Below are 144179 nucleotides of genomic sequence, written 5' to 3'. Positions count from 1 at the left end.
AATGAATTAAATCTTACCATTTGTGGCACCATGGATGGACCTATAGGGTATTATACTAAGTGAACTAAGCCAGTCAGAGAAAGACAAATATCATATGATTTCACCTATCTGTGAAATCTAAAGAACAATATAAATGAACAAACAAAACAGAAACAGACTCATAGATACAGAGAGCAGACTGATGGTAAGTACATACATACATACATACATACATATATACATACATACATACATAAATAAATAAATAAATAAATAAATAAATAAATAAATAATTAAATAAAATCTCACCCAGCTGGCATGACTCCGTGATTGAGCATCGACCTATGAACCAGGAGGTCATGGTTTTATTCCTGGATCAAGGCACATGCTTGAGTTGTGGGCTCAATCCCCAGTGTGGGGCATGCAAGAGGCAACTAATCAATGATCCTCTGTCATTATTGATGTTTCTATCTCCTTCTCCCTTTCCCTTTCTCTCTGAAAAAAAAAAAAAAAAAAATATATATATATATATATATATATATATATATATATATATTCTATCTAATAAAAGGGTAATATGCAAATTGACCATCACTCCAACATACAAGATGGCCCCCCTGTGGTCAAAGATGGCCGCCCCCATGTGGACACAAGATGGCTGCCACAAGATGGCCAGCAGGGGAGGGCAGTTGTGGGCGATCAAGCCAGAAGGAGAGGGCAGTTGGGGGGGGGACCAGGCCTGCAGGGGAGGGCAGTTGGGGGCAATCATTCCTGCAGGGGAGGGCATTTAGGGGCGACCAGGCCAGCAGGGGAGGGCAGTTGGGGCAGTTAGGAGCAATTGGGCCAGCAAAGAAGCAGTTAGGCATCGATCAGGCTAGCAGGAGAGTGGTTAGGGGATGATCAGGCTGGCAGGCATAAGCAGTTAGGGGCAATCAGGCAGGCAGGCGAGCAATTGGGAGCCAGCAGTCCTGCATTGTGAGAGGGCAGTCAGGCATCCTTTGAGGGGTCTCAGATTGGAGATGGTACAGGCTGGTATGAGGGACAACCCTCATGCACAAATTTCGTGCACCGAGCCTCTAGTGTGTGTGTGTGTGTGTGTGTGTGTGTGTGTGTGTGTGTGTGTATGCATAATATGCTAATTAGACTGGACAACCTTCTGGATGAAGCCGCTGCAGCGGGCGCCGAGGCAGAGACTGTTGCTGCCAGGGTGGGAACCAGCCACTTGCACAAATTTTGTGCATTGGGCCTCTAGTGTGTGTGTGTATTTCACTCTGGGTGTTCAAAATTGGTTTTTGAACCATGGTTTTTCCCAAATGTGTAATGACAGGTATCTCCTACTGTAGTATCAAACAGAATAATTTCATTGCCTTAAAAATCTGTGCTCCAAATATTCATTCTTCCTTCCTGGTGACTACTGATCTGCACATTGTCTTCATAGTTTTACCTTTTCCAGAATGTCATTGAATTGGAATTATACATATGGGTGCAGCCTTTTCAGTTTTACTTATTCCACTTAATAATATGCATTCAAGTTTTCACCATGCCTTTTTATAGCTTGAAAGCTTATTTCTCTTTAGTTCTGAATAATATGCCATTATCTGGATATATCACAATTGATATATCAATTCACCTACTGAAGGAAATCTTAGTTGTTTCCAGGTTTTGGCAATTATGAATGCAGCTGCTGTATACTCTTGTGCAGTTTTTGTGTAGACATAGTTTTTAACTCCTTTGAGTAAACACCAAGGATCACATTGTTGGATTGTATGATAAGATTGTTTAGTTTTGTAAGAAGCTGTCAAACTGTCTTTCAAAGTGAGTGTACCATTTTTCATGCCCCCTAGAAATGGATAAGAGTTCCTGTTCCTCCACATGCTCACCAGCATTTGGCATTGTCAGTGTTCCTGATTTTGGTGGCATCTCACTATTCTATTTTTAATAGGTGTGTAGTAGTATTTCATATTGCTTTTTTTTTTCAATTCCTTAATGACATATGATGTTGAGTATCTGTTTATATGCTTAGGCCCAGTGCAAGAATTTGTGCACCAGTGGGGTCCCTCTGCCTGGCTTGTGGAACAGAGATGAAACTGGCTCTCTGACATCCCCTAAGGGGTCCTGAATTGTGAGAGTGAGAAGGCCAGGCCAAGGGACCCCACTGGTGCATGTTCAGGGTCAGGGAGGGACACGGGAATTTGGCCAGCTGGGGAGGGACCAGAGGAGAGCTCCAGGGCATGTCTGGCCCATCTTGCTCAGTCCCAATTGGCCAGACTTAAGCAGCAAGCTAACCTACTGGTCAGAGCTTTCTGACCCCTGGTGGTCAGTGCACGTCATAGTGAGCGGTTGAGCCACCTTAGCATATCATTAGCATATTATGCTTTGATTGGTTGAACCGATGACCAAACAATCAAACACTTAGAATATTAGGCTTTTATTATACAGGATTTGCCATTTGCAGATCTTCTTTAGTAAGATAGCTTTTGGTATTTTTAAACCCCTATATAATGCTGAAATGTTCATGCTCCTTCCTACCAGCAATAATTCTTTACCATTTCACTGGGAATGGATACACATTTATCTTTAAAATACCCATCTAGTCTTGTACAAATAAAGCATGTACTAAAATCACAAAATTAGTTATAATGTTTAAAACATTTGTTTGAAGCTCACACTTTCCCACTGAAGTGTCTGAAAAAGTAAGCATCTTTATACTTTGACAACTTTTTTTATTCTACCTTTTCACACTCATAGCAACAATTGTGAAATGAAGATTACAATTCAACTTCAAGTTGACTACTCATGAAAGTGCGTTCAACTGCATTAAGCCCAAATGCAATTGAAAGACTAAATTCTGTTTTTAAAAATGACCATTGACCTTTATTCAAACATTTCCATTTATTCCTATGTTCAAGTTCAAACAGCATTTTAGGTATCATTCAATTTAAAATCTGAGGAAACAAAGGCTTCATTTAAAAAAAAAACAAAAAAACAGAGAACCAAAATTATAAGAATGTGTGTGTGTGTGTGTGTGTGTGTGTGTGTGTGTGTGTGTGTGTGTGTGTTTTATTATATGGTCAGTTTTACACCAATTGCTGCATATAATACACCAACTGAGATATAATTTTAAAAATTATTAGTGTTTTTTAGCATAAGTTTAATACAGAAACATAATATTGCTTACATATTCCCTGTAGAAATCACCTGGTTTTGGAATTTTCATCAGGAAAAGGCTGAACCTGTGCCACACAAGGCAGCCTACATTGTGATACCATTTCATTTCCAGCACTGTGAGCCCGATTTTGTAACAATCTAATTTAGGTACAGAGGTAGACAGACCTTTAGGAGTCTATAGAAGACGATATTGTCTACTCTGACGGAGGTCCTGGATTGAATCCCAGATGTTTTTAAAAGAGAACTTTTTAGTTTTGCACAAATATGCACACATGTGTTGATCCAAGTAAGCTTCTTAAAGAACCTGTGGGATGTTGCTAGTTGCCTCTCACTGAGATATTAAATCAGAAGAGCAAATATTTACAGAACAGAAATACAATAGTGACATAGATTGCTAATATGGATTAAAGATTTCCAAACAGGAGAATAATGACTCTTCAGCAACCAATGTATCAGTAGGATTTTCAGAACATAAATCTGTCCTATACAGGATGGGCCCAAGGGGGAGGAATGGGTTAATCCTGGGAAAAGCGGAATCAGGCCTGTGACAGTGGAAAGGAAGGGAGGGTGCCAGAACTGTTGTAAGAAATGAATCAACACGCTTGGGGGCTTTTCATATGTTCCTTCTTAGGGAAGAGAGAAGGAAAGTGTTCAGTAGGACACCAAATTTCTACCTTGCTTACCAAAACCTGGCAGTACGCCTGCATCTGCCTTTTTCACAGACTGTCTCCCCACACAACATGGCTCCCTCTACAAACAGAATTTTGTCAATCCTTATGAATGCATAAAAAGAATGAGCTTTACTCCATTCTTCAAAACTTGACTCCATTCTTCAAACTACCATTATTACAATCCCTAGGCATTTCTTTTTCTTCTGATAAAAGATAGTAGATAATATGAAGATATGTATAAAGTAATATACACTTTTGTTTTTTGTGTTATATATATACTTTTTTATTTCAGAGGAAGAGAGAGATAGAAACGTCAATGATGAGAGAGAACCACTGATCTACTACCACTGCACCCCCCCCCCCCCACTGGGGATTGAGCCCACAACCCAGGCTTGTGCACTGACCTGGAATCAAGCCATGACCTCCTGGTTCATAGTTTGATGCTCAACCACTGAGTCGTGCCAGCTGGGCTATACTTTTGTTTTTACCACACAGAAAACTCAGATCACCTTAGTACTCTTATGCTCTAAAACATGGTGCCCAACCAATTACCAAACTCTCTCTATTTCTTTTATAAAATATATTTTTATTGTTGATAGTATAATAGATATCTCCCATTTTCCCACCACTCTTCCACTACTCCCACCCCCTACCCACTCCCCACACCAGATCCTCCTTATCCTATTGCCCATGTCCATGGCTATACATATAAGTATATAAGTTCATTGGTTTATCTCTATATCTTTCAATCCAAATATTTCTTAACTCCACCCTCCCCCATTGTTTATGTTAATGTCTTCAACCTGGGTCTCTCTTTTTTTAGAATAATGCACTCTCTCCAAAGATATACAATCTAATATGACACCTTTATGATAACTGGACTTAGTCTCATATGAAGCATTGAGGACTGATTCTTACTTCAAGAATGATAGGTAAGTTGTCCTCACCTTTTCAGATACAGCACCCTCCTATCTAGCTTGTTCGTGCTCTGACTAATGAATTTGAAGCAAGCTTCTGTTTGCTTTGGATATTCAGTCCCCACCTTGTTTCCATTGGGAACTTACTTGTTTCCTGAGTGAAGTTCCCGTCCTTGAAGCTTGTTTTAATGTCTTAGGTCAGGAGGACTATGGCTCTGTATCAATTTTGTCAGTTTCTTTCTCAGAAAGAGGAGCCTTACAAACTGTCACAGACCCCCATGGAGGTCAGGGATGACATCATGACTCTAAGTTCTCCTCTCCTGACTCCAATTAGTCTGCACTTTGCCTGGACCACTGGTTCGTTTTAACCACATCCTCCAGACAAAATACTTCCTCATGGAATGATGTGTTCATTTCCGACTGGACTAGAGGGGAACCCATTCTTATGAGCCTCCCACTCTGTCAGGGCAAGTGCCCTTCCAGCTGCTGGTCAAGGATCGGCTCAATTCAAGGAAAAAAATGGGCTTGGGGAGAAGATGGGTCATGCAGCAGTAGGCCTTTTGAGTTTGGTATGTTATGAATATTCACCTTACCAGCTATGAAAATATGCTCAGCCAAGTGTCCAAGAGCCCAAAAAGCTTGTCACACTATGGTACCATGTGCCTGAGAAATTGATTTAACTCTGCTCATTTTTCTTGTTTCAGTTTTCTTGGAAGTGGTATATGTGGGAACACCTAAACTATGCTTTCCACACCTTTAAATATGATTTTAAGTTTTGGTTCGGATATCTTATACACAAGATATCTGGATGATTGATAAAGTTATTTCTATTTATTCATATAAATATTGTATTTGATTGATCCAATAGATACCAAACAACTGAATTCCCCAAAAAAGTCATGTGTAAAATTTCTAGGATGCAAAATGATTGCCTGGATTTTCAACTTTTAAAAGCCCTAGTTTGTTTGTTGTTTACTGTAGTCTGTCTTTATTGGTGAGGAGAGGATGAAAGTGAGGAGTGGGGAGGGTCATCCAAAAGAAAAGTGAAGAAGTGACTGATTTGAAATAATTCAGAAGTGTTTTTTTATAGGCATAGAGATGATGAACAATTTAACCAGACAATATAGTGATGCTTTTTGCAATATGCCCAGATGAGTGAAAATGTAGATTTGGCCTCGTCTCTAAATCAGGTGAATATCAAATGAAAAGCAGGCGACTGTAACTAATTCTGCAATGCCTAATATTGGCAACAGAATCTGAGAGCCAATCCATTCAGTCATAACTACAAAGAGGGTATACAATGAAATATGTACTCCCAGGTAGGCATGTCCCAGACCACCAAAGGCTTTAAAGGTAATTAGTAGCACCTTTTATTATAGGTGGAACCCTAGTAAACATTGAGCTAGTAAACTGCAATATTTATTGCTCAGAGTTACTCTCCTGCTTAGATTATATAATTGAATCAGACAGTTTTGAAATTTTGCAAGTTAGTAAAAATGAGTGCTTACATCTACACCTTTCCCCAAGAGAGAGGTTTGAAAAAGCTTATCCTTGTAGAATAAAGCCCAATTTTTGTATTCCCCTTTGTATCCTCTTTACTATGTAAGAGCGAGTTAGCAGCAGAGGAAAATCTGTTACATGTGTACAAAAACAAAACCATAAAAAGGGGGAAAAGGAGAAATCTCTAAGCTAGAAAAAATGAAGGTAGAAAGAAGAAGAGAGATAAAACAATAGCAATAAAATGTTGCATACATAATAAAAATGATATAGAGTTCTTAATGTAGTACTTCAGCAGATTTCACATGAAGATATTTTGAATTCTTTTTTATTAGTAGCATGGTAGAATACTAGTTCTACTCTCAATCACTGATATTCACACAAAAATAAAATTCAAAAATTTAAAAACTAATCAAAATGATTAAAATGTGTTGTACAACGAGTTTATGGTATGTTTGTATAACCATGTATAGCATATCATATTCTAATGAAGAAGATAATATCTTTAAAATGTCATTATTGAAATATTCTTTTGTAAGTTAAAGCCCACTAAATCATGGGGATTTTTTTTAATAAATTTACTTCTTTACAAAATGCATAGATTAAATATGCATATACATACCCCCATACATACACATGAACACAATGCAATGCACAAAATACAAATTTCTAGATATATAGTACAACGTTCTTATTTTAGCTTACAATTATGTTACCACCAGACTGACTAAAATTCAAAGGACACACAGTGTCGACAAGGATGGGAAGCCATGGAAACTTGGCTCAACTCAAAATGTTGTGGTAGCAACCTAAACTGATCATATATGTATGTGTACCTCCTTATTCTTTAATTTGTGTACTGGTCATATGTACACCTTAAACAGATTGTATGTATACCTTCCTATTCAGTAATTTCACTCCCAACAGATGGCAGAGCCTACATCTGCACAAAGACACGCCCTCAAAGCAGCATTGTTCACAACAGCCCACAGTGGAACCTACCTAAGCATCCATCCCTGAGGGATAAATGGACTATTGTGTACTAACACAAGGGAATATTCCACAGTTGGGGAAAGAGCAAACTGCTGCTTCTTGCAACAGGACCAACCTGACTCACCTAATGTTGGAATAATGTAGCCAGACACAAAAGCACACATTCTATTTCTATGAAATTCCAAAACAGGCAAAATTATCCTATTATCTAGAAATAAGAATAGTGGTTACCTGGGATGGCATTTAGCAATTGGAACATAGGATAAGGAAGCCTACTAGAAAGAAGCCTTGAAATGTCCTATATTAGCATCAGGGACAAGATTACAGGATGTACATGCCTGTAAAAAGTCATGAAAAAAGACCTTAAGTATCTGTCTCTACAGTCACTTCTAGGAATATATCTCAAGAAATACAGCAACTTCAAGGAATATACCCCAAGAAATCAGATACGCCAATCAGAAGGATATATGCACCCCTACGTTATATAGCAGCACAATTTATAATAGCTAAGATTTGGAAACAGCCTAAATGCCCATCAGCAGATGAGTGGATTAAAAAACTGTGGTACATCTACACAATGGAATATAACGCTGCTGTAAAAAAGAAGGAACTTTTACCATTTGCAACAGCAGGAATGGATCTGGAGAGCATTTTGCTAAGCAAAATTAGCCAGTTGGAGAAAGATAAATAGCACGTGATCTCACTCATTTGCGGAATATAATGAACAACATAAACTGAAGAATAAAACTAGATCCAGCCCTAAATGGTTTGGCTCCGTGGATAAAGCGTCGGCCTGCTGACTGAAGGGTCACAGGTTCGATTCCAGTCAAGGGCATGTACCTTGGTTGCGGGCACATCCCCAGTAGGGGGTATGCAGGAGGCAGCTGATCGATGTTTCTCTCTCATTGATGTTTCTAATCCTCTATCCCTCTCCCTTCCTCTCTGTAAAAAATCAATAAAATATATTTTTTTTATAAAAAATAGATCCAGAGACACAGAAGCATTGAACAGACTGTCAAACCTCAGAGGGAATGCAGGGAAGGGTGGTAGTGGTGGGGGGTTGTTAAGAGATCAACCAAACGACTTGTATGCATACATATAAGCATAACCAATGGACACGGACACTGGGGCAGTGGGGGCTTGTCCTGGGGAGTGGGAGTGGCCAGGGAAGAGTCAATGGGGGACAAAGGAGACATATGTAACAAAGGAGACATATTTTAAACAATAAAAAATAAAAAAAACCTTAAGACCTGTATGTGGTTATGTCAATTAAATACACACACAAATGAATAAAATAAACGTCTAAAGGGATTAAAACAAAATAATAATAGACGTTACTTGTGGGTGGTACAACTGAGATGGGGGATCATTTCCTTCTCTTTACTTTTTTGCTTTTCTCAGTTTCTAAAATGAACACATATATCTTGTTTTTATAATCAGAAACAACCAATAAGCATTTTTTATACAGAGAAGTTGCCATAACAACAGAAATGAATGCAAGAATTACACTTGAATTTTATATAGTTTATAAAATTAATCCATCCAGTTCAAGGTTCAGTCAACATGTTTTTGTTTATTTTGTGCTTGTTCTTAAGTTTTAATTTATGAAAAGAGTATTTGTAAGGACTGAATTACTATTTAATCTACAGAATTAAAAAAAAATTTCTCTAGTGCAATATATTGTCAATCTGTTGGAGGTGTTCTTTATTTTGCAATACATTCATGAAAATTATCCAGAGATTTAACTCTTATGGCTTCAGGGAAGGATGTCTTCCCTGAACATAAGGAAGGGGGTGTTGTCTCTCTGTACCTCATTGTGGTTTGTTAAAATTGAAAACAACTGTCCAGAGGAAATGGCTCTTTAATTAGAACAATGTGAGAAGCAAATCAAGAGAGGCTGGAAGGGTGATTGAATGATGCTTGAACAAAGTTCTGAGACTTCAGGTTAAGTTCTGTGTTTATAGGCTGATGGATATACATGTTTCCACCTACCCTATATTCCTAATCTTCTGAAAAATCGATTCCCATTCAGACATGCCTGCTGAAAAATATGCCCTACTCTGTTACATTGTATTTTTTAATTAAAATATTTTACTGAGATAATTGTGGGTTCACATGCAGTTGTAGGAAATATTTTCCCCTTTGTTAACATTTTGCAAAATGATAGTACAACATTACCACCAGGATACCGACATTGATACAACCCAGACATCTTATTCAGATTATCCCAGTTTTACTTATATTACTCTGTGTGTGTATGTGTGTGTGTTGCATTCTATACAATTCTATTCTGAGCATAGATTTGTGTATCCACTACCACAATCAAGAACTGCAGAAAAGAATCCTTCATATTGCCCTTTGCTAACTATACACACCCACCTAATCCTTAACCCTTGCCAACCAATAATATGTTCTTCATTTCTAGATTTTTGTTATTTAAAATGTTATATCAATGGAACAATATAGTATGTAACATTTTGAAATTGACTTTTTCTACTACTTGTCATAATTCCCGGAGTTTCATGTAAGTTATTGCATGTATCAATAGCTCACTACTTTTTGTAGTGCTAAGTGATTGTCCATAGAATGTATGTTGATTTAACCATTCATTTGGTAAACTACATCTGAACCATTTCCAGTTGTTTGACTGCTATAAATGAATTTTCTCTATAATTTGTATTCTGTTTTATCTATGAAAATAAGCTTTTATTTACCTGGGGATATAAGCCTGAGTGCATTTACTGGGTTTTACGGTAATTGCATGTTTAGGTTAGTATGAAATTGTCAAGTGATTTCAGAGTGTTTGTGCCATTTCACATTGCCACCAGACATGTAAGCGCGATCTGGTTTCTGTACTTTCCCACCAGTACTTCGTATTGTCACTACTTTTAAAATGTTGGCCATTCTAATCTGTGTATATGACTTTTCATTGTGGCCTTAGCTGTACCCCACCCATCTGAAGTGTTGTGTTTTCATATTTGTCCAGATCCATGTACTTTTTCAATTTCTTTGGAGATTTCCTCCTTGACCTGTGATTATTTACATGTGTATTGTTTAATTTTCATGTATAGAGATTTTCCTGTTGTGTCCCTTGTAATGGTTTTTGGTTTGATTCTATTATGGTCAGTGAGAACATTCTGTATGACTTCATTTGGCTTCAATTCTTTTAAATATGTTGAGGTTTACTTTACAATCTAGGATATGGTTAATTTTAGCCAATGCTCTATAGGCCTCTGAACAAAAGTGCATATTTTGCTGTTGTTCTATGAAGAGTTCTGTATCTGTCAATTAGATCCTGTGAGGCGGTGGTGTTGAGTTTTTGTATCTGTTATGATTTTCTCTCTGGACATTCTATTAGTTGCTAATAGAGAGATTTCAAGTCCCAGCTATAAGCTGTAATTGTGGAAATATCTATTTTTCTCAGCTCCTAAGTTTATGTTCCTGTATTTTGAGGTTCTGCTGTTTGGTGCACACACATTTGGAATTACTGTGTCTTCCTTGTAAATTGATACTTTTATCATTATGTAATGTCTCTTGGCTTCTAGTAATTTTATTTTCTTTGAAGTCTCCTTTTTCAAATACTAGGATAGCCAATCCTACTTTATGTTGATAATGTTTATATGACACATCTTGTGCCATCCTTTTGCTTCCATCCTATTTCTATCATTAAATTTAAAGGGAGTTTCTTATGAACAGCATATAGAATCCATTTCTTAATTAGTATATGCATAGTATTTACATTTAAGGTAATTATACCTTTAATGTTTAGTCCATATAGACTGAAGTCATCATACTCTTTTCTTTTATATACACACTAGAGGCCCAGTGCACAAAATCCATACACTTGGGGTGGGGGTCCCTCAGCCTAGCCTGTGCCCTCTCACAGTCTGGGAGCCACACCATCAATCTCCCCAAAGAGGTAGGCCTTACCCACCCGGCCAGGGCTACTGCATGGATCACCCCAAAGAGGTAGGCCCTGTCCACCTGGCTGGGGCTCTGCAATGGATTGCCCCTGCAGAGGGAGGCCTAGGCTACCGTCGCAGCCCACTGGTTGGTGGCCTGGGCCTCCCTCGGCAGGGTGATCATGGGGCAATGTTTCTCTCTTTCTCTCTCTCTCTCTCTCTCTCTCTCTCTCTCTCTCTCTCTCTCTCCCCTCATGTGTGTGTCTCTCTCTCCCTTCCTCTCCATAAAAAAGTCAATGAATAATTGTTTTAAATTACATCAAATTAACATTTTCCAAATTTATTCTTTAAAATTAATATTTGACATACAATATTATATTACTTTCAGGCATACAACATAGTGATTAAACACACACACATACACACACACACACATATATATATACACAGTATATATATATATATACACACACATACTGAGTGGCCAGATCATTATGACCACCCCATCAGTACTTCGTTGGGCCACCTTTTGCCTTCAATACTGCGGCGATTCTTCTTGGCATTGACTCCACGAGATATTGAAAGGTGATATGAGGAATCTGACACCATGCCTAATGAATAGCACTGTCCAGTTCTGTGAGATCTGATGGTTGTGGAACCAGCTGCCTGATGTCTCTTTTAACTTCATCCCACAAACGCTCAATTGGATTGAGATTTGGTGATTGGGGGGGCCACCTAAGCAAGGTAAAGTCTCCCTCATGTTCTTGAAACCACTCCTGCACAATACGAACACCGTGGCATGGTGCATTGTCTTGTTGGAAGAAGCCATCTCCATTGGGATACGCCATCAACATGATAGGATGAATTTGATCAGAAACAATACTTAGGTATGTTGTGCTATTCAGACGTTGTTCCACACGAATTAAAGAGCCCAAATCATGCCAGGAAAACATGCCCCAAACCATAACACCTCCCTCACCAGCTTGAAGGGTTGTACTCATGCATGTGGGGTGCATGGTTTCATGCTGTTTCCGCAAAATTCTCACTCTTCCAACTGCATGATGCATCTGGAAACATGATTCATCAGACCACATGACTTTTTTTCCAATGCTTGACTGTCCAATCCTTGTGTTCCTGTGTGAATTGGAGATGTTTTATCTTGGTAACTGCAGAGAGCAAACGTGTTCGAACAGGCCTTTGGCTTCCTTATCCCATATGATGCAGTGTATGGCTAATTTGCCTATAAATGTCAGGTGGTCATAATAATCTGGCCTCTCTCTCTCTCTCTCTCTCTCTCTCTCTCTCTATATATATATATATATATATATATATATATATATATATATATCTTAACCTTTTGCACTTGGATGTTGAGTGTGACTCGACACGGTTAGCATCGGTAGCAGCTCTTTTAATACTCTTTGAATGTATCAATAATTTGAAATATAAAAAAATCCAAATAAATAAGTTTGTACGAAAAGAAACTCCAGTTTTTTATTCTACTGCCGCGCTTTGTAAAATCTGGGGTATTTAAAAAATTAAAGCCCGAGTAGAATAAAGGAATCGAGAAAAAAGCAAGTGATTGCAAAGGGTTAAAAAGCAATTACCCCACCCACCCCAGGTTCCCCATTCCCCATCAGGGATTGGAGCCTGCTGGCTGGGGGAAGGAACTGAGATGTTGGACGGCAGGCCCTAATTGGGCGATCTGGGCCTGCGGGTTGTGGTCAGCTCCTGCATTGAGCGTCTGCCCCCTGGTGGTCAGTGCGCATCATAGCGACTGGTTGTTCCACCATTTGGTCGATTTGCATATTAGCCCTTTATTATATAGGATTATTGACTATGTTCCCTATGCTCTACTTTACATCCCCATGATTGTTTTTATAACTGGCAATTTATACTTCTTAATTCCTTTCACCTTTTTCACATATCCCCCCAACCTCCATCCTATCTAATATAAATTCATTTAAATATGACATAGTTACTATCACAGCACACAACTCCTTATAGTAAGATACTAACCATAAATTTTGCTTAAAAAACTTCAAATGAAGAAAGTTATAAAACATGATATTATAAACAGATATATTTCAAAAGAATGATTTCACAAAATTCTTTATGTCTACTTATAGAGGCAAGATTTGCATTGGCCAAAACATAAATTTAGTGCCTTCTATAAACAAAATTTAGAATTTTTTTAGATGTGGCAACTACAATGCAAAATTGTCCTTTCTTAGCATGCCACCCTCATGGCCTAAGGGCTATATTATGCATATTTTTTACTCATAATGGCTGTTTAATGGAATACTGAAAGGACTAAACAGAAAAGGAATCTGCTGGAAGCTAAAAATAATATCTGATAAATAATATATTTAACGTAATCATATATTTTCCCTAAATGGGGGATAGATCTGAAAGACCCATTAAGAAAATTAAAAAGGAAAATGGAAATACATTTTCTTGGCAAGCAAGATGCCAGACAAGTGGACAATTGATAACATTTCTCTATAAAGTTACACCTTCTACATTTCAATTTGCTTTCCAATCTTATGTACTAAGAGAAAGAGACATTATTTTTTAAAAAACTGTGCTTATTTGAGTGAATGAGCCAACAAACCTTACTGGTTGAATGGATATGAGTATTGAAGGCAAAATGGGCAAATTGGGTTATGAGTGAAAGGGGCAATTTTTCAGTAAATCTGGGTGAAATAAGAGAGGATTAATATGGTGGAGAGTTTCATAAACTCTATTTTGATCCTGTTGCTTTTGAGGAGCTTGTAAGACACCTGAATGGAGAGGTCAAGTAAGCATTTCGTTCTGTGATGTGGCCCTCTGAAGAGAAGTCAGGGAAGGGAGCACTAATGCTGAGGGTGATTGAAAACAGAGGCTGGAAAGAAATGTATGGGGCGAGAATGTGGATAGACAACTTGGAAAGTCTTAAACATCATCATCTCCTAGTCAGGATGGTAAGGAGCAAGAAAGGAATATAAATAGAGTCCTGCAGTATGATAGTAATCAGGCGAGTGTGAAATTACAGCAGCCGAGCACTGATAACTGTTGAAAAGAGACTGTGAAATAAGATATGTTGTTGAATATTGATAAGAGAGCTGGTTGAAAAAGCACCTCCCCTCCCTCTGTCCTTAAAAAGTATCCCAATAGAGAGGCCAGATTAGAGTAGATTGAAGGTGACTTGGAAGTGAGGAAGTGGAACAGTGAGAACACGCAAAGCTTTCAAGGAATTTGACTTTGGAGGGAAGAGAAGGAAGAAAATAGTATATGGAGAAGTTGTGGGTTAAGGGAATTTAACTTTTGTAAAAAGTACTGCTGCTTCCTTGAGTATGTTTATTACAAGCAGATCACTGGAAAGTTCAGGAGACAGAAGGGAGTGAAAGGACAGTGGGGAAAAGGAGATTCAGGAAGAGGGCTCTGATCCTGACATTAAAGTGTACACCCACCTCTTTCATACCAAAATGAAAGACAAAAGTGTAGACACTAAGGCAAGCATTTTGTAGACTTCAAAGAAAGCAGTGAGGTTTACCAGCTGATGCATTTTATGTTTTCTTTTTCTGTGAAATTAAAGATGAGGTCATCGGTTGAGTTGGTGTTTTTGCTGAGAGATAGTTGGAAAAAGTGTAGAAGGTAATAACAAGTAATTTGGTGGTTTGGAAAAGCAATTTACTTAGGGAAATAATAGTATGGATACATGGCAGTGCCATGGGTCAAGTTGAATTAAAAAAAAAGAGTATGTCACAAATGCATATGTATAATATATTTATCCATAGATACACACATTAGTATATGTATAAATATGATGTTGCCTAGATGAATAATATCTATGTATCTCTGTGCAAATATGCATAGAGAAATGTCTGGAAGCATATGAATGTAAAGAACTAGTAAATTATATCATATATGTATATGTATATATGATATTCATATATATCTCACATTCATTCATATAGAACCACTTTCAATGATGCATCAACATTTCGATCCGATAAAATTTAAGATGGTTTTTGCTTTATTTATTGTATTTTTGCACATTATGAATGAGCACCAAGGCAAAGAAAGAGGAAAAATATTCTGTAAGTTAAATTGACTATGTTATCTATATATATAAAAGCCTAAGTGACCAAACAACTGAACGACCGGTCAACTGGTCACTATGACGTGCACTGACCACCAGGGGACAGACACTCAATGCACAGGATTGGACTCCCTTTTGTCTGGATCGGGCCTGCAGGGATTGGGCCAAAATTGGCTATCCAACATGCCCTGAGGGGTCCCAGAGTGAGAGAGGGCACAGGCCAGACCAAGGGTCCCCACCAGTGCATGAATCTGTGCACCGGGCCTCTAATCTGTAAAATAATTGACTGCAATAATCTACCTATATATTTTTACCTAGTACTCATTTAACTCTTAATAATTCAGAGGGGCAACATTTCAACAGGCTCCAACTCATTTAGGAGATACAATAAGTCACAGTGGTAAAGCTGCTAATAGTATTTTATAAAAGCCTACTTTTCTATAGTTTCCTTTTTACATTACTGATGCCAGAAATTGCTGCAAAGTACAGAGTCAATTAATTAATATTCATAGGAGTCTCTGCCTCCACTTACCCTAGCAGGATGACAAAAAACTAATTCTAAGGTATAACACTAAGTATTACTCAATAAAAAATTCTCTAATCTATCCTATCTAATAAAGAGGGGATATGTAAATTGACCATCATGGCATAACAAGATGTTTGTGCCCACAGCAGAGGCAAGGATCCCTTAACACAAGATGGCTGTGCCCTCAGTGGAGGCCGAGTTCCTGTAATGAGCTTTAATGAGCAATCAGCAGGGACCTGAGGCTGCGCCCCCCCACCTCGTGGAGCTTGAAAGGGGAACTTAGGCTGCGTCCCCTGCCCCAGCGCCAGGCCTGGGGACCTCAGGCCATGATCCCCCCCCAGGTGCCGGGCCGGGGAACCTCAGGCCGCGCCCCCCCGGCAGGGCTTGACAGGGGACCTCAGGCTGTGTTCCCCCGCCTGGTGGAGCTGGACGGGGAACCTCAGGCTGCACCCCCCACCCTGGCCTGGGCCGGGGGACCTCAGGTCATGCTCTCCGCCCTGGCACCCTGCTGGAGGACTTGGCTGGTGGGGCTTGACAGGGGAACCTCAGGCTGTGCCCCCTGCTCTGGCACTGGGCCAGGCGACCTGAGGCCGCAGCCCCCACCCAGCGGGGCTTGAAGGGGGTAGGGCCAGCCAGGTCTGGATCTAGCCCAATGGGGGTGGGGCCAGCTGGGTCTGGGTCTCATGCAATTTCGAGGTGCACGTGGGTGGGCGGGGACTTGACTCTGGTTCTGGTGGTGTGCCCCAGACTCTGACAGGAGGAAGATTTTCATATACATTTTACTAATTCTCTTTCATCTCTGACACTTCTATTATAGAGAAAGTGCAAATAGTAATATTAAAATTTTTCCTTTAATTAATTCCCTTTGAATGTGCACAAATTTTGTGCACTTGGTCACTAGTATATATATAAAAGCCTAAGTGACCTTTATGATTGAATGACCAGAACAACCAGAATGACTGGATGACCGGATGTTAGCTATGACATGCACTGACCCAGACCTTGCTTCTGGGGCCCTGACAGCACCGAATCTGGTTCACCTGCACCCTGGACCCAGACAGGAAGGAGGAGGGAACCCCATTCCTCATGGATTCAGTCATGCCTTAGCTTGCTGCTAGGGTCCTGACAGCCCTGAATCTGGTTCACCCACACCCGGACCCAGACAGGAGGAAGGAGGGAACTCAATTCCTCATGTAATCAGCCGTGCCTTAGCTTGCTGCTGGGGCCAATCTCCCATGGTCCCTCCCCACAGACAGCCAACCCCCTCCACCATGATCAGGGCACCCCCGGCCAGCTGGCCTCCACATCAGCTCCAATTGGGGGGCTCGCAGGCGGCCAACCTCCTACAGTCCTTCCCCCAGGCTGGATGCCCCCCCCATCAGCCCCGATTGCTAGCCAGACTGAGGGACCCCACCTATGCATGAATTTGTGCACTGGGCCTCTAGAGTGTAATAAGTTTGGGAAACTGTGGATGAAATGGAGTTGAATGTCAGCATTTGTTTTCTTCGGCTTTTTATTTTTACTTCCGGTGTTTTCAGAGGCTTTAAGGATTTCTATAAAAGGAGGAATTTGCAGTACCTCCCAGGCTTCAATGTCTCAGGAAGTGTGTATGTGCATGTGTGTGCACGCATGTACATGTGTGTGTGCGCGTGCATGAGCATATGCATCTGTGTGTGTGTGTGTGCACGCGCGAATGTGTATGCATGGGGTTCAAGTGAAGCACCTGCATGGGTACTGCCTCATGAAACATATTCTGAAAATTGGGGAATGCTATTTGATGCCATATCTTAGTGTATGCCTTTCCCTAATTTTTAAATTCCTTTTACCTCAGATATTTTAAATTTATATTATCTTGTTTACTTTTCTGTAAGACAACTTAATTTTTAAAAATAACTGACAGTAAATAAATAACTTATTATGTACTAATAGGATAGCACTTCTTTTTTCTTACTAATCATCAGCATTATCATTACAAGAAGGCTTCTAAAAATGGTAGTCTAAGTGATTTTTCAATTTCCATGATAAAATTGAATTATAATATTGAGTTATATATAAAATATATAACTATATATCTAATTATACAAAATTTAATTATGATGTATCTTAATTATTACATATGCAAAATTCTCAAATTAATTAGAAAATACTAGTAAACTGACTTTGCATAGATGTGAAAATCAAGGCTTTTCTATCATTTCTAATTTGAAACTACATTGGTTATTTAAGTAAGTAATAAGCATTAAAATATTATCAGTTGCAGTACATCGTTTAATCCCTTTAAAATTTAAAGTGTGTAATACTGGATAATTGAGTGATTTGCATAAAATTAATAAGAGAAAACCAAAGCATTAAAATAAATGAGAAGAAATATATCCATTATAATAACAATATCTGAAAACAAATGATATTCTTCTTTCTTAGTCATTGTTTTATATATACATGGTTATGATATTATACATACACTAGAAGCCCGATGCATGAAGATCTGTGCAGGAATGGGCCTTCCTTTCCCTGGCTGCTGACACTGCCTTTGCTCTGGCCGGAGCCGCCTTTCCACCTTCCCATGCTGCCCAGAGGCCCAGAGCAGCTGGGGTGTTGCAGAATGCCTGCGTCATCGCCATGGTGATGATGCAAGTGTCCCGCCCCACCCCCGGTCACTTGGCGCCTGCATATGCAAATTAACCCGCCATCTTTGTTGGGTTAATTTGCATACTCTCTCCTGATTGGCTGGTGGGAGTCACGAAGGTATGGTCAATTAGCATGTTACTCTTTTATTAGATAGACTACCTATTGTTTATCCTATATAATAAAAGCCCAGCAACTGAATGATGGAATGATCAGAAAGACCAGTCAACCAGTCACTATGATGCACACTGACCACCAGGGGGCAGACTTTCACCACAGGAGCTGTCCCCTGGTGGTCAGTGTGCTATCACAGTGGGAGCACCACTTGGCTGACCTGGATGAGCAACTGCGCCGGCTGTGAACCTCAGGCCGAGGGGCAGGAACCCAGGCTTCAATTGTCACCTCCTCTCCGCAGGCTCCTCCTCTTTGCTCCCTGCTGCCTCCTCCGGATGCCTGCAGGCCTCACAGCTCCGCTGCCACTGGGCTCACAGAGCTGACCCTGGAGGCTGGGAGGCGGGTTTTTGGCTGCTGCATTACTGAGGCCTACTCCATCACCTCTCAGTGCTATTGTCCCTGGGCCTGGCCCCCACCGGGTCCCCTGGAGAGGAGACTGCTCTGGCTCTATGGACGATGCCGGACCAGGGAGCAGCCACTCAGAGGGTCCACAGCCACTCGGCTGACCGGGATGAGTGGTGCTCCCACAGTGGGGCCGATCTCTGCAGGCCACGACCCCCAAAAGTGCACAGATCCCATGCACCAGGCCTCTAGTATATATATATGGTGCCCAATTAGGTCCAATTACTATTTTAATTGATTTTCAAACACTAAATTTGCCAATAACAAACTTCAGCAAATTAATTTTCCTTGATTTTTATACTTCTTTCATTTGCAGAAAAACTCAGTCCATTTGTTCCTTATTCTTTAACATTTAACTCATCAAAAAATTGTTTTGGAAAGAATAGTTATTTCTCAAAACTTTTTGAGGTTTTATAGTAACTTCCTTATCCAAGTATTTTGGGATAAGTTTTACTCTGAAAAAAAGTATTGAGAAAAACTGATAAAAGCTATTGGTTTGGTGAATTATAGTGAACTAGAGGCCCAGTGCATGAAGTTTGTACACGGGTAGGGTCCCTAGACCTGGCCGGCAATCAAGGCTAATTGGGACCTTCCAGCTGTGGGTCAGGGCCTTCCTTCTGGCTGCCAGCTGGGGCTTCCCTTGAGGATATCTCCCTTCCCCGGCTGCAGGCTGCCGGCTGCCCTGGTGGTCAGCACACCTCATAGCGAGCGATCGGACTCTGATCTCCCAGTCAAACTCCTGAGTGGACACTTTGCATATTAGCCATATATGTATGTATGTATATGTACATGTTTATGTAGATAGATAGATGATAGATAGATAGATAGATAGATAGATAGATAGATAGATAGATGATAGATAGATAAATAGATAGATTATTCTGGGCAACATTTCTTTTAATATTTATAATTATAAATTATATACTGTATTAGAGAAATATATATGCTCATTTTTCTCGTTTCTTTAGATGATCTTCCAAATTTATTCATTGTATCTAAGAATGTTCTTTTTAAAAAATCTGTAGAACTTCGTATGGAGATAAAATACAACTAAAATTATAGTTTAATAGTAGAAAAATACCCAAGAGAAAGCAGTAGAAATTATCTATACAACAAATAGGAGATTTTTATTACGTAGACATGTTATTAATAAATTTATTCTTATTAATCAATAATTCTTAAACAGTGAGGTTGCTTAAAACTTTTCATATCCAAATTTATTGGAGCTACATCTATGACAAAAATTCTAATATTAAAAAATGTTCTTGGTAAGATATGTACACATATAATACCTTAATAAAAAAAATTGAAAAAAAATGTTCTTGCTGTAGCTGGTTTAGCTCAGTGGGTAGAGCATGGACTGAAGAGTCCTGCATTCAATTCCCTTCAAGGGCACATGCATCAATTGCATGCTCAATCCCTGGCCCTTGTTGGGGCACATGTGGGAGGCAATCAATCAATGTATCTCTTTCACATTGAAGTTTCTCTCTCAATCTCTCCCCCTCCCTTTTACTCTCTCTAACAAAAAAAAACACAAAAAACAATGCAAAATATCCTCGGGTGAGGATTAACAACAACAAAAAAACGTTCTCAGTAATTTTTAATGTAAAAATAGCCATATTCTAATATTTTATAAGACAGAAGACATAATTGTTTAATCAAGTAAAAATAATGTTCTAAACTTTAAAAGAAATGAATAAATAAAGCATATGAGAAAGCAAGTATAGATTTAACAATTTTCTAGTTTAGAGATCAACTTGATTTAAAAGACAAATAAGATATACTAGACTTAGGAAGTCCAGACATACTAAAATAAATCTAAGATCATTTATTACTAGGTATTAATTACTTTAAAGAAGAATAGAGTTTGTTAAAATAGAGCAATTAATAGTTTTATATATAGTCTTACATGTGTTATATGTATCATCTATATAATATATAATTATGTCTATATATGTATATATTTTTTATCTGACCTGATTTGTTAATGGTTACTTATATTCCACAATATGGATATATCAAAATTGTTTACTATTGTTTCCTTTAAAAAAAATACAAGGGCCTGACTAGTCAATAATCTGCAAACACTTAACTCTGAGAACTTAGAAATTATAAATACCATTGTTGTCAATTTGTATTCACTTATCAAGTAAATACTTACCCAGGTAAGGTAACTACTTAACACATGGTAAATACTTACCAAGTGCCTGCCATATCCATGATGTGCATTAGACCAGAGATCACCTAGAAGTGCTTAATGCCCACATGGAGAAGACCGTGCAGGGGTAGATTTTACAATTTGTGAGGAAAGCAAGACCACCTATGCCATTTTTAGTACTTTGGTGTTATGCTAAGATTAATGGGACACCAATGGACTGTTTTTAGTCACATACAGTACACCAAATTTGTGTTTCAAACGCCTATTAGTATAGGGCAGAGAATGAATTATAAAAATGTGCTTCCCAGTAGAGCTGGGGAGTCCTCTTTGGAAATACTTTTCTTTTAAAGTAATGCATGAAGAAATATTTGTAGTTTGAACTATGCTGTAATAATGGAGAAAAATAATGATGAAAGGAAAAAAAAGTATTGGAGAATAATTATACAATGGCATCAATAGGATTTGGTTTAGTAGAAGGTTAAGTTGGCTCTAAGATAAACTACAAATTCTAGATTACAAGTAATTAAGAAACTTGTTACACCCAGTACTTAAAAGAAGAACTTAAATGGAAATATTTTTTATTTATTTATTTGTTTGTTTATTTGTTTGTTTATTTATTTTTGTTAGTCCTCACCCGAGGACATTTTTTTCCACTGATTTTTAGAGAGAGTGGAAGGGGGGGAGAGAGAGAGAGAGAGAAAGAAAAGGACAGAGAAAGAGTGGAAAAAACATGGGGGCGGGGTGAAGGGGGTCAATGGGGAAAAAAGGGACATCTGCAATACTTTCAACAATAAAGATTAAAAACAAACAAACATGGGCCCTAACTGGTTTGGCTCAGTGGATAGAGTGTTAGCCTGCGGACTGAAGGGTCATGGGTTTGATTCTGGTCAAGGGCACATGCCTGGGTTGTGGGCTCGATCCCCACCCAGTGGGGGGCATGGAGTAGGCAGCCTATCAATGATTCTCTCTCATCATTGATGTTTCTACCTCTCTCTTCCTCTCTGAAAATCAATAAAAATATATTTAAAAAAAACACAACATGGATATGAGAGAGACACATGGCTTGGTTGCTTCCTGCATGCAACATGACCAGGCAGGGGATTGAACTTGCATCTGGGTACATGCCCTTGACCAGGAATCAAACCCACAATCCTTCCATAGTTGGGCTGATGCCCTAACCACTGAGACCACTGGCCAGGGCAGAAATCTTTTTATTATTATGAAACTGATGATTCATGAAAGCATCTAGTGTTTAAGAGTTCAGGCATTGGGTTAAGGATGTCTTCATTTGAATTCCAGATTTACCATTTATTCACTTTGTAATGGTAAGTAACGTAACCTCTCTAAAAACCACCATGTGCTTTTTTTTTTTTTTTAACCTGCACAATGATGCTGCCAACCTCATGCGATTGTTGTGAGAATTAAATAAAATATTAAGAGTGCTTAATATGATATTTGGCACATTCCATAGAGCTAATTAAATATTTGTTATTTTTTAAATGATTCCATTATTACCATTAATTAGAAAAAGCATTGTGATAAAAGTTGATTTTAAAATTTCAAGTGAAGGTGAGAACTGCAATTTCTATTGATTCAAATGTTATTACCAGGTTGGAAATCCTCTCTCCTTAAACATGAACATTCCATGTAAAGGGGGATTTTGAGGGCTAATGTTCAGGGAAATCTGCTTATCTTTGACATTCCCCAGGGCACATGACAACTATGAGCACCTCAGCTGTGCCTTCCATTGCCTTTGGCTTACTCTAGGAACAGAGAAATCATGAAGAAACACTAGATCGATTGTCTTGGATTAACACTGTACCATGAATTCCATAATTATTATAGAGATTATCAAAACATAGTAGATGTATTTATAAGATGAATAACAGAACATGGGTTTCTGTATTGATAAAATTTACAAGGGATAACATATGCTGATATTCTACTATTTCATTAATTTAGAAAAAAAATTTGCCCTTGCTGGTTTGCTCAATGGTTAGAGCGTCAGCCTGCAGACTTAAGGGTCCCAGGTTCGATTCTGATCAAGGGCACATGCCCAGGTTGTGGGCTCGATCCTCGGTAGGGGGCATTCAGGAGGCAGCCTATCAATGATTCTCTCTCATCATTGATGTTTCTATCTCTCTCTACCTCTCCCTTCCCCTCTGAAATCAATAAAAAATATATTTTAAAAAAAGAAAATAAGCATTTTTTGCTGTTTTAACTCCTCAGTTTAGTCATTCTACTAATTGAAAATTATACAATATCAGTACATGCATTGTAATTGGTTGCTACAGGGTACTGATCACTATTTGGCAATGCAATGTGAAAGCTATACCAAATACTAAATGTTAATATGTGTGTTATGTCTTAATTCACCTTTTTATTTTAGGATAATAGGAAATCAGGGGAAACGTCTTTGACAATAAACATTGATATATTTCTCCCTAGAGCAATGATTGCAAAATTAAATTTCAAAGCAATACAACATTATTTACATTAAGCAATTTAAAATACGTCAGTCTCTACTAATTGGTCAAAGTCTGGAATTTAAAAGAAAAGGAAAAATCAGTTTCTGTTGAATTTCATTTTATGCCTTATGTTAGAAATTTGTAAAAATGTCTCTTGCTAGCTATCAGATAGTAAAATAACAAAGAATTCAGCTCCAGGCAAGCTTCTTTGCAGGCAGACCTGTCAAGAGAGAGACAGACAGTTTAGGGTAATTCATTCTTGCCACTAGATCTCAAATGACTTGTGAAGGGATGTGGAATTTCTCAAATATAAATAGTGTTAACTTACAGCAAAAAATAGAAAGTGTTGTTTGTGTGTATTTTTTAGAGGCAAAAGGTGAGTGGTGAACAATGGAAAGATGTATGTGATTTATGAATAATATAAAGGGGATTTGTCAGGTTTTTAAGGACACACCTTAATCATGGATAACTGAGAGTAATGGATTCCAGTGTTTTACAAGTCTTAGTCCTCAAAATTATCTTAGTATGCAAATAATTTATATGCAAATTAGCTTTGGATCAAGATTTGAAAATAAAATATACCAATGGGAAAAAAAATGAATGGAGAAAAATAGAAATACACCAAATAGGCACTAAGCTCTGGTCTTTTTTGCTAATTAATTCACATGCAACTTGCATTCTAGAAGTAGTAGAAAGATTGACCCTGCACTTAAACTGTCAGTGAATCCTAAAGCAAAACTGAAGTTTGAATATTTCTCATTAGAGTCAGCTAGCAGAACCAAACAAAGAACTCACTGTTAGAAAAGAAATTTTCTTTGCTCATAGAGTTCCTGTGAAGGGGGGGAAAACCTGATACCACTTTACCCTGACAAATGTTATTACCTCAAGTATTCATCCCACAGAATTCATATATCTTTGTTTGTGTTTTTAACACTAGTATATTGAAGTATTCAGAAAAAAATCTGAGGAGGTAGAAATAAAAGTAAGCCTCTAGGAAAGATTTTTAGGGGGTTTTCTTTCCTTCTTCTTCTTCTTTTTTTTTTTTTTTTTTTTGGTCATTAATTCACATGTCTCAGAACAGCCCATTTAGTATACCTTAGAACTACTTCCCTTTGGGTTCACTGGGCAGAGCCTACTGAGAGAAACAGGAAAACATCCTGTAGATATGAATTTGTCATCAGGACAGGTCAACAGGATGGAAAATCAATGATGCCAAGTTCACACCCACTTGTCCTTGTGTCAAGGTAAGGAATGGCCTTGGTCTCATCTCTGGATATGTGGTAGGCAGTTAAACAGACAGGAGCAGAGCAAGGAAGATAGACCAGGTAGAGAAGGTCACCAGGGTGAAAAGCCCCTGGTGCCTAAATGCTGGGGTGTTTCTCAGCATCTAGAAGGGTTCAGGAATCTGGAGAAGGTGCTGCATGTAAATGGATAAAGAGACTAGACATGAAATACAAATTTGGAAGGCATTTTGGGGAGTCAGAGGAGACCTAGCTTCAGTAACTAAGTTCTCTGAATCTCTGGACCCCTAGCTTTTTATTAACACTGATTTCCCTAAGGCAAAGCAGATATACATATCAAAGGTTAAGGTTTTTATACAGTAGGCATTGTCAGGCTGGGGGAACTGCCTTTGGCTATTCAGCTGTTTGGCCAGCAGCAGGTAATAACATGTAGATTTTCAGATTTGGGGAAATACTTTTAGCTATTCCAGCAGGCAATAATATATGCAATTCTTTAGGTTTGGGGAAATGCTTTCAGCCAGTCCAGCAGGCAATAATATGTATCTTCAGCCTTGCTGAATATAGAAGCCAATCAACCTTTTGAGGACTTCTTGCATTTATTATGACATGCTGGAATTAGCTTCCAGCACCTAGCAATGGCCAAAACTGGGAAAACAGGCACCTCACCCTTAGGGTGACCTTTCCTCCCCTAGCATATTGTTGGTCATGTTGTTTAAATCCCCCTGACCTTTCATATTGCTGGTCCTGTGGGTCGGACACTCCCCTGACCTTTTCTCCCCTAGCATGTGGCTAGTTATGTGGTAGATCCCCTTAGAGGAAGAACAAGGGGGCCACAGAATAGCCTTGTACAATTCCCGTACAAGCCCTTGCATGACCACTCCTTTAAGCATTGGGGCCTCAGAACCACATCAGATAATCCTAGGAACAAAGCCTCCAGTCTGTCAATCAGTTTGGTCAAACTAGAGCTGACATTTAGGCCTCAGTTGTGTTTCAGCTCCAGGCCCAGAAAAGCAGCAAAACCAAACAGAGGGATGCCATAGCAGACATCAGGACCAGACGCAATGACTCCCTTCCCTAGTGGAGACCAATCAATGTAAAAACCCTGAAAGGACACACTTGGAAAGCTGATGAATATTCTATTGAGATCCTCCCCTGAGACCTCCCCTAAAATCCGCCACCTTTAGAAAACAGATAAAACCCATCAAGATAAAGGAAGCCAGCATGGGTTCCCTCTGGAGCATGCCCACACCTTTCTTCCCCCTTTCTTTCTCAGGCATGTATCACTGCTCTCTTTCTCTTAAGCTCTAAGGTCCCAGCAAGACTTGCAACCAGGGGAGAAGTGGGCAGTGGCAGCTTGTCCTGGGCTAACCTCTCAAACCTGTCTCCAAGGCCCTCTTTTCTCTGACTTTACAGTGAACTAACAGCAGCCCTGCTTTGGCTCACCTCTGTCACTGTGGCTTTTCCTTCTCAGTGAATCCACTCCACACTGCATGGCTCACTTCTTTCCTATCACTTTGCTAGAGAGCCAAAGAAGAGCACTGCCTAATTTCTCTCCTGCTGCTCCTTCTATCCCAAGCCCTTCCTTTGTTTTGCTGTCTCCAGCTTTATTAAACAAACTCTCAAAATCACCTGGACTCATATCATGAAATCTTTCCTGCACAAAGTCAAGAACCCACACACTACAGATTGGCCCTGGCAGACCCACTCCAGGCCTGGTTCATTTCCAGTTTCCAGTCTCAGATGTCTATGGTCATTTCACTCGATTCTCTTTCTTGCTAATGTCACATGAAGCACTTTCATGTGTCACTACATTTCCAGCATCACTGGGGACTAAGACTCAGGCTGTTTGTGAATAGTAAAGCCCATCTCTATACATTTAATAGATCAATATTGAAATGTCCTTTGTCAAAAATGTATTTCAAACTAATCCTTCTCCTTGTCCTTTATAGTAACAACTGTATTAGAACATGCCTATATAAAAAAAAAAAAAGTCAAAGGCATTTTAATCTACCAAGGCCATTAAGATTTTTCTTTTCTGACCTTGGAGTAAAACCTTTCTGAACAATAGGGATTCAGTCCCAATACTCACACAATGAGTCTGAATCACTGCCTAAGTGTCCATAACAGTGGAAATAGTTTGAGTTCTAAATTTAATCTGCCTTGGATTTGCTGCATTACACTGGGAAATGCCTTTGCTTCTCTCTTTTCTGGTTCCTTCATCACTAAAATGGTGTTAATAAAAGTCATCACCTGTCTGCCTTCCAGGGAAATTGTGAAGATAAACTCATATTCTCAGTCAAGCACACAGCTAATAGAATTCTCAATAGTAACTGTGTTAATAACCATAACAGCAGCAAAGAGACGTTATCCTACTGTGGGTGTTATAATTTATTGGCTTAGAAACTCAACTCAAGGGCCTGTGATTATAGAAATCTATGAGGAGGTGATGCTCTCATCTGCACAGGCTTCAGAGATGTCTGTTTGTTTAGCTTTTCCATAGAAACTAGAAATACTTGTCTGTATTTGGGAAGGTGAAGAGTTTATTCTGTCTTATAACTATAAATTTACTGATATATGATGGTCATTTTGCTTGCATTCATGCATAATACAATTTTAAGAATCAAATAGACTGGTCACTTTACTTTTCTAACTGTCTTTGAAAGTGTTGACAGAAAATGGAATAGAATGCACATAGGACTGACACATCCATATGTAAATAGGTAGACACCTGCACGACAGGATTTGCTGAGGGCTAAGATGTCTCCCTAATGCCTACTGGTGTGAAACTATCAAGATTCATTCAGTCTTCAGGGATGGAGGCATTGTTATCTGTGAGAGGCTAACACAGTGGTAGGGTTTAGTTGACCTGATTAAACTTGAGTGTCAAATACTAGTAGAAGAAATGGAGGTGAAAGTATGGCTAAGGAGAGTGGGATGTGCAATGCTGCTCTATCTACTTGGATATACACTGAGTAGCCAGATTATTATGATCTCTGAACGCATAATAATCTGGCCACTCCGTGTGTGTATGTGTACACACACACACACACACACACACACACACACACACACACACACACACATATATATATATATATATATATATATATATATATATATATATATATATATATATATATACTAGAGGCCCGGTGCACAAAATTCATGTACTGGGGAGGGTGTCCCTCAGCCCAGCCTGCACCCTCTCCAATCTGGGACCCCTTGGGGGATGTCCGACTTCAGGTTTAGGCCCGATCCCTTGGGATCGGGCCTAAACCTAAAGTCGAACATCCCTCTCACAACCTGGGACCACTGGCTTCTAACCACTCACCTGCCTGCCTGATTGCCCCCTAACTGCTCCTCTGCCAGCCTGATTGCCCCCAACTACTCTCCCCTGCTGGCCTGATCACCCCCAAGACTTTTATTAGTATAGATATGACCCTTCACAGAAAATTTTACTAACCCTGCTTTACAATAAGGGCTTGACAATTGAATCATTGGATCCAGACACCAAGATTTCCATTCTTTGAATAGTGGAGGGAATAATTATCTTGTCTTTAAGTTGCCCTGAAATTAAAATGAGATAATGACTTAGAAAAGTATAAAAGCACCATATAAAGACAACTGTCTTTTTCATGTACTGAAAAGACAATAAAGTGGTAAAATGAAAAACACTATTTTTTTTTATTCTCCCCCTTCCTTCCTTTACAGCCTATATTTAAACTTTGAAATTTATAAAAATTTCACTCCAATTTTCATTTCTTTACATTCAATATTATTTTGTATTGGTTTCAGGTTTTATATTAGTTACAGAATAGTGGTTAGACAATCATATACTTTACAAAGTGTTCCCCGATATTTCCAGTACCCACCTGGCATCATACCATCATTACAACACTATTGACTATATTCCCTATTTAAGTGACAATGGGTTTACAGGTTCCTTCCAGTCTTTCTTTTGTGTTGTTCACCTTTCCTTTTCTTTCTCACTTCTTCATCACTTTCCTTATATAGTTTCTCAATTGGCCATCAAAGCTCAATGAAGGCACTGGGACACGCTTAATCCATTTTACAGACCAGGACACTGAGGCCAATTCCAGTTGGCTGTGGAACTTGACTCAGTAACCCCCTGCCCCCGGGTCTCTGGAGCAGGTAGAAGGCTTCGCACTCACTGCCAAGGCATGCTGTGCTGTGGGGCAGGGTGGTGTGAGCTTGCTTTTGGGTCAAGGCGGGAGCAGGAGTCACCGACTCTGAAGTGCGAAGGCTGCCTAGGCAAGGCCAGTTAGCACTGGGAGCTTGTCTGAATCACATCAGTCAGTCCGGTACCCTACCGTGCAGCACCCCTCCACTGAGGTGGCACCGCCCCTCAACCCTGCCTCAGAGCTGCAAGTCCTTGCCCCTCCCCCCCGGCTACCTTCCATGCCCCTTGATCCCTGGCCTGGCCCACCCACGTTTTGGGGCCACTGCAGAACCTCTCTCTCTCTGCAATGAGGCAGATCCCTGCCATTGGTCTCCGCAAAGCTGTGAATCTTTGGCCAGAGGCCCGGTCTGTGTCTCAGCAACCCCATGCCTGTGATGTTCCCAGGGCCCAGCCGTGCCTCCCTGGGCTGTGATGTTCCCAGGAGCCTCACAGGAGTGGCTAGGTTGGCCAGCCATGCCTCTCCTGGGCTGTGATGTTCCCGGAGCCTCATGGGAGTGGCTAGGCCGGCTGGCCATGCCTCCCCTGGGCTGTGATGTTCCTGAAGCCCCATGGGAGTGGCTAAGCAGGCCCAGCAGCTCCTCCCTGGGGCTGCGATGTTCCCAGGGCCCCACAGGCGTGGCTAGGCAGGCCACTGCCCCTCCCAGAGCCTGTTATAAACCCGGACCCCTCAGGTGGCATCTGGTGCTGCCCACCCCACACCCCCTCCCTGGCCCGATGGACTGGTACCTTGTGGGTGGTGTATTCCTGCAATAGGGCTTCCTGCTGTGCTCTCCGCCGGCCCCGTCTGCTTGCCTCCCTTCTCCACCGGCCCCGCCTGCTTGCTTCTCCACAGCTTCATGGCTTCTTTCTACGCTGTCTTGATATGCAAAATAACTGCCATCTTGGTTGGGTTAATTTGCATACTCACCCTGATTGGCTGGTGGGTGTGGCTTGGGCATAGTGAAGGTGCGGTCAATTTACATATTACTCTTTTATTAGGTAGGATATATATATATATATATATATTAGAGGCCTAGTGCATGAATTCGTGCATGGGTGGGGTGGGTGGGGTCCAGCCAGCCTGGACAGGGGGAGGGGACATGGGTGGTTGGCGGCCTGCCTGCTGGTCAAACTCCTGGTCAAGGGGACAATTTGCATATTAACCTTTTATTATATAGGATATACACTGAATGGCCAGATTATTATGCATTCAGAAATCATAATAATCTGGCCACTCAGTGTATATTAGCCAGGCTGAGTTAGCTGCTTCAACAAAGGACTCCCAATTCCAAAAAGTGTCATGCAATAGAATTTTACTTCCTGTTAATGTAGATCTTCAGGCACATGTTTTCAGGACAGCCTCTGTGTGATATTTCAGAGCCCCAAACCCCTTCTTCTGTGTGGTGTTGCTCTGCCCTGTGAACTCTGAGCCTTCTACTTATCCCACCACTAGGGAAAGAGAGAGTGAAGATTCTGTGAGAAAGGTTTTAGTGGACAGAGGATGAAGTAATATCATATTCCAGTGGCAAGAACTCACATATATGACAGCCTCTAACTGCCAGGGGGACAGGGAACTATATCTTGCTATGTGTCCAAAAGGCAAATGGAATCTCATCACTTCTTCCACAGGGCCCTGGGATGTAGCAAAAGTGGCAAACAGCATAGTTTTGGGTGTCAGAATAACCACATAGTCATCCTGGCGATTCTACCATCCACATGACCTTGGAAAAATTACCTAACATGCCACATAATAGCTGTATGCTCTTGATCAAGTTTTCCTCTCCTCCTCCTCTTTGACTTCTTTCTCCCCGTTTTTCTCTTTCTCTTCTACTTTTTTTTTTTTATTATCACAGTCTTTTTTTCTCTTGGGACCTACCTGTTGAGAATCATATTAGGTTATGCATATAAAAATTATTACTTTGTCTGGGACCAAATGTCATCTCAAGAACTCATTAGTTGCCCTAACTGGTTTGGCTCAGTGGCTAAAGCGTTGGCCTGCAAACTGAAAGGTTCCAGGTTTGATTCTGGTCAAGGGCATGTAACTTGGTTGTGAGCACATCCCGAGTAGGGGGTGTGCAGGAGGCAGCTGATCAATGTTTGTCTCTCATGGGTGTTTCTAATTTTCTATCCTTTTCCCTTCCTCTCTAAAAAAATCAATAAAGTGCATATTTAAAAAAAATTAAAAAATAACTCATTAGTTCTTTTTTTTTTTATATACCTTGGAAATATTTGAGGTGGTGGTAATGAAAGTGAGTTATAGATACCAGAGTTTCATTTTGTCATGTGACTAGAGAGGATTTAAGAGTTTTCAGTCTTTGAGATATCAAATAAAAAAAAAATATTTACTATATGTATTGACCCTACACTCATGTTCCTGAAAGTGAATGTAGAAAAATTTGGGGCTGCAAAATTCAACTGTAGTCACAGCATTCTTCAGATATGTAGTTTATTTTCCAAATGTTTTGAAGAAAATATATCTGTGCAAGGAAATAAGACTTTTTAAAATAAAAAAACTGCATGAGATCCTAGTATCTTTTGGGATTTGAGCCTTATATGTTTCTTCAGCCAGTCTATCTACACTAATTAAATCCACTTAATTGAGCTACAAATCTATGAGGATGAGTTCTTAAGGGATTTTGCAAATGTCCTGCTTATAGATAAATCAAAATGATTATAAAGTAGTCCTTCTCACTGTGCTTGACTGCAGGAGATGTTGAAATGAAAAATATGATGAGAGGAAATGTTCACATTCTAAAATATGGAGAGGCGTTGATTCAGGTTCAGGATTAGTTGTGTGCAGATGTTGCTGCTGGCTCCTATTTTTAAAAAAATTTTCTCACTTTAAATCTGAATGATGGTCTTTTGTCCACTGGAAATGGGATGCAGATTAAGATATTTTTCCTATCAATTGGCCTTTTCGCTCACTGCTAAGATGTTCAAAGTGTTCTGAACAAATAGTAATTAAAGATATGATTCTTTTTAAAAGGAAGGTAAGTCATAGGACCCTGATGTTAATGTAATTTCTCAGCACACTTGTGTCTTCAGTATTCTGAGATCTACCCACAGTTAAAATTCATGGAATGAAGCTTTCTGAATTTCAAAATGCTTATCAGCCTAACCCCCAAAAATGTGTTTAAAAGCCATGTGTTAAAGGCCAGCTGAGGTCAAAGTTTGGCTTTTTAAATGCTATGAATAATGCAAATTCTTTTTCTGAAAATGCTTCAAGTCTAATCTGATCCTTACAAGCTATATCCTTTTTACTTTCGGCCATTGTTTCCAGATTTAAGGAATGGAAGTCATATAATTTGTCAAGCTGAAATAATATAATCAATCCCATTGTTAGGTTAATTTCCATTTACACACTTGAAGAAATGACTATTTCTCCAGCTTTAATATTCTAGGTTGTAAACCTCTTTATATTTTAACATACAACATAATGGTAAAAGACATTGCATTGTTCTGGAAAATGCTAATGTTGGTATAGTTAAATGTTTAATTTCTTTTTTTGTAAGTTCTTAGTTTATTATTCCTCTCATGAAAAATCTATACAATCACCACAGATAAAGTCACTAAAGAATCTTAACTCCTTCTGTGGTCCAATCTCCAGCTTTTTGCCAGCACCAATATTGGACTTTATAGTCCCCTGACTGTCTTCATTATGTTATTTTATTTTTAACTTTTTTCTTGAGGTCTTTTCCTCCTTATATGGGCCATTTCTTTCAAGTCTATGTTTAGGTTTATTTTTCTCCTCATAATCCAAGGAATCATAAATTATACCAAAGCCAGTTTGGCTAGCCACCACAAAAATTGGGTTCTGAATCCAAATACAAGATGTACAAGACAACACCAGATATCTGGTGTTGTCTTGTACATCTTGACTAATTTTTTTTTTCTGAATTTCTGTCTTAGGTACACTTGCTGTCCAAAGGAAAAAGACATTAAGACCATTTGTTTCCACTGAGGTAGTCTATCGATCATGAACTTCATGGTCTGGATAGTTACTATGTCCTTCATGATGATGGCCAGTCCTCAAGCATCCAGGGAGGAAAAGTTAAGTATTTCATTTCTTTAAACCAGCTTCTCAAATAATTATTTTCTTACATATATTTTTAAACCAGATTGACAAATTGATACCTAACCCAAAGGCAATGTCAGTGAGACTGAAAATGTTCCAATGAAAAATATGCCCCTGACATGGCCAAATTAAATTTCATAAAGTCCATGCACTAGCTTCTTGGCCTTTACTTCCAAATTAATTTTATCTGATGTACCATAAATTGCAAAGCAACAGGGGAAGTTATGCTGAGCAGCTGTCCTATTATAAAAATTCTGGGAATGAAACTAACTATGGTTTCTGATTCCATTTCAGCACTGATGGTGAGGAAGCTAAATTACAAAGATTTCCTTTGTTGCCTTTCACAAATATTCATTAGGACAAATGCATTTATGGTGTAAAACATGTTTTCAACACATGTATCAGCAGGCCGAATAAGGCATATAGATTCTAAAGACAGACTCAGAGAGGCACTAAAAAAAAAAAGCCCCAATGATCTTTAAAAACAAACAAACAAACAAAAAACAGGCATACCATCTGGAATGGGGAGAAGTGGACCATCACCACTCCTGGTGATGGGGCTCCCAAAGGTGCCTGGTGGTCAAAGATGTGAGGGCCTCTTTGCCATCATGAGACATCCCCACCCCCACTTGGTGTCTGAGACTAAAGAACCAGCAAGAGGCAAAGGCCGAGGCTCTGCCTGACTCAGGACATGCCTCTCATGCTGTGTCCTGGCTGAACAGATGGCAGAGTGGAGAGCCTGTCTTTGTATTTGGTTCCCAAATCAAACATATCACCAAGGTGAATTTTTAATTTAAAAACTTAAAAATATTTTTTCTCACAAATTCACATAACTCCTTAAAATTTTTCCTATTATTTATGGTTTTGGCTCATATCATTTTAGGTCATGCAAGAAATTTAGTTGAAAAAAAATATTATAGCTTGTATTTTTGGGGTGAATCGCATTTGATGAAGCAGTTCCACACATATCTCTTGTGATCCTCCTACCCTAGTTTTATTGGGAGAAAAGGTGGGGGAGAGTTCCATGGAAATTAAAGGACCCTGTCAAAAGTAGGTGCTATAAAAAAGAAGAAATTCCTACCATTTGCAACAGCATGGATGGAACTGGAGAGCATTATGCTAAGTGAAATAATCCAGTCAGAGAAAGATAAATATCAGATGATCACACTCATTTGTAGAATATAATGAACAACATAAACTGATGAACAAAAACAGATCCAGAGTCACAGGAGCATGGAATAGACTATCCAGCCTATGAGGGAAGGCGGGGGGTGAAGGGGTAAGAGATCAACCAAAGGACTTGTATGAATGCATATGAACATAACCAATGGGCACAGATAGGGTGGGGGTGGGGGTGAGGGCATGTGCTGGGGGTTGGGGGTGGCCAGGGAGAGGTCAATGGAGAAAAAGGAGACTTATGTAATAAATTAAACAATAAAGAATTTAAATTTAAAAAAAATAAAACAAATTTGATTAAAAAAATAAATGTAGGTGACTGAACCTAAGGATTTTAAACCTGGCCAATCTCTCTTTATATGATGACAATACTATCATTACTTACAATTGTCATTGTATAAATTAATTTATCTTATCTGGAAATGCTAAGAAAGTTGAGTTTGATGGAAGGACAAAAGAAATAATGTGAAGCATTGAACTAGAAGGACAGGCCGTTTAGATGGGAAGCTCAAGAAAATAGGGAAGAATGTCATCAAAAAAAGAAAAAGAAAGAAAAGAAAAGTAGAGAAAAAAGGATAGCTGTCAGATAGCTTGACAAAACCATTCTCTTGAAAACAGCTAAATATTCTGGAAGAAAATTTAAAAACACACCCACATTCTCACACATTGCATTATTCAACTGTCTAAAAAGGGAGGTATTTTGAAAAACTGAAAACAAATGAAAAAGTGGAAATTCAAGAGAAAAACAAAATGTCAAATCTGGATTTCAGTCTTAAATATCTGATAAAACCTGGTGAACATGAGTTTTGATTTAAAAACTGAAGATAAAGGAAAAGATGACCAAAGTGCAGTCTATCAGGACTCAGAAGTTACACCTCAGTAATGGTGCTCTGGAGACAAACCTGACCCACAGAACCAAATAGGAAAGGGCCTTGGCTTGGGTGGAGGAAAAAGAAAATTTCTCCTTAAAATTCATAAGAAAAGCGAACTCACACATGAAATCAAGGGCTATGTTTCTACCATCTAGCTATATGTAACTAAAACACCCCTAGACAAGAAATTAATTTACTGCAGTACCAGGTTTATAGGACACAGGAAAAAATGCAAGTCCTTTTAGAGAAATGGCACTTTACCCACTCTGCAGAATATTCTCACATATAAACTTGTAAGGAAGGTGAGATTACAGTTAAAAGGAAAATCACAAGACACACAAGAAAGCAAGCTGAAGAGGTTATTAAAAATGATTAAACAGCAAGAGAATATAAGAACAGAGAGACACATTAAGAAAAAATAAGCAAATTGAAATCTAAAGCTGAACAACAAAATGACTGAAATTTTCTTTAAAAACAGTAGGTATAACATCAGCTTAGACCTAAATAAAGAAAGAATTGAATAAATACAATGTATACCTGAAAATTATTTAGGGTGGCAGTAAAAAGACAAAAGGTTGAAAATATGAAAGATGTGTTAAAAGAAACATAACAGAGAAAGAAGTCTGACATTTGAATTGGAATTTTTGGAGACAAGAGAGTGACAAGGAGAGAAAATATTCTGAGAAGGAATGGCGGAGAAATTTCTGGCAACTGTAATAAATGTGAATATTCAAGTTCAGGATCTCACTGGTTTCCAAACATCTCTTTCTGGGATATTTGTTAGATTATCTCTTTCAAAGAATTGACACATTTCATTTAAGTTATAAAATTTTAGGTCATAGAGTTGTTCATAATATCCCTTTATTCTCTTTTTATGTCCATGGATTCATTAGTAATGGCCCTTATTTCATCTTTGATATTAGTAATTTTTATCATTTTTTTCTTGTCTGTTTGTTTTTTTCCCTTGTAAGAGGATTACCATTTTATTTATATTTTCAAATAACCAGGTTTTGATTTCATTGATTTTCTGTTTTCCTCTTTTTAACTTCATTCATTTCTACTCTGATTTTTATTTCTTTTCTTCTGCACTCTAGATTTATATTCCTCTTCTTTCTCTAGTTTCATAAAGTGGAAGCTTAAGTTATTGATTATAGATCTATCTTCTTTCTTATATATGATTCAATGCTGTTTGTTTCTCCCTAAGTATTGCTTTTGATGCATCCCACAAATTTTAATGTTTTATTTTCAATTTGAAATTGAAAATATTTTATCTGGTTAGTTTGAAATACTTTTAATTTCCCTTGAGACTCTTTTGACCCATGGATTATTTACAACTGCACTGTTCAATCTCCAATATCTTAGGTTTTCCCAGCCATCTTTCTAATATTTAATTTCTAGTTTAATTCTATTGTGTTATGAAAGCCTACTTTGTAAGATTTCTATTATTTTATATTTGTTAAGGTATGCTTTATAGCATAGAATATGGTCTATCTTTGTGAATGTGCCATATGAATTTGAAAAAATAATGTATAATCTGCTATTTTTGAAATCCATTGGATTGATGGTGCTGTTCAACTATACCCTTACAGCTTTTATGCCTGCATTTTCTGTCAAATACTGATAGAGGTGTACTGAAATCTCCAATTATGACAGTGGATTTATCTACTTCTCCTTCCAATTCTATCAGTTTTTTTCTTCATATGTCATGTTGCTCTGTTATTAGATACATGTGTATTGTGGATTGTTATGTCTTCTTGAAGAATTGACCCCTTTACTTTTACACAATATCACTCTTTTTTGACATTCAAATGGTTTATTTGCATGATTAATAAGCACATTCCCCAAAGCGCATCAGGATCTGAGAATAACGTTATTTTGAGTAAAAGCAGAAAATCTTCTGGAGAGACCGTCCCGCTCTCGGGTCTGTCAACTCAAATGTCCACCACATCCAGCAGTGCAGCAAGATGGAGCTCAGAGGCAACCTCCTCTTCCCTTGAACTTGGGATCAGACTTTCCAGGTGCTTCAGGTTGGGTCAGACAGGTGCCTGTTGCTCTGACAGCTGCAGTGGTCCTTCCATTCTGAGAGCTAGCAGTTGCAGATGCTTCCATCACAGGTTCTGGACACCAGAGCCTGAGGAAAGTCGAGGGGAAGGTAAGTTGAATCTAAATGCTCCTGAGTCTTCAGTCATTGCTGAAGCTGATCTTCAAGCCTCTTGCTCTCCTGAAGACAGCTGGCCAGGCACTGGCCAGGAGCTCCTGAGGGAGGCTCTGCACCTCAGCTCCTCCAGGCTGGGAATCCTCTCCCTTCCGCACACTCCAGTCCTCTTCCCTGTGCAAAGCCATGAAGTAACTGAGTGAGAAACTGTTTGCAGAAAGATGAAAAGACTTTATCTCAAAACGCCCCGGCTCAGCTAGCTGTTGTTCCTTCTGCTCTGCATACCGGCTTATTCCCATGACAAATGAACATCATATACGTATATCTGATCATCTTCACTCAGCACCTCTAACATGATGGGAGGAAGGTTGTGGGGGTAGGGGTCGGGATTGGAGAGAAGATCCAGTGCCTCAGCCTGTGGCTGATGCATAAAGCAATGACTGTGTCCCATGAGATGGGGGCAACTGAGGGCAGCTTTGCCTGGGCCTGGAGGAGGGGCTGCTTCTAGCGATTGCTGTGTTCTCAGGAGGCACACTGGTGGCTATGGAGCACCCGGGAGCTGGGAGTTAGGGAGCCAGGGCTGTTCCAGTAAAGGTGAGGAAGCAACCAGCTGCCCCCTCCCCCACCACACACACACACTCCCTGACTGGCCAGGCAGGGCGCTGCACGCCATTGACCCACCAGACCTGGCGCATGTAGTAAGGTACTCCAGAGAGGCCAGGCCGCCCGCTGCCTCACTTCTGTCAAGGAAAAACCCGACCACTGGCACCGGGGTCACAAGGGAACAGGCAATGCAAGTACGGAGGTAATCATGGATTTCCATACGGTATAATCTGAAACCAGTTCATCTGAAGCCAACTCCTGAAGCAGCAGACCGTCTTCTGCTTAGTGAGTGCTTCCCCGGTCTCAGGGCAGAAAACACATCAGACCAACTTGCAGCCTGTGGCTTCAGGTCTGCCGGGGTCGCCCACCAGCCACTCTCCAGTTCTGCTCTCCAGCCAGGGAGTCTTTTTTAGCAGTGATAAATTATATGAGACTTGTGGTAAAGAATGAGCTAATGTGATTATGGAGGCTGACAGGTCCCACAATCTGCAGGGTGAGTCCACAAGGAGGGCCCATGGTGCAGCTCCAGTACAAGGCGGGCAGGCTCCAGACCCGAGGAAGCCCGAGGTTTCACTTCCAGCCGGTAATTCAGGACTTCACCTGATTGGATGAGGCTCACCCACATAGGGGGAGACAATCTCCTTGACTCAGTTTACTGACTCAAATGTTGATATAATCCCAAATCACCCTCACAGAAACATGTTTGGCCAAATATCTGAGCACTCTAGATATTTGGAAAAAGAAATACAGATGTAAGAAAAAGGGGGAACATGCCTATCAAGTGAAATATAAAATACGTTTCTAGTCAGTGGCAATTTACTCATTTCTTATTTCTTCCTAGACTTATTCAACTATATTCAAATATGTTTTATTGGTTTTATTTTTAAATTCCACTTGTAATGTATTCAGTGACCAATGACAATGTGCAGGTATCTACAAGTGTTCAAATTGTAATAGTAGTATTGAAGTGTGTTCTGATTTCTATTGTTTTCTAATCAAAATGAATTGTTAAAATAAAGTTCAACAGCTATAAGGGACACGCATGTAAACTGCCTGGGTTTTTGTTTTTTGTTTTTATCGAAGTATCATGTATATCTAGGGGTCACATTCTTTATCTTGACAATCTGTGAGGCTATCATCCAATCAACATCATTAATCTCACTTTAAAAAATATAACATTTGGGGATAAAACCCTATGTAAAATAATATTTTACAAAATTAAACTTGTTATAGAAACACTAATTCTAAATTTTACTTGTGAAATCATATTTTGGTTTATTCTTCATAACATCTATCATTATGCTTTTTAACTTTCTGATCATGAGTTCTATTTTTCATCTGTTTATTTTCACTCTTTTCCCCTTTTTCTATTTTACACAGAAAATATTATTTTAAAAGATAATTAAAGAGACAATATAAACTATAGGGTATTTTAAAAAATATCTCTTAGACATGTAGTCTTAATATAATTTTTTTTAAATTTTAAAGTACAATAAATAAAGTGTCTAGATTTGGTTGCTAAATTTTTATGTATTTAAAGCTTCATTCATAAAGGGAAGAGACTAAAGTACTCTTCTGTTTTAATTTATAAAATAGAAACTATTTCAAGCATACTTCATGGGTAAAGTATATATACAAGAGAGGAAAGGATTCTAATTACATGCTTGACTTGAGAAACTTAATTTAGTTGCTTTAGAAAGGTGAATTTGATCAAAACATTTTTGTTGGTGTCATTTGAACAGTCCATATAGTTGGTACTTTCACTTAGAGTCCCATTAATTAGTGACAGCAGATTTTTTATTCTCCTAGTTAATATGAAGATACCGGAGTTCTAATCATAGGTGAAATTTTAAAATTCTGGGTCTATATCTAGCATTTACTTGGAATTTTTTCTATGTAGCTACTTAGTTATATTAAACTGTAGCTACTTAACTATTTGTATCAAAATTAATTCAAATGAATCTCAAAGTGGTTAAAATTTTTGTTCAATAACTCACACCACATGTAAAAATCATTCTAGTTAATCATAGTTCTAAATGAGAAAGTTAAAACACTGAATGCTTTGGAAAAAAATATAAAAGGAAATCCCAATTACCTGAATTAGGTAAATAGTGCACAAGTAGCAATAATCAAACATAAAGTTAAAAAATGATATATTGGTCTTCATTAGAATTAATAAATTCTGGTCATTAAATGACATCATGAGAGCAAAAACACAACATAGATGAATGTTTACTTCTAAGTAGACAGACTATAAGTTCCTACCATGTAACCTCTGCAAAAAGCAACTAAAAATTATGCACCTATGAAAAAAAGGAACTACCTAAAGTCACTGTAGCAGAAATACTAATGCTCAGTACACACTTTATGAAAGGACTGCAGATGGGAGCTATAAAGGTTCTTTTGCTTATAACCTGGAATCAAGTGCAGTCTCTGTGGCATGCACAGTATTAATGGATGGCATGCATGAAAAACCCAGTCTTCCTGGCCAGGGACACCTGAACAGTGAGGTTGGGAAACACTGAATACTGAAGAGACTGGGAGAATCCCATAAGTGAAAGAGCTAGAGAGGAGGATCACCCAAACCTTTCCACCCACATCTCTACTGACCCCTGAAACTACCTGTATAGGATGAACCAAAAACATCTCAGCTAAAGACAAATGATCTAAGAACTGATTTGTATTTTCAAGGAATAGAGTTTGCAGCTCCGAATAAAACCAAGAAAATTATCTTCTAAAACATGTGAAACAATGCCTTTGGCTGGATAGCTCAGTTAGTTAGAGCATTATCCCTATCTGCCAAGGTTGTAGGTTCAATCCTGGTCAGCACACATACAAGAATTAACCAATGAATGCATAAATAAGTGGAACAACAATTTGAAACAAATTGATGTTTCTCTCTCTCAAATCAATAGATAAACTTTACAAAATAACATAAAACAATATTTATCAGAGAAATGTAACAGAATTCATAATCCAGAAGTTAATATTCATCATACCCAAGATATAATCCAACATTAACAGACATAAGAAGAATCTAGAAAATAGAATACATTTTCAGAAGAAAAAAAAATCAAGATGCACCAGACATCTCAACTAAAATACAATAATTTTAAAGCAGCAATTATATGTTAATAAATAAATTAAAAGTAATGGAAAACAATAAGCATTAACAAGATAAAAACAATAAAGTTCTTCCCATTTCAAATGGCAATTCTAGAACTGAAAAATAGAATTTCTGGAAAAAATATTTATACACAAATAAATGGCTAAAACTAAAAAGAACACTAAGTGAGGGTATGAAATAGGAAATCTCATACTTTGCTAGTGGAAATAGAAAATGATTTTTAAATTTGTCAAAAGTTAAACCATATATAACACCACAGGGAAATGAAAAAATATATATAAAGAGGTAATATACAAATAAGCCGGGACACTATAACAGTCGTGAATGCTCAGGAGGAGGCTGCATGCGCAGGTGGGCAGGAGGGGACTGCTGCATGGTGAATCAAGCCATAGATGGTGCAGGCCCACAGTGAGCAGGACAGAGCAGGCCCACAGAGGGCAGGGAGCAGGGCCTGCCCACAGAGAATGGGGCCTACCAGCCAGGGCACACCAGCAGTCCCGCCTCTGCATGTGAGCTGTAGAGGAAACACCTTTTCTGACCGCTCATTGGTTAAGCTCCCTGTACGCTGCCACTCACAGTGTTCTTGGTAATTTGCGTAATTAGAATCCAAGAAGGTGTTCTAGGGTTTTTCCACCTCACTCCTGGAGGAAAAAAACGAAGGTCCGCTGCTGGAGGGGCTAAGAAATGTCATATCCTGACCTAGCCAGTTTGGCTCAGTGGATAGAGCCTCAGCCTACTGGTCGCAGGGTCCCGATTCAATTCTGGTCAAGGGCATGTACCTAGGTTGCAGGGTCCTCCCTGGCCAGGGCCCAGGTCAGGGCTCATGCAGGAGGCAACCAACCGAAGTGTCCCTCTCACATTGATGTTTCTCTCTGTCTTTCCCTCTCTCTTCCATGCTCTCTGAAAATCAATGGAAAAATATCCTCAGGTGATGAGAAAGAAGAAAGAAAGAAAGAAGAAAGAAAGAAAGAAAGAAAGAAAGAAAGAAAGAAAGAAAGAAAGAAAGAAAGAAAGAAAGAAAGAAAGAAAGAAAGGAAGGAAGGAAGGAAGGAAGGAAGGAAGGAAGGAAGGAAGAAAGAAAGAAAGAAAGAAAGAAAGAAAGAAAGAAAGAAAGAAAGAAAGAAAGAAAGAAAGAAAGAAAGGAAGGAAGATCATATCCTATGAAAGAGACATCTTGAAAATGCTTAAAGAAAGTTGTCATTTTTTCATGGTGAAGGAACTAGAGTCTGTGTTGATGAAAAAAATCTTGACAGCTATGGCGGCCAGCAGTGGCAGCTGCAGTGGGGTGATGGGGATGGCGCCTTCCCCTGATCAGCCTGGTTGTCTCCTGCAGAGGGAGGCCAGACTGTGGCTTAGGCCCGCTCCCTGCAAATTTTGTGCACCCGGGCCTCTAGTATGTCAATAAAGACTTATACAAAGTAGCTTTATAATTAATAGCCTAAACTTAAATCAGCCCAAAAGTCCTAACAGAAGAATGGATCCACCAAGTGTGGTCTAGTCACTCAATAAAATAATACTGGCAATAAAAATGAATGACTTATTTTCATTAATAACATGTATATAAATACAATTTAATAAGTGAAAGAAGACAGACAAGAGGATATTTTATTTTATTGATATAACATTCTAAAACTGGCAAAACTATTTTCTATTTACAGAAAGCAAAGCAATGATTACCTGGGTTTGGGAGGAGGAGGGGAATGATAGATCAGGGCACAAAGAGGCTTTGTAGGATGAAGAAAATAGTCTGTGTCTTTATTATTACATGGCAAAATACTTTAATAGGCAATCCTATATATTTGGAGTTCACATCAGAACCTATCCAGGGGTTCCAACCACAACCTGGGTACATGCCCTGACTGGGTATTGAACCCATGGTCTTTCAGTGTATGGGTTGACACTCCAACCAAATGAGCCACAGTGCCTATGGTCACATTTTCTTTTTATGCTTGCATGAATAGAGACACTTCATTCCTCCTAAAACCCGGTCACATTATGGAACATATTGTGAAATGCTGCCTTAAACAATATAGGAAGATAATCAAACAAGGGTAATGATAGATCCTCCCTTCCCCCAACTGATGGACGGAGTATGAGGTAACCTGTACGGGCGGCCTGGATATTCCTGAGCACCTAACTAGGCACCTTAGATGGACTATACATTGAACCACCAATCAGCACTTGCCAAATACCCTAAGCTCTTGTTCCTAAGCACCTAAGTGCCTAATCATGTGCCTTATATGAAACCACCAATCAGCGCATGCCGAGTACCCTAAGCCCCATCCCTTCCCGTTCCTCCCTTCAAAAGGCATGTTTCCCTCTGCACATGGGCTACTCCCCCTTGTGGGGCAGCTCGGCGGGGGTCCTTCTCCTCTAATAAAGCCTGTAGTCCTGGTTTTTGGTCCTCTGTCTCATCTTTCAGGTATTAACTATAAGCCTCTTCCCTTGTAGAAGAAATGACAAGAATATAAATATCTTGGGGGGTGAGGGCATGAGTGGGGGGTTTGGGGGGTAATTCGGGGATGAGGACACATATGTAATACCTTAATCAATAAAGAAATTTTAAAAAGAATATAAATATCTCTATCGCAAGATATTTAGTGCTAAGTGCTAAAAAGATCCAAAAATAAATGAGAGGATTGGTAGGTGGGTGCTAGAAATTTTAACAATGTACCTTACATGTAACTTTTTAAATGCAGTTTAAAGTTATGAAAATGAGACCTTCTGAACTAGAATTTCCCACAAGAATCTGTTTTTAATATAACCTACAGATGCTAGAAATATTAACACTTTCTTAGTAAATTTAGATTTGAAGAGAAGTCCATTGAGAAACAAGAACTGTTTTGATATATACTTGTATAGTTGTAGGAATTCCAGAGAAACAAAAAAATGGTGCTGGGTAGGTACAAAATTCAATGGGTGTTTAGAGGTCATGACACATATACACAATCTATGTAGCTCTGTATAATGTCTTGGGAACTCTTACATTTGACTTCACTAATAAAATCAAAGCTAAAACATTTTCTGATATTTTTATGTCTAGCAATCTAAGCTAAAACCTAAAGGAAAGATTGATCTGTGCACATATTTTTCCCTGTCTTTCTCGGGGTTCTAATGGAATTGATTTATTTGAGTATCTAGTTTTTAAACGAACAGTTTCTAGCAAAGTGTATGCCTTCAGTAACCTTTGGCAGCGTGTCATTTAAGAGGCATGCTGACCCTGGACCAGCAACTTTTACTGCTGTTTATCTTTCTTTGAACTTTACACACATTGAACCCAATTTGCTGAGTAGGTGTGTTTTCCTTCTGTTCATATTTTTAACACATTTGGAAGCTGCTTTACTTCTTAGAGTATGCTAAATGCTGCCTTGGTGGTGAAAAAATAATATAGTTTCCCCAAACAACTATATTTCTTTCAGCACATAGTTCACACAGTATCGTTCCAAGTAATTTTCCCCATCCTGGGTTACCACTCCTAAGGGAGCCATGGATGTAAAGTGAATAGCTTTAGCTGAACCAGCCTTAGGCAGGTTGGACATTGAACACCCATGTGCTCAGGCCCGGGTAATGGGCCAACTGGAGGACTCTGATGGATTCTTCCCTTCAATAGCAGGCCCTCCAAACTCAAGTTCAACTCCACAACTCGGCATACACTGAGAAAGAGGTCCTTTCCAAGCAAGTCATGACATGATGTCTAAACTCTTAAGTGTGGTCCCAAAATTCTGAAATGTTTGAAAAGTTCAATAAGAAATGAAAAATCTACGCACTCAAAAATCTAGCACTAGTTTGAAAAGACAGACCAAATGAGAGCCATCCTCTTCCTGACCCAAGTTATTGAGTAAATTATACCTCTCCCTGGAAGTAATCCCTCATTATCTTTCTTTCACTCTTTCCAGCTCCTAGTCTTAAATTACATATGACTTTGGCAGTGAGCTGGGAGAAATTGCATTCCTGCAGACCCACACAGGCATCTGAGGCAGAATTTACCACTGGTTGGGTCTTCCTTGCCTTATAACATTGTTTTATCTCTGCAATAACATACATTTAAAAAGGTACAAAGAGAATATCCCTTTTCACATTTTATGCATAGCAAAGTATGATGAATGTCCATGTGTTTAATTCACATAATAGTTATCAGCCATTCAAACTACATAGCACCCTTTCTATTTTGTATTTTGAAGTTGGTGTTTATATGAGTCCTTGTAATAGGATTATTAGAATATCTGAGTAGTACAAAGGATGTGAAAAAAAATTACTTACAGTTCTATTAGGTGCAATGATTTATTGAGATCCCAAAATATCATACTTGCCAAAGGGGAGAACACTCTTCCAAACTCATCTTTCTTTTCTAAATTCAGTTGTCCAAAGTCACTATATTTACTGCAATTAATAAAAATCTCTGGCACGGCATAAGAGTGTTCCTGCTGAAAGCTGCAAGCACTCTCCCCTAAAGACTTGGAATGACACTAAATTAATATGAGGGAGGAAAGGAAGAATTAATTAGTATTTGATAGCAGAGCATTAGATGTTGATTTATTAGTCAGGCTCAACATTAGCCGAGTTTACTTTATGAACCTCAAACCATATCCTTTTCAGGTTCGTTCTCATCACCACCATAAATTGTTTATATATTAACTTGTAGTAATTTGTCAGAAACAAACATAAGGAGCTCTTAGGTGGTGACACAAGAGTGGATGTGTAAATTTCCTCTTATGAAAATGACCAGAGGAGTATAACAATTATGGGGGAAATTACATAAGCATAGGAAAAGGAAGAAGTGTTCTAACTACAAGCAAATGAAAATAGAAACAAAACAGGGGTCATAATATTATTGCCAGACACAATAGTGGTTCAAGAAAATAAACTTTAAAAAAAACCCAGACCATTTCCTCTCAATAAATGGTACAATTCACATTAAATGTGTGGGTTTTTTTTTTTTTGTATAATTGGATTTTATTTTTTTTATATTGCAGATTTTATAACTCTGATTAAAGCAGAGATGAATAGGTCAGATTTATGTGTAATAGTCTAGTACTTGAATGCCTTTATTTGAGTAATGGGTAATATTACTTTTTACAGATGTAGAACGAACTGGTAGTGAGTTAAGACCATTGAAATAAAAGAACAATGTACATGTTAATATTAACTGCACATTTTATAATATTTTGGAAATCTATAGGTATAGAACAATGGGTTTTGTTCAACTGTATCACATAAATATATATAGATGTTTATTTCATTGCTATTAGCAGACTTTTGTTAGATCAATAAGATTAGAAAAACTAAAAAAAAAAAAGTATAAATTGTTGTGCTAAAGAGCATGTAATAAAAAATGTAGACCAAAATATTTAAAATGCAAGGAGAATGTGGGACAATTTGAGCTACAAAATAATTAATGGCAGTAATTAAATATAACCCATAAAATAAAACAAATATCCATAAGTCTCTCCTGATACAAATAACCCACAAATCAATAAATAGGAAAGAAGGGAAAACTTTTTCTTATAGTATAATTCTAACCTACAATCCCATATAATAAAAGCCTAATATGCTAAGTGTCCAGTCATCCAGTCGGCCATTCAACCAATCAAAGCGTAATATGCTAATGATATGCTAAGGCTGCTGAATCACTCGCTATGATGTGCACTGACCACCAGGGGGCAGACAGTTGACTGGTTGACCAGTTGCTATGACGTGCACTGACCACCAGGGGGCAGACGCTCCAACAGGTAAGTTAGCTTGCTGCTGGGATCCGGCCGATTGGGACTGAGTGAGATGGGCCAGACACACCCTGGAGCCCTCCAGTGGTCCCTCCCCAGCTGGCCAACCTCCCGTGTCCCTCCTCGGACCTGATCATGCACAGGTGGGGTCTCTAGGCCTGGCCTGCACCCTTTCATAATCCAGGACCCATTGGGGGATGTCAGAGAGCCAGTTTTGGCCTAGTCAGACATCCCCCCGGGGGCTCCCAGACTGCAAGAGGGCACAGGCCAGGCTGAGAGCCCCCGCTCCTCTGAGTGCACAAATTTCATGCTCCAGGCCCGTAGTATGAATATAAAAGGAATGCTGAAAATAGAAAGTCATCATTTACCAACACTACAGTAAGTAAAATTTGTTTCAGGCAAAAGTTATCATAGATGCTAAAATTAGTGGGCAAAAGTATAAGAGAAGAGTATTTACATACTTTAAAATTAACACCACATAAGATATGTATCAATGACAAAAGGAGGAATTAAAATTCTACTTTATCCAAGTGATCACATTTAACATTCTCAATAATGACACATATCAGCACCACATATCTCCTGACTTGATGCACTGAGAATGACACAAATTCTATGATATTCCTGTAAAAAATGTCTAACTTGAATTTAATCAGAAAGAAGCATCAATCAAACCTAACCTAAGGGGCATTCTAGAACATAACTGGCCAGGTCACTTCAAAATGTCAGAGTCCTTAAACACAAATAAAAAATGATAAACTGTCATACTGGAGTAGACTAAAGACAACTAATTGGAATGGGGGTCTGGGACTATCTCTTGGAAGAGAAAAAGAACAGTTGAATAATTGATAAAGTTAAAATAAGATCTGCAGATTTAGTAGATAGCATTTTATCAATGTTAACTTTCTGGTTTTGATAATGGTGTTGTAGTTATATAGGAGAAACAGAGTGAAAGGTTATGGTGATTTTTTTTGTATTATTTTTCCACTTTTTTTGTTAGTTGTAATTATTTAAGGTGAAAAGCTTTAAACATTTTTTAAAAGGCAATATTGACAAAAATACAATAGCTTCAACATATTTTCCCAGTTTTTGATAAACCCAGCAGATAGCCATTTTTCAATTGAATTGATGTTGTTGCATTGTCTGAGTTCCTTATATATTTTGGATATTAACTTGTTATTAGATATATCATTTGTGAATATATTATCCTATTCAGTAGGTTGTTTTTTTGTTTTTGTTTTTTTGAAGGTTTATTTCACTGTGCAGAAGCTTTTTAGTTTGATACAGTCCCATTTGTTTATTTGTGCTTTTGTTTCCGTTGCTTGAGGGGATATATCCAAACACATTTCACTCAGACTGATGTCAAATAGTTTACTTCTCATGTTCTTCCAGGAGTTTTACGGTTTCAGGTCTTACATTTTAGTTTTCAACCCATTCTGAACTTACTTTTTGTATATGGTGTAAGAGAGTAGGTACAGTTTTACTTAATTTTTGCATGTATATGTCCAGTTTTCCCAGCACTACTTGTTGAAGAAACTGCCATTACTCCAGGGGAAAAATTTTACCTTCTTTGTTTAGATCGGTTGACCATATAAGTGAGAGTTTATTCCTAATCTGTTCCATTGATCTATGTGTCTGTTTTTGAGCTACTACCATACTACTACCATACTGTTTTGATTATTATAGCTTTGTAATCTTGTAATTTGCAACAACAAATTGGATATATCTAGAGGTTGTTACACTAAATGAAATAAGTCAGGCAGAGAAGGACAAATGCCATATGTTTTCACTTATATATGGAATCTAAAATCAAAATAAAATAAAACAAACAAAACTAAAACAGACTCATAGAAACAGAGACCAAAGGGATGGTTACCAGAAGTGAGAGGCTCAGAGGATTAGTGAAAAGGGGAAAGGGAATATGGTCAATAGTATTTTGATAAGTTTACATTGTGACAGATGATTATTAGAATTAGTGGGGTAATAGCATTGTCAGGTATAAAAATGTTGAACCACTAATATTGTACACCTGAAACTAATATAACTAATATAAGATTGTATACTAACTATACAGAAATAGAACATAAATTTAGAAATATAAAAAGACTGTAAAAGTGTCACAGGTTTAAGGAAACATGACAACTGAATGAAACGTGCTATTGTGGATTGCATCCTGGGACAGAAAAAGAACACTAGTAGGAAAAAACAAACAAAACAAGGACATCTGAATAAAGCATAGTTAATTTACTTAGAATTATACCTCTTTGTTTTCATAAATGTACCATGGTTATGCAATATGTTAACATTAAGGGAACCTAGGTAGAGAGTATCTCTACACTAACTTTGTAACTCTTCTGTAAAACCAAAATTATTTAAAAACTAGAGACTCAGTGTATGAAATTCATGCATGGGGGTTGGGGGATGTCTCTCAGCCCAGCCTGTGACTTCACACAATCCAGGACCCCTCAGGTAGGGTCCCTAGGCCTGGCCGGTGATCAGGGCCTATTGGGACTTTCCTTCCCCTGGCTGCCCACAGATGGCCCTGCCCCCGCTGCTGCCACTGCTTGCCATCTGTGCGGTGCTGCCCCCCCCCCCCCCATCACCAGTTGCCTCCCTCTGTGGGCAACAGGTGTGGGGTCTGATCGCTTGGCTGGCCTGGGCCTCCCTCTGCAGGGCAATCGGTCATGGGAGGCAATCAATCACAGGGCTCCATGATCGATCGCACAGCAGAGGGAGGCCCCATCCACCCAGCTGGGGCAATTGATTATTGATCGTGAAGCCCCCCTATTGATCGTCCCACAGAGGGTGGCCTGGGCCTCCCTCTACAGGGCAATTGTGGGGAAATGGCAGGGCCCCCCAACCAATCACATGGCACCTGCCTTGGCTGGCCTGGTGCCAATGCGTGTCATAGCGTGGTTGTCCAGAAGGTCATCCTGCTATTCAGTCATTTGGTCAATCTGCATATTACGCTTTTATTATTATAGATAAAGGGTTTTAAATTTTTAAAAATCCTGTAGATACAATGGAATATTTCCTGAAACTAGAATATAGAAAATTTGAATAATAGGATTTATAAGACTATTTTAATTTATATTATGCTCAACACAGAGAAGATTTATTGTCCTTCTAAGGTAGACTTTTTGCCCCAGCCTTTACTGGTCAGCTCCTGCAGTGCTTACCTCATCTGCAGAACTACTTGCTCCAGTCACAACCTTCTTGAGGACAGCCCTATTCCCATAACTTATGAGGAAGTATGAAATCTGGCCTTTCTCCTCAATTCTGAACAATTCTCACAGCCAATGCTGGCTCCAGGGCTTCCCTATTTTTGGATCTGTGTAGACTCTGACTCTATCCACAGTCCATTCCTGTTTTATTTCCTACCTTCCCCAGGTGTTGATCCATAATATTAATGCAGATGCTATACTCCATCTCAGGATATGCTTCCAAAACCCCACCTGTGACAACGTATTGAAAATAATCCTCAACAAATAGAAGATTTCTATGCCTTTGGAAAGTCACAAAAATTAAAATGACATTATATCACAAGGAATAACAAACTCTAGAATTTTCAAACAGTTCAAGTTACTATTCCAATTAATTATTGGATAATTTGAAAATTAGGAAAGCAAATCTCAACAATTAGAACTCAGTATAGAAAATGTATTCAGTGTGGACAAAGCTATGATTAGAAAACCTATAGCCTTATAATTCAATTAGAGGCCCAGTGCATGAAATTGTGTGGGTAGGGTTCCTAGGCCTAGCCTGTGATCAGGGCCGTCTTCTGCCCATTCGCCAGTCCCCAGTATGAACGCAGCCTCCGCTGCCAGGGCGGGTAGGTCCAGGGCGCACCCTGCAGCTTCTGTCAGTGCCCCAAGCCCCAGAAGCAGCACTGGCGCCTGCGTGAGCAGCCCGGAGCAGGCAGCGCATTCCATCAGCAGCCAGCCCGGCACACACAAGGAGGTGAAGTCGCTGGTGGTGCCCGCTTTTCCGCCAGCCTGAGTCCCAGAGCAGCAAGGGATGAGCTGGGAATCCCAATGGCTTGAGCCTGTTCCTCCCACCACCCACCCCAGTTCCCCCATTCACCATCGCTGATCCATCGGAGCTTATGGGCCTGGGGAAGGACCAAGAGGTCAGCCCTTCTGCCTGCTCGCCAGTCCCCAGTCCCGCCCCACTGCCACCCGCCCCACTTCCCCATGGCTTCCTGTTTGTCTTCAGGTGGGGATGTGGGAGTGGGGGAGGTGAGGAGGAGAGGGAATGAGAGGTGGTCAATGCACCTCATGGCAACTGGTTGAGCGGTCGTTCCGGTCATCATACTTATGGCCCCTGGCTTTTTATTATACAGGATATTACTGAATAAGAATAAATGAAATAAAATTAATATTCAATTGTAAGGATTAGAAATAGTAGAAAAAAATTTAAAAAAACACTTTAGAAAGATAATTTACAATATTAGTGAATTATAACATAAAAATTAGGGTATATTAACACAGCCAACAATTTGTTCTATAAATAATAACATAATATTTACATTTACCAGACTGGAGGGAAACATGCCAAAAATATTATTTGTGGTTTTCTCTGAGCAGAGAGATTATTGGCAATTAAATTTGTTTACATTTTCCATTTTTTGGCATTGGAATATATTTTATTAATCAGAATAATATCTTAAAACATTAAAAAGTCAAAATTAGGATATACATTGAGTGGCCAGATTATTATGATCTCTGAACGCATAATAATCTGGCCACTCAGTGTACTTATGTATAAGGGAAAGCTTGCAAATCTTGATATATCAAAAGACCAGGAGATAGTGGCCCCCATCCTCTGGCTAGTAAGTCCTCTGCTTCTTTCTAACTACCCACAATGCAGTTCTTACACATGGAAAAACCTTATATTAAAATCCCAACTCTGTGGTCAGTCTACACTGAGTGGCCAGATTATTATGCGTTCAGAGACCATAATAATCTGGCCACTCAGTGTATATCCTGAATCTTTAAATAAATCATAAAATTAAAAAAAGAAATAATAAAAATTGCTACTTTAAAAATGCTTTGAGATGACAGAGTATGTAATCATTGACAATATTCTTTTTACTATTTCATAATTTAAGTACTAATATAAAGAGATTGTCTTCTTTTATTATATTGGACACTGTTGTTGCTTCTCCAATATCTATTCCTTCTGTTTGTTGGGGGGAAATAAAGGGGTTTCTAGTTATTCTGAGGAAAAAGTAATAAAGCCTCCCTCCTTCTCTCTCTGTATCTCAATCTGCACCTCCTCATTCATAGATGAAGAAGCCGATGACCTCACCTGGCCAGTGTGGTTCAGTGGTTGGGTGTCGACCTATGAACCAGGAGGTCACTATTGGATTCCTGGTCCACGCACATGCTAAGGTTGTGAGCTTGATTCCCAGTAGGTGGCATGCAGGAGGCAGCCTATCAATGATTCTCTGTCATCATTGATGTTTATATCTCTCTCTCCCTCTCTCTTCCTCTCTGAAATCAATATATGTATATTAGAGGCCCGATGCAAAAAAATTTGTGCAAGGGGCTCGGCCTTCGCAGCCTCAGGTTCATCCGGAAAGTCATTCAGAAGGATGTCTGGAAGATCGTCCTGCTGTCCAGTCTAATTAGCATATTATGTTTTTATCATATATTTGCTTTTATCATATTTAAAGAAACCTATGGCCTCACTCATGGTGGTTGACTGTTGGCAGGCTTTTACAGCCACAGAGAAGAGCCATCAGCCTTTGGAAAAGCTCAGACTCTGGAAAAATTGCCTTGATGATCTCCCTAGACATCTGGATCCAACCTATAGCCTCTGAATGAACATTAATTACCCGAAAGTGAAAATCTATTCTGTTGTTGAAGAAAGCTTGAGTTGTGTTATTTGTTACTCATAATTAAAGTACCGTAATACATTCATGCCAATAACATCATAATAAAATTACATTGCACATGTATGTAGCATTAGAAGTAGTTTTAAGTCCTCTTCAACCAAATAAAACCAACCTATTTAGAAACCTTACTCTGCTATTTCCTATGTTCTTAACAAATTGTTAAAATTCTGTAAATCTATTTCTCTACCTCAGTATGGAGTTTTCATTATCAAGTATATAAAAATAAGTTCCATAAGTAGTTCTTGTAATACAGTAGGCACTCAAAAATTATACTAAGCCCTTTTTTTTAGTGTATCATAAATCCTTATGCTACTTCAGTTTTAACTACAACAACTTATGGCATCTTCTTGAGAGTTCATCATTATTGAGAGACTGAATACACAAAGGGACAGGACCAGGTCACACATAACAATGGAAGTCTGACCCACAGTCTCTACAGAAATCATCCCAGAGCTGTCAGGACTCAGACAACAACTGTCGTCTACCCTGTTTTTGACGCCACCTCAGACCAACTGGGAAAACAAAATACTCCTTCAACAATCACATATTTCTCTTTCTTTTCTATATTTTAATTTTCTAAAATTAAAAATCTAACAATTATATGTAGAGCATCAAACAATGCATATAATTTAGAACTGTTCTTACATTAAAAATTTTCAATCTGCAGTTGTTTTGTGTCCCACCCCCACCCCCCCACCCCCCGCCCCGTCATGTTCTGCAGACAGATTTGTTGCATGAAACTGCACCTTTGAGAAACTGGATTATGCTGGCATAGTGTTTTGGACTCTTGCTGTGGTATTACTGCCAACAGTATGCTCCTTTATTAAAAAATGTAGAGGCTCACTCACAGCCAACTTGATAGCAGGATGATCAAATGAAAAATATTTTTAAACACAGGTTTTATGAGACATGTAAATTATGGATTTAAATTAAGACCAAATATTAAGAAAATCACCATGATGTTCTGAGCATGATTAGATAATACTGGCACTGGCACTACCACTCTGTTGGCTGAACAATACCATCATTTGCATGTGAAATAGATGCAGTGGTCTGTGGTGGCACCATGGGCTTGGCATGCTGATGATAACACCTTGTCTCCACAAAATATAGGGCAGAAGATGGGCAATTGATGGAAATACATGCTAGGAGATCCTATGAATCATTCTCCAACACACTACCTCTTCCTTAGCACACATTATCCCTTCCTTATAATAGAACAAATAATGGTCCTTAACAGGGGATATCTAAAAAGCTGTGGTTTTGATTTTGTTGTTGGTAGGACTAACCTAAATGGCAGGTTCAAGTCCTGTTACTCACTTGGGGTTTTTCATGTAAGCTTCAAAACACATTCAACAAGAGTCATTTAGATGGAGAAGAGACTTGTTGGCTTTTCAATCAGTTCTAGACTGAAATATTGACTCCCCTCAACTCATAAATTTCCTCTCCATTCTGCCTTCTGAACTGTCATGCATAGAATCACATCTTTAGATTTGTTTTCTCTTTTTCTCAATGTCCAAAGCTATGTCCTATATACATTCTTCTTTCAACTCTCTGATTCCACCCAGTAACTCACATTCACTGGGGACTTAGTTTTATCAAGTATGGTCCAAAATGCTTGAGATGCAAAGATACACAATCCCTTCTATTACCGTAAGAATATCACAGTTCCTACAGGGAAGTGTGGCAAGCTGAAGTCAAGGCCTTCAGAGGAATAGGAGCATAGAGGATAGATGTTTACTTACTGGAGATGGGTGGGTGGTAGTCAAGCAGGCTCATGTAGGTAAGGATGCTTGAGATGAGTGCTAAAGCAGTGGACATAAGGTAGGTTTGGCTTTAGGGTGTAAGAAGTGTGTAGTTAGACAGTACTCACACTTAGAAAGGACCTGTGCTTGCTTTAAGGCTCTCATGTCACCTTCCTGAAATTCTCAATTTTTGGAGTAGAGGCTACACATATTCATTGTGTACAGGGCTCTACATTTTATGTGGCCAGTCCAGGCGAGAGGGAATACATTGTGAACAGACACAGAAGTACAAATGAGGGTGATAAATAAGTTGAGGCACTGCAGTGGGTTAAGTGTGGCTGCCTATAAGACTAGGTTAGGAGCCTGACTGGAGAAAAGGTAGTAAGTAAGAGAGAAACCTAATACAAGGATGGGTTGTATTTACAGAGTGAGAAAAGAACTGCCACTAATATATAACAGAAATGTATTTATTTATTTATTTTAAACATTTAAATTAAATAAATTTATTTAGTTTATTTTAAAGAGGGAGGAAGGGGGAGAGAGAGAGAGAGAGAGGTGAGAGAGATATGGTCATCACTTTACTTCTGCACTTGCCCACACCAACCTAGGTATGTGCCCTGACTGGGAATGCTATCCATGACCTTCCAGTACACTGGATGATGCTCCAACCAACTGAGCCACACCAGCCAGGGCAGGAAAATTTATTTTTTAAAGAGATAACAGAGGAAAAGAAGCCTACGAAAGAGATGGAAAAAGTATGTCCAGAGAGAAGAAACAGGCAGCAGATGGAAGAAATAGGAAGCAGAGGTAGGGTTTTGAGAATTAGATAAGGTAATGACAGAGAAATGCCTTTTGGGTTTTGCAATATGGAGAATATTGAACAAGAGTTAACATTGTTTAGAGGAGTAATAAGAAGTTAGATTTTAATGAGTTCGTCTTCACAATATTAGAAAAGAAACAATTGGAGAGGGCGATGATAATGTTGTAGAAGAGGGGGGGGAAAGTATTGATTTATGGAGCAAAGTTCCAGGGAGACAGGACAGTTCTGTTCCCATTTTGTATTCCCACTGACACCAGCTTATTCCATATCTTATCACTTTGTACCTAAGACTACAGGAGGAGATTGGCACTAGCAACCCAATGTTCACATCACTGACAGAGCAATCTCATTTAAAGTCACATTCAATGATCACTCCTTGTAGTCATGTCACTATACTGGCTCCCTTGAGCTCTTTCAATATCTACTATCCTCATCTCAACATAAGACATTTTATCCATTCTTTCAGGCTGACCTCTGCCATAGACTTCTCCTCATTAATTAATTTCTCTCACATTTTTTAGTATAACTGTTATCTGTACTTCATAATTAACTTGATTGACTACCCTAATGATCTGTGTCTCTGTCATGACCACTAATTCCTTCTAAGAAAAAGAGTTTTAGTTCATGTATAAGTTGCTATGTATCGTGCAACCTACCATCTTTATTTTAATAATGTGGTTCATAAACTACACCAAGGTACACCTAAAGACCACAGCAAACTCATGGGGTCAACAAAAGGTATTTTAAACTTTTGAAGGAAACACAGGATACTTGACAGCTATCTCTCACACACTGCTAAAATACTAGTTGGATAATTAATAGTTTCAACATTAGATCACACTCTATGCCTTTTAAAAATATCACATTTTTGTAAAACAGGGGTTTGATTGGTTGTTGTGATAAAAAGTATGTGTAATGAAAATTGACATGGATCAAGAAATAAGGATTAAGAAAATGTCCATATTTTCCACTACTGAGTAATGGTAGTTATTTAACTATAAAATCAATTATCATTTTTATTTCAACTTATGTTTTTCAATTTTTTCTGATGGTCACTAAGTTGTGAGGACATAAACATGTATTGGGTTTTGGGACTTACCTTCTTAATAAATGGAGCTGTTAAGTGTTTACTTTGGAAGCGGACACCATGGATATACTGCAGAGATACTAACGGAAAGTGTGGACTGAGAAAGACTGAGTTCTCTGCCTTGATTCTCTGATGGAATTTCAGAGTAATGATCCAGGACAAAGAAACTTATACTGTGACATCAATTTACTCTCCAAAGAGGCAATCGTAAATGAGCACTATCATTTTATGAACAGAGTAATTTCATCATGCGATTTTTATTATATTTTTAATATGTATAACATATTTTTCTTTGGTTGTCAGCATTATTACATGAATTTAAAAGTTTTTGTGCCTTGAATCTTTAAAGTGAGCATATCAGTTCATGTATTAATCTTTATTAGCCAATTGCAACCCTCTGGGCAGCAATGTGTCTGCTAGATCAGTGCAACAGGGGAACGAGCTGCTAAAACCAATCTAGCCATCAGCTCTGCTGTCCATGGGAACAGTCCAGAGTGGCTCTGGGATGGAGAGGAATCAAGAATCATAAGGCAGAAACCAGGGGGCAGAGTGTGTCTGGATTGAAGCCCTGCTAGTAAAGAACACAATTCAGGGTTGAGCGCCACAGAGAGAGGGAGCTGGGCACTCCACAGCAGAGCAGACCAGGAACAGCCTATGTAAGCTGCTTTAGTACAGCTTACAAGTCTGAGTGTGAATGGGCAATGCCCCAGTTGCAGCCAATGAAAATGTTTTCTTGTGTTTATTTATGAATGTTTGCACCTTTGCTAACTCCTTCCAACACTACATGTACTGTAACTTGTGTTTTTTACCTTTGCAATCCAAAAGATCCCCATCATCATATTAGCACTTGCTATATGCTATTTGTCCCTTTAGTTGTTGTATATGTACTTTTAATTTCTCCAATATAGGTATGTTTTTGTTATTGTTGTTCAGGAGACCTATCTTATGTAAAATCCACAATATTTGGCACGTAATTTGTTATTGTAAAATATGATTTAACATATGGAAGGTCATATATTTTTGAACCTTATCAATTCTGCTCCCTTATTTTTAAGTACAAGAAAAATTATATCCAATAAAAGTAAAATAAAAAAGATAAGAGTATATGTACTGAATCATATGATCACAATTTAGCTTTAAGATTTTGATTCCAAAATACGGACATTCCACTATGCCATGAAGTTAAAGATGTTTACGGGATTGTCCCTAATTGAGCCCGAATGTCCATTACTGGCATCAACTAAAAATCTCTGATGGAATGTGACCCAATATGGAAGTTAGTGTGATATCTGTTCAACAACTCTTCGTTAAATAATTTTTATTGGTTTTTAGAGAGAAAGGAAAAGAGGGAGGGAGGGGGAGGAGGAGGAAGAGGAGGAGAGAGATAGAGAGAGAGAAAGAGAGAGAGAGAGAGAGAGAAGGATCAATGTGAGTGAGAGCAAAACATCAGTCGGCTGCCTCCTGCATTCCCCTCCCTACCTGGGATCCCTGGGGTTGAGTCTGCAACCTGGGCATGTGCCCTGACTTGGAATCAAACCAGCAACCTTTACGTGCCTGGGATGACACCCAACCGACTGAGCCATGTGCCAGGGTTGTTCAATAACTCTTAATATCTCAATATTAACATTTCAGTTATAATACAAATTAATATTTTAAATGAATTTTAATATTTCTCAACAGAGTACTTAAATGGTTAACTGCTAAAATATGTATTGAGGTTCAAGGAGGTCTACCAAGAGAAAATTCCAGCTAAGTATCTTCTCTTTGATGAACTTATCAGTTTTTAAGATTATCTGTTATTTTAAAATATCTATTTTAAAAATATATATTTTTGTTTCCATGTTGTACATTGTTAACAAATCTTGTCATCTGGAACTTCTTGCCAGTTTGCTTATCATCTGCTCTATTCTGTGTTCTTGTAGTCTCTATAAGGGAGGATATTTTTCTTTAGAAATTCTATTGTCTCTTGATGAAATATATCATCTCTCATATTTTTGAAGCTAGATATTCATTGACCCAAGATCACTAATGATTAATGTCAGTGAGATCTGAAGAATGTTGACTTTGCTTATTTGGCTCTTATGCTACTTGTGTAATTCAGACTGTGTGTCCTAGGGGAGGGAAAGGTGAGGCCTATGTGAATGTTTATGAAGACATAAATAAATAGATATGTTCTTACAGAACAGTTTTCATTTATGTAGACTGGTATATATATTATATTTCCATCTAATAAGTAGTCATTGGAATAGTCTGTGATATATATTTCTTACATAGGCAGGTACCTATATTTGTTTTCATTTTGTGAATATATTGCTTAATTCTTTAAGATGTCTCAGGGCTGCATTGTCAGAATATTATAAGACTCATGTAATTTAAGTCATCTGTAAAGAACACATTTTCTAACATGCATCCAAGATGAATTTGTAGTTTAGTATATGACAACATAGTTATTTATAATTTTTCTTCTTCCTTGCTCTCTAGATGAAAATTTTCTCTCAGGGTTTTTAAATAAAAAACTCCTTTAGGTTCTGTTAAAAAATATCAGATTGGTTCTGTCTTTTTTTTTTTAACAGAATAGATTTCTATTCTGCCAATAATTGATCACATTTTCTATTTTATTCATTACTTTATTTTTTCATTTCTAAATAGAGCATGAAATTTAAACTTGATGATAATTTAAATGTACTATATTTGGGGTGTTCACTTAGGAGGACAGTGGTTTTACAATAAAAATATTTCCATTAATGTATGATTTAGATATATAATTTATTTGTTTAACAAGTATTTATTGAGTGCTCTTTTTGTGGAAAGTACTGCAAAAGCGTGGCTTTTGAAAATTAATAAATCCTAAATCTTGCTCTTGAGAGAGTACACTTTCATTAGGAAAATTGGCAGATACATTAAAACATGCACAGGACTGAATAATAATTGGTGTGCAAGAGGAAAATGTTTTGTTTCCACAAAGCACCATATTATAGCATCATTTAACATGTGGAGAATATATCTAGGTATATATGTATTTATGTACTATAACATATAAAATAAAAATACCCACAGTTCTACTATTATACAAAAAGTGCATTGATAATTTTGTGTTTTTACTTCCAGTCTTTTTCCTATGAATTGAAATTTTACATAATTATAATTGAAGGTATAATATAACTGTATTCTTTAAAAACTATTATTACTATAGCATAAGCATTTGCACAATTCTACATTTCTTCATAACCATCATTTTGCATAACATAACATTTCTTTCAGAGGATCTGCTATAATTTTTCTATCTCCTGTTTTCATTTTGGTTGTTAATACCATTTCACTTTCTTGCATAGATTATTTTGAACAAAAGAGTCATGCTTATAGTTTTGAACCCCCACATTTTAAAGTATTTCCTAAGAAGAGGTTCCCAAATGCAGGACAATGCATATTGACAGAGTGTCATTTTAAAGCTGCATTTCAATATTGAGATCAAGACTGTTCATCCTCTCTTGTCTGAGGACACGAAGTATATTAGAGCATTTCAAATCATGTCCCAGCATCTTGAGGCAATGAATAGTGACATAAGGATACTGTCCCAATGTCAGGGAACATTTCTCTTAAAAACCAGTGAGAATACATTGACAAGAATGAGCACTTGCTGAGAGTTCAAATTGTAATTGGGAAAAATAAACAACAAAAAATTATCTTCATTTTGGAAGAAATACACATTTTGAAGAAAAATTCATATATTTGTTGAATTTTATTTTGCTTGTTTCTGTCCAATATTTCAATCCCAATTGTTACACTGCCATACTGATGTATAAACATGCTTGCCCTGAATCATGTTGTTCACATATTTTATGGATCAGCTATCTACGTTATTTTTTCATACTCTTCAAAACTAGATAGCTCCATAGATAAAAATGTGTATTGTATCACATGAGACTTCCATTAAGGTGACTATTAATCCATCATCATCTCAAATACCAGGACTTTCACTCAATTCACAGTTTTTCCATTTTACCAACAAGGTTATGAACAACTTCATCAAATGATTTGTCAACATCTAAATAAACTATATTTGAGTAATTAATTTTCTTTGCCTAAATCTTTCATCTTTTTTTGTCACCAGTGAGCTCTTATTAAATGCAATCATAATACTACTCAACTAAAAACAAACAAAGAAACCAAACAAACAAGCAAACAGAAAAAGGAAATCTGGAAATGCAGAAATCACAGAGAAGCTGCTACAAAGGCTCTCTGCTGATGTATGTCAGATGCTATCCTCTGTACTATACTTGAGATTCTGTCCAAACCCCATGTCACCATCCAGAAACTCCCCAATCTTATTTACAGTAGTTGGCTGTGGGGAAACAGTGTCTCTTCTGCCTTTTATATCTCTTTTGAGAATCACTCATTGGAAGGATCTATCTATTATGCTGGTGACAAGGAAATCTGGAATATATGATACAAAGGAAAACTTAGAAGGTTGGGATTCATATTGAATATATATATATATATATATATATATATATATATATATATATCTTCACCCAAGGACATGTTTTCATTGATTTCTTAGAGATAGATAAAGGCAGAGAGAGAGAAACACACACACACACACACACACACACACACACACACACACACACAAATCATCAATGTGAGAGAGAAACATCCATCGGTTGCCTCCCGACTGCACCCCTAATTGTGCCCTAACTGGGAATCAAACCCACAATCTTCTGACATATGATGATGCTTCAACCAACTGAGCCACTGGTCAGGGCCATATTGAACATTAATAACAACAAAATTCTGACCCAGTGCTTTACAAGTTATTGTTCTATTGATTTATCTTTTTCAGACTCATTTTCTATCACTTTCTGACTTGCATTGCTGCTTGGGCATCCTTAATTATTCTCAAACTTTCCAGATATGCCATTTACAGGTCACTGTATTGAGACCCATGCCCACAATTCTGAGGACTAGATACCTGTCTGAAATTGATATATAGGGACCTCAAATTCTGCATATGCAAAATCATATTCATCTGTCTTATTAACCCTGTTACTCTGACTTCTATATCTCAATGGTACCACCATCCATGCAGTTTGTGGAGTCAGATATTTGGGCTTTATCTTTGACTCTTACTCTGTTCCTATTTCCTTCTCACAGTCCTTTATATGTATTCTTTCTTCTCTTCTACACACCCTTCTGCCCCAAATCTTTCCCTGACCACTTATACTTTAGGTCTCAGTTTAGATGTCATTTCCTGACACATGATTATCATACTGAGCAACTCTAGGAAGTACTATCCTCCTTCCTATATAATAAAAGGCTAATATGCAAATTGACCAAACAGTGGAATGATCGGTTGCTATGACCTGCACTGACCACCAGGGTGCAGATGCTCAATGCAGGAGCTACCCCGTGGTGGTCAGTGTGCTCCCACAGGGGAAGTGCCGCTCAGCCAGAAGCTGGGCTCACGGCTGGCGAGTGCAGCTGTGGTGGCAGGAGCCTCTGTGGCAGTGCTAAGGATGTCCAACTAACAGCTTATGCCTGCTCCCTGCTTAGGCCGTCCAGCAAGTTGCAGGGAGCGGGCCTATGCTGGCAGTCGGACATCCCCCAAGGGCTTCCAGACTGTGAGAGGGCACAGGCCAGGCTGAGGTATCTCCCCGAGTGCATGAATTTCATGCACCAGGCGTCTAGTTTAAATATAAAATTGAGAAAGTCAAGCACTATAACAGAGCATGATATTCTAGGTCCTGGCATCCTTTAACTTGTTCAATGTAGTGGTCCTTTCTGTACTAGCTCTGTATGTGTCTCATAACACTCTAATTTTCTGACATTTTAGTGACTGCCACACAGTATTTTTATTTATTTGACTTATCATTTACATCCATACCTTTGGGAATGTGGGCCTTCAGAAGAAAGGACGACCTCTATGTTGTTGAGCATTGCGTCTGTAGGCACAAAACACATTCTAGTTACATAAACAGATAAATTAATGGAGTCAATATTCTTTCCTCTACCTATCATAAAGCTATTTCTACATAATTTTTCAAAGACAGATTTGTCCAATATGTATCATAAGACACTGTTCATGTATTCACTGTTCAATGTCACATTCAGCTCATAACACATGCCCTATACCCTGTTTTCTCTAAATGTTTATATACTCACATGTAAACATTTATTCAATAAAAAAAATTAGAAAAATAAAGTAAAAACATTTATTAAGGCTAAAACATATAAACTGATGAACAAATATATAGATACAGAGACAGTAAAGCATCAAACAGACTATCAAATTACAGAGGGAAGGTTAGGGAGAGGTGGGGGAGATAAGAGATCAACCGAAGGACTTGTATGCATGCATATAAGCATAACCAATGGACACAAAACTCTGGGGGTGAGGGCATGTATGGGTGTGGGGTGGGGGGGACAATGGTAAGCTATGTACACATATAATACCTAAATTTAAAAAAAAAGTGAAAAAAGGCTAAAACATTCCAGATATTTTATGTATGTTGTTTCATTTAATCCTCTTAGAAATGTTTGTATGAGTAGGCATGATTATTCATATATATATATGAAATTAGTTCACATGCCAAATCACTCAATATGTGACAGAATTAGATTTAAGCCTAGTTTGTTACTTGCTGTCATTACTTGTCTTAATCAACAGAGAAATCCTTCCTTTTATCAACTTGTAATGCAAAGAGAACAGAGGGTCCATGATTAGAGGGAAATATATAGTCATTCATTTTAAGGATTGTCAAATAGATGAATAAAAGCTTAACTAGGCTGGTCACATGAATATTTTTTGTTTTGATTCTTGTGTCTTGTCCCAACCCTGGTCCGGACTCGTCAAAGCTGTGAAATCCCTAAGGTTTTAAAGGGCGGGGGCCATCTCCAACTGATTCCACTGCAAGCCTCTTACATTTATTGGTTGGAATGTGACTTTTTATACCTTTTATTTTGTCATTATATTGACTAATAATGTGTTAACCCTGTTAGAATAATTTTATTAAGTAATTCTTAAATAATGGAAATTTTATAGAAAAAAGGAAACCTCTCTATATGTCCTAAAGTATTTATGGAAGATAACATGATGGTTCATTATGCTGGCCTTCACATTTTTATGTTCTTTAGAACATTTTCATAATAGAAGAATTTTTAGAAAATCTACCAAAGCCAAAAATGTGCGTTTATGCTGGTAGAATTTCAGAGCAATGATCCAGGATGAAGAGACTTATACTGTGACATTAATTTGCTCCCTAAAGAAGCCAGTAAGTGAGCACTATAATTTTATGAACTGAGTAATCTTATCATGTGGATTTTATTATATTTTTAATATGTATAGCATTATATTTTCCTTTGGTTGTCAGCATTATTACATGAATTTAAAAGTTTTGTGCTTTGAATTTTTAAAGTGAACATTTCAGTTCATGTATTAATCTTTTTTAATAAAGAGCTTCTTTTTAAGCTTTTCTACAGCTAAAAATAATTAATTCTTCTCATAAAATTGAAGTGCACAAATTCCTTGGTAGTACAAATAATTATTCTGCAGATGACAATGTGTAGAATCTTGTCTTCTTAAATTCCAGGTGTTTCTGAGTTAAGCCTTACTTTAATCAGGTTATACTCTTGGTAATTTAGTCAAATTTGCATAGGTTAAGTGAATGCTTTCTCCTTCAAAAACAAGTATATAATAAACCCCTATTTCAAATTTATATAAAGCTTTTGCCTACTAGCTAACCTTCAGGATCATTTATATTATATTAGTATCAGGGAATCCATTCTCTGTACTTTTGTCCCTGGTACTGTGGCATAGGACGACCTTGTCACGAGATGGCTTCCTGTAGAGAGTTGAGTAGAGACACCTTCAAGAATTGGGTTAAAGTTCTTAGAGCAAAAAATGCACTTATTTTACATGAATGTTATTGGGATGATAAAAGAATATGATTTATTTTTTCATTAAATATATTGTTTTATGAGTACTTTGAGTTGTCATCAGTTGATTTTAATAATTAAATGTAAGCTATAAGAAAATTATCCTTTTAAAATCAATTATTTAAATTTGCAATTATCTGTCAATGCCACTATTCAGTTTTAAATATTGACTTTTGACATTAATGAACTGAGGGTGATTAGCATTTTGTTAGAAGGGACTCCACCAATTTAGGTTCATTTTACTTATATCAAGTATGTATTTTATCAAATTAATTATGTTAACTAACTAAAACCTTGAAGAATAGTATGAAAATTTCTAAACACTTTCATTCAGAGTCCCCAAATGTTCTTATGTTTACTGCATTTGCTTTATCCGTTCCTCCTTTTGTTCTACACATATGTATGCATATTAATTTTCTGAATGCTTATGAGGAAATTGAATGTATCATGATCCTTCTTCCCTAAATAAGTCACTGTATATTGCCTGAAAACAAAATCATAGTATAATCATCAAATTCCAAAAATTAACATTGATACAATACTACTCTCTCATATACAGACCTATTCCAGATTTTACCAACTGTCCCTGTAATGTTGTTTAAGGACAAAGAAAACGCAAGGTAAGTGATTTCATTAAGTTGTTATGTCTCTTCAGTTTCACTTGATTAGGAACAGTTGCTAAATCTTCATATATTTCAACAAACTAATATTTTATAAGAATATTAGATATTTATTTTGTAATGTGTCCCTCAATTTAGGTTTGTCTGGAGTTTTCTCATGATTAAATTTGAGTTTCATACTTCTGGCAGGCACACCACAAAAATGATAGAGTTTTTTGCAGTGCATTGTTTTAGAAGGCATTTGCTGTCAGTCCTATGACTGTAATATTAACTTTGATTATAAAATGATCCAGACCAGATTTATCAACTAAAAATACTAAATGCCCTCTGTATTTAGTGTTCTGTTGTTAGATACTTTGAGACTGCAAAAATCTGGTTATTCCTCAAACTTTACTCATTTTAGTATTTATTTATGATTCTTGTTTACAACAATGATTATTATATTGTAGTAGCATATTATATTATTTTAGTGAATTTTATTGGTTACTAAATGATAGCAATCTCTCACTGATAAACATAGTCTAAAAAGGTCATCATTTCATAGCTAGATAGAAGTGGTTAAGTACAAGTTTTCACCCCAATCAAAGCCATGTGCTGTTTTCATTGACCAGATAGCTGAGTCCATCACACTGGGTTTAAGCTGTGATATTATCATCTGCTAGCCATGTGACCTCAATCAAACTACTCAACCAATTCTTTGTTTATTTTTTTTTCTATTCAAGCTAAATAAAAACACATCACCTAGGTTTTCTCATAATGTTTAGATGAGGTATTTTATGTAGACCATTTTGAAGTCATTACTTATGTGTCAATATGACAGGTATTACTTTTTTTAGGTTTTGTTTCACATTTATATAGAAATTTTATTTTTTCATTTATCAGTCACAATACATAATCTTCCATTGTATAATCCATCAGAATTTTGTTACTTTCACAGTTTATTTCAATTATATTGGAATAATATGCTTATCCAAATATATAAAAAGCCACGGGCCATAACGACCGAAACAACCAGATGGATGACAGAACAGCAGGCTGCCACCTTCTCCTTTGCAAACCACGCCATCCAGATCCACCAGGACTGGAGGCAACTGGGAGTCACAGCTGTGGTTTGGGACATGGTAAGCAAATCCTGGGGGACCTCTGAAAACATCTGCAATTGATTATAAGACTGGTCTTTATTTAAAAAGAAACAAAAGAACAGCTTATTTGAAATATAATTCATATACTGTACATGTCACTGAATCAAAAAAGCAGGAATGTCTGATCAAGTCCTTAATTTTCTTAATGCGAGTTTCAAATATCTAATTTTTAAATTTCTAAATTTCCATTTTACTCTAAAAATTTACTATTCTCTGCCTACTCTTTTTAGCTTCCCTGAAATAGACTGCTGGTTCTGGCCATAGATGAAATCCTTGCACTCCAATTAAAAGTCAGCCTCTGAATTGTGAGATTGGAGAAAAAGTCCAACATTTGCTCATGTGTCCAGTGGCAAATTCTATCTTTAATTGCTCCAACCTTTTCTTAACTTATGACTGAATATTCAAGTAATACACTATACTTTGTACATGTAAATTTCCATAGTCATCATATTTTAAAATATCTCTATAATGAACAAGTTTTAAACATTTGTATATTGTGAAGAAAGTCACTACCATGTTTTGACAAGAAACTAATGAAATAATTGAACTATTCAGAGTGCAGCTGATTCATGAGAAAACCAATACATTGGAGAGGTTTCCATAGCCAATTAAATGTCACAACACAAAGTTATATGAAATTTGGACCTTATACCTAATATTCTGTTTTAATATATATCATCTTCAATTCCATGTGTCATCCTATGTGTTATGAATTGAAAAAAGGTTGTATTTAATTGGGCTTCTTTTATAAATTCTATATGAATTACAAATCACTATAGTATTTTTCTTGTCAGAGAACATCAAAGGAGTTGATTATGTTTTCAGGAGAAACCAAGATGGTGGCATAGGTAAACACCTGAACTTGCTGCCTTGCACAAACACTTCAAAACTACAACTAAAAGACAAAATGGATATCATCCAGAACCACAGGAAGGCTGGCTAAGTGGAAATTCTACCACTAGAAGGAAAGAGAAAAGCACACTGAGACTCAGAGGAGGTGCAGAAGTAAAGTTCAGAGGTACAGAGGCATGCATGCTCGGAAAGGGGCTGGCAACTGAGTACGCGGTTGTCTGTCAATCATGAGGGAGACACAAGCTCCTGACTGCTCTGAACTCCAGTTCCAGGCGAGACTCTGGGGACCCAGACTCATACGGGGAGAAACTGGACTGTCTGGCATTGGGCGGAACTCAAGGACAGCTTTCTCTCAGAGGTGCTTGCAGCGATTACCGAGGGACACTGAGACCCGGAGCCTCTTAGGGCAGGGCTGAGGATCAGCCATAGCAGTTTGCTCCGCCTTGTTAATTCCCTGAGACCCTGTCCCACCCAAGCTGTGTGCAGAGGCTTTTGCATATAAAAAGCCTGGCCCTTTGCAATCTAAAATTACCTAACAAACTGCAACTGGGTCAGAGAGACCCAGAACATCCAAAAGAAGGCCCAAGGCCCCACTGCAGCTTGCATTGCTTCACAGCTGGGCCTCATCTGGGCAGCTCCAAACCCCAAAGAGGAGGAATCTGCAGATCTCTCCATAGCTTCTGCTAGGTGGCCTCAGGCAGAGGCTAAATTAGCACCTCCTTAGAGATCCAAGAGCCAGTGTACCCAGTGGTCAGAGAGGGACCATTCTGATTACAACTCCTCAGGTCCATAAGGGAAACACTCAGGGGGCAGACTCAGTGAGCACCAAAGCCCCACTGAAGCAAGTCTTTCCCCATAAGGGTGTCTCCAGCACAGAAGTTCTTCCATTGTAGACACAGCTGATCCTCACAGCCAACTGGCCTGGAGGTCAATTCCTCCCAGTGATACCAACAACAATCAAGGCTTAACTACAACAAAACTGTGCACACAGCCCACAAAGCAGTGCACCAAGAGTGTTCACCTCAGGTAACTGGGGAGGCTGAGCCACTGGGCCCTATAGGACACCTAACACACAAAGCCACTCTATCAACACAGGGAAGCAGCCAAAATGCAGAGACAAAGAAACAGATCACAAATGACAGAAATGGAGGAAAGCAAACTACTGGATATAGAGTTCAAAACCATGGTTATAAGGTTTTTCAAGAATATTCTAGAAACTGCCGATAAATTTAGTGAGACCCTTGAGGATATAAAAAAGGACCAAGTAGAAATTAAGCATACACTGACTGAAATAAAGAATAATATACAGAGATCCAACAGCAGACTAGAGGATCACAAGAATCAAGTCAAAGATTTGAAATACGAAGAAGCAAAAAACACCCAACCCGAAAAGCAAAAAGAAAAAAAGGATCCAAAAATATGAAGATAGTGTAAGGAGTCTCTGGGACAACTTTAAGCGTACCAACATCCATATAATAGGGGTGCCAGAAGACGAGAGAGAGAGAGCAAAATATTGAAGACCTATTTGAAGAAATAATGACAGAATATTTCCCCTACCTGGTGAAAGAAATAGACTTACAAGTCCAGGAAGTGCACAGAACCCCAAACAAAATGAATCCAAAGAGGACCACACCAAGACACATCATAATTAAAATGCCAAGGGCAAAAGACAAAGAGAGAATATTAAAAGCAGCAAGAGAAAAACATTTAGTTACCTACAAGGGAGTACCCATACGAATGTCAGCTGATTTCTCAACAGAAACTATGCAGGCCAGAAGGGAGTGTCAAGAAATATTCAAAGTGATGAATAGCAAGAACCTTCAACCAAGATTACTCTACCCAGCAAAGCTATCATTCAGAATTGAAGGTCAGATATAGAGCTTCACAGATAAGAAAAAGCTAAAGGAGTTCATTACTGCCAAACCAGTATTGTATGAAATGCTGAAGGGTATTCTTTAAGAAGAGGAAGAAGAAGAAATGGTAAAGATAAAAATTATGAACAACAAATACATATCTATCAACAAGTGAATCTAAAAATCAAGTGAATAAAAAATCTGATGAACAGAATAAACTGGTGAATATAATAGAATCAGGGACATAGAAAGGGAGTGGACTGACAATTCTTGGAGGGAAGGGGGTGTGGGGGGTGCGGGAAGAGACTGGACAAAAATCACACACCTATGGATAAGGAAAGCGGGGGTGGGGTAAGGACAGATGGTGGGGTGGGAACCAGGTGGAGGGTAGCTATGGGGGGGGGGGGGAGAGGAACAACTGTAATAATCTGAACAATAAAGATTTATTAAAAGTGAAAAAAAAATATTTTCAGTCTCCAGTTCAGACAAGAGTAGGGTGACATGAACTATCTTTAAGAAAGCATATTTACCTATCTGTTTTCAAACAAGTACAAAGCCAAATTAACCCAGAAAGATGGTTATCCTTTATATTTATTTGTGGGGAAAAAAGAGGGTTTTTTAACTAATAATCAACACAGCTTGGATGAATTTTTACACCTACCCAATGTGCTTTCTTGAAAATTAAACACACTGCCCTTGTTAGGTCTCTGTTTAGGTCTCAATAAACAAAAGAAGACAAACTTTTTGTAACATCTGAACAATTATTTTATAATCTTCTACCAACCTCCTCATATTGAAACATCATTTTGTTCTTTTTTTTCTATCAGCCTTTTTCCCCTCTGGCTTCCACTTGAAGTTTCGCCATATTACTAGCATTGTCCAAAATCAGATAGTGTTCCACAAATATTTTCCCTTAGAATAAATATCTCCAACCAAACACTGATAAACTATTTGGCATCGTATTACCTCAAGTACTTGGAAACCAAACACAAGCCTTACAGCCCCTCTTAGTTTTATTTATGAAACTTAGAACTGTATGTTATTGGGGAAAATTATGTTAGTCTTACAGAATTTGTTTTTCACAAAGCAATACTAGCACATACTTGTACACAGTAGAATCAAAACCCACATAGATTGGTTCTTGAGTTTCACTCAATGTGGAGTTCACATACAGGCCAGTCAAAACTCTGGTGTTAGTAGTAATCATCAACTTAGATATGGCAGGAAATTGTCAAATGCTATTTTACAAAGGAAGCACAATCATAGTGTAATCCTTCCATCATATTCAAAACTACTTTGAACTAGTTGTTGAACACAAAGTGTTTGTTGCTCTTGAATAAAATAAGTCTGCTGCTGTAGAAGGAGGCTGCACTAGCACTATTCAAAGGCAGGAAATGAGGACAAATGCAGAGCTGGAAATATACTGGAGAACATTCCCACCCATGGAGAAAGATGGTGATTTGACTAGCCACAGATCTTTCACTTATGCTTACTTTTATGCAGTAATTTGATTTTAAATATTTGGATTATCCTTGATACACTCCCACTAAACTGGAACAGATTGGAGGAATGAACCTTCCCCAGTTAAGTATTGCCCCTTAGTAGCAAGCCTAGTACCTAGAAGCCAGTCAGTATTCAATACTTAGTGATTCCATGAATAAAGTAAAATTGAAATATATTTTTAAAATTTTCCCCAAAGTCATGATTAATTGTTCCAAATTTATTTTTATTTTTTGTTAATCCTCACCCGAGGATATTTTTTCATTGATTTTTAGAGAGAGTGGAAGGGAGGGGGAGAGACAGAGAGAGAAACATCAATGTCAGAGACATATCAATTGGTTGCCTCCTGCATGAGGGATCGAGCCTGCAACCAAGGTACATGCCTTTGACCAGAATCAAACCTGAGACCCTTTAGTTCGCAGGCTGATGCTCTATACACTAAGCCAAACTGACTAGGGCCCAATTTTATTTTTAAATCTCTCTCTCTCTCTCTCTCTCTCTCTCTCTCTCTCTCTCTCTCTCTCTGTTTTTTGGTAAATCATGTCATATAAGATGTGTGCATGATGTATGAATTTCACTTATTTATTTCTAAGCATCAGAGTTTTGAAAAGCTTGCTTCTAGATTTTCGTAAAATCTTCAGTCAGACTTCTTTTGGCACACAACCTCAGTGTCTGCATTTGGATGTGGCCATAAAATTTCTGTACACACACTCAAACAGCAGTGCCATCAGCTAATTGCTGCTTTAATCAGCCACCTGTACCCCAGAAGCTGAGCTGGCACAAGTGGATGCTGGCAAATAAAACAAGACATTTCCAAAAAAAGTCACAGAAAACAAGAAACATGTCCCTAGATCTCTAAAATCATGTGGGTCTCATCAAAGCATAGCATGTGAAACAATGATAATGCAATATTGACTATGAAATCTAAATGCACTCCATTGTCTGCCAGGTAATCACATAACAAAATATAATAAGTACTATTGTTAAATAAATGTCAAGTAACAACAAGGTAAAATTAACAGATGAAACTCATAATTTTCAAACTTTTTTTTTTGAAATATTTAATGTACTAGAGGCCAGGTGCATGACATTTGTGCACTGGGGAGCTCCCGCCACCACCTCTGAGCTCGCCAGCTGTGAGCCCAGCTTCTGGCTAAGCAGCTTTCCCCCTGTGAGAGTGCACTGACTGCCAGGGGGCAGCTCCTGTGTTGAGCGTCTGCCCCTTGGTGGTCAGTGAGTGTCATAGTGACCAGTCATTCCACAGTTCAGTTGATTTGCATATTAGCATTTTATTATATAGGATGTTTAATGAATGAATAAATGCCAACATGAAGAGATGTGAATAAAAAACCAAATCCTATCACGTGAGCATTTAATATTTACCCAGAGTATAGAATAAAATGCCCTCTATTCCAATGTATTATTATAATATCTCTCTTAATGCTTCTATACCTAAAATATCGGTTACCATGTATGAATTACACAGACAATATTAGAGTAATGGTTATCCTGCTGGAAAGAGGAAACACTTGAGTTTCACAACCACTCCTCATTCATGACTCAAAATATTATTATTTTATGAAGGCACCACAGTTTCAATGTTCAATCATCCACATGTAGAATTTCTCCTTTCCCCTCTCACCAGCTCAAAACTTACTGTTCCAAAAGAATATTTCAGAATAAAATACCCTAAATGAGATATCTTGACTATATTTTAGGGTCTACTTATGATTTTGTAAAGGGTGATTTTGACTGAGTAATTTTTGCCCTTTGTGCTGACCTTAAACTTTAACTTTTTTAAAGATGGAAAAGAACTGTGCTTTTTGAAAGGCCCAAATTTTCACTGCTGAAAGTCACAATAATAAAAAGTCAATTACTTTGAATAATTTAATTTTTTATTTTATTTATTTCTAGTTTTTTTAGATTAAAAAAGTATGTACATGATAGAAAGCTTGAATGAGTACAAAAGGGTGACTAGTAAAAGACAGGTTTCCCTCCCACATCTGGCCTCCAAGCTCCCCAATTCTCCTTTCAATGAGGTAACCATTGTTACCATTTTTTTTTTCATGTGACTCTTTGATATAGTGCCTATATACCCAGGATTGCTAGATAATATGGTAGCTCTTTTTTTATAATTTTATTTTTCAATTACAGTTTACATCCAATATTATTTTGCATTAGTTTCAGGTGTATAGTATAGTGGTTAGGCAATCATATACTTTATTACTTTATAAAGTGTTCCCTCCCCTCCCCATATTTCCAGTAACCACCTGACACCACACATAGTTATTACAACATTATTGAATATATTTTCTATGCTGTGCTTTACATCCCTGTGAATATTTTATAACTACCAATTTGTACTTTTTAATCCCTTCACCCTTTTCACTCATTCCCACAACACCTCTTCCCCTCTGGTAAGTATCAGTCTGTTCTCTGTATCTATGAGTCTGTTTTTGTTTAGTCTGTTCATTTATTTTATTCTTTAGATTTCACATATAAGTGAAGTCATATGGTATTTGCCTTTCTCTGAATGACTTATTTCACTTAGCATAATACCCTCTAGGTCTTTCCATGCTGTCACAAATGGTAAAATTTCATTCTTTATTATGGCTGAGTAATAGTCCATTGTATTTATGTACCACTGATTTTTTATCCACTATTCTATTGATGGGCACTTGGGTTGTTTCCATATCTTGGCTATTGTAATAAAGGGTGCATATGTTCTTTCAAATTATTATTTAGGTTTCTTCAGATATATACCTATAGGCAGTTCCATTTTTAATTTTTTAGGAACCTCCATACTGTTTTCCATAATGTCTGTACCAATTTTGTATTCCCATCAAGAGTGCATGAAGGTAACCTTTCCTCCACATCCTAAACAACACATTAAAAATGCGCCAAAAATGTGTACATAGTAGTAAAATGGATTACTGATAATGTTCTTTGAATTTAATTTTTAAATATGTTTTTATTGATTTTAGAGAGAGAGGAAGGGAGAGATGTGAGAGAGAAACATCAGTCAGATGCCTCTTGCACACCCCACATTGGAGATTGAGCCTGAAACCCAGGCATGTGCCTGGACTGGGAATCAAACAAGTGACCCTTTAGTGCATGGGATAATGCTCAAACAACTGAGCCACACTGACCAGGACTCTTTTAATTTATTTTTGACAAGTTCTCATTAGAATTTCTAAGTAGAATTATAGCTCCCTTTCTGTAGCATTTGCAGAGTAGTTAAACTTATATAGTATACAGTGTATATAAATCATCCCTCATGATATTCTGTAGTTGCTTTGTGAACAAATGGAACTAAAAATGCCTATGTCATAGGATAGACATATGAAGGTTTAAAAAGGTAAAACAGCTAACTGTTCTATATTCAAAAATTTTAATTTCTCACTTGCTTCTTTTAGTTAAGGATGCATATTGAGAGTCTGTGCAGATTTACTTTTTCTAAAATAGCATAATATAAAAAAACAAAAATGGAGCTTCTCCAATATTAACAAATATCAGTAGAGTGTTTACTTTCTAACCAGTCACTCTTCCAATTGTTTTCCTTGAAATAACCTTTTTAGCCCTCAAAGCATCCCTATTAACTGTTAATACTGCCCCTATGTTACAGAAGAGACAGATAAAGTGCAAAGAGAAAGGATGTGCATAGAGACACAGAGCTGGTAAGTGGCAGAACATCAGGTTAGAGTCTAAATTTAGACCAGACAGCATGGAGGTTCCTAACTGCCATACTATGCTGCCTCACTGTCCAAGATAAGGAAAATAATCTGGTTCAAATGTGGGGTTTTTTTAAAAAATCACAAGACTGGGAATCAATGTTTCCTTCTCGGCAGTTTATCATTCCATTATGGTTCCTTTTATAATAATCTGTGCAGCCTTGCTTTACAGTTAATACCAGACCATAGATTCTGAAAGATCAAAGCATTGCAGAAATTCTGAAGGCCCACAGCTATGTAATCCCCTCTGAGAGATGGCCATAGCCGGCCGTAAATTCAAGCAATCCTGCTGGGAGAAAATGAGACATGATAACATTGGACGTGGGGGGGAAATGCCTTCAGCTCAAAGTCTAGGCTTTCTGTATATATACAAAGTACAGATTAAACCCCCTTTTGCTCTGTCCAAAAGAAGTCTTTGCTTAGACACTCAACGTTTCCACTTAGGCATGATGAAGAACAAAGTGAATGCAGCTGGAAGCTAAACCATTTGTTCCAGATGGTGTAGACATTTCAAACCTGATGTTCCTAGGCAATGGCAGCACATGGAATTTTACTCGAGTAGAAGGACTAATGTGTTTGCGAATGTGACTTTCACTTTCACTGCTTTCATATATGAACAAAAAGCACGTCAATTTAAAGAAATATCTTTGCTCACAAAGCAGAGTACAGAAATGGGGTAATTATCTACACAGCCAAGCTGAAAAAGTACGCCTTGACTCAAAGAGTTATTTTGAGTCCCCCTTTTTGCTTTAATAATCTTTTCAATCGCTTTACTTATTTATTTCATTTCTCCAACGTAGAGCAAGCATTAAGAAATTATTTGCTTACTTGAGGTGTAAATGTGTGCGTGTTTAATTGTGGATGTGTCCTTTCACTGTGTTGGGGGCGGTGAGGATCAGGATGAAATCTTTGTGCTCTGGCCCTCAGCATTAATCATTGGCCACACAGCCCCATGCCTGAAGTGAGACTGTCACATTGTCCCCCTATGGTGTGCTCCTGCCACAACTGTAATTACCTCTATGATCATCGAATATGTGGTTATAATCACTGTGTGTCTGTTTTTCTTTTAACTGTTTGTTTGAGTTTTTATTTACTTTTATTTATTTTGTGTGGGTTTTTTCAGCTTTACTGAGGTACAATTGACAAACAAAATTGTAATGTTTAAAATGTACATCTTGGTGATTTGATATGTGTATACATAAAAGGATTTCCATCATCTATTTAATGCATTAATCATCTCATGTATCTCTCTCTCTCTCTCTCTCTCTCTCTCTCTCTCTCTCTTCCTTTTTGTGAGAGCATTTAAGTTCTACTACCTTAGAAAATTTTAATTTTACAATACAGTGTTATCAACTATCATCCCATGTTATATACTAGATCCTCAGAGCTTATTCATCCTATAGCTGAAAGTTTATACCCTTTGACCAACCTCTCTGGTAACCACTTGTCTACTTTTATGCAGACTGACTGAGTGATGAGCCTAAGACATGAGCCATTTGGTTATGTTGTGTCACTAGAAAGGATGAGAAGAGGAATAGAAGTTCTCAGACATCTCCTGTGGGTGAAAGTCCCCATGTCTCTTGTAGCAATTCACATGGGCCTCCTGGGGAGGGCATGGTGTAGCCAGAAAAGCTTCCTCAGTCCTTACTCATTTCCTTCTCTCAAACGTAAGAGTTCCCAATGCTCTTTTCATCACCCACATAATTGCACATGGCTATTTACAACAGAGAAGCCCAACATAGTCATGATTTTGAAAATATAGGAGCTTTCGTCTCTCATGAGAAAGGAGTCCATCAGTTGGCAATTTGGAGATGGTATGGCCACTCCATGAAGCATTGAAGCCTTTGCACTTTGTGTGCTGCAGTCTTGATGGTGTGGCATTCATCTTCACAGTCCAGTACGGCTGCTCGCCTTCAGTCATCACTTAAGTATTCCAGGCAGCAGGACGGAGTGTGGGAACCATGCCAGAGAAGCCTGGTAGTCAAGGCCAATGAAAGCACAGAGGCCTTGTTGTCAATACACCGGAATGCCCAAGGCCACTCTGCATCTAGGCTGAGATACCATGCAGGTCAAAGACACATGGTATGCTGTGCCCTTCTGTAACCCAAGTGATTGATGTCACTATAGGCAACTATCCTTCTTTGTATCTTGAGTAATATACAGGTTACTAACCACCAGCTAGAAGAGTGTGAAGAAGAGAAGTTAGAGAGCTCAGATGGAGCTGGGAGAGCTCGAAGGTAGCTACTATGTGAGGCTACAGAGACCAGCCAGTATGCTGGGCAGGGGAGACAGGAGAAGCTGCTGAGCCAGAGAGCTTAGGTACTGAGGCAGTGAGTCTAGGGGGTAGTGGGTAGCATGTGGCTGCTCAAATAATAGCTGTGGGTACAGAGACTGGTGCTGCTTTTGTGGGAAAGATGTATCCATTCACCAGCCGGTGTCCGGCTGCCTGCCTGTATGGACTTTGCTGTGAAGGACTGTTTTGCCTGTATAGGACTGTAGTGCCACTGGCTTCTGCAAAAAAAGACTCATTCTTACATACCCACAACTTCTCATGGCTTCTCCATCTAAGACCTGGCGTCCTAGGAGGTCCATCCCCAGGCAGGGAGGCTCGGACCCGACACCTGTAACTGTTGAGCAGAGGATAAAGGAGTAAGTTGGACTAAGTTCCCAACAGTTAGTACAATGAGCAGTGCTTGAGAAGGAACCTGCCCTGGCATAGTTGGGAAGAATTTAGAAGAATACATGGAATCAAAGCCACTCAGAGCAGCAGTGCTCATGCAGAGCTTGGGGGCTCTGCTCTGACATGGAGGAAGTGAAAGAAGGTTGAGCTCCCTTCCTTTACAGAGTTATCTGGAAACCCCCTCATGTTTCCACTTTCACCTGATTGGCCAGCATGTAGTCACATGCTAGAGATGAAATATTTAATCTTCTGAATGGGTACATTCTCCCCTGAACAAATGTGGGAGTATATGGAGGAACAGTATAGATATTTCTGTAGGATCGGAAATATCCTCTGCCTCACTATCTTAACCATCATATTTCAGTTTCGCTCATAATTGAATCACAAGAGCTGAAATAAAGTCATGGCCCCACATCACAGCTATTTCACTACATCACATATTTTTAAACACATATTTACAATATTATAAAACATTATTCTAATTTATTAAATTATTCTCAACCTTCATTGGCCACCCTCCAACATCTCCTATCTATAAATGAGGAAAACAGTAACAACTGGATTTGCTTTATTTGTACCATCCCTCCAACTTTCTTTCATAGTCAACTAGAATGGCCCCTGTACTTTTGGAATTAACTGATTTGGGCTCATGCAATTCGTCCTTTTTCTGGTCCTTACCCAGGTAATGTCTGAGATGAAATTTCCAATCCAGTGTCTTTGCCATGGCAAGTCTCCTAGAAATGCCTTGAATATCACAAAGGAAAAAAAAAGAAATTCTTCTCAAAATAAGGAAAATCTGTTTTATATATATATTTGAAATGGAAAGAATGCCTTACCTATTGATGGAGGTGTATTTCTTGCTACCAGGGTTATTTCAGCAGTAGCTATGAGAGCCTCAGTCAGAAGAAGCAAGCATCAACTTGGAGCAGTCGAAAACTGACCTCCCTAGCCCATTAACACCCATAGATTCTTTGTCTTTCATTCCTGTCAGCAATAGCCATGTTAGTGCTACAGTTTTGGGATGGTAGAGTGATAATTTGTAGAGTTATAGTATTACTGCAGGTAGGACAAAGGCCATGTAGCTATACCTGGACTGGAAAATTCATTTGAAATGAATTGCAGAACTTTTTACATCAGCAAACTTTTTAGGAAAAAGTAATGTAATAGTTCTTTTTGTAAATGGGCACTGTCTGTGCATATACACAAAATAAATTTTGTTAATGGCTTGGGGTCAATTCCCAAGGTTTGCCACATTGTAAATCCATGTCTATTCAGTGTTTATTTTGACAAGTGATTGAACATCCATGATCTCAGTTTCCTTGAGCATGGACTGGGGCTATAATAACTGCTGCAGAGTGATCACAAGGTCTCTAGTTGTGCCTGCATCCACATATTCAAGACAGGATCTCTTGGATAGATAAAGGACATGCTCTCCAGATGGAAGCTGTCAATCTCTCCGAAACAATCAAAAGTACTGCATTTGTGTGATTGCAATTATCTTCAAACCCAGTATCATCTGCTACTATCTGGTCATTATAAAAATGTGGCAGTGTATCAAAATCACTCAATATATTAATAGAACGGTGCTTTTTAAGTCAAAATAATTTGCTGTCATTTATTTTATTTTTCCAGTACATAAATAACTTGCTTTTCAAATATTTTATATTCACAGGTATTTCTTTGTATTTTCCATTAGTTAGCAGAACACTATATTGAGAGAATGTTATTTGTGTACAGAATATTGAGTTTACTACTTTTCCCCTTTTTAAATTAAAATGTATCCAGATATTTTTATTGCATACAACTCTTAAGAACGTGTAATATTTCTACTTATTGGTAATTTTTTTTCAATTAGTATTTTTTTTGAGAGTTCACTTTCTTCTTGGTCAAATTCAAAATTTGTTAAGATTATGATCACTTTTTCTATATATTACTAATTTTCAGCTATTAAAATCCTAGAGATGGTGAGGATTACTATTGATATTTATCCTTTTTTAAGTTTCTCCTATGAAGTATGGTATTTAAAATTTTCAATATGCAGGCAGAAATTTACTTTTAAAAATATAGTCATTTGTTTCCTTTAATCCACTTTTTAATAGGCCATTGATCACCTCAATATATTGTTTTCTCATTCTATTTCCCTCAAAAGCTATCACATCCCTTAGAAATTTCAGTATCTGCCAGGATCTCAATTCTACAGATTCCCTTATTGAGAAAAAAATAAAATCTTTCTTTCCTGTGTGATGATTTAAATTCAGCAAAAATATAAGTTAAAATGAAAAAATGTTAATAAGTCCTTTTCAATCAATGATGAAAGGGGAACACCTTTTCCTTTTCCTTGTGCAGAGAGCTGGGGAACCAGATGCCAAGGTAATTGCATGTCTCCTATCAAGTTCTTTGCTTTAAACGGATGCTTTATAGATGACTACTGAGCTGTTCCTTGAACACCACAAATCTAAATTAGCCTGGAATACAACAGAGGTTTCAGGAGTTATATCATGAGTCCGGAGGAGAATTTGAAAATATCTCTACTTCAGGAAGCCTTATCTTAATTATTTTTCTTATCAACGTGAGCATAACATTTTCAAAGGATGCATGATAAGCCTAAAACTTAAATACATATCAGCCTGCTGTCGCTGTCCATCAAGTCCCCGCTACAAAATTTTAGACACCGGTCCCATCCCCCCAACCTGGGACAGCGAGATTTCTTTAACTAGTATCCTATTTTTCTATAAATGTCATTTACTAATTCTACCACCATAAGTCTACCATAAAATGACCAACATTGTTCATTTACAGTGAAATACTACATAGTATTTAGGTTAGCTAAACTCATATGTTGGGGGAAAAAAAGATTCAATTCACTCTTTGGTTCATTGGTAAAACATGAAAAGTTTAAATATCCATAACTACCAAAACAAAGAAACAAATTTTAAAAGAAAATAACATTAAATGTAAGTTTATTAACTTCTGGGAAGGTAATGCTATGCTAATGCAATGAATTGTGCAATTATGCAATCATGTTAGGTAAAGGAAAAATGTTTAAGCAAGTTGTTTAACTGAATTGACTGGTCAGATAAATAAGCTACTCATTATTTCTATATTTAGACAGACTCATTAGTATTGTTAGGAATTCCTAACATTCCTTTCAGACTGAAGAGACAGAATGGATTTTCTCTTTCCTATGGTCAGTGCATTGAAAAACGGCAAAGTGAGATATTAAACTGAAAATTATTTTATCCATGAACTTTTCAATATGTGACTCAAGTAAAATGACCCCTTAGCACATCTAATCTCTTAAATTAAAATAAAGGCCATGAAGATTCTCATTCTGTCCCATTTTTTTCTGCTAAATAGAAGGTAAACAAGGACAGGAGAGCCCAGCCATATTCAAGAGAACTTAGCAGAGTGAATGTTAATCAACATAGTGGATATTAATGACAGCAGAATGAATCTCCTGTGACCTTTTGCTTACAAGGTTATTCTAATCACACAAATGTAGAATTAAAAAAGAAATTCAAAAATGCACTTCAATGTTTAACTGAAGCAAAAGCACATACTTAAAAGATATCAGTAGTACCATCAGCTTGGTTTAATTTTAGTGTTATGGCCCTCTTCCTCCAATTGAGTGTTGAATTGGCATAATATGTTAAATTTGATTACTTCAAAAAACAAGAAACAAACAAAAAACTACTAAGGAAACAAGCCACAAACTGGGAGAAAATATTTGCAAAAGAAACATCTGAAAAGGACTGTTATCCAAAAATATAAGAATTCTTAAAACTAAACTATAAAAACAAAACAAAACAAAAAAGATTAAAATGGGTAAAAGACCTGAACAAACATGTCACCAAAGAATGTATACATCTGAAAAAAAGCAAATGAAAAAATGCTCCATATGTCATCAGAGAACTGCAAATTAAAGTACCAATGAGATAATACTGCATAAAACTACTAGAATAGCCAAAATCCAAAACACTGAATCAAGCAAATGCTGGCAAAGATGTGCAGCAACAGACACTTTTATTAATTGCTGGTGGGAATGCAAAATGGTACAGGCACTTGGAAGGATAGTTTGGTGTTTTGCTGGATTATATAGTAACTAGAGGCCTGGTGCACAAATTTGTGATGGGGGGGGGCGGTCACGGGAGGTTGGCCAGCAGGCCCCAATCTATTTATGTAGTTGTGCTGAGTTAGCGGCAAGCAAAAACCACAGACAGAGCACCCCAAAACAGCCTGAACACCAGCTTCACTCTGAGGTGGAAATACAGCTCTACTTCACTGCCCGTGCTCAGGCGGCCTCACTCTCCCCAGGGCAGAGTTGCTGACAGACAGATGTCCTCTTTCCTACCTCAGCCGCACATTTTCTTGGGGCTTCACCCCCAAGCTTGATAGGTAGCTGACTTCAGTCAATGGTGGCACACTGCCATAGGAGTGCTAGCCAATCAGTGGTTGGGAGCCCAGAAAAGCGCCGGGATGGCTGATGGGAGCTAGAAGTGGCTGATGGGGGCAGAAGGGCACGCGGCTCACGTGGTGCGGGGGCAGAGGTAACATGGCGGTGGTGCTTACTTTATGTCTTTGCAGTTAGGCTGCTGCCTTGCCCCTTTTGCCCCCTCCAACCTGCTCCTCTGTCTGGATAAACTTCAGGGTCACTCTCCTCCTACAGGTTTCCCAGACCCAGATTCTCCGGTGCCCAGAGCCTTCACCCAGGGAGGAACTGGCCTCTAGGGCGGGACAGCAGAAGGTTGGCTGGCTGCCAGTGTGGATGGGGGAGGGGTTGTAGGAGGTTGGCCAGCGTGGGAGGTTGGCTGTGGGAGTGCACTGACCATCAGGGGGCAGCTCCTGTGTCGAACATCTGCCCCCTGGTGGTCAGTGCGCATCATAGCGACTGGTTGGTCATTCCAGTCATTCCAGTTGTAATGGTCGCTTAGGCTTTTATATATAGAGATTTTTTTCAGAAATATCATAATATTTTCCTTAGTGTCAGCATTATTTATATTCCTGTCAATAGTGCAAGGATTCCAGTTTCTCTACATACTTGCTAGCACTGGTATTTGCTGGGTATATTTGTTTATTTTTTTTTTTTAACCATCCTAATTGGTATGAGTTTCATAGTATTATAAGGCAAATTCTAAACATCAGGTTCTTTCACAACTCTACTTGTCTTTTAGAGAGATTTTCTCCTTACGAAATGAAGAAATTCCATGTTAACTTATTATTTCCAGGTATTCAATATGTAATCCACTTATACCATTACTACTTTGTAAGACTACCCAATTGGATATTGAAACATTTATAATAGCCATAATATTATTAATAAATTTCTTTTAAAAATGATACTCACAAAAAATTATTTCAATTATAAAAGTTGGAACCAATTAAATTAAAAACAATTTTTTTTCTAATGTAGGCAGTTCTGAGTCTCATGGCAATTTTGAAAGAGAAAAAGTATAGGAATTTTTATTTTGTTTTTGGTGATAATTGAAGTAGATCATGATTAATTGTTTTTAGTTTCACATTAGTTTCAACAATTAAGGGAGGCCAAGGCCTGGGGTCCTTTGATCATCAAGGAAATCCAGTGTTTACCTGCCCTGAATTACTTCAGGATTAATGTGATTTCTTTAAGAATCTTCAACTCCAGATGAATATTTTTATCATATGTCTATATGTAAGTGTTTCATATTTGGTAGACAATTGAGATAAAATGTAAATATTTATAATCTAAACTTATTCCATAAATTTTTATCTTGGAAACAGAAAAAGAAAAAATAGAAAGCAATAAAAAAGAAAGTTACCTTTTTTCTCATGATTCCATCAGAATTATTATTATTATTTTTTTATAGAGCAGTGAAGGCTGGGGTAGGGCAGGAATGGGGGGTGGATACTCTCAACAATAAAGATTAGAAAAAGACATTCTTGTAATTCAAGGAGATTTTTGAGAATAATAGTCTTGCAATCTTCAAAAGTTACAAAGTCATATTAGACAAGGAGAGCCTGAGGAACTATTTCCTACTGAAAGAGGTAAGACAATGTAATACAACATGTCATTCTTGAACTAAATCTTCTAGCTTTCCAGAAGATATTATTAGAACAATTGGTAAAACTTGAATACACAATGGGACAAAGTAGATATGCCATTGTTCATATGGAAAATACAATAATTAATAAAAATATACAAGAATAAACTATGTTTCACATACAAAAGTAGGTTTCACATACTTTTGTCACACAAAAGTAGGTTTACAGACTAACTAGTAATAATGCATAATATTAATTTCCTGATTTTAATGTTTGTATTTTTGGTTGTGTAGGAGAATGTCCTTGTTTGTAAGAATTATACACTAAAGTGTTAATATATGATGGGATATCACATTTGCAACTTATTTCCAAATGGTTCAGGTAAAAAGAGATTCTTTGTTCTAGTCGTGCAAATATCTTTACATATAAAATTATTCTTAAGTTACAAATTATCTAGACAAAAAATTAAGATATAAAGATATTTTATTAGACAAAAAAGAAACAGTTGCAAAAACAGTGAAAACAGTTTTGTTTATAAAAATGTTTAACTAAAAAAGTGAAGGCTATTTGTTTTATTCCAAGGCATCCAATCCAAAGTAATACAACTACATATCTTTATTTTAGACTGTATGTTATATAGTCTGGATGAGAGCTGTTTGATAAAGGAAAAGCAAGATTAAACCTACATTTGGTAGGTATTTGTTACATATTGAATGATGATATAAAGATTGACTATACTTTTAGAAGTTATTTAACAGAAATCTGTATATAATATCTGTTTAATTCTTGTTCCTTGAAAACATCTTGAAAGTTTTAATATGCAAAGCTCAGGTGAACTTTGGGAGAGATATACAAAAAAGAATATGAATACATTTAAAACTGTGGTGAACATCAGAGATATGTTATAGTCTGTCACAGATAGGAAAAAATATAGTGGTTTAAATAGGTGAATCAGATTCCAATAAGTGAGCCTTCTTCCACAGCTTGGGGATATGCATGATAAAACCTTTCATGACAAATACATGCTTTCCTTCTTACCTGCCACCAAATGTTAACTCACAGTCAGGAAAATTTGCTTGATAAAGATGGTGCTTAGCCCACCAGAAATGTGTTGCATACTCAGTTTTCCAAAGCTATTAGTGCTTTGAGTGAAGAGGAAACATTTTCTGTATAAATCCCCTGAGCCTTTTATAGCTCCTCCTTTTGTGTTAGAATATTTATGTCACATTTTGAATAACTTCTAAACTATTCAGATGTCTTAGTCTTTTATAAATTTGCCTTTCTGAACATGTGTTGTTGGGATGTTCATTATGATATACGTATACTTTAGGGTAATTTAAAATACAGCATTAATTACTGATTATTCCAATGTAGAATTAATGATCTATAATAATAAAAGCATAGTATGCTAATTAGACCAGACATCCTTCCAGACGTCCTTCCGGGTGACCATACGGACAAAGCCTCAGTGGCGGGGGGTCCAAGGCAGAGGCAGCTGCCATGGCAGAGGGGGCTGAGGCAACCACAGTGGTGGCGGGACCCAAGCCCCTTGCACAAATTTCGTTCATTGGCCTCTAGTTCTACAATAATTCTTTATGTCACAAAATCTTTTTGTTTTTCACTTTAAGTTTTTTTTTTTAACTTATTTATTTTCAGAGTGAAGCACTTGGAGAAGAAAAAAAGGAAACATGAATAGCAGATGCTTTGCAGTATTTCAAAAACCTACCTGAAATGAAAGGTCTTGGCAAAAGTGGCCTTTGTATATCTCCTTCACTCTTCTCTCCTTGCACTGGCTTCTTCTGTTTCCCTCATCCACTTGGTAGATGGTAAAGCTGCCAAAAGCTTTAAACATGGTAAGGGGCCAGCCTCTGATAAAGAACTCACATAATGCTCTTAGACCCAATGCTAAACTCCTTGGAAATGTACTGTGATTAGCCTAGTCTAATCCTAGGTAAAGCATTGTTTCAGTTGATTGTAGCCAAAATACAAGGCCATTCTAGGTGCTGAGGGTCACCCAGGTGACTGTGTAGAGTTGCAGAAGTGTCAGTTCTCAATAAGAGGCTTGGGAAAAAGGAGTGGGCAAATAATTACTCACTATAGTTATAATGGGAAACAACATTAATAATTATGAAAACATGTCTGGCTAATTAAAACACAGATTTAACCCTGTATCCAAACTTTATTTAAACAAACTCCTTCAAGGCCAAAAGTTGTTCTGAAAGAAACTTTTTATTGAGCCACATGCTATCTAGAAAAGGACCAGGTCCTGGGGCACACAGTCTGGGCCAGCAGCACAGGGATGGATGGAGAAGACAAACATCCCCGCATCCATTGTCCTCGGGTTGACAGAACTCTATCACACAATAGGTTTGGGGAAGAAAGATGTAAGTTGTTTTGAAAAAATTTACATGGGCTATAGATAGAGAGGCAGTAAAAGGTGTAGCGGGAACAGTTCTAATAGTCCTTAAGAAGTGTTTGCTGCTTTTGGATCTGTTGTGAGCAATCGTCTGTAATATTCATGTTAAATCAAGAGGTGGTGGTATCTGGTGGTCAGCTATTCTCTCTAGATTAAAGCTGAAATAGCCACCTAGAAGTTGATTCAAAGTTTTATTACACATTCAGGAACATGAGCAGTCATTTGCTAATTTTGGCTTGTGACTCTGTTAACCGATTAAGGTATTTCAGAATTTTTCTGTTGTTAGTATTAAAAGTAGAATCTTATGGGGACAGAACATCTCTAACTACACATTTCTTCAAAGCCAAAGTTAATTTCAATGCTTATTCAAGTATTTATGTGGTACCACCTCAAAATCTGTAGAGACTAAAATTGGATTTGGTGACTCAGAAGTTTCTATCATAAAGTTAGTCAATTCTGTCTTTCCATTCCTCTCTATTCCAACAGAAAGCAATGTCTCAAATGAACTTTTGTGTACATAGATATATATACTAGAGGTCCAGTGCACGAAATCGTGCACCAGTGGGGTCCCTGCACCTGGCCTGCGGGATCAGGCCAAAACTGCCTTTCCAACATCCTTTAGGGGTCCTGGATTGTGAGAGGGTGCAGGCCAGGCGGACGGACCCCATCAGTGCTCGATCAGGGCAGGGAGGGATGCAGGAGGTTGGCCAGCTGAGGAGAGACCACAGGAGTGCTCCAGGGCGTGTCTGGCCTGTCTCACTCAGTCCTGATTGGCCAGACCCCAGCAGCAAGCTAACCTACCAATCAGAGTGTCTGCCCCCTGGTGGTCAGTGCACATCATAGCGAGCAGTTGAGTGGCCTTAGCATATCATTAGCATATTACCCTTTGACTGGTTGAATGGATGACTGGAAAACCGGACACTTAGCATATTAGGCTTTTATTATATAGGATATGTGTGTGTGTATATATATAATAAATATTCCACTATATGTATGTATATAATGAGATAAGGAAGAAAGATAGCCATGTAGTGGGAGACTTGGAAATAATAAATGTCAGACTGGTTTGGATATGAAAAGCAGGGCTAGAGACCTGAGTTTCCTAAAATCTCAGCATGTATAGTCATAACAGTCTCTGGAATTCATTGCAGAGTTCAACTGCCCACCCCCACCACCAATGAAGTAAGTTTGGCATTATTTCTTAGAGAGCTTTGTGCAAGGATGACTTGCTCAATTGTGAGCAATGCTTTTGATGTGCACATCATGCTTTCAACAAGAAAATACATTCAAAGTATTTATAGAAACAACTCTCCTCCAGTGTATTAGAAAGTGAGTTCTTTCTAGACCGTTGGCATAGAGCATAATGGGTCTAATCCAACAGTACCTGAGCAGGGTGTGACGTCTGTACTAATATATCTATGATTTTGCTGTCAATGGTGTTTCTGAGGAGAAAGGCTAAATGCATTTCCTAGGCATGTGTGCCATCAGAGGTGGATACAGTTTTCAGCAATAGCAGCTGTTAACTTTGTCCTCTTGAGCTCAGAAATCTTTCTGAATCTGCTGCTAATTTCTTTTCATTTTTTTTTATATTCATTAAGTAGGGAGGCAGGGTAAGTGAATCCAAGATAAAATAAATCAGAAAAGAGAACTTCTCTTTGAAATAATGCTATTTTTTTTTTTTGCTAAAGTCAATACTTTACATTTATTTTCATGAACATACTTTAATTTTTTATTTTAAAATTGGAGCACTTCATTATATTAGAATTTAAGTAACATATATGTCTACACTAATAAAAGAGAAACGTGCAAATTGACCATCACTCCGCTATGCTACCAGCTAATCAGGAGTGAGTATGCAAATTAACCCAAAGAAGATGGAGATGCCCATAGCGGCCAGGCGAAGCTGGGGCTGCTGGGGGTCAGATCAGAGACACAAACCCGCAGGCCCGGCACCCAGCAACCCCAAGCCCCGGGTCCGAGGCACTGGGGCTGCTGGGAGGCGGGCAGCAGAGACACAAACTGCAAGAAACCTGTGGAAAGGGAGATAAACTATCATAACTTTATATCCTTTTCCACAAGATGAGAAAACTGACCCTGGATTATTTAGTGATGTGGCCCACATCTTTCTACAAGCACAGGGTATGTTATGACCACTCCCAGGAAGGTCTGGTCAGAATACCATCTCCAGGGAATAACGCTACTGTGGCAAATCATCTAAGAAAGGAAACAAGCTTTTGTTGGGTTTATTCTGAAGGTGAGAGAACATGCCACCCCAACATATGTTGTGTTGTTATATTGATGATCTTGAGCTGCAGATGCTTGAAAAACAGAAAATGCATGCAGCGGCTTTCACTGAATTCTCCTGATCTGCCGAAAATCAGACCCCCCCAAAAGAGCTTAAATGTCATAGGTCCCCTTGATGGGAGAAGTGTCATCAGGCAGAGAAGACTGACTCCTGTCACAGGGCAGGATTGTAGAAGTTGACATCACACTCAAACTTTGTTACAAACTATTTCCCCCTACCAACATTCATCTTTCCTAAAAATCATTTACTCTCCTCTAAGAGGCCTACATCTCCTGTCCCCTTTCCCTAGGAAGAAGGTATTTAAATCTGCATTCTAAGCCACCTTGGGGAGTTACTCATTTTTCCCTGGCATCTCCCACATATACACAAGTTACACATGTTAATGAACTTTTGTTTCTTTCTTGGTGATCTGTCTTTCATTACAAGGGCCTCCACTAAGAACTCAGAAAGGTAGAGGAAAACTATTTTTCCTCCTCCATAATTTTATCTTGGGAAATCAAGTCTCTAGTTGAACAATGAGGTTGGCTCAAGTACCAATCAGTCCCGGCTGATGGGAGGGAAGCTTCTAGGGAGAAATCAATAATATTGGCATCAAAGTGGGATGGAGGGCACACGCATGGTTGCTGGTGGGAGTTTAAAGTGGTTCAACATTTTTGGAGGATGATTTGGCAAATTCAATAGAAATGTTCAAGGTACATCCAAGAGTCTTCTTCTAGGAATCGCATCTGCTGAGATAAAGCACAAGCACATAAGCCCTGGTCAGAACCCAGGATGCTACTGCAGGCTCCCCTTCCACGATAGGAAAACCTGGGAACAACCTGCATTTTTAGGACAAGGTGGCATCTATACTAATAAAAGGGTAATATGCTAATTAGACTGAACAGCTTCCAGATGACCTTCTGGACGTCCTTCCAGACATCCTTCCAGACAAAGCCATGTTGGCGGGGCCAAGGCAGAGAATGTTAGAGGCAATCAGGCAGGCAGGGGAGAGCAGTTAGGGGGATCAGGCTGGCAGGAAGGTGAGCAAATAGGAGCCAGAGGTCCTCAAGGGTCCCAGATTGGAGAGAGTGCAGGCCAAGCTTAGGGACCCACTTCCCATGCACAAATTTCATGAACCAGGCCTCTAATATATATATGCAAGAAAAGTGACCTAATATAGTCCCTTTAGATATTGAAATAGATTTATGAATCCAAAAATTCTTAAGATCACAGAATCACCTGTCCAAGCTATTTTCAACTGTTGTGCCACAAGAATTTTTAAAACATGCAATACCTGACTATTTAGTCAGGGGTGATCTCATTTCCCTTGGATTGTCAAATTAAAAAAAAAAAATTACAACAGCAAACACAACAATAGGCATCTGGTGTGAATGAATCAAAATTATACCTACTTAATTTTTGTCAAGCCAGCAAAAAATATAATGTATTTTTTGGTGTGTCACAGAATTTCAGTAATTAGTTTATGGGTACCATGAAATGAAAAGGGTTGAAAATCACTGACCTCTCCTGATCCTTTTAACCTTAAGCCTTCATTTTAAACTTTGTCCATGGAAGGTATTTCCTGGCAAAACCTTCCCAATGGGGCAAGGGAGGGGTGGGGATACTTTCCCTCTGCTTCTTGTTTGAGACATCCTATAATAAAAAGCAGATTAACAAGAGAAAAACAAACACAAGTTTAATAATATATAAACTTCCTGTATTCATGGGAGAGACCTAGGAACCCTGAGCCACTTTGCTCAAATGGCCCAAGCCACCATCTTAAATATCATCTTCAGCTGAAGACAAAAGGGGTTGAGGGGAGTCAGTTATGGGAGATTATCAGGAAAAGAACAGTAAAGAAGGGTAAGGTTGTGATGCAGATTTAAGTCCATGCCTTCTGCATTGATGAGTTTCTAGAAATAAGGTCATCCTCCTCTTTCTGGTACCGGGAGGGAGCCAACCTTACCTGCAGGAAGGGGAAACGTTCCCTCTTTCTTCTCTTAGTTCTTTTGGCTGGCCTAAGAATTAAATTTACATGATACAGATTAACAGGAGAAAATAACCAAATTTAATTATGTATATACATGTGGGGGTTGAGGATCCATAAGAATATGTGGCTGGGAGGACAAATCAGGCAGTTGAAGCTTGCCGTCTTCAACTAAAGAGAATTTGTTTTGGACTTCAAAGGGGAAGGAGGCAAATGTTTGATAAACAAATATTTGCTGGGCCACCTTTAAGTGGGACAAGAGAGGACTTTTATCACACAGGCCTTGCTAGGTTTCTCCCTTAGTTCACATAAACTATAATTATCTATGATGATGAATCCCTTCCTGGAGCAAGTCCTCTATCTAAATTCTTTTAGGCAGTTATAGGGAGGTCAAAGCTTCTTCCTGAGTCTTTGTTTCTTAAAACAACCTGCTTAAAACAATCAATGTCCAAAAAAAGGCACATTGTACCCCTTCACTTACAGATGGAGATTTTCCTAACAAATGTAATATACAAAGGGGAACTTGTTGGTTTTCAGAGCGTCTTTCCTCTCTGTTGTTCCTTAAAATTTACTAGCCTAAAATAATCCTATGCCAAAGAAATGTGTTTTGGGATGAAAATTCTGTTCCCTGCATGAAGCATCAGCAAAGCATACCTTTATTTAGATAGCTTGTGCTATTTTTATTCCAAGAGAAACTTATTTTTCTTATGATAGCCAAAGTGAAGATAAAATGATAGTGTGTTACAATATCCATAAACTTTCTGAGAGTATGGGGACTCTGGTTAAATTTTAATTTCTATGATTATGTTTTTGTAGCCCCTTTGTTCTATTTTTACATACCCCTAATTTTGTTTACTTCAAGTATATTTTGAGAGCCTTAAATGGGAACAATTTTAAAAAATAGTTGACCTTCAAATTCATTGATATCATGAGTACATCAAGATTTTTAAGGCATTTTCAAATAGCTGAACAGATTCCAGATTAATAAGTAAAATCCAATCCTATATAATAAAAGCCTAATATGCTAAGTGTCTGGTTGTCCATTCAACCAATCAAAGCATAATATGCTAATGATATACCACTCAGCTGTTCACTATGATGTGCACTGACCAACAGGAGGCAGATGCTCTGACTGGTAGGTTAACTTGCTGCTGGGGTCCAGCTAATAAGGACATGCCCTGGAGTCCTCCTGTGGTACCTCCCTGGATGGTCAACCTCCCACATCCCTACCCAGCCCCAACTGTGCACTGGTGGGGTCCCTCGGCTTGGCCTGTGTCCTCTCTCAATCCGGGACCCCTTGGGGAATGTTGGAGAGCCGGTTTTGGTCCAATCCTGCTCAATGCAGGAGCTGTCTCCTTGTGGTCAGTGTGCTCCCACAGGGGGAGCGCTGCTCAACCAGAAGCAGGGCTCACAGCTGGTGAGCGCAGTGGCGGTGGCGGGAGCCTCTTCTGCAGTCGGACATCCCTCAAGGGCTCCTGGACTGTGAGGGCACAGGCCAGACTGAGGGACAGCCCCCCCCTGGTGTGCACAAATTTTGTGCACGAGGACGCTATTTAAATAATAAGAAATATATGGAAAAATGTGACTTGGGGCATGAGCTCTGATATGCTCCAGGGGTGTAAAGATTTACCCTGCATCTTTGTCTGCAGAGGCAGAATAAGGTGATTGTTTAGGCAGGAGGGTGGTCCAGAATATCCTCTAAGCTTGGGGAGGTGAGTTCACCTTGCAGTACAGTAGTGGGCTCTGGATCTCAGCTTCTGGAGTCGGACAGCCTGATCAAATTCCAGCTCCAATCTACCTGGAAAACTAGCAAATTGCATGCCCTACTCTATCTTAGTTTTCTCACCTATAAAGTTGAGACAATAATAATATTGGCCTCTCAGTGTCATTTCCAGGTTATACTTAGAAATGGCAGTGTTATACTCATATATGCATAATGCATGTTAAATATTAATTGTGTAATTATTCTGAAAGTTCTGTTCTGATCTCCTAAGCTGATTCATGTGAAGCTCCTTAGAGATGGGGCAAAAGCCACACTGTCAGGCCAACTTCCACACCTCCACCCCAGCCTCCAAGGTCAAAATAGGATGCTGGTTCCTATATAAATGACCATAAATTGTCAAAGCACATCCAGAAAAAACATCAAGAGCCAAATGAATTCAGGGAGCTTCCCACATTCTTCTTTCAAATTGTTGACTTAGTCAGGAAATGAGTAAAGGAAGATAAATGCATGGCTCACTCTTCCAATCTCAAAGTAAAACCAAGCTCTGACAACAAGTTAATACATGGTTGCTTTTGAAAAAAGACATATCCTGGAAGGTAGATTTTGCTAGAATAACTAAAGTCAATAGGCTAAATTTTCTTAGTCCTTGTAGAGATTTATTTTTTAGAAATCTCCTTCTTCTCCATCTTTCCCTTAAACAAAAGGACTTGGGGTCTTGGATGGGAGATTATCTTTTCCTGAACCTAGGACACAATAGATAATCTGAAGGTAAGTCAGACCTAATACAACTTTGTGAAGACATCTGCAATGTAGGTTTTCTCACTATGGTACCATGGGAAAGAAAGCCTTGAGGGGAGGGGTAGACTAGAAAGGGGCATAAAGATTTGCCTTTTGCTCATTTCTTGGTGACACTCAGCCTTGACCTTGAAAAATAGGCATTATGGGTCTATGCTACAGAATTCTGTATGCGCCTGTGGCTGGCTGTTCGCCATCTTGAATTCAATTCCCTCTGAATGAGAGGAATGCATGTTGCAAGTCTCAGAGGTGAACCAATTTCATCTTCTGATCAAGATATTTCAGTTCACTGAAGCTTTGCCAGCCTTTAGAGAGAAAACAGCTCAGCCAAATCCTCATTTCAGCTCCAGCACATATATACTGGTGTCTCCCTGGTAAAATAAGCAAATTCTTATCAGTCAGCATCTGTTTCCCCCTTTTTTTCTGAGAGCCTGTTTACCAGATTTTTCATTGAGAGACTTCCCCATGGGGTATAATTGACTTCATTTTTGCTCATTCATAAGATTTTTTTTTTACATCTTCCAGCTGCAACTATTTTAAGCAAATTTCTGAGGACTTATAATTGAATGTGACTCATTTGAGTAAAGTGGATCTACAGTGCAAAGCTGTGGCAGTCAAAACTCTTTTGAAATACAGTAAATTTACATAATATATATTTTTTGGTATATGATTTATTGGTGAAGAGGCTTGTCAATATCTTCTCTGTGTCTGTTTGAAAATGAAGTGGATTGTTTTAAAATATGCAAATGTACAGAAAAGATTATTTCTCTTCTCTCCTCCCCATCCCCCAGAAGTTGCCAGTGCTAGGAAAATAATCTAGACAAAGTAGACTCATCACTTTCATACAACACGAATCAAATCGCTATTGCCAGGTGTTTCCATGGCAACTGCCTTCCTAAGCAAACTTCTCTACAAAATATACAGCTGTTATTTTATCTCGTTGCTAAGTTCCCTTGACAAAACCACACTATAAGAACCACTCACATATATGTGGTTAAAGGGCATAAAGCTCCCATGGGCCTCACATGGCTTATCTTTTAAATGATAACTTAGGAATTTAACCCTCCATCGTCAGCACCCATATGGATTTTTCCTCTCCTTTGCTTTGCAACTCTGTCATATTAGGGAAAATGCATGCAGGTCTTTAATCTATATTACTGTTAGTGGTGTGAGTAGAATTTTTCTTTGTTTTCATTATCTAACAGTCAACCATTATGTTAAATGACCCAAATTTCCATTAGATGCTAAAGGAATATTTATAATATTATATATCTCCAGAATAGCTATGTTATCTATCATTATTTATTCTAATTATTTTAGCCTAACCATGACTGGACTACTCTTTGAGTACCAAGTATTCCTGTAGTTGAAAACAGATAGGCTATGCCTATCCTATATAATAAAAGCCTAATATGCTAAGTGTCCAGTCATCCATTCAACCAATCAAAGCATAATATGCTAATTATATGTTAAGGCTACTCAACCACTCTCTATGATGTGTAATAACCACCCAGGGGCAGACTCTCCGACTGGTTAGATTAGCTTGCTGCTGGGGTCCAGCCAATCAGGACTGAGTGAGACAGGCCAGATATGCCCTTCCCGCAGTCCTTCCCCAGCTGGCCAACCTCCAGGGCCCCTCCATAGCCCTAATCGTGCACCAGTGGGGTCCCTTAACCTAGCCTGTGCCCTCTCGCAATTTGGGACACCTTGGGGGATGTTGGAGAGCCGATTTCAGCCCAATCCTGCTCAACTCAGGAGCTTCCTCCTAGTGGTCAGTGAGCTCCCACAGGAGGAGCGCCACTCAGCCAGAAGCTGGGCTCATGGCTGGCGAGTGCAGCGGCAGTGGTGGGAGCCTCTCTCGCCTCCACGGCAGTGCTAAGGATGTCTGACTGATGGCTCCTGGACTGCAAGAGGGCGCAGGCCAGGCTGAAGGCCCCACCACCACCACCAAGTGCACTGGGCCTCTAGTGCACTGGGCCTCTAGTCTCTAGATAACAATCAGTAGGAAAATTGAACTCATTTTATCAAACTGCCAGGAGCTGGGAGAGGGTACTTTACTAGTATATGTCCAACTGGAACATATTTTAGCACCAGTGCAAGCTTAAATGAGCCAGAAGAAAAATAGGTACAAGCCCTCAAAAAAAGTTAGATTCCAAGAAATATTCACAATGAGTATCCAGTCCCAACCAGTGAGGGAACTCAGGACAGAAGAGAGAGGTAAGTTACATATGTAGGAAGAGCACAGGATCTATGTAAATAACATCCCCTCAAAACAGTAAAGCTTGTTTCAGTTTCACTATTACATCACTACATTTCTCCATTACTTTATTTTACAATAATAATTTTTGTCCAGTTTACTTTCATTGTATTTGACAAGAAAACAGATTGTCAATGCCCTTATGATTATAATGTACCTTTCAGAAAGATTCATTTTTAGAAATGTTAGAATGTAATGTGTGGGTTTTTTTTCAATAAGATTCAAAAATAGCTTATTCCTGCTGTTTTTTTCATAGAAGTAAAATATAAGGAAAATCTTGGTTGTAATTCATTATCCACATCAAGAGTAGGAATTGTACCAGCCAAGCCACTTCCACTCCAAAAATAGACAGGGAGAGTGGGGTTTTCCCTCAACAGGCAGTAGCAGGATCCACAAGACATCTTCATTTATAAATTAAAAAGGATCCTATTATTTTTGGTTTTCAGGGGTGAAGAGGTAGGGCGGAATAGCTGTGTCATAGTCTCACATGGATTAAGATGACATAATAGTTAATATGGAGGACAAACCTAACTTCAAATTCACAATGGCCAGGACAGAGAAGGGACTTTCTTATTTGCCACCACATTCCTCTGCCTGGCCAGTGCCTTAGCCTCAGTAGATACTCAACAAATGTTCATTGATTACCGAAGAATATGATAGCCCACCCCTAGCTCAGATAAAGTGTGGTATAGAAGAAGCTTTTCATCTTTTCTTTATAAAATACTCTTTTTTGATGAGCAAAGTTACTAAACCACCTATCAAGTTCTACAGGGAAAATGCTAAAGAAATATTTTGGAATTGTCTATTTATCTGTATAAATTCTAGAATGTAACCATTTTCTAATTGGAGAAATTAGGAATGTCCATACTTATGAGAGAGTTATGATATGAGTATCTTATAAGTCTATTTCCAAGTTTTATTATTATCAACACAATCTCAAATTTATTATCAATTTAATTTATAATTTTACCATTTATTTTCCAAATTATTACTTCATACGATTTCTAAAAGCATAAATTGCCTCACAGTTTTCTCAGGTGTTTGCATTTCCTCCATTATTGTCAATAACAATGAATTCTGTCATTCAGTCATTCATATATTCTTTCAATATTCAGTACAAACTATGAGAAATACAAGTGAATAATGCATGATTCTTGCCTAAAATTATAACTTAGTTGAGGAAGTAGCCTCATGTCAGAAAATATAATGTAGAGAAGAAAATATTTTGTGAAGTGATAAACCCAGTGCTGAAAAAATGCCAGAGGAGAGATTTTGAAAACATTCATGGAAGATGACACCTCAACTGGGGTATAATGGTTAAATCAAATTTCAGTAGACAGAAACAGAAGATGGTATTTTAAAAACTGTGTTTTCATTGATTTTGAGACAGGAAGTGAGAGGGATAGAGAGATAGAAACATTGTTGAGAGAGAAACATCATCAAGTAACTGGCTCCTACATGCCACCCACTGGGAATTGAGTCCACAACCTGGGTACATGCTCTCCAATCTGGAACCCCTCAAGGGATGTCCAACTGCCTATTTGGACACTTGGACATCCCTCTCACAATTCAGGACTGCTGGCTCCCAACTGCTCACCTGCCTGCCTTTCTGATTGCCCCTAACCACTTCTGCCTGCCAGCCTGATCGCACCCTAACCACTCGCCTGCCAGCCTGATTGATGTCTAACTGCTCCCTTGCCAGCCTGATTACCCCTAACTGCCCTCCCCTGCAGGCCTGGTCACCCCTAACTGCCCTCCCCTGCAGGCCTGGTCACCCCTAACTGCCCTCCCCTGCAGGCTTGATTGCCCCTAACTGCCCTCCCTTGCAGGCCTGGTCCCTCCCAACTGCTCTCCCCTGCTGGCCTGATCACCCACAACTGCCCTCCCTTGCAGGCCTGGTCCCTCCCAACTGCCCTTCCCTGCTGGCCATCTTGTGGTGGCCATCTTGTGTCCACATGGAGGCAGCCATCTTGGTTGGGTTAATTTGCATACTTGCTCCTGATTGGCTGGTGGGCATGGCTTGTGGGCTAGCGGAGGTATGGTCAATTTGCATGTTTCTCTTTTATTAGTATAGATTTATATATTCATATATGTATATGAATATATATATGAGAGAGACATAAAAGACAATTATAATCACCTTGGAAACTTACTTTTAAGTACACAGCCCGGGGCATTGAGGCTTTTATTGGCCACCATGTTTCCAATTCATACTCTTCATAGTTTAGTGGTAGAGAAAGCCATGCCTGGATCCCTCAGAAGTCACTCCCACTTGTTATGTGAAGATATTCTGGTCTCACCCTCTTGCTATATATCAGGTTAAATTCAGCCTACTGATCTTGAGAGGTGGGAACACCTTCAATATGAGTTAAAATGACTCCAAGACAGATTGTTTAAGTGTGGTTTCATCTCCATTGTATTTTCCTAAGCCTGCCTGAATTCCATCAAGTTCCTCCTGGACTTCTTCGAATTTAATTCCCAACACATATATTAACTCTTTGCACTTGCTTGCTTTTCTCGATTCCTTTATTCTACTGCTAACCATGTTGAGTCACACTCGACATCCGAGTGCAAAGGGTTAACAATAGATTGCCAATATATTCAGGTTTGGCATTGAGGAAGCATAGAAAGTATTATAATTATAAATTGAAAAATAAGCAATAAATTCTTTTAGCAAGCAATTTCTCCATGGGCAGTAGTAGACAGGTAAAAGGATCAAAGAAATCCTACATAATAAAGAGGTAATATACAAATCGGCCATCACACTTACACAAGATGGCCGCCCCCATGTGGTCACAAGATGGCCGTGCCCATGTCATCACAAGATGGCCGCCACAAGATGGCCGGCAAGGGAGGGCAGTTGGGGACAAACAGGCCAGCAGGGAAGGGCAGTTAGGGGCAACCAGGCATAATAATTAGTTTAATTGATTAAATAAATATACTTGATAAAATAAATGCCAAAAGAAAGAGTGCATAAGCAAGCAGAAATGTAGCTGCCTGGAAATCATCCTACAGCCTTTGTATCCCTCATCCTGTGCATCTAAATACTTGTCAAGTCATGTTTCCTCTTTTCATGCTTTGTCCCTGCTCAGTTCAGAACCTCACTCTTTCTCCTCTGCCTCCTGTCTTGGTACTATTCTGTCAACATTCTAATTAGAAATGAAGATGCATATACAATACATCAAATCAATTAAAAGAGTTGTGCAAATGAGCAGACAGCACAAACACACTTTTTGAATGTGCACAGGATATAATGAGCACTGATATAATTGACAGACAATGGGTCAGAGAAGACTTCCTGAAGGAAGCAACTAATGTCTACCGTCGGTGATTATAAGGTTACAATTATATGGGTTCAGATGTAGTTCTATTATTTTATGATGACCATTATTTGTATTTGATTTATTATTTACTAGAAGCCCGATGCACAAAATTTGTGCAAGGGGCTCAGCCCTCGCAGCTTCAGCTGGCCCTTGCAGCTACAGCATCATCTGGAAGGTCATCCCGACAGACATTCTGCTGTTGGGTCTAACTAGAATATTAGCTCCTTATTATATAGAATTTTAAGCCTATAGAGTCACTTCAAATTATGGTATAGATTTAGATTTAGAAATGTTTTTCTATTCTAAATAATTATAATTTAGTACATAGAAATAATTTTTTTGAGAAAAACTGTATCTGAACAAAATATATGAATATTTGTTTAGTATAATAAGAATCAATTGGATTTTTTTAGTCTTTTTCTTCTCTTATTACTTTTATTGAACATCAGTGGGGGAGTGTTTTAAACAATCTAAAATAAATAAATTAGTTTTTTGGACTAATTTAGAAAAAAACACAAGATTATATGAAAGATGAAAAACTAGTAGATCAAAGCATTAGATGGCCAAGAATATGGTACATAAACAAGAAAACAAAGGAAATTTGTAAAATAATCAGCAGTATTATACAAAAAAAATAAGAAAAAGACTAAAATAACTAGAAAAACTCAGCCATTTGAGATATTTGACATGAGTAAATAATCTGAAATAAAAGCAAATTGTATGATGACTAAACTTAGCAAACAGAAAACATTGTTAATGCAATAGTGATAAATCCCTGTTCTCCCTTGCAGGATAAGTTATAAAACATTTAGAAAATATGTGCAATAGTAAAAGAATGGAAATAGACCATAATATGTCTGGTTTATTTTTAACAAATGTTTAAATGTTATGTGCCAATTTTTCTATTAAATATTTTCTAGAATATTTAGCATTCATGATCAGTGATAAATCACAGTTTGTTTAAACCATTGTTGGTTTTAAGTGTTTAATAATTTCTTTCCCCCAAAATATCTATTAATGTTCTTATTTATGAGTTGTGTATGAGTCAATTTAACATCCATGATTACATATATTTTTAACAAATTCATTAATTGATAAATCTCTGGGGACAAAAAAATAGGGCAACATGTGTCATCAGACTGTGCCTCTGTTAATTGTCACAGCACATACTATGTTCTTCTGTGAGAGTGCAATTGGTTATCCTTTGTTTATTTATTTATGTGCATTTTTGTTCAGTCAAATCTAGACGTGTTTAGTTTTTGCGTTGGATGCATGTAGCAGGTATACAACCAATTTGGTCAAATACAAAGTGGGCTTAATGTAAGAATGCAGAGACCAAAGAGTTCAATCTTACACAGACATCTCTTAACAAAGACAAAGACAGATACAACTTCTAAACCACATTTCCAATTTTCAGTTCTTGAAAAAACATCTCACGGGTCCTGTGACTTAGTTCCTCTTTCTACCAGTGGTCATAGAATCCTAGCTAGCTGCTTATGGGCTGCTCTTGAGTCAATGCCCATTCTGACTCCAGTCAACTGTCCCCAAGGTAGATTTGCTCCTGTTGCATAACACATGGCTGTAAAACAATAGGCATTGCACAGGGTCTGCCTTACAGACAAATGTGAGAATAGCATTGCACAGCAGTGTGTATTGGATACTAGAGGTGGTATTGCAGGTACTTGTGGATGAGGCATACTCAATGATTCAGCTATTCCACAAATATTTGCTGATTTCTACTCTAAGCAGGCATTGATTAGGCATTAGGGATACATACCTGATTAAGAGCATGCAAGCCACCCACTTCCATAAGTCCTACAGTGCTGAGGAGGGGCAGATATGCCCTGACCAGATGATTCAGTAGGTTGGAGCATTGTCCCATACACCAAAAGGTTGCCCAATAATTCTGGGTTAGGGTACATACCAAGGTTTCAGGTTCAATCCCTGTTGGGCTGCATACAAGGAACAAATAATTGATGTTTCTTTCTTCTCTCTCTCTCTCTCTCTCTCTCTCTCTCTCTCTCTCTCTCTTTCTTTCTTTCCCTTCTCTCTCTAAAAAAAATTCAATAAACATATCCTTGGGTGAGGAATAAAAAACAGCAGGCAAGCCACCTCTTCCAAAATCCTACAGTGATGAGTAGGGTCAGATATTAATCAACTAGCACATGAACAAGATAATTACAGATGGTGATAAGTTGTATAAGGAAGTAAACATCCTCTCTAATAAAATGGTAATATGCAAATTAACCATCACTCCGCTACATAAGCCACGCCCACCAGCCAAGCCACGCCCACCAGCCAATCAGGGCGAGTATGCAAATTAACCCCAATCCAAGATGGCTACAGCCACAGAGAGCAAGGTTTCCCAGGTAACAGAGCAAGCCAAGCTTTCCATAGCCGTTGCAGGCCTAAGCCTCCACTCAAGCTACAAAGTTTCAATTATAGAAGGTAAACAAATTCAAACAAATGGCGGCAGAATGGAGCTTGAGAGAGCCGGCCAGGGTTGCCGGCGGCAACAGGGGAAGCAAAGCTTTTCGCACACCCAGGCCGGGCTCACCCGCTTAAGGCTACAAAGTTTCAATTGTAGAAGGAAAATAAATTCCAGATACCAGGGCCTCTGCTTGGGTTGCCAGGGGGCGTGGCCGGCCTGCAAACCACCACAGGCCCCTCGCTCAGGCCGCCCCACGCCCCAAGGGAACCCCCACCCTTATCTGTGACACCCTTCAGGGCAAACCAGCTGGCCCCCACCCGTGCACCAGGCCTCTATCCTATCTAATAAAAGAGTAATATACAGATTGATCATCACTGCAACACACAATATAGCTGCCCCCATGTGGTCAAAGATCCTGCCCCCATGTGGACACAAGATGGCCACCACAAGATGGCCAGCAGGAGAGGGCAGTTGGGAGGCACCTGGCCTGCGAGGGAGGGCAGTTGAGAGGGACCAAGCCTGCAAGGGAGGGCAGTTGGAGGTGATCAACCCTGCAGGAGAGGGCAGTTAGGGGTGACGAGGCTGGCAGAGGAGGGAAGTTGGGGGCAAACAGGCTGGCAGGGGAGCAGTTAAGCATCAACCAGGCTGGCAGCGGAGTGGTTAGGGGGTGATCAGGCTGGCAGGCAGAAGCGGTTAGGGGCAATCAGGAAGGCAGGCAGGCAAGCAGTTGGGAGCCAGCAGTCCTGGATTGTGAGAAGGATGTCCGACTGCCCGTTTAGGCTCAATCCCACCAGGATCGGGCCTAAACGGGCAGTCGGACATCGCTCCAGGAGTCCCAGATTGGAGAGGGTACAGGCTGGGCTGAGGGACAACCCCCCGCCGTGCACGAATTTCGTGCACCGGGCTTCTAGTGACATTATAAAACAGGGGTCAGCAAACAATTTTTTGAAGAATCAGATAGAAAATATTTTAGTCCATTTCCAGACATTCTGTCAACTATTGCCATGCAGGGCAAAAGCAGCCATAGTCAATGCCAAAAAAAAAAAAAAAAAAAAAGAATTCCAATAACATTTTATTTATGAAAGCAGGCAATGAGCTTGATTTAGCCCATGTTACAGACAATAACAGAGTGATGGTGACTGTGAATTGTGTAGTAAGAAGAGATTTCTCTGAAGAAGAAACTTGGAATGAAAATATAAAGGATGTGAGAAGGAGCTGGTTATAAAGACAACTGCAGGAGTCCTTACCAGATGGAGCAACAAGTGCAAGGCCTTGAAGGGAAAGAATATTCAATGAAGATAGGAGAGAGAAGAGACTGCAGTGACTGGAGTTTAATGAGAAACTGAGAAACATTATAATTATGCTTGAGAGATTGACAGATGTCAGTTTAAGGTGCTCATTAAATTGGAGACACATCTGAATAACCTGAAAGAATGAGAACTAGGTCAACCAGAATGAATGGGCAGTCTTCTTGGGACACTGATATGAATCAGTCAACTATTTATTCCTTTCCTGTCCCTCGATGGGATTCAAATTCCTTGGAAAATAATCCAATTGTTGTTCACTGTACATATTGAGTCATAGTCTACAAGGCTGTGCAGAATGAAAGAAAGGACATTTTCCAAAGTTAAATTTGTAGTTCTGTGACCAAAAGAAGGAAGGATACATGGTGGGCATGCAAGAGCACAAATAGATACCCACTACTGCTCTTTGTAGAGTTTCCAAATGTGAAGAAAACTTTTACTTCATTAAATTTATTTAATATCTATTTAATCTTTATTGATAAGCAGATGCAGCCAGAATGATGACCTGAACCATTACTCAGTACCATTTCTTTTTCCCTGAGAATATTTTTTTGTTCTGAAATCTACTTTTCTTGAAATTATATCCATTTCAGCTTTTACTCAGCAGTAGCTTGATCATGAAGAATTTTTATATTCCTGTAAATATTCTGGAAATTTTTCTGAGATACGGTTTCATTACTCAGTAATAGTTCAATCTTTTGGGATGTTAATTTTTGTTTGTTATATGGGACCAGTATATCATTTTTTTCCTGGGGAAAATTTCTCTCTCTACTTTAGACAAAACCCTTATAAGAACTCAATTCAATGCCCTGGAAATTATAAACTTTTTCACTCTGGGTTTGGGGAACAGGAAATATTTCTGGCTCTGTGTGGTTTCAGAGATTGCTTTTTCTAAACCTTTCAGGTGGTTCTTTCCCAGCCAACAGTAGTTTCCTCAGACATATCTAATCTAATAATAGACAAATATGCAAATTGACCGCATCTTCGCTACGCCCAAGCCATGCCCACCAGCCAAGCCACGCCCACCAGCCAATCATGACGAATATGCAAATTATCCCAACAAAGATGGCGGCTAATTTGCATATCACGACAGAGTAGAAAGAAGCCAAGAGCTGCAGAAGGGAGCAAAGCTGCAGAGAAGCAAGCAAGCCAGGGGGAGGAGAAGGGAGGAGCGGAGGCGGGGCCGGGGGAGAAGGAAGTTGAGCAGGCGGGGCCGGGGGAGAAGGGGTGGGGCCGGGGGAGAAGGGAGGAGCGGAGGTGGGGCCAGGGGAGAAGGGAAAAGCAGGCGGGTTGGCAGAGAAGGCGGGCCGGGGGAGAAGGGAGGAACAGAGAAGGGGCCAGGGGAGAAGGGAGGAGCGGAGGCGGGGCCAGGGGAGAAGGAAGGAGCAAAGGCGGGGCCGGGGGAGAAGGAAGTTGAGCAGGCGGGGCGGGGGAGAAGGGGTGGGGCCGGGGGAGAAGGGAGGAGTGGAGGCGGGGACAGGGGAGAAGGGAGGAGCGGAGGCGGGGCCAGGGGAGAAGGAAGGAGCGGAGGCGGGGCCGGGGGAGAAGGAAGGAGAGCAGGCTGGCGGAGAAGGCGGGGCAGGGGAAGGGAGGAGTGGAGGCGGGGCCGGGGGAGAAGGGAAAAGCAGGCAGGTTGGCAGAGAAGGCGGGCCGGGGGAGAAGGGAACAGCAGGTGGGTTGGCAGAGAAGGCGGGCCGGGGGAGAAGGGAGGAGCGGAGGCGGGGCCGGGGGAGAAGGGAGGAGCGGAGGCAGGGCCAGGGAAGAAGGAAGGAGAGCGGGCTGCCAGAGAAGTTAGAAAAGCAAGGGGGCTGGCGGAGATCGAGGGGCGGGGGACAAGGGAGGAGAGCAGGCAGGGTGGGGTAGAGTGCAGCAGGAAACCCTATTGCAGGATTTTTCCTACAACGGGAACGCTAGTCTATATAATAAAGAGCCAGGGTCTTAACGACTATTACCACTGAAGGCTTGACCAGACCAGAAGTCAGTGCTGGGTTGCTGTGGTGACTCAGCACTGACTTGGGCCACTGCCAGTGCCCTGACCCAACACTGACTGCCTAGGGGGCTGTGAATCAGGCCTGGACAGAGGCCTGCAGAGAGAGAGGCAGGGTCTTATCCATAGCCTCTATGGCAGCCATTGATCAGAACTTGCCTCTCTCAGCCACGCCTCCATTTCTCTCCAGGCCTCCACCAGGGCTGATGATCAGCCCTGCCTTTCTGATTAGGCCCCATTGATAGTCCCAGAGATGCTGACTGGCATAGAAACTGACCAATCAGAACCAAATCTGGGTGAATGTAAGGAGCCAATGGCTGCCTAGGAGGCAGAGCTTTTGACACTGACTGGCATAGAAACTGACCAATCAGAACCAAATTGCCGGCAGTGGAGGGCAGTTAGGGGCGAGATCAGGCCAGCAGGGGAGGGCAGTTAGGGGTGATCAGGAAGGCAGGCAGAGAGGTTAGGGGCAATCAGGCAGGCAGGCAGGTGAGTGGTTAGGAGCCAGTGGTCCCAAATTTTGAGAGGGGTGTCCGACCACCAGTTTAGGCCCGATCCCTGTGGGCATCCCCCAAGGGGTCCCTGATTGTAGTGGGTGCAGGCTGGGCTGAAGGAACCCCCCCCTCTGTGCACAAATTTTATGCACTGGGCCTCTAGTAAAATGATAAATGCTCAGTGGAAGTCCACGGTGGACCCTCTGCAAAGATCCAAAGCTGTCCCTGTCCACCTCTCTCTGGTGCTCAGTTCTGTGTACTTTAGCTGCCTTGATCTCTCCAGATTTTGTTTTCTTATCACAGGCAGTAGATTTATCCACCTGACTTTGGTCTGGCAACTGATAACCTACAGCAATCTGGGGCTTGCCTCATTTGTGTGTTTTTTTGCCTCTAAGATCTCTCTACCCTGTTGCCTGCTGCCCAATATCTTAAAAGCTGTTGTTTTTAATATTTTATCTATCTTTATAATTGTTTCAGGAGGGTTGTTAAGTCTAGATCCTGTTATTCCACCTTGGCCAGAAGTGGAAGCCCTCAGTTACTGTAATTTTTTGCTCTAGTTTTTCATATTATTGATGCTATCACTCCTTTATTGGTACACAGCAGCTGTTAGATTTTTCACATCATGATACTTGATGTCTGAAAAATTTGAAGAGTTTTCCAGAAATCTCCAAAGGTACTCTGAGACCAGCATTTATATTCCAAGAAGGAATGACTAAGCATGTAATTTATTGATGGGTTTGCAAGAAATATCACCTTAAGGTTAAGTGACCTTTTCATTTTAATAAAGAATCAAGGATCTTAAAAAATGCAGATGTCAGTAATTCTTTCTGTAATATCTGCTTGAGTAATTTATTTAATTTATTTCTTTTGGGGTTTTTAATACCAGTTTGTATAGATGCCAATTTTCTCTTAAAAATAGGAACTCCCTGGGCCACTGTTTATAAATAGATGACATTTTTATTATATGTTTTATTATGAGATCATTCAAATTGATAGCACAAGAGAATAAAGATATACATTTTAGGAGAGTCAACTCAGTGTTTCAAAACTTCTTCCTCTTAGTCCCAGTCTGACTCTAACAGGAAGTGGGTGAATGCCTTCTCCATGGTAGAAGAGAGCTCATTTTTCATGATCAATCTAAAAAAACAAACGAAAAAAAGTATTTGAAATAGTTGAGTAGATTTTAGACTGTTAAAACTATAAAGTATATTGGACAATCTAGGTGGATTATTGAATACAATACATTTTACATAGAATAAACCACAATGTAGATTTTAATAATTAGTCATCTGTGCTGGAAAGAAATTATTCAATAAATCACCAAATGTCAAATTCCACCATTGTATCTATTTAAATTATTGAATATATATCCAGAAATGGGGCTTTTAATATATTATGTTCAAGGATACTATGTAGGCATCCTCATAGGAAATAAAAAAATACTTAAAACAAAAGAAAAAATTAAATTTTGTACTTTTATTTGGTAGGCAATATACCATTTATATAAAAAAAGTGATGAAGTGGTACTCTATTTTGGAGCTCTATTTTGAATAATTTTTATGTGTTGAACACATTTAGTATTTTTACCATTAATGTCTTTTTACACGCATATGTATTTTTAAAAACATTAAAATTAAATCATTTTATTTTGTAATATTTTATTAGTTTCATTTATTATATTGGATGTTTGAGTATATTATATATTTATTTCTCAAATATTATTATATATTCATCTAAAGTTTCATATTGAATGCATTTAGCTTATGCAACTTACAGGTGCACTCAAATTTTTAATTAATCTTATAGTATTGGATATTTACCTATGTGTCAGTTAGCTATCGCCATAAAATGCTATTTAACAAACCAACTCTAGGTTTCACTGCTAACAACAATCATTAATTGTTTCTAATCTCTATCTATATCAGCTGGGACTCAGAAGACATGCAAGTCTTGGCTAGGTAGATCTACTGATCTGGATAGGTCTCTAGCCTGCATCTGGTCCTTAGCTATGATTGGCTGTTCAGGGTCAGGTTCCACTGGAGTGTGTCAGTCCTGTTCTTGGTGTCTCTTCTCCTCCTAGAATCAGCGAGCTTCTTTTATGATATTCTTCATAGGGCAATGGCAGAGACCCAAGATTTCTCTCTCTCTCTCTCTCTCTCTCTCTCTCTCTCTCTCTCTCTCTCTCTCTCTCTCCTGTGCACGCACACACACTACAATGCTAAATTTTACTTTCCTGCTAAATTGACAAATTCAAATAGAGATGATAGCGCTTGACCTAAGCATTTAAGTAACATTTTCTTTAAAAGTCTTCCTTCAAAGGTTAACAGAAGTAACACTTAAACTTACTGCATTATTTATTGAGGGTAGTTTTGGCTCCTCTCCTCTTATTTAAATGAATCTTACTCTGTACCAATAAGTGAACAAGTTTCTAAAGAGAACTTCAAATCTCTAGTTGTGGTGTGGGTGACCTGTGCTTTGTGGGCTGACCTTTGCTCACCACAGTGACAGATTTGTTGTTTTGGTTTTTATTTTACTTCTGATGGATACTAACTATAGCCAATGTATAAGATGCCAAATTGCTCTTTTTGAAATTGATTTCATTTTTTTAAAATCTAATTGATCTTACACAGTTTTGTTTTATTTCTCAATGCTTTCTCCACAGTTCCAAGTACATTTGCTCCTACTCGTTAATTCAGGCATCTCAATTTTCCACTGAACTTTCATACATTAAAATCTTTAAAACACTGGTTCATTGTTTTTCTTCATTATTTTTGATTTTTCAGGTGACATTTCCATTTAAGACCTTAGATTTCAATTGAACAGTAGTATACTATACTATAATTATAATATAGATAATTCTATTATAATTATAAAATATAAACAGTGTATTACAATATATAATATGCTATTATAGTAGTATAATTCTATATTAACACACTATAATTATATTCTATTTTCATTTCAACCTCTCTCATGGACTCTTTCCACTTATTACAGTAGGAGCTCTTCGTGCATTGACAGATTTACCTGCCATATCACCACTATGACAAGTGTTATTATCCCCATTTCACAGATGAACTAGAAGATTATATACATTAAGTGAAATTGCCACTGACACAGAGCTCCTAAGTGAAGGAGCCTGAATGTCTGATTCCAAAGCTTAAATTCTACTCTGCTGATCTTCGCTGCCTTGTGCAATAGCAAAGAGGTTCAGAGACCTTAAATACCGAAGAGCCAGTAGCAATAGTAGCAATTTCCTCACAGATCCTTCAAAGCCAGTATTCATTTTATCTCATAAAGGTTGCCTATCCCCCACATGTGTACTTATAAGTTGCTTAGACTTAAAGATGCTGGCTTGAATTATTGTCGAAGGGAAATCATTCTCAAAAGAGAAGAAATCCTTCTTCATCCAATTTAGCTATCAATTTATTCAACAATCAAAATGGCTGGGACTAGCTTTGAAAATATCCCTCTATAGACTCATAGATAGAGAACAGATTGACAGCTGACAGAAGGTAGGAGGGTTGGGGGCTGGGTGAAAAAAGGTGAAGGGATTAAGAAAAAAATCTCATAGATACAGACAACAGTATGGTGGTTACCAGAGGGAAAGGGGATGGGGGTGAGTAGAAGAGGTCAAATATATACATTAAAATTTAAAGGAGGTCAAATATATGGTGATAGAAGGAGCCTTAACTTGGGGTGGTGAACACATAATACAATATACAGATGATGTATTATAGAATTGTGAACCTGAAACCTATATAATTTTATTAACCAAATAAAGGCCCAATGCATGAAATTCATGCAAGGGGCTCAGCCCTCACAGCCCTGGCTGCCACAGAAGGCCCTCACAGCCCCAGCTTCGTCCAGAAGGTCCTCCGGAAAGACCTCGGGAAGGTCGTTTGGCTGTTCGGTCTAATTAGCATATTAGCTCTTTATTATATAGGATGTCACCCCAATAATTTCAATGAAAAAGAAATTATCCCTCTATATTTAACTTACACACACTTATATAGCCTTATGTCAACCATAGCAAAAGTATCAAAGAAGCTAGAACACAGAAAACCTAGAGTTCAGGTATTTTGTAACTTATGCTTGACCCTAATCCAAAAGAACATAGCTGCTCAGCCTTTTGCTCAGTGGTTGAGTGTCGACCAATGAACCAGGGGGTCACTGTTCTATTCCAGGTCAGGGCACATGCCTGGATTGTGGGCTTGATCCCCAGTCGGGGGGTGGGGTTGGGGGGCAATATACAGGAGGCAGCCGATCAGTGATTCTCTCTCAACATTGATGCTTCTATCTCTCTCCCTCTCATCCCTCTATTAAAAAAAAATCAATAAAAACATATTTAAAGGGAAAAAAAAGGACATAGCTACTATCATCACTCACTATTTTAATGGCTTGGTGCCTATTTAAAATTGTGGTATAAAATACAGTGTTAACATATCATTCTGACTTTGATTCTACTTTTCAATCCTAGTTTTGACAGAGGGCTCAAGTATTCCAGTTATAAAGATCTCTACCTATAATTTATCTCTAATAAAATGACCTCGAATGACTCACAGCCATTCCAACAATTTTGTGGTCATGCCACCTTGACCATAATTCAGCACATGGCATAGGGCTCTCACACATCTTTAAGGTTAACTGCTTCTTTAAATATCTGGTTTTAAAAAAAAAAAGCAAAGGCTGTATAAGGATCAAGATGGACATGCTCATTTAGGCAAGCAGGAAAAGTTGTTATACATAATTGATCACTCCTAATAATTAATGATTAATATGCACATTAACTTTGTGATAAACTTCAGTCTTGCTTTCCTAGCAAATGATAAATCACTTTAGATGTAATATAGACAATAAAAATAGATTGCTATTATGTCCATTAAAATTTCCATACTATCCCTTGTATTTTATTATAACAAGGCTTTTCCTCCCCAGCAGTCATTTCAGAGTATTTTTAGAATTGTTTTACACATTGATTTGTAATATTGTTTGTGAATAAGGTTTACTAAGAAGGTTTTAAATTGCACTAGCATTTTTCTTACAGTGTTTTAGAACTGAATAGAGAACTATCTTCATTAGGAATGCACGTGTTCCTAAGAGCAGATCCTCAGAAGTTGAGGTGATATCCTGGTGATATCCTTGGCTTCCCTGATGTCATTGCTTCCTGGTCCCATTGTAGCTGTGACATTCTCAGACTTCACCTCTGTTTTTAGGACAGGAAGAAGGTGGAGAAGGTTTGCCAACCTCATCATCTTAAGTATAAACCAGCAAAGCAAGCGAGGTAATGTTTTTGCCAATAGATTTCTATTCTTCCTTATGACCAGAACCAAGTCTTCAGCCATTCCTAACTAAAAGTTTTAGAAACAGTTTGCACAGAAATGGTGAAAATATTATTTAATTCATTTAAATATATATATATCTAGCACATGCTAAACCACAAGGCTATTGCTAACCTCCTGTAAATGCCTTGTGGAAGCTTTCCTCAGCTTGGGGGTATGAAACCCTGCTTTCTTTGGTTCAGAGTACTGATGCTCGGGTCCTACAAATGTAGAGTCTATAGAGGTTAATTTGGGAAAATGAGTTATTCATGATCACCCATTAGTGTCTGGGAAGACAATAAGAGTGTTGGCTAGAGAATTGTATGATTTTGAGGATAAAGCAGGAGTGCAAGATACATGACTGAGTTAATAACTTGGTGACCCAAGACTAATGTTCAATTTTCCTATTCAAGCAAACCCACAAAATAGGGTATTTCAGGTACAGATTTCATACTTCATCTTTGTTTCTCTGACTCTCTGATTTGTTAAACCTCAACTTCTTCACCAATATTATGTATTGCTTAACTATTTATAAAGTAATATAAAAATTAGAACAAATTAACAAAGGTATCAGGAAAGCAGATATTAAGATAAACAATATTGGACTACATTATTAACTAGATGTTTATGTCCCACCAAAATTCATGGGTTGAAGCTCCAACCCTCAATGTGATATTTGGAGGTAAGGACTTTAGGAGAGATTAGGGATTAGTGGGGCCCTCATCATAGGATTGATGCCAACACCTTGATCTTGAACATTCACTGCCTTCTCACTGTGTCCTCACATGGTGAAGGGATGAGAGAGCTCCCTGGGGTCTCTTTTGTAAGAGCACTAATGCCCTCAGAAGGGCTTCACTTTCATGGCCCAGTCACCTTCCCAAGTTCCCACCTCCAAACACCATCACCTTGGGGGTTAGGTTTCAACATATGAATTTTGAGGAAACAAAAACATCAGTCTATAGCAGGGTGGGAAAGCACTTTAAAGGATAAGGTGTACTTGAATAAAAGAAATAATGTATGTCAATAAATGCTGAAAAAAGGAGTTTCCTTAAGCTGTGACAAACTCTTGGGCTTAAAATTATTTTAACTTTTATGTGACTTTAAACTGTTTTGATCACAATCATAACTGGCTCCAAAAAGTAATATTAAAACTTGACATTTTCATAATCTTTTGGTTCTGTTAGATTTACCTAGATATTTTCAAATGATTCAATTTACTAAAAAAAGACTAATGTATGTATTTTTATGGATTGAAATGAACTCAAGTTTAATAAAATTTTTCTCTAACAGAAATATCTGCCATAATACCTGAGCCTTGACTTTATCTCTGAACTGGGAATAAAAACTCTCGCCTGTCTAACCAACCATAGGACTGTGAAAATTAAAAGTCTCATATGTGTCCGCATGGTAGCTTTTTTTTCTTTTTCAGGGAGTTCATGAAATTTAAAACTGCAGCCATAAGATCATCACCTCAAACAAGGAAAAAATCAAAGCAGCTTCTCAGTGAAGCTGGTATGCCATATATTAAAGTATTTATTTGGCCTTTGGATTGCTAATTGTGTGTGCAAGACATGGGAAAACCAGACAGTGTTTAGGGGAAAGCAATAAAGATGATTAAGGGGCTGTTTGTGTTGATTTATGAAGACATGTTAAATGAATGCAATGTAAATAACTCTCCTAAGTGACGATGGGAAAGACATAATTATGTCTCCAAATACCTGTTGGGTGTGAACACTGAAAAGGGAGATCGATGAGGCTGCAGAGGATATGATAAGGAATAATAAAACGGGATTGCGAGAGTCTACATGGAAAGAATTGTAGTCATTTTATTTCCCTGAAAAGTGTCCATCAAGGAGGAAGCTGGATGCCGTGATTAGACATGCTCAGATTATATGTAGTCAAGGCTGAGGAAATATGTTGTCATAAATGTATGCTAGTGACTTTGTGGGACACCTGTGATTTCTTTGCAGGGGAGTGGAGCTGGGGTGACCATGCCCAAAATGCAACCATATTTGTGTCTTGTATATAAAACAAGAAGGGGCTCAGAATTGCTTGGTCTTGGCTCTCTGCCAGCTTCATTGTTTACCTCCATCTATCCTTGTATTCCTTCAAAGAAATACAGAAAGCAACTCTGCTAAGTTAGCAGCTTTGTGTAAAGGATTATTTCTGCAGCACTCATTTCTCTGATCCAAGAGCTGAGGCATGATCTTAAAAGATCTATATGTTAGTACATTATGTTCTTTTATTTTTTCCACTTCATATCCTCTCCCATCTTTCTTTCCTCCCTGAGATCTGAGTGTAAAAAATAGAAACTAGGGAAGATGGGTGGTCATTGGTACAGGTAGGGTCTACTTGGTCCCACTAAATAAAGATTCTGTATTCAAAAATGGGAAGTGATATGGCTAATAATTAGCAGAGCTGAGGCAAATAACAATTAAGTTTTAATAAGGCCTCAACAATTAGCATTTTAACCATTATTGGGAAGCAAAACATTAGATTAGTTATGCTTGTAGGAAATAATCAGCTAAGAATTACTCAACTAATTTTTAAGTAATTATAATTACCCTGTTTGCTTCTGTGGAGTCTTTCAACTGAGAATCTCAGCCTGGGTCCACACCACAGCCAAAAACAGATAAACATTACTTACTTAGAAAATGTAATTTTTAAAGTGCAATTTGAAATTCAAATGAAAAATAAAAGTCTGATGATTTAGTATCTATTTAAATGTGTATAGCTTATGGGGAAAGAAGAGTGAAGGCCTCTACATCAACCAATTAAATACTTTGAGCCAAAAATTTTTGTAGATTCTATGAGGTCATAAATCTTTGTCAGATTTTTACTATCAATATAACCACCAGAAGAAATTTTGTGCAAGTAAATAGCAAAAATATGTCACTTAGCAAATGGTTAATCTGAGACATGATTGAAGTGGGAGAATTGCTCATCATGAGACAGTAGTCATCCATGAATGTTGCACAGAGTTCCGGGGTTTTGTATTTTTTTATATTTACCATTTTTATTCTTAATATTGTTTTTCTATTATTTTGTGCAAGTGGATTAGTACTATATATATTCTATTAATATTTCTATTTAACATTTCTTGTTTTTTAATTGATTTTAGAGAGAGGAAGGGAGAGAGAAACATTGATGTGAGAAATTCCAACAGTTTGCTTCCCATACATGCCCCAACCAGAGATCAAACCTGAAACCTACATATGTGCCCTGACTAGGAATTGAATCCAACACCTTTTAATGTATGGGATGATGCACAAACTGACTGAGCCACATGGCTGGGATGTATTTAACAATTTCTTTTAAAAGTTAGCTGTAATGGTTGTAAGAGTGTTTCTAAATAAGATACAAGAAGAGATCATGAGTGAAATACATACAGTTTTCAAAGAAAAGTATGACAGGTATTTCACAATTTATTGTGAAACAAGAAAACATGGGGAGTCACTCTTTAACTGAATTTATCCCAGTGACAAAGACATTAAGAAATTTAAAGGAAACAAATTCTAACAGGTATAACTTGAAATAAAAATACAAAAATATTGAGCCATTTCTTTATCTACCCAAAGTTTAAGTTCAGTGATCATCATAATGGTTAAAGCTATTGGTTACCAATTTCTCTAAAGCCAATGTGACACTAACATTGACCTTTTAAGTCAAGAAAAATTTCCCTTGCAATCCAGAAGAATTCTAATGTTATTTGAAATCTTAGAACAGCATGTGTGCTTATGCGGAAACTACCCTTTTCTAATTAAAATAGATCACCCACATTTAAATTGAACCATGCCTACCTTCCAGTGGTATGATTCCTGCTCAGAGCCCTTGAACTTTTATTTAATATCTGACTATATTTAGATTGCTGGTGTGATTTTCTCTGGTGTCTCAAGTTTGTGATGTTAATGAACTAAAGGTGACTCAATTGAAATAAGCAAATATTCTAGAAAAATCTATTGTACTGGACAAAAAAGCTGTTCCTAAAGTTTTAACTAAAATTTTTATTGGTAGTTTATCTCATGGTAAAATTGTGTAACATATAATGAACCTAAAGCAGTCACATTTTAGTGCAAAAAAGTAAAATTTAAAAGCTATCAAGATTACAGCATAAAATTTCCAAAAGCCTCCTAATATTTAAACCAAAAAAAGGGGGATAATAGAAGAATATCATGTAAGGAAAAATATCCTGTAAATAAATTACATCTAGAAAATTTTTACTTTAGAAAATTAACTTTCATTTGTAATGCTAACAGCAAGACACACAGGTAAAACATACATGGTGTCAAAACAAGCCAAAGGAAAATCGTTTGGGCAAAAAATGAAAAAGGATTGCAAGTCAAATCTATAGAAAAGATTCCTTTATTAACTTTTGGTCGAGAATATGTTTGTATATTTTCAGAAAACAACTCTGAGACCATGTGGATTCCTGCAACAGTGAGGAATTGACAAGAGTGCTCCAGCCATGAGGACAGAAGAGAAACAGTCCAGAGATGGAAGACGCTGATGATGCCTTGCCATAACTAGCAGTCAGCAGATGTGCGTCGCTGCCGATTGCCCAGGACCAAACCAGAGAGGGTCGGAACTGCATTACCACCATTTGTCCACCATCCAGAACTGAAATATCATTGCTGTTATGTACACATAAAGAACTGTTGGACATAGAAATTTGGACTCAAAAGAACTGTTGGCCCAGAAAGAAACTCACTATAGACTGATTCATTTGCCTCTCAGCATAACCATTATTGCTTGTCTCATTTTCGGTTCCTATAAGTGTATTCCCAGTATCACATGAGCTCACTCATCTAGGGGAAATGATGAACAACATAGACTGAAGAACAAGAACAGCATCGATCAGACTGTCAGACCTCAGAAGGAAGGTAGGGGAGGGTGGGGATAAGGGAGAAAGATCTACCAAAGGACTTGTGTGCTTGCATATGAGCCTAACCAGTGATCACGGACAACAGGGGGGTGGGGGCATGCGTGTAGAGGGGTTTGGGATGGGAATGGGTGGGGTGGGGGGGTTGAGGACAAATATGTGATACCTTAATCAATAAAGTAATTTTTAAAAAAAAGAAAATGAAGAACGATTTTCTGAATGCCTTGACAATTACAGTTCTAATATTTTTGAGTCTTTAGAATTGTCCTTAAGTAGGTGGATAATCAACCAGTTTGATACTTCAGATTATAAAATATTCTTATCATAAGTAAATTGTTTATGTTCCTGTTTCAGTCAAAATACATTTTTACCCCAATACATATCAGTGTTTACTACAGAAGGAAATGACTCACTAAAACACTATGCTTTTTCTCTAAACATCTCTCTATTTTTGTTATAAGATTCCTTCCTTTCTGTTTCCACTTCTTCTTCAACATTTGCCAAAAATCAAAGTACTTATGTTTCATAAATGTGCATGTGGAAATATTTGCAGTTTACTGAAAGATTAACACATGGACCTTTGGCTTTCAAGTTTTATTAATAATGAATAATCTTTTCTGTCTTACAAGTTTTTTTTTTGTGGTTTTCTTTTTCTATTAACTTTTCCAGAGTCCTTTGGAAGGAAGAAAAGGAAATGAATTGCAGGTTCTGTGAAACATAGTTTATAAATGAGTATAAGCATTTGACAGCAATTTTGTTATTAGGAAAAGTTTTCTGTACAAAGGTGTTTCAGCCTGTGAATCAGTAAACCTTGGTGTCTCTGGTTCTGCCTCCACAGGAGGTATAGTATTTACTCATGGCATTTTAAGACTGATTTAATATGCATTTGCAAAGTGAAGTCTAACTCTTGCAAAATAATCAGAGGAAAGGAAAGCCATTCACTAAACCCACAAGTGTAAGGTTTTGTGTCCAACACTGCGAGATTATAAAGGGAAGGCTTCTGCATTCAAAGAGGGTACATCATCCTTAAGAAAAGATGAAATACTGCTATTTGGGACAACATTGATTGATCTTGAGAAGTCTAATCTGAAAATGGCACTTAAGTGAGAAAACATGGAGAGAGAATGGAAGTCTCTTTGGAAATGAAGGACAGCTGGTCAATAATGGATAGCCATGATAAAAGAGATCCCATTTGGTCAACACAGCTTTGAAAAGAAAAATAATATATCCAAGGAGATGGTCCTTTTCTTTCTGAGAAGTTACTTTCCTATCAGACCAGCAAAACACATAAATGCTTTGCATCCATTAGAGTACACGTCTTGCTTTTAGCCCCTTTGCATCTCCTTTGTCTGAATCAGTGACCAGGTAAGTTGGACAGAAAAGTCAAGAACCATATGATTTCACATAAATGTGGGATATAAAGCTAAAAGCAACAAATGAACAAACTCATAGACACAGACAACAGTATGTTGGCTACCACATGGAAGCGGGTGGAGGTTAGTAAAGGATAAAGGGGGTCAAATATATGGTGACAAAAGGAGATTTGACTTTGGGTGGTGGGCACACAGTGCAATATACTGAAGATGTAGCATAGAATTGTAAATTTGAAACCTATATAATTTTATTAACCAACGTCACCCCAATAGATTTAATTAAAAAATTCTCATGAATGAAATACATTGTTCTGTAATTATGCTTGTTAACCCTTTGCACTCGTTTGCTTTTTTCTCAATTCCTTTATTCTACTCGGGATTTAATTTTTTAAATACCCCAGATTTTACAAAGCGCGGCAGTAGAATAAAACGCTGGAGTTTCTTTTCATACAAACTTATTTATTTGGATTTTTTATATTTCAAATTATTGATACATTCAAAGAGTTATTTTAATCTCTGCTACCGATGCTAACCGTGTTGAGTCACACTCGACATCCGAGTGCAAAAGGTTAATGGAACCACTGCTTCCACAAAATAATTGTTTTTATAAGAAAAAAATAACCAAACTGAAAAAATTACATTAAAATAGCCTGTCAATTTAATAACTCTCTGATACTTTGCTGAATGAGTGTAACAAAACCAAAGCGTTTAGCAATTTAGTGTCATTTAAGCTGCTTCTATATGATAACTTTGGAGTGAATGTAAAACATGTATTTGACCCTATGTAAATCCAACTATAAATTTAGAAAATAAATTGTTCACTTTTCAAAAAATATAAGAAAGAGACATCATGTAAGAAAGGATGAGGGGAAACATATGTAAAGCATCATTACGTACTTCAGGAAGCACTCCCCTGGAGGGGCTCAGAGGAGCTGCTCAGGCCTGGGATATTGTCCGTCTCCCGCAGGACCATACAGTATTAAATGCCTGGTAAAGATGTTTTGTTTTTCTGTGGAGAATGAGATATGAATCATATATGTTTGTAGACAACTCACTTCTGCTTCCTCTAGTAGATATCCTGAGAAACTGTGGATATAGACCTGCAGAGAGGTAATATGTTAGATGTTCCTAATAACCCAGAAAACAAGGTAAATGAATATTCTCTGAGTTTACCTTTGTATTATCTCTGGGAGTTGCATTCAGCTGCTTCTTATATTTTTGAAAGGGTTAGGATAGGAATCTGAAATCCTGGAGCAGCAGGATTATTGCAAATTAAATGCCAGCCACTCTCAGAGCTGTTATTCAATGTGTTCTTTTTGTCAAGTATAAATGAACCACATATTTTCCTATAAATTAGACACCCAAGGCCAAATGGGTTATAGAAAGCTGCTTAAAGGACCAATGGAGGCTTTGATGCCTGAGTCTAATGGCCCCAACACCACTTACTCCAGGTAGCTGACCACCTGGTCACTGATTCAGACAAAGGAGATGTAAAGGGGCTAAAAGCAAGACCTGTACTCTAATGGATGCAAAGCATTTATGGATTTTGCTGGTCTGATAGGAAAGTAACTTCTCAAAAAGAAAAAGACCATCTTCTGGATACATTATTTTTCTTTTCAAAGCTGCATTGACCAAATGAAATCTCCTTCATCATGGCTATCCACTATTGACCAGCTATTCTCATTTCCAAAGAGACTTCCATTCTCTCTCCATGTTTTCTCACCTAAGTGCCATTTTCAGATTAGTTTTTACTCCCTAAATGGCACTTCAACAATAACATGCATCCCTTCTTCTGTATTCACTTCTGCAATAATAGCTCCTGGGACCTGAATAGGTCTTAGGATCCTAGGAACTACAATTCCATGTGTGTAAGGGCCAAAGAGCCCCTCTCTGAAGCACTGAACCCTCGAGGTAAAGGAAGTGGGTATCCTGGAGAGGAAGGTAAAACAAAAATTGTCTATGTCCCCTTACCCATCTGATAACAGTGGAGGTATAGTCGGTACCTTCTTATAGAAAGAAGAAACCTCCTTCTCTTGGAATCAGTTCTTACCACATTATGTTAAATCAGACAGAAATTCTAAGCAAACAGATTTTTTTTATGTATTACTCATTTGGAAATAGAAAAAAATAGAGAATTATATGGCTTGCCTATTGGAATACAGACTAACAAAGAAACAACAGGAAACATTAAAAGAATGCTGAAGTATTAGTAATAATGATGATAATGATAACAAATGTATATTGTTAAAAATAGTAGCTCTTCTAAGCATTAGCACAGCTTTGCAGAGAGTTTTAACATCAACAGTGCACACTCCAGGAATACGTTTCTAATGTGCCATTGCCTGTCTCCTTCAAGTTTAAAAAGAAACAATGGTTTCTATGAGTTTGACTTTTTTAGATTCCACATGTAAGTGAGATCCTGTGGTATTTGTCTTTCTGTGTCTGGCTTATTTCACTTAGTATACTGTCCTAAGGTTTATCCATGTTGTCACAAATGGTAGGGTTCCCTTTCTTAAGGTCGAATAAGATTCTATATATCATATAGAATAGTGGTTGCTGGGGGCAAGGGAAATGGAGAGTTATTGATAAAAAGGTACAACATTTCAGTTATAAGATGAATAAGTTCTGGAAATCTAATGTGTAGTGTGGTGACTATATTTAACAATACTGTATTGTGTCTTGAAATTTGCTAAGAGGCAAAGAAAATGATAACTGATGTGATAAATATGTTACTTAGCTTTATTGTAGCAATTATTTCACAATATATACATATATTAAAAGGTAACATGCACACCTTAAATATATATAATTTTTGTTGGTTATACATCAATAAAGCTGGGGGAAGTAAAGAAATACAGGCATATAGGTATTTTTGTGAAGATGCTAGCATGGCCTTTCAAAGTAAACAGCAAGGAACTAGACAACTCTGGAAGATGGACACATTAGAACAGATTTGTTACATAAATCCAAAGAACTTGCCAGCTATTCTGTATCCTGGGAAGGCCCAGAGGCCATTCTTGCACCAGAAGCCATAAAGGATGCTAGGAACCATTTGTGTGTTTGCTGACCAGCTCAGTGTTGGCTGTCCTGTAGACCAGCATGACAGCAGGGCATGTTGTTGGGGCCTTGTCCACCAGCATCCATTGGAGGGACAGGATTCTGAAACAGCAGGTGCCAGCTGGCAGCACTCACAACAGAATGGAAACTGGGGGATCTGCAGCCAAGGCTGATGAACAAGGTTCTCATAGGCAGCCAGTTAGGGTACTTTTTGACCGATTCAAAACAAACAAACAAAAAATGAACAAGTCAAGACTAGGTGAGCACAAGGCTATGTCAGTTACTAAAAAATAATAGTGGTATAGGGAAGGAAGAAAATCTTGGCCGGGGCCTCTACAAATTTGACAAAAAACAGATTAATAAGACAAAACCTAAGAGCTGTTTATTAACATGTGCAATGCATATAGACACAGGACAACTCAGAAATGACTAAGTCAAAGAGGTAGTTAGAACTTGGGATTCTAGAGCATATTAGCAAAAGAATAATACACTTTTAGAGAAATGACAAGATAAAGGGAAATGACTTTGAGTTTCTAAGGGCCGCATTTGTGGGAAGATAATGTGGCCACATATGAGGAAATATGGACGATAAGGACCAGTTAGTTAGGTTTGTTGCATAGATCCCTCTGGTTCCATCTTTGGCCTGGTGAGCTTCTAGAGTTGTCTCCATGATTAATATCTGTCCTTCTTGGGAGAAGGGAGGAGGGGGAAACTTTTACAAATGTATGCCCTGATTTTAGGCACATTGCGGAGGGCAAAGACCTTTTCTTGTATCTGCTTCTTCTCAATTGTCTTCAGCTCAAAATAATCTTATGGCATATTTTGGAATGACTTATTCTGTCACCCTATGGTGGGAAGTAAGTTCTACTGCAAATTAAGGAGTCTCCAGTATTGGTAGAGTTCATGGGAACATGCTGAGACATCCCCTGGGAGGTGAAGAGCATGAGTAAACTTTCATCTGCTACACCAAGCACTAAGCACACTGCTCATGGTGACACTTTACATCTCATATTACAGACCTGAAGCACGCTGCCTTGAGCAGAGATCTTTTTTCTTGGAGTCAGTATAGTCTGAATCTGGAAATACTTCACCAGCATGTTATCAGGTACCTGCCATTTTTTTAGAAGAGCCTAGAAATAGAGACAACTTTGAAGCAGATTCGATGTGAAGTTAAGGGAACCCTCCAGCTTGAGCCATGAAACAGCAGACCCAGTTATGCTGGAGGTAGCTGTGGTCCATAGAATGTTGTGCAGACCTCTACTAAGCCTCAATCAGAATGTCACAGTGTAGACCTCCAGGGTCCTAGAGCATGATTTACATTCTGCATGAAGAACCTATGATTTCTGGGGATGGTAGAGTGGCACCAACAGCAACTTTCAGTGTCTTGTCATGGTGTGTCAGGGGTAACAGCCTCAGCACCTGAGGCAATGGTACCCTCCTGAAGCTGTGCTGTGGCACTAAGTAATGTGTTTCTGGTTGTGGAGGTTTTAACCATGATTCTGAGCTTCCTTGAGTCCTATAGGCTCTCCAATGTTTGTACAACAAATTCATTTAAGGCTTAGGCCCCAGAGCTGGTGTCTGCTGTTTGTCTCAAAGAAATAAAACATTTGAATGATGGTGATGATTATTCTGCTGTGTTGCTAGGAAAGTTCCAGCAGATGCAGGACCAAAGTTACTGGTAGTCTAGAAATCATATTCTCTAGTTTCCTTATTTTCCTCATTAAGGAATGAGTCTCCCAGAAAGAGAAAGTGCTTGCGTTTGCCAGAGTGTTCAGGGTCTTAGAATCCACATCTCCTGATGCCCAAGCCAGAATGTGCCATGTCCAACCCCCATATTCATGTGCTGCTTCTTTACCTCCATAAGTACACAAACTGAAGCAACTTTCCCTGTTCATTATAAAACCTCAGGGACCAACTTGAATATTATCCAAATGGAGGTAATTTCCTTTATGTCTGAAAAATAATGATGTTTCATGTTTCTTGGTAGCCTTCAAACTCTTAATAGATTACTTGTGCAAGATGATGAAGAATGTGAAAATTTTTTTCAGTAATGATAATCAGGTCAAGGATACATCAAGGAGTTAATCAGAAGGGTTTATTAATTAGCATATCTTTGCAACTGATTAATAGCTTGGTACACAAAGGGAATGTGAAGTTTAAAAATCAATGATTCAATCGACAGCATTGTATCTTCTGAATCAATCTCATTAATGCTTTATTAAAGAAATATTAGATTATTAATCATCATCCCAATAGCCCTGCATATAAGCTGACCAAAGTAATATGTACATAGGGAAAAAGAGCTAGAAACTTCCTAGGAAACTTTCTATGAACTTATGTTAGAACATAAATCTTCCTATTCAGATTGAAATAGCTGTACTGTTTAATTTTAGTTTTAAATAGCAACAGCAATTAGTCCACTAAAAGAACTAATTGCTTGTAAATTTTTATATTTAAACACAAAGCCACTTTTAGATGACAGTGTAGGCAAAAAATGATTTTTAAAGTATTGAGTTATGCATAATTTCCCGATATTTTTTCCACTTAATTATAAGACAGTAAAGCAGTGCTTTCAAAATATTTAAGGAAAGAGTAAAAGTAATAATTACTTTTTAAGTTATTTATTTTTGTAAATAGAAATACATTACAGAGTGTGACTATAATGATTGCTTATTTTAAACAACACATTTCCTATTAACAACCATATCATTCCAGGCATGTATGCTAACTCACAATAGACTTGTAATGAGGGGACATTTTTCATTCAACCTACTCCTGGAATCATAATTATTTATGGAGCTGCAAAATGATGAACTGTATTTTTATATTTCAACCTACTTTATCATCATCTCTCATATTTTTGGAAATACCTCAGGTGTTTTGTTCAAGGAAGAATGAGCAAGCAGCCACAATACTTGCTTTCATTGGCTTGCCAAAATTTCAGAATTCTCAACATTAAAATGGTCTTTTGGGGTGAAAAGCTGTTCTTAGAAGGCCCTTCCTTCCTTAATCTGATTTCAGACTGCAAGAACTTTGGAGCCAGCCAGACAGGGTCAGATCTAGCTCTGGCACTAAGTAATGGTGACTTTGGGTAAATTATATACTCTTTTAAGCATCAGGGCCAGCATCCATACAAATGATTGAACAATACAATCCATCTCATCTAGTTATTGTCAGGATTAAATAAGATAAGAATATACGGTAATTACTCAAAAGAATATGCTTCATGTTTGTATTAATATTTTATTATCATGAATAAAATAACCATACATTATAGAAAGTCATTTTATGAACCTCTTTCTCCCCCCCTTACCCCCCGGTAATGTCAAAGTAAGGTAACAAGGATAAGAAACTGCTAACAAGATACAGAATGGCCCTCTAGAAGGAGCAAGAATAGCTTGCTGTCTAACTTCCTGAGTTAAATCTCCTTATATTTAATGTCTGGATCCAAAATGAGCAAAAGAAAAAAAATAAAGGAAGGGGGGAAGGGTGCTGGCCCTTTAAATCCTCTGGAAGTCACTTCAGCTGATCTGGGAGGGTTTTGTGATAATAGAGAGATGTGCCATAACCAGCAATGCCCACCTCCTCCTCTGTACCTGTGATCACAAGCACCAATCAGAGCACAGATCCCCAGTATTTGTAGGACATGTTCCTCCTTTACAGCTTCCTCTGTGAAATGCAGGGACAATTAAAAGACATAATCCTTGGAAAGACTTGGCAACATACTGAAAGCACTCACCAAGTGTTAGCAGTTATTATTTACTGAGGGGGTGATATTTGCAGTGATGAAGTGGGAGGGGGTGTCTCTCAAACAGAGAGAAAATGTAAAAACATCTAATATGCCTGGAGACTAGAGGGCAGTGAATACATTGAGAAATTCAATGTTTCAAAAAATATATGATTATTATGGCTGGAAATGGGACTTTAAAGGTGGTTCAGATGATAGAGTTGAGTAATGAAGGACAATTGTGTCTCATACAAGGGAGTCTGGCTATTATCCCACATTATGGGCCCATGGTTTTCAAACTTCAGTATGTCAAATAGTGCAGATGTCTGTCCTCACCCAAGAGCTTCTCATACATTTTTCATTTCAAGATTTTAAAGCAAATATTCCTTTGGACAAAAGGAAGCCAGCAGACTTTTTAAAACAGTAAATGTTTTAAAGTCTATGAGCCAAAATGTAATAAGGCTAATATAATTACAAACTGTAAAAGACAGTCCAAAAATTTACCTCTACTAGAGCACAAACAAAAATTAGTTAGATGGCCTGGGAGGGCATAATAGACAATTTCAGCAGACCAGATTAAATTATAATATCAATTGTTAATAAATGATACATTTATAAGTAAAATTAATGATGGGCCAATCATTAAAACTAGCAGAGTTTAAATAAAAATTGTCTGGCTACACAGAAAAGCTTTGGAGACTAAATTTTATGTGGTATGTGGTCACCTGAAGAACACTAGGTGAACATCCGCTGACCACATGCCTTCATCTCAGAAACATAAGAATTAGCTTTGCAAGACTAAAAAATCAATCTTACTTTCTGGTTTTGCAACCAATTTGCCAGATATATTGTTACCTTCTCTAGATCAGAGATCCTGAATGTCATAAGAATGTTCACTTCAGAAGAACAAATTGGCTTTGAAGGACACGTGGATGAGAAAATTCAATCCAAAGGTTAGGAATCACTATCATCCTACATGTCAAATTTATGATATGTTAATCAATTGATAAGACACAGGACATGTGGAAATTTTTATTCAGGACTCCTGGTCATGAGAAAAGGGGCTATTAAATAGGTCTGTCTTGCAGAAAAACTTCCACCCTCCTTAAGATGAATCTGCCAGCTGCTTCTTCAAGACAAGAGTGAGTACCATTTCAAACTATCAAGAAACTTGTATGATGAGACTACTTTTTCTGTATATTGATCAGTAATGTTCTGACTTATAAATATATTAAAATCAGACTCTTCCTTCACCAGTATCTCAATCAAGTTCTTGCATTTATATAAATAACTTTTCCTATCTCATTGGGCAGTGGCATTACCATTTTTTGTAGGAAGAGAGTTCTGATACCACTGTGGTGGACAGATTGGACAGAAAAGAATAGTAATATTCTGATAAAGGGGGAAAAAACAAAATAAAAAAACCAATTCCTAATTTGTAGTGTTTGTGGATTATTCACAATTCATGGTTAATCACAAGTTGGCAATTGTTTGACAATCAGCTCAAAAAATTCATGAGCATGTAGCAGTGGACTCCTGCACGGCAATCCAAGCTGGGCCCAGGACTCCACTGAAGACTAGTGGCAAGCAGCAAAATTAATGCAATGCCATTGGAATGGGAGAAAACATCTAGATTTGATACACATTTTAGAGATCAACAAATAAAATTTGGTATTTGATTGGATGCTAGAGTAATGAAAAAAAAGTGAATCACAAGACACTACCACAATTTTTTTTAACGTGAAAGATTGACGATGGTGGTGACTGTGACTGTGAAAATGGGGCAGATATCCTAGCCAGTTTGGCTCACTGGATAGAGTGGCAGCCTTGACTGAAGAGCTGAAGGTTTTCTTCCAGTCAAGGGCATGTAACTCAGTCGCAGGCTCAATCCCAGACCCGGTGGCGCTTGCAAGAGGCAACCAATAGATGTGTCTTTCTTACATCAATATTTCTCTCTGTGTGTCTCTCCTCCTTCCTTCTACTCTGTCTAAAAGCCAATGGAAAAATATCATTGAGTGATAATTACAAAAAAAAATAAATTAGGCAGAAAGTTTGAAAGAGAAGGTTCAGTTTTATTGTCAACATCTTAAATTCATTAAGCACTACACATGATGGTCTCGGTTTAGGAAAGAGAACCTGGCTATGATATGCCTTATATGTAACCAGCATGTAGATATTTTTATTACTCTGTAAACTTATCTATCTAGCAATTTTAAAAAACATTTATAAGAAAACATATTCAATATAGTATGCATTTTTTCCTATGGGTAAATATACTCTACCCTTTATTGTCTGATTTTAAATTAATGGTATCACCTCTCTAAGTATATCTTGAAGGTGCCCTTGAGTTTTTGATTCTGTAAATAAAATAGTCATGAATTTACTCTCTCCTCTCCCTGTCAACTACACAGTTTTAATAATTCAGTTCAACCATGATCATTAGTTGGGGTCTGAGTGCCTTCCCCAGCAATCCATTGTTGAACTTTCTACCACAAGTAACTTCTTTTAAAAGTCCTGATGTACACCCAGCTTACATGGCTCAGTTGTTGAGCATCGATCTATGAACCAGGAGGTTACAGTTTGATTCCTAGTCAGGGCACATACCTGAGTTGCGGGCTGGATCCCCAGTAGAGGGTATACAGGAGGCAGCCAATCAGTGATTCTCTCTCACCATTAATGTTTCTATCTCTCTCTCCCTCTCCCTTCCTCTCTGAACTCAAGAAAAAATATATTTTAAAAAATACTCCTAATATCATTGTTAGGAAAGTGGTATTATTTGGAACATAACAAAAGTTTGATCAGTATGACAAAGCAACTTAAAATGGAAGCATATGACAAAAGGCAAATGAACTGGCATTTTTGGCCTGCAGAAGAGAAGACTGGATTGCAGGGGGATATGAAACTGGATAGGGAGAACACATAGTAGTTGTCATAAAGCATTAAAAAAAAAATGAATGAATATCAATCTGTGTGTACAAAGAAGCAAATCTGGAAGTAATTGGGGTAGTAACAGCAAAAAGGATTTTGGTTTTCTGCCAGAGGGCTATTGATCACAGCTAGTAAAAGGTAGATTGGAGTGCATTGACAGGGGAGGTATTTACAGGAGCTGGTAATCACCTAGGAACACTATTTTGAAAGGAATTCTAGCAGTCAAGAACTATTGTGCTGGAAGACCTTTAAGGACCCATTTAAATGGAGAGCTCTATGATTCTTTAAAATCAATTTTCTCTACAAACTTGTTGTTCTTCCCTAGTGAATATGTTCCATGTTTTTACCAAGCACTTTAATGAAAGACTGAGTTTTGTGAACCAGTAACACTAAATAAGAAACATGAATATTCTCTTTGGCAATATATTCATGTTGAGTAAAAGTGCCTTGATGCTAACGGAGAGAATATGTGCCTTTCAGCATGATGCATACAGGGAGCTCATTAGTTCTAAATTTACACATAAGCTTTAGCATTGGAGGAATTCCAAGTTTGACTAATACATCTGAAGATGTCCTTGTTAGAAAAAAAATGATGGAGAATTCTATTGTTCCACTCTCTGTGTCAGATGGAGGGAGGTGAGGTGGAAAAGGAAAAACACAGGCTTTTTTATATCAGCTAATTTCATCTGTTTATGATTATGGAGTTGTATACCAATTTAATGATATGAAGTACACAATAGGTATGCAATTGACACTTTTAGTTTGATAGAATAGTACTTACTTTGTAGAGATGAATTAGTTACTAAATTCTCAGAGCATTCTGATTCAAAACAACTGCTGTACTTTTCTCCATAGAATGGTCCTCAGAAATAAAGCAGTGGCCAATAACTAAACACCTATTAGGTTCAAGGATAAGAAGACAAACATAAACAGGATGCTGCATTCACATTTCTGCTCTTGGGGAACTAAGTCTTGACAGAGACGAATTTTAATAAGTAGCAGACATGTCACTATCATTGCTCAAAAATCCTGTTTTCAGCATAAATTCTCCCAGCAATCCTTAAAATTAACTACATGGATAGTTCAAAATTTTCTAAACTACATTGCTTTAAAGCATTCAATAACTTGAAATAAAATAGTTCAGTGTATAAGTGGTACTTTCTTTAATATCAGAATAAACTATTAAAATACTTTGTTAAAATTTTATACATTAATCAATAATGTATAAAAAATTTATGCATTAATCAATAATAAATAATATTAAATATCAATTAAAATAGTTATATATATTTTAAAAATATTAATTTTTAATTTTTATTTTAATAACACAAGTAATTGTTACCTATAGGGAACCCTCAAACTCAACAATGCTCCTATCTATTGTAATCCACAAGACACGTTCCGCATCACTTGTTGTCACATCTAGATGATCCCATCACACCTAATAGTGAAAAAAGTGATAAAGTGAGGGGCCACTAACACTTAGGCCTATGCAAACAACTTGAATACCTTCAGATCAAGAGTGGTTGGATAAAATAATAGACAGTGGACATTCAGTTACAAATTAAAGTAATAATTACACTAGATTTTCACTGTCAAAACTCTTTCGCTGATATTACACTAGAATTTCACTGTCAAAACTCTTTCGCTGTCAAAACTCTTTCACTTTTCTTCCTTTCTCCCAATATTTCCTATAAAAGGAGTTGTTCTCATGTTGAATTCTACTTTTCAAAGAACATTGACAAAAATTTTTCACATTATACTCACTCAAAAATGCATTGGTGATTGTGTTTTAAATATTATGGATTCATTAGGAAGAAAGATGGTAGTGGTGGTGGTTAGGGACCATCATACTAAAGCAGAGCGGATAAGATACTTAGAGATGGCTAAAAGGAAAACTATTCATGTATAATATTTTTTCCTCAAAAAAATACTCTTGGAATTGAACTCAACAACATCATCAATCAACTACTTCATTAAACAAGAGCAGAATTCACATTTTCCTAAGCCTACATGGAATATTTGCCAAGCTATTTTGGGTCAGAAACACACCTTAAGAAGTTCAAAAGAATAGAAATTACATAATGTCTGCTCTGGACCACAATGCAATTAAACTATAAATCAATAACCTAAAGATGTGTGGGAAATCTCCAATTATGTGTTTAAATTTACAAGTAATACAGGGGTCAAAGAAAAACTCTCATGATAAATTTTAAAACACTTTTAACTAAATGGCAATTAAAATATTAACCAAAACTTGAGGATGCACTGAAAACAATGATTAGAGGGAAAATTATAGCATTAAATGCATATATTTTAAATGAAGAAAAATATAAAATCAATAATATAAGTTTCCACTTAGGGAACTAGAAAAAGAAAAACAAATTAAATTCAAAATAAGCAGAAGAAAGTAAATAAGAATTAGAGAAGATATCAAGGATATTGAAAACAAGAAATCAATAGAGACAATGAATGAAAACATAAGCTGTTTATTTTTAATAAAATAAAAATGGTAAGGACCTAACTGGGTTAATTAAGAAAAAATAGAGAGAACACAAATTATTAATATCATAAATAGAGAGGAATATCACTACAGGTCCCATACACATTACAAGAATAATAAGGGGTAGTATGAATGACTCTGGGCCCAGACTTAGATGAATGGGCCAATATTTTGAATAACACTATCAATCAGAATTCACACAAAGCAAAAGTTCTATCTATTAAATCTATAACATATAGATATATACTAAGTTAAATATATTTTAAATAAGTTGAGTCATTAATTAGTAACCATCTAAAAGAGAAAGCACAAAGCCTATATGAGTTTGGTGAATTCTATTAAACACTTAAGGAAGAAAATATACCAATCCCCTACACTCTCTGTCAGAGGATAGCAGCAGGGGGAATACTTCAACTCCTTCTATGAGGCCAGCATTATCCTAATACCCAAATCAGTCAATGTTACAAGAAAAGAAAACTACAGACCAATTTCTCTCATGAACATTGAAGTAAAAATCAACAACAGAATATAATCCAATCAAATCTAACAGTGTATAAGAATAATTCTACACCATGACCAAGTGAGATTTATCCAGATATGCAAGGCTAATTCAATTAATAGAATGACCAAAATCCAGGACTACGACACCAAATGCTGGCAAGGTGGAGCAAGGACATGGAGGATGGTGAGGACGTAAAGCAACAAAAACTTTCATTTATTGATGGTGGGAATGCAAAATACTATAGCCACATGGAAGACAGTTTGGGGACTTCTTACAAAACATGTTCTTACTATACAACCCAGCAATTGTGCTCCTTGATATTCACCCAAAAGACTTAAAAGCGTATGTCCGTACAAAAATCTGCACATAGATGTTTATAGCATCTTTATTCATAATTGCCAAAACCTGGAAGCAACCAAGATGTCCTTCAGTAGGTGGATGGATAAATAAACAGACAATAAAATATTCAGCACTAAAAAGAAATAAGCTCTCAAGCCTTCAAAAGACATGTAGTAACCTTAAATGCATATTACTGAGTAAAAGCAGCCGATTGGAAAAGGCTACATACGCTATGATTCCAACTGTAATCCATACACACAAACAGCAGTTTATTGTCAGGCCTCCTTGTCCCTCAGGGATTGTGTGTGTGTGTGCGCGCCATGTTTTCCTTAAACGTTTGTAGCTTCTTTAAGATTGGTTTTAGGATAGGAACCAGTCTAGCAGCCCATGGTAATTCACCATTTTTCCCTGGGTATCTTTTAACAATGGATTCAATTGTTTTACTATCCTGTCTAAAAAACATTCAAATATGGTCCTTTCTCATTGAATCCAAAATCCATCATGAAATTTGAAGACTTTCCTATTACTCTCTCTTATTTACCATATGATCTAGTCACCCACTTTTTCTTACATTCCCCAATATGCCATGGTCTAGCACATCTTCATGCCTTTTTAAGAGCTAGAGGTTTTTAAATATTCTATTCTCTCTCTTTATTTGGCAAAATATATTCAATTTTTAAGTCCAAAGTCAAATTTTTCATTCTATAACATATTACCTCTAAGAGCAAAATTACCATAAATAACTTTCTTGATTGTTTTTGTAGATATTGCTGAACCTGAGTGTAATTGAACTGAACTATAAATTTAGATCTGGTCATGCATAAGCACCAAGTAGATTCAGCTTCCTAATTCATAAGCAGTAGTCTCTAATGCTGCTTTTACTTGAACCCTCATCAACTTATCAACATGTTTCTTAAAATTAACAGACACACCAAACTAGGCAAATATTGGATGACTTAAGGTAACTCATTTAAATAAAAGAAGTATTTTTAGAAAGTTGAAATATGCCCCTGACAGTTAAGTTTCTTCAGTAACTTTTATCTATACTAATAAAAGGGCAATATGCTAACTAGATCAAACATCTTCCAGACAAAACCACTGTGGCCAGGGCCGAGGCAGAGGTGGTTAGGGGCAATCAGGCCAGCAGGGGAGGGCAGTTAGGGGTGATCAGGCCAGCAGGCGAGGGCAGTTACGGATGATCAGGCCAGCGGAGGAGCAGTTAGGGGCATCAGGCCAGAAGGCAGAGTGGTTAGGGGCAATCAGGCAGGTAGGCAGGTGAGCAGTTAGGAGCCAGTGGTCCCGGATTACAAGAGGGATCCCGCATCGGGCCTAAACCAGAAGTCGGACATCTCCCCGAGGGGTCCAGGGTTGGAGAGGGTGCAGGCTGGACTGAGGGACCCCCTCCCATGCACAAATTTCATGCACTGGGCCTCTAGTCCTATATAATAAAGACATATTATGCTAATTAGACCAAACAGCAGAACGACTGTCTGGACAACCTTCCGGATGAAGCTGGGGTTGCGAGGGTCGAGGCAGCTGGGGCTGCAAGGGCCAAGCCCCTTGCACGAATTTTGTGCATCAGGCCTCTATTATGTTACAATTCCAAATAAATCCACTTCTTTATAAATCTACAAATGCTAGATTTAGCCACTATCATCTCTTACCTCTGCTACATAAAATAGCTGCCAAAGGATGCATCTGCTAAGACTCTGATTCTTTATGACTCACTTTTTTTTATACAGCACAAGGTGTGAGCTTTCTGAAAGAAAAAACAACCTTTTTATTTCCTTGGTTTTTATTTTTCCATGGTCTCCAATGCATTGAGAACATAATTTTCAAGGACCCTGAATAACTTTAATCTAGACACTCTGATTGACTACACTCTAGACATACTTCTGGTTTATCATCCGTTTCTCAAAAATAACAATTTTCTGCTTTGGAGCCTTTTGCACATTCTATTCCTTCTATCTGGAATGTTCTTTCTCCAGCTATTCCCATGCTTGGTTTCTCATCATGGGTCAAGTTTCTGTTCAATTGTTAGCTTTCTTAGTGGCTATTCTGGGAACTCCACTGTATTGGTTTGTCCTTCAGGACACTTGTAATAATTTCAGTCCATTGATTCCCTTCACTGGGCTACATCAATGTCACATGGTGGTCACCCTGCTCACTTGTTATTTTGCATTTTTAGAGATAGATAATCCATAAGAGCAGAGAAGAACTTGTCTGACTTCTTCATCATTCTAAACACAGTGACAGCCACAGTAAACAGCACATGTGTAGTCTTAAAGTCTTAGGAAAATGTTTTCAGCTAAATAAATATGTCATACTTCTTTGTTCAGAATTTTTGTGAAACTAGCTTTTCACTATTTTGCAATATAGTTAACTAGAGGCCCAGTGCATGAAATTCATGCATGGGGGGGTCCCCTCATCCCAGCCTGCACCCTCTCCAATCCAGGACCCCTTGGGGGATGTCCGACTGCCGGTTTAGGCCCGATCCCCAGGATCAGGCCTAAACCGGCAGTTGGACTTCCCTCTCACAATTCTGAACTGCTGGGTCCTAATTGCCCACCTGCCTTTATGCCTGGTTGCCCCTAACTGCCCCCTGCTGCTGGCCAGGTCGCCCCCAACTACTTCCTCCCTGACAGCCTGGTTGCTCCTAACTTCCCCCCCACCAGCCTTGTCACCACCAACTGCCCCCCCTGCTGGCCTAGTCACCCCTCACTGCCCCCCCCCGCCAGCCTAATCACCCCCAACTGCCCCCCCCCCCCGCCAGGCCTGGTCGTCTCACGCAGCCTGCTGTTCAGTCATTTGGTCATCCCTCACTAACCCCCCTGCTGTCCTGGTCATCCCACGCAGCCTGCTGTTCAGTCATTTGGTCGTCCCTCACTAATCCCTCTGCTGGCCTGGTCATAGGCAACCATCTTGTGAGGGTGTGAGGGTCAATTTGCATATTACCTCTTTATTATATAGGATGATGACCAAGTTTTTTCCTTTGTGTTGTCAATTTTATTCTCAATGACAGCAAAAATATCCAATATTTGGGGCATCTATGAAGTGAGATAATGAGGGATAAAACATATGCTACCTTATGGAATCATTTATCTCTGAGTGTTTAGCACATTATCTGATATCAAACTGTTATTTGCACATATATACATTATAAATTATTAAATATTATTTTTTCTATTTAGTATAGAATGCACAACCAATAAACACTTCAAATTGTATTTGTTCAGAGAACAATTATGGCTTTTAGAGACTTTTCTGTAATCTCTTATGAAGTTCTATTCTTTTGATTACCAACTTTCTTGTTTAATATTGCCTGTCACATTCTTGAGCCCCTCATTTCTGTTAAATGAAGCAACTCTGCTGGTGTATGTGGAATTCAAAACAGAAATGTGTCTTCCTTGGATTATGTAAGATCAAAAACTGCAGGTACACTAATGACTTTTGTACATCTGTTGAAATGATCTAGGAACCCATGGCTGACATTTTTGTTGTTTTGGTGTTTTTTTCAAAAGTATTATTTCTTTGTAGACAGGGACTGAAATGCCAGAGAAATGCAACACATTAGAAAAAAGACCTGCCCTGGCCATTGTGGTTCAGTTGGTTGGGCATTGTGCTGTGCACCAAAAGGTTGCTGGTTCTATGCCCAGTCAGGGCACATACCCTGATTGCAGGCTCAATTCCCAATCCTTGGTATTAGGTATGCAGGAAGAAGCTGATCAATGCTCCATTCTCACATTGATGTTTCTTTCTCTTCCTTTCCCTTCCTCTCTCTCTAAAAATTAATTTTAAAAGTCTTAAAATAATAAATAGGACCTGATTATGTGTGATTATTTTAACCCAACAAAGCCCAGTGGTTTTGATAGAGAAGACAGTTCTAGTACTTTCCTTAAGGAATGCAATAGAATGTTTTACATTTATAACTTGAGACTCACTTTTTCTTTAACATATAAATTCTTTATTGATGCACTTTGGACATAGAAAAGGCTGTTCATTTATCTTCAATAAGTCTGTGATTTATTGAGAAGAATAAAATACTTATTAATCATTAGAGTTCAGGATATGAAATAATTTTTCAAGTTGTCCAGATGAGCCTGTCTGGTTAAATTCTATCATCAATTGTAAAAACTTGGCCTTGAATGTCAATCTGTCTTTAGACACAGTTTTAATTTCAGCCTCTACCAGTGCATCAGTGACTTGACAGTGAGTTATGAATTTCCACTTTCTCAGCTGGACAAGTTGCTCACAGAGTTTCCATTAACACAACCATATTCTGGAGGGATTATCTTAGATAAATGTGATGTTTTAATAAAAATAAAAATCTCTCTTCTGTACTATGTGAAAATTGTGCATGTAAAATGAGTCATATGACATATAAAATAGAAACTGTATTCATTGTGTGTTCTTCTCTTCTGAAAATCCTGCACTGCATACTAAAAATCCATTTTCATTAGCAGGGGAAAAAAACCTATATAGCAAAGTAATTGTTCTAATAATCCTCAAAGGCCAAAGGCAAACTGCATTGTCAGTTTACTTCCCAAAATGATAGTTCACATAGCAAGAATACACTTAAATGCACAATTTGATATGATTGCCTTTGAACACAGAAAAGAAAATCAATTAAATGTATTGCCCAACACTGATGAGAACACAGAAAAATAAAATAAAATGGCAGGACTTACTTCAAAGAAGAAATTTAGGTAAGTATCTTTTAATGACTACTCATTCTAATAGAAATCAATAGCTGAAATATAAAAAAAATAAAACAGATCAATTGATGCTGAATAAATTGAGGAAATTATTAGGCTATGCCATTTGATATCTGGTGTGGCCTTTAGAAAATAGAATTTGAAGTTCTCAGTTTGTTTTTACACCCTGCTTAGGTATATATAAGCCTCAAAAAGGCATTCAGTGTCGTTTTAAGGATGAAATTATGGTATATGTATGCAGAATTTAGCATAGTGTGATAGCATAGTAAGTACTCAAGACAGCTGATCTGTTATTGTAGTTACTATTAATAATAAATAATTTACATACAATTTAATAGCCAGCTATTCAAGTAACTTCATATGAAAATAATCTTTCTGAATGTCATTTCTTCATTAAAAGGTACTGGCTCCAAATCAGTAGTTCTCAACAGAGGGCAATTTTGTCCTCACAGACAATATTTGACAATGTCTGGAGAAATGTTTTATTTTCCTGGTGGCAGAGGGAGTTGTTACAGACATCTGGTGGGTGGATGCCAGGGATGTGGCTAAACATCCTACAATGCACAGGAGTCCCACAACAAAGAATTATCCAGCCCAAAGCATAAACTGTGTTGAGGGTGAGAAATCCTGCTCTAAACCATTTATGTGATTTCCTTTCTTTCCTTAGCTGAGAAAACAGTAATCATGAAAACTGGAGTATACCATTTCAGTTCTTCCCAATGGTATAGTGCTACTGGCAAGCCAAGCCAATGGGTGGAATAAGAGTGCTTAGAGAGGGAAAGAGATGTAAGAGAAAAGAAGTGAAACTAATGAATATACGAATTGATTTACTAAGAAAATTTGATTAATATTTCTTCCTTAAAATTAACACCATGAGGGAATGGGCCAAATTTTTAATTTAAAAAGTAAAAATTCAGAAATGATAATAAGGCTCTACTCATGATTTGCAACATTTTTCAGGAAGATCTGTGGGAATGTGGAACACACAGAAATGTACAATATAGTTAGAAACATACACAAGTAGAAATCCAAACTAGACCACAAAGTTGACCATTTTTTATCCACTTCTTCCTACATGTAATGACTTGGTCAGCTCAGGCTGATATAACAAAATACAGACTGGGTGGTTAAACCAAGAGCATTTCTTTCTCACGGTTCTGGAGACTGGAAGCCTAAGAGCCTGCAGGGGTAAACCAACTCATAGAAGTATTCTTAGAGACAACCCCCTACATGTGGTTGTCATCTGGCAGTTAGGATTTTGCCCACAAGCAAGAGAGAAAACATGCTGTAAAAAGTTCTCTGTACAGAAAGCTAAATTTGCAAGGTCAAGTTCCAGGTTGTATGTACAGACAGCTCTCTCAGCTAGATTTTTCACATTCATTCACAAAGCTGAGTGTTATTAGCTGCAAACACAAAATATTTTTAGTGAATGCTGCTCATGAGGTAGGAGATGATAGATATACAAGAACCAGGAGAAGAATAGAAACACTTACTTGAGAAATAGCCTTAATAGTTTGTAAAATGTTATGTTCACAGCCACACTTGGCAGGTTACAGAACATTTAGTCATCTTACAGACCAGAAAAGTGAGGCTCAGAAATTTTAAGAAACTCATCCAAGGTCTCACAGCTAGTAAGGAGTAGATTTCAATTTAGGTTTGTCCATTCAAACCCATGTTCTTATTACTGGATCATGTTGCTTTCTCCAAGAACACAAAGAAATACTTATTTCTGAGCTGAACAGAGAAGAAAAGGGTGGACAAGGTTACACAAGGTCAGATACTAGAAGGAAGGGAATTAAAGGAACTCTTCCCTTTTCTTTTGAAGCCATCTGGACTCTAAAGAGTGACTCATGGTTACCTCAAAAGGTCATAGTCAGAGGATGACAAGATGCAGAGAAGAGCTTGAGGGGATGATAAAGCCTGAGACAGACACCGTGTTGAAAGCACTCACACAAGCTCAGAGGGCTGTGCAGTGCAACCGTAAGGAACAAGCAAGGTGAGAGCAGCACCATTGGTAACGGTCCCCATCAGAGAGCAGGTGAGGGAATAGATATAACAACTTGAACATAGGATGAAGTGTCTGGTTTTGTGGCATGCTTGCCCAACCCTACTGTGCCTTGGTATAATGAAATATTGCATAGACTATCAACATGCTTTGGTGAAAGAGTAAATTATGAGTATTTTCAAAATTTAAGCATTACAGCTGGACTTCAAAAATTATCTTAAGTTATGGACACACACACATACATTTTTAAACTCACCTTTTTTAAAAAAGTGATTTGTGGTGGAATAAGCATCCACACAATGGCATTCCTTATCAACAGTGCCCTAGGGATTAGCACAGTAGAAAGGACAAAGCCCTCAGAGCTGAGACGATGCTCAGGAAGATACAGTGGTGCTGAAAGAAATAGACAGTGACAGAAACAAGAGTGTGGCTGGAAGCTCTCTGATTTTTCTCTTCTTTGTAGGGCAGTCAAAAAGGCTATCATGCATGCTTAAATTTTTAATTAAATATGTTTAAATTCTAGTTTAAAATGCTGTTTACCCACTGAACACTTTGAATTCCCCATGAAGAAAATAAATCTCAGTTGCCATACAAATTTTGCATGTGAAATATGATTAAAAGTAGGTTTTTGTTATCTAGTGAAACTCAGTAAATGGATTAGGTGTCAATAACGGTAGAGAGATTACTTGTTTGCTAGAGTAAGAAGAAAGGAAATTAGCATATCTTGAGTCATTACAAGGCTAGTTATTTGTTTTTTAGTCCTAATCTTGTTTACTTCTTTTTTGCCAAAATTACAAGTGAACATTATCATCCATTTTATATATGAAGATACTGAAACACAGAGATAAAGTATCTGTACGAGATCTCATAGCCAAGAAAGCAGGAGTGACCAATGTCTGGGGCAATTAAGACTTTGAATTTTACACCACTCGGTTGTTCTCTCCAGTAATACTGGAAGGAGTGCATGATTTATTTTCTAAAAAGGAGCTATCAAAATTTAAACATACTATTTATTCAAGATCGGAAGGATTTTACAGAGCAATGAAATCTAAAAAATATTGAAATGAATTTTTAGATATTAATCTGATTTTCTCAAGGAGCTATAACTTTGTTGTAGACCTTCTGGGAAATATGACATCATGAATTGATCATGTGTGTCTACCAACATTTGGGCTTCAACTGAAGGGAGTTTCAAAAGAAAGAAATCCTGCAAATGCAATTACTGCTTCTTTGGTCCAGCGGTGGTGTCTTTCTTTCCTTTAACTTCATATGGTGACATCATTCGAATCAGAAATGGAAGAACACTGTGCCAAATTTAGAACATACTTGAACTTTGGGATTTCATACCTTAGAAATAAATTCCAGTCTTTAGACGTCAGTTTGAGAACTATAAAAGAACATGACTTCCTTTTTCCAAGAAAATGCCTCCCAGCAGCCTCTTGGACATCGCATTTCCTCCACAAAACCAGACTTCGATGAGCTAAGCCCTAGCCAATTAAAAACATATGTACTGAGTTGTCCCTGGACCTAACAGCTACAGAGGAAACACACCAATATTCTCATGATAAAGGTACCAATCTGGGGATTTCAATACACATCAAACTGGGTTAAAAACTAGTAACACCTTTCTGACATCATGCATTACCTACCTGTATTCACCAATTCTAATACTTAGTACTCATGTTAAGAATTTTTTAAACCAAGTCCAAACTTAATTTAAAATAAATCATTCCCTATGGCAGGTCTTCCAAAGAGCAAAACCAACTCAGAACCGGAAAACCAAAACAACTTGAAGATGGGGAAAAAATCATAGGCACTTCCATGTAGACTTATCTGAAGGGTGTGATAGATTGGGATAGTTTTCATGTTAGAAACAGTTATCAGGATTTTATGTTTGTCTTAGAGAAACTTAAATCGATTTATACTTGATAAACAAGGTGAAATACAATAAAAATACAGTAAGAAGCTATAACACTGTTGCATTTCAGCATCAACACTTTATCAACCCATCAACACATCTGCCAAAGAATTTACACTCTGGTTTTATTCCATGTTATTAGGAACTGATTGTAATTGTTTTCATTTATATTTGAGAACACGTGTAATCCCAGAAGATTTAACCTAGAATCTGCATTTTCAGAGGATTTGTAGTGACAATAGCTATTATTCTTTCTCTCTCTATGTTTGTTTCTTTATTGGACCAGTATAAGGAGATGTATATACTAAATAGAGACCTGTTCAGAAATTACATACTACCCATCTAGATAGATTTTAATTACACTCTGCCTATTGTTGGAATAGTTCCATTTATAAAATTTTAAACATCAAAAAGCTTTCAATTTGAACAGGCTACCAATTAATTCATCCCTGAAAAAGTTAAGTGGCACTTAATTTCAACTACTATATTTTATACCATTAAAAAGCCTAAGCAGCCCTGGCCAGTAGCTAAGTGGTTAGAGTGTCAGCCCTTGCACTAAAGGGTTGAAGGTTCAGTTCCTGGACCCATTCTGGGCACATGTGGGAGGCAACCAATCAATCAATGTGTGTCTCTCTCTCCTTCTCTTCCTCTCTCTCTCTCTCTCTCTCTCTCTCTCTCTCTCTCTATCTCTCTCTCTGTCTCTCTCTCCCCCCCCTCCCTCCCTTCCACTCTCTCTAAAAAGCAATGGAAAAAATATCCTTGGGTGAGGATTAACAAAAAAAATTAAGCATTGGGTAGTTTCTCAAAATGTTGTTCTATGAACAAAGGCATTTAACAGACGGAGCAGAGTTGATCATCTCACCCAGATTCATACAGATGGGTCTCTGTTGAGAACTATATGCTAAATAGCTGGTACTTAGAGACAAAAGTACTCCTAATCTGAGTTTCTTAACCACCAATGTAGACTTTTACTTTCTTGACTATATTTTTATGAATAATTTTATCCATGATCTGTAGATCTGAAAAAGATTAGTTTTGAAATCCATATTTTTATGATCCAATTCTCATTCCACCTATTCCTGTATCAGCACCCCCAATTGTAAAGGCATCTTTGACAAACTCTAAGTTCTGTTCACCTCATAAGGCATCATTTCAGAAGGAATGCAGCCAGTCAGCCAGCCGGGTGTATTTCGTCAGCTGTCAAGCATTGGTACAGTTCCAGGTCAGGATTACTTTGTTTTGGTGAAAAGCAGGGAAGCCTCAAGCATGTGGAGGATTTAAAATCAATCTAATCTTTTGTAACAGCATGAACGTCCCTTTTATTTTTTTAAGTGTACAAATCATAAAGCATGATAGTGAACCAGATATAAAGGCATCAGAAGATTGTTTTCCTAGTTGGTGTTGTTTTCTTCTTATTGTGGGCACTGATGTCTTTCATTTGATTTGAGTAGCACCTTTCCTCCAGTAGGAGCCACGAGAATGTAAGAGCAGCAGTTTTTGTCCATTTCTGGGCACCCTGGCTTTGCAGAGGTGGGACTGCGTTACTATGGCATTAAAGGAGGAAAAAACAAGCTGCTCTGCATTGTGTCAGTCTCACTTGGAAACTATTTTTGAACCATGTACTCTAAGGACATTCCTGTTCACACAGAACCAGTGATGTACCCACTGGTGGGTTCTACCCTTACAGCTGGTTGGCAATAAATAAAGTCAGAGCAGAGAGAGTGTAATTAAAAATTAACTGCACTCAACTGGCCTCACACTGCTTTCACTTTTGCATGCTTGTTTGATTAGGTGCTTTTCGAGTCTTTTGAATTGTAATGTAAAAGAAAGCCTCTGGTAATCAAAATCTCTAAAAAGGAGGGAGAAGGTTGTCCACCTTGGTTGTCCTCAAATCTTATTTCCTGGATTTTTATTTCTCAACTTTTTTGCAATTTCATAACTCCGGGGGCGGGGAGGCAGGGCACTAGACTAACGTAAAGCTGCTTCCAGATCAAGAGTCCAGAAGCTCTGATTATCCTACTAATCCTTATCATGCTATGGAAACTTTCCTGACTCTTTAGTTCAGCCTACACAAGGTTGACAGTTTTCAAAGATGTGCTTTAACAGCTGAGAAGAGGGAAGGGAGGCGGAGGTGGGGGGCATAAGATACCAAATAGAAAAGCAATTTAAATACTCAAAAACATTTCTAAAATAGAAATAGGTTATTGCTCCTTCTGAGTGCCCCATTTTAAAGGAGAGACCAGTTTTGAGCACCTTTATTGCACCATGACATGAAGGACTGGCCATCTACCCAGTGCAAGTTGACAACATTGGACTCTTCAAAATGATGATGAGTGAAACTCTATTTTCTAATATGATAGGAATTTTCCCTTACTTGCTGCAACACTCCTGCCAGAATCATCATTCATGAACTTTTAGAAAGTCTTGTTAATCACTAGGAACAAATACCTCATTTTACAGCAAAGAAAGGAGGCAGGGCGTTCACAGCCATGGCATTGACTGGCATTTCCAGGTGCCTCATCATCCTAAAACAGCTGATAGAATGATGGAGCAGAGAATGATGGAGCAGCCTGCTGGAGGCTCATCTGGAGACAACACTGTTTGTGTTTGTGTTGTAGTCCTAAGGAATTCTGTTTGACCCTCAAATCCACAGCCAATGTATTGAGTTCTGGACACCATAGTAAGAACTGGGAACCATGGGGCAGAAGTAATGGCAGCCCTCACTGTACATGAATAGACCACTAGAAGTGTTTTGATTCCCATTTCCACAGTCTTGCAGGATTTAGAGGCTAATGTTGACCAAGATAACAAACAATGTTTCACCAGAGAATACAGTCACAGTTCTATCAAATTGTAAGCCAGGACAACTCACTGGGCCAGGCTGGGCTCCTCATATTATTGAAAAACAGACAGGAAATGTAGTTGTAGACAGTGCTTTTTGGAGTGTGTAATATATACACAAAGTATGTAAATAAAAGACAGATGCAAATTTTATATATGTACATATATAAAATAAATATGCCTTGAAAGAAGAGAGAAATGCATCCACATTAATTCATTTGATTAAATAAAATTTTAAGAATAAAATACAGTATTTAAATGCATATCATTTTTTCCCCAATGGGTTCTGCCATTTATTAACCATCTGACTATTGACAACTTACTTAATCGCTTCTTGACTTGATTTCCATGACTGTAAAATGGGACAATGGTAGTAGATGATATCTTATAAGATTAAGAAGACTAAGTGACATAATTTACATAAGGTCATAATTTATGTGAAGAGCATAGCACCTTTTTTCAAGAATATACTCAATAAAAATGATCTATTACACTCATATATTTATAGTGATATATTTATGCACATATATACATATCAAACATAAGTGATGAATATAGATAGAGTGACCATTTATCATGTAATTTTTTTAGTATTTTATTTTTAAGAAAATCACAGTAGAATTATAAACCTTCTTTAATACTTTTAAATTAAAAATTTATAGTTTAAAAACTATAGGCATGGAAATAACAAATTGTTTTACACATATATAATTTATTCTCTGGACAATGTCAAGAGGAACAACCAAATATACTGATGTTTGTGGAAATGAAACTTTAAACATTTAATATATCCTTAACTGTTTTTCATTCCCCATATTGTCCTCAGGATGATTTCTCATTCTGCTCTTTAGATTCTTAAGTATTGGTAATGATGTTAAAATTATCATTCCTAAATGGTTCCTGAGGTTATACATTTTGGCAACCTTCAGTTTTCCACAACATTTTTCTCATAGCTTAGAATTTATAGGGCAGAATTTGCTAGGAACACATTTAGGACTATTTTTTTTTTTAATGGCTATATGGCTTTTTCAAAGGTGTAGGCTGAAATTGGTACAGATTTTGTTTTAGTAAATCACTCCCCTTGAATATCATTACTGGGATGACAACTCCCTCATCCCGCCCTTCTAACCCACAGGCTGCCTTGATGTGGGAACTGTAGGACTATAATTAATCTTGAAGCAAACTGAAGTACCATGATCATTTCATGGAATGTTTTTTAGCTGTATAATTCCTCCCACACTGGTGTTCAATCTGTGCATTTTCCAAATATGTTTGCCAAAGAAGAAACACTGAAGAAAATAAACTTGAAATAGACAAGAGAAAGGGAAAGTAAATGAAAGTAAAAGTTTAAATGGGAACCAAATTAAGTTAATGGGGTTAGGGGTTTCCTTGCTAGTTTTTGGCCAATTATAATTAATCAAGTCAACTGTTTTTAAGACTGAAAAGGGGTAATTTCATCTTTTACAGATTTTTTAGGCTACAGAAACACTAAAAATATTTCAGGAGTATTAAAACTAAAATAAATTGTTGATATTGAATGGTCAAAACACTCATTGGATAGATACAAATATTAAAACTTAGAGGTGTGAAGTGATTTTCCTATACATTGTCAGGAAAATTAAGACTGAATTCTGGTTGAGTGTTATATCCAGGGGTCCACATGATGTACGGTATACCAGATATATATATCTATTATCTTATTCTAGGCATTGCTTAGTATTTATAATGCTGACTTCAAGGTACATGAATCAATTAACTTCAAAAAGTGGAGGTGTGGGAGGGAAACCCTTATTTATGGTGGGATGCCAACTAATAAATTCAGTGGGAATGATGGAGATAGGAAAGTCAGAATTTAGCCACCATAATAATAACTGATCAATACAAGAGTAATTAATGATTGCCAAAACCACTTGGTAAAAGTTTGGGAACAGGATATTTGAACAGCCTCTAGATATCTCCCCAGAGCTTGCTCATTCACGACACAGGGAGAAAGATGTCAGCTATTATTGTCGATCAGTGAGTAGAGTTCACATTCCACAAATGGGACACACGTGTATCTCCCAGAGTGCTGAGCTGAGGGTGCACAACCAGGAAGCCTATCTGCCAACAAACAAATAACAGACACCTGAGTCCACTCATAAGGACCAGTCAGAAATTCACAAATCAGGAGACGGTTTGACAATATTCCTCAAAAATTGTAAATGTCATAGAAGACAAAGACTGAGGAGTTAGTTCAGAAAAAAAAAAAAAGAGAGAGATAGAGAGAGATGTGGCAGCCCAATGAAGTGATCAACACCAGACTGCATGTTGATTTCAAAAATAAAGCTGAAAAAAAACTTTAATAAAATAATCAGTGAAATATGAATATGGGGTCATTAATGCACACTGGTATTATATCACGATACATTTTTCTGAATCTGATGATTGTACTGTTGACATGTAAAGTGATAGCTTTGTTCTTAGAAGATAGAGGAAGAAGTCTTTAAAGTTGAAGGGTTGGGATGTATGCAATTCACTCTTTAATAATTTGGCAATAATAATAATGAGAATGATACTATGAAGAAGAGGAGGCGATGATGAAAATTACACACACATACATTGAGAGAGGAAAACTAACAACTAGTGAATGTAAATGAAGAATGCACATTTGTTCATTTTAAAATTTTTGCAACTAGTCTGTAACTTTGAAATTTCTTTACTAAAATGCATCAAAATATTTTTATGATTATAATTAAAATTTAACTAGAAAACTTCCATTTATATTACTACGAACTGTAATGTCATATACATGACTTCTGTTCCCTGTCTGTCACACCTCACTTGTCACCCTGGAAGAAAGTATTCCGAGAATTATCAAAGGAGTGGATACTGCCATTATTAAATCTGTGCTGCATTGGGAGTTGGAATGTGACACTTTAGTTATAGACCTTATAAAGTTAGAATGAATATACACTTGGGCAATTTAAATCTAAATCTCTCACTAGCTATTATGATGGTTAATTTTATGAGTCAATTTGGCTGGGCCTCAGTAGTCAAACATTATTCTGGATGATTTTTAAGGGTGTTTTTGGAGGAGATTTGCATTTAAATTAGTGGACTTTGAGTAAGACACTATAACATAAGTGTGTGGGTGGGCCCCACCAAACAGTTGAAGAATAGAACAAAAGTCTGACCCACCATGAGCAAGTGGGATTCTCCCACAGACAGCCTTCAGAATTCAGCTCCTCCTTGCTTTATAGCAGGCGGCCTTTGGACTCTAATATAACTCTTCTCGATCTTCAGCCTGCTGGTCTCTTCCATCAGATTTTTTACTTTCTAAGCCTTCAAAATCGTAGGAGCTATAACTCCTTAAAATAAATGTCTTTCCACAAATATGTACATCTTATTGGTTCAATTTCTCTGAAGAAACCTGACCAATATGGCTATCTAAATCATTTGAGGCAGGGCCCAATCAACATATCATGATTAAATTTAAAAATGTCCAAAAGTTATCAAAAGAAAGAAGACAAGGGAATGGGGAAAGGACAAACAAAAAGGAATTAAAGTTATATATATATATGCCTAAGCAACCATTACTACTAAATGACCAGAACGATCAGAACGACCAGTCAACCAGTCGCTATGATGCACACTGACCACTAGGGGGCAGGCGCTCAACACAGGATCTGTCCCCTGGTGGTCAGTGTGCTCCCATAGCCAACCTCCCATGGCCAGTCAACCTCCGCCAGAAACTCCCCCAGTCTGGCAGGCCCCTTCTGGCAGCCAACAGACCCCCAGGCCCCAGCCAGCAGGCCCCCAGGCCCCAGCCAGCAGGCTCTCAGGCCCCAGCTGGTCCAGCCCCAATCTGGACTGGGCAAGATAGCCCCGATGGGCGCTGATCTCCAGCCAGGCCTAGGGACCACACCCGTGCATGAATATAGTGCACCGGGCCTCTAGTGTTTTTATAATACCTTTTGTCTGTATGGAATGTTGCCAATATGCCATTTGAATAAGCCATAATATTCCCAAGACTATCTGCTTTTTTAATTAATATAAAATATGTGTCCTAATTTTTATTTCTCCAGACAGAGTAATCTTGATCTCACATAGAGAAAATGATTTACTTATTTATCCAGCCACCTTTTCCTGAGCACTCACATTGCATCAAGTGATATGTTCCATGCTGGTGTCTACAATGGACATGATCACTGTTTTACTCAAAAATCCAATCCAGTGGGAGATAGGAAATTTGATTAAGCATTAAATACTAATAAGATAGGATAAGAATTAGGAGAGGAATAAATCAGGCAGAGTAAAGAACATGGGACAAAACCTAACAAAAAAAATAAAACAGGCCATCATATTTGGAACTATGGAAAATTTGAGTCAAGTGATTTTGAAGAAGTAGGTTCTAATTCTATATATTACAGCTACAGTGCCAGAGCATTATGTCAAAATATATCCTAAGTACAATGAGAAACCATTCAAAGATTTGA

The sequence above is a fragment of the Cnephaeus nilssonii genome, assembly GCF_951640355.1.
Source record: "Cnephaeus nilssonii genome assembly, chromosome: 1".
Classification (NCBI taxonomy): Eukaryota; Metazoa; Chordata; class Mammalia; order Chiroptera; family Vespertilionidae; genus Cnephaeus; species Cnephaeus nilssonii.
This window is presented reverse-complemented; position numbering follows the sequence as displayed.